Source organism: Sorghum bicolor, chromosome 5 (assembly GCF_000003195.3).
Source record: "Sorghum bicolor cultivar BTx623 chromosome 5, Sorghum_bicolor_NCBIv3, whole genome shotgun sequence".
In the NCBI taxonomy this organism is placed as follows: Eukaryota; Viridiplantae; Streptophyta; class Magnoliopsida; order Poales; family Poaceae; genus Sorghum; species Sorghum bicolor.
In genome coordinates this window covers 2,528,629-2,648,820 of record NC_012874.2, presented here as the reverse complement: position 1 = coordinate 2,648,820, position 120,192 = coordinate 2,528,629, and the positions used below count along the sequence as shown (strand labels likewise).

Sequence of the window (120,192 nt, the reverse complement as noted above, 5' to 3'; positions counted from 1 at the left end):
GATGCATTGTTGCCTTTGTGTTGTGTCGCCGGCCCATCTCTCTCTACTTTTCAGGAGATGGAACACTGTACAGTTGACACCACATGCTGCTGTAATGGGTCTGATCTGCCAAAAACTCAAATGCACCCATGCATGTTCATCAGTTAATTTTTTAAACCAACCATGTACAGCAGCAGCAAACGCTTTGGTTGGTCTAGCTTCTGTGTGCCCTTGAGCCGCGGTCAAAGCATACCGGATCCTACGCTGCAGGACGTGCATGCTCTCTGCCTGCAGTGTGTATTTATCTCTACCACTTCTTATTCAGATGGTTAAGGCCCTGTTTGGTTGTACCCGATAAAGTTTATCGTCTGTTAAATATAGATTATTTACGAAACTAAAAATATAGCTAAAGAATAATTTGTGAAACGAATCTTTGAAACCTATTAATCTATGATTAAATACTAATTATCAAATAAAATAAAAATACTACAGTACCTGCCAAACACCCCTAAAATAGAGCTGCACTAGCTAGACATTTGTCCAGCATATATACTATATATACACTATACTTTTGTGTACATAATGTACAGACGGTGGCACGGGAGTAGTGCTGGTGAACAGTAGAAGACCGTGCATTTGTTTTTACTGTGCTCGAAAAGAGTGGTAGTCTTGTCATTTTCTAAGGGCTTAAAAGGGCTTGTTTAGTTGGTGAAAAATTTTGCAAGGTACTATTATAACACTTTTATTTGTATTTGACAATTATTGTTTAATTATGGACTAACTAGACTTAAAAGATTCGTCTCGTAAATTACAAGTAAACTGTACAGTTAGTTTTTTTATCTATATATTAATGCTCCATGTGCCGCAAGATTCGATATAACGGGAAACCTTTACTATTTTGTAAAATAGTTGAGGAACTAAATATGGCCTAATATTACAGCAGGATATGGGGTGGTCGGGTGGGGAGAATAACTGTAAAATGAAATGGGTCAGAATGTACTTCCATTGCCTTTTGTTTATCAGTTCGCTACTCGAGAGGCTGGGTCGTGACTCCTGAGCCACTAGGGCAAAGACTCAATTGTATTTGTCAAAGGTTTTGCCGAGTGCCATACTTAGCAAAGACGACTCGGCAAAAAAATTATCAGCAAAGACTTTTTTGTCGAGTGCTATTTGTTAGACACTTGGCAAACAAAAAGCATTGTCATAGTGGTCTAAGTTAATTACACGAATACGGATACGTGTATCAGTATCCGAAGGATACGGATACACAGATACGGCAATTTCCTAAAAAACCCGATACGTGAATACGTTTACTATTTAAATAATAATAATTATAATAATTATAATAATAATAATAATAATAATAATAATAATAATAATAATAATAATAATAATAATAATAATAATAATAATAATAATAATAATAATAATAATAATAATAATAATACAGTTCTGAATTTAAAACTAATAACAATAAAATGTCACAATAAACTACTTAAAGTACAGGTCTAAAGTCTCATCAACTCTCAGATATAGTAGTCTCAAACTTAGAAAATAATAATAAGGCATTCAGGCTTGCGATTCATGCAGCAGCAGGTTTCTATCCCTCATTTGTTTCATTGTCATCCACAATATCAACCGGTGGCTCATCCAGACCAAAAGACACTGCTTGCAGTTCAGGTTCATCAAGGGACAGATCCTACGCTGGGACTACCACTTGCACTAGCACTGCTCATATTTGGAGATGCCTACTGCAATCAAGCAACAAGAACTCACTAATTGCACTGCAGATCTAGAATGGGGAGAGGAAGACTAGGCTACGAACTGAAGAAGAAGAGATCGAGAAGAGAACAGAGAAGAGGATGAACTCACAAGAGTTCCCTGGATCCACGTCGCAGGGGAGGAAACTTGTTGCCGGCGGCCGGCGAGGAGGGACGGAGGCTCGTCGCCGGCGAGCGGAGGCGGAGGCTCGTCGCCGGTGGCCGGCGGGCAGCGAGCAGGGGATGCGCCGTCGCCGTATGGGGATGCGGCGCGAGGCACAACATGCGGGAGTGCGGGACAGCGCGAGTTCCAAGTTAGGGCGTCGGGGACAGGCATATGTGCCATGTGTTTTTGGGCTGGGCCGTATCCACAAGGCTGATACGTATCCGCCCACGTATCAATTTTTGTAAAAATAATAAAAAAATCAGATACTTCTAGGATACGTATCCATGGCGTATCGGACACGTATCCATATCCGATACGTATCGGATACGCGATACGTGGCTTCCTGCAAGTATCCGTATAACTTAGATAGTGGTTTCACTGTTAATGTGGCTTTGCCAAGTGCCTTCCAGCAGAGCACTCGGCAAAGAATTTTTTTTTTTGAAAAATCTTTATTGTCTCTCGCAGGGCAGTCGGCAAAGAAAATAATTTTTTAAAAAAATCTTTGCCGAGTGGGCACTCGGCAAAAAACTTTTTTTTGAAAAATCTTGATCGGGTGCCTACCATAGGGGAATCGACAAAGAAAATATTTTTTTAAAAAATCTTTGTCGAGTGCTTTTCGCAGGGCACTCGGCAAAAAGAATATATTTCTTTTTTTAAAAAAAAATCTTTGCCAAGTGACTGCCACAGAACACTCGGCAAAGAATATACTTTTTTAGAAAAATCTTTGCCGAGTGCCTGCCGCAGGACACTCAGTAAATAAAATATTTTTTTATGAAAACTCTTTGTGGAGTGCCTTGGAAATCATATATTTAGCTGATCGTGTGCACGGTACATACACGTAACACGTAGTGATTTGTATAAGACCAAATCATGCCAATAATCTATTACCTTCTTTTTCGAGAAGGGGGAGGGATCGAATTCTATTAATAAGGGAGCACAATTACATCACTGTTTACATACAAGTCTCTGGATGCAAATAAATATACCTAGCAGCTAGGGTGTATCTAACAAACAATTTTCACCTAGGTCAGTCTTAGGCCAGTCTTAATGTATGTTTCATAAAAGTGTCATGCACATTAAATAGGGTGCCACATAAACAAAAATGCTGACTTGACAGGTTCATTAAATGAAGGAGTTTCATCAGATGAGAGAGGAGTTTGATCTCTATGAAACTCATGTGGCTCGGTTACTAGTTTATAGTCTTGGTAATTGTACCATGAAACTATGCATTGAGACTGTCAATGGGAGTTTTATATGAGTTTCATTTGCATTAAATAGGTTGCCACATAGGATTTTTTTATGACATGGCTGTGTATTTAAGAAGAGAGAGAAGAAATGAGTTTCATCTAGATTAAACTTTCTTGGCACGATTATCAACTCTCTATGAGTCTTGGAATTAAATGCCCATGAAACTATGAAATGAAACTCTCCATTGAGAGTGAGTGTTTCATCCAAGTTTTATTTTATTTCACATGACATGACAGTCTTGGAAACAACACCATGAAACTCTCCACTGAGACTGGCGTGGAGAGTGTCATGGCCTTGTTTCCAAGACTGCCACATCATATGAAATAAAATGAAACTTGAATGAAACACCCATTATCAATGGAGAGTTTCATTTCATAGTTTCATAAGAATTTAATTCCAAGACTCATAGAGAGTTAGTAATCGTGCCAAGAGAGTTTCATCTAGATGAAACCCATTTCTTCTCTCTTTTCTTAAATATACTGCTATGTCATCAAAACAGCCTATATGACAACCTATTTAATGCAAATAAAACTCACATAAAGCTCCCATTAAGACTGGCCTAATAAAACATGTTGACCACCCTCGAATCTCAAAAGTGAAAGCGTACGTAGCTCAGCTGGTCGAGTTTTTTTTAGTGAAATGCATGTGTCTGGTTTTTTCTAGATTCCACCTAGAATTTAATGGTGTTGCTTGGTAGTTGATGTTTCTATCGATAGCAATATCTTTATAATTATTTTTGTCAACTCGAGAGATCTATTAGCTCAGTCTTAATGTTTCTATCGATAGCAAGATATCTATAATTATTTTATCAACTCGAGAGATCTATTAGCTTAATCCTAATATCTTTCAGTGGTGCTCACACAGGGATAACAGGATAAGGGTGCATGTGTCCACCTGAGTTCATAGGAGTAAGTATACTTACATTTATGGGTGCGTGCTTTTGTGTCTGAGTATCTGTATTGTAGTTTGTTAGAAAAAGACGTTGAACTCTATCTATCTATCTATCTATCTATCTATCTATCTATCTATCTATCTATCTATCTATCTATCTATCTATCTATCTATCTATCAATATATTAACTTACACTCAAATTTTGACAAAAAAGAGTTTTAACTTTGAATAAATATATAGGAATTTGAATATGTAACCATGACCTTGAATGTGAAATGTGAAATTTGTTTTTTTTGTGGTGTGGGAATACAGGTGGAGCGACATGGCATGAGGGGCATATATTAGGAATGTTGGAGCCAGGGTGGTCTTTGTCATGGTTTTTTTTATGAAAGTTGTCATGGATTTTCAACAAATGCTTCGTGGGAGAAGAATAGAAGGGGATCGATTGGACATTTGGACGGGTAAGATAGAGACAATTATTAAGTTTTCCGTATCATAGTACGTAGAGCTCATAAATTAAAATATTTTTAAAATATGAAGTGGGCTAACAGAGGTATTTTGGTCCAAAATTATTGCTGTTACCAATATATGTAAACAGTCTTCAGTATAAATAAATATATCCCGCTCAATGGATGGCTCATATTTTTTTCAACCACTAGAAAATTTATCATCTAAATATGTTACTATAATTTTTATTTATAAATACTACATATTCCGGACAACATTCTCTTGATCAAATGCATATGGTGTGTGTATATTATGTTTCTTCCGAGTTCCAAGTAGTACATCCTTCTGATCTTCTCTTCATCTACAAAGAAGGGAAAATAATACTCTGCATATACCAAAAGGAAAAAAAAATGTTCGATTTCAGTGATGTGGCTATACCAAGTACCAAAGGCATAGGCTACCACCCATGATATTTTGGGAGGGCTTGTGGCATGAGAGAAGAGGCGCCGATGCTTCATGCGAAAGGAAGATCGAGAAAAGGACTGATTGAAATTTTTAGATACAGACAGCCGTTAGGTATTCCTATCACATTGGCGCTAGCAAAAATAAATGGTACTGTATTTTTTTTAAAAAAGGCAAATTTTGCTACAAGGCACCGGAGAAACGTGTAATTGGGGTCAGATCACATCACCAGATCGAGAATTTGCCAAAACACATCATAAATTCGTGGTTCTTTGCTCAGGCACACAACGCTGATTATTTTAAACATTTCTTAGATTTCAGGAAAGAGAAGGTAGGGAATATTTAAACTACCCTCGTCTTCAAGCTCTAGCTCCTCACTGATATTTGCCTTAACACATCGCCGCCGCAGTTTCTTCTTGGGCGAGGTCTTCAATGGCCGGTGATTTGGTTGTTTGTTTTTCCAGCCTGTCTCGCGTTTAGTAGCAGCAAAAGGGAGAGAGGGGACAGAGAGGTGGCACGCGATTGATGGCCCTGATATCAGCGGCGCTCTTCTCTGATGCAGGAGGCATAGGGAGGGGCGTGGAGCAGGGACCATATGGACCCGGTGATGCTGGAGGAGGCGGACAATGGATCCGACCGTTTGAGGATGAAGTAGAGCGAGCAGCTAGTGGTGTGGGGCCACAAGCGGGGGCAAGGAGTCACAAGTAGGCGGGTAGTGGTGTAGGGCCGCGAGCAGGGGCAAGGAGTCTCAAGTAGGTGGCTCACCGCCGGTGGTGCTCGTCGGTAGGGGACGCGGAGTAGGCGATTGTCGGCGGTGCTCGTCGGCAGGGGGCGCGTAGCAGGCCTAGCCCTGGCTCATTAGCAATGGTGGTGCAAGGGGCACGGAGGAGGCCCAGCCCTAGCTCGTCGACAACGATCAGCTCCATTCATGTCATGCTGGCCAGAGTTGAACAGAGGTTGAAGGCAAGGACAAACAAGACGTTTCTCCCACCTTGTCTCTCCTAAAATCTGAGAAATGAATAAGGTAATCGGTGTGGTGTATCTGGGTAATTAAAGAACGATGAATTTTGTGGTGTGTTTTGGTAAATTCTCAGTCTGTTGCTGCGATCTGGCCAATTACACACGTTTCTCCAGTATCCCATAGCAAAATTTGCCTAATACACCGATCGTTTGATCCAAAACTATTGCTATTATTATATACATAGTACTCCCTATGTTCCTAAATAGATAGATTTCTAGAGTTATGTTAAGCCAAACTTTTAAACTATGACAGAATTTCTAAAAAACATTAAGATTTATGCATGCATGGTATCAAATTAGTATAAAGAAAATTAGTATCATTTGATTTAGCATAGAATATATTTTAATAAAACATTCATTTTATGTTATATTGATGTTGTGTTATTCTTTTCGATAAAATTAGTCAAACTAAAAAAAAGGATTGGTATAGATTTTAAGAATTGATTTATTTACGGATAGAGGGAGTAATCTTGGACCAGTAGAAAAGTAAGGACATGTCATTATTACATTTTCCATCATTCATGAATAGCACATATGATTTACTACCCTGCATTTCTACTATAGCATCATGCATCTCTCTAATAACCCTGCATTTGACCGATCCACATGACCGCATGATCTACTAAAAACTAACCCCTAGCTCGACCAATCACAAACTCCAAACACAACACCACTTTAACCCGGCCCGAACCCGCTCACTTTTTCACCACCATCACCATAAAGAAAAAGATACTCTCTGGCGGCCCGGTACAGTAACCCGGCCAAGCTAGCTATAGGCGATGCAACGCCGGCCACAGTTGCACTCGTACACCACCACCACGCTAGCTTGTCTCATTGGCTTGCAGCTGGGTCAATGCCTAGCTAGCCCGGCCTGCCTGCCTGCCCGGCCCAGCGAGCTCGATGAGGGCATCCGTCGTCCTCGTCCATCCATCCGATCCATCGGCATTGTGCGCGCAGGGTGCCTACATCAATGCAACTGTAGACAAGGACTGTAGCGCGGCGTCGTCCCCACCCCCACCACCAAGGAAGAACCACAGCGATCCATCCATCGATCATGGACGACGGGTAGTAGTAGGGCACCACCACACCCCTTCGCTGTAGCGCAACGGGGACCGACGCGCGACGCGAGTGATAGGAGCAGCTGCAGCAGGCTAGGGGCCCCCCCCCGCGCACGCCTCTCGTCTCCGTCTCCGTCTCCGTCTCCGTCTCTTTCACCGCGCGCGCGCCTTGCCTTCACTTCACCCTAGCTAGCTACCAGAGCAAGCAGCCTGCCTGCCTTTTTCCATCGTCTTCCTCTCCCCTCCACACACACCACACAGTTGCGTCGTCCAGCGGCCGCTGTGCGTGCGTGCGTGCTGCCTTTCCTGCTTTCTTTCCACCCGGCCGCTTTCCCCCCATCTCCAAATCTCTCCAAAATCCGCGCCGCGCCGGCCCGCCGGCGGGCCGGCCTCCGGTCCCAGCAAACAAACCCAGCCAGCCGGGGGGGCTGGGCTTTACTGCTTTACACCACCGCAGCCGCCGCCGAGTCCGGCCGGCCTTGCAGGCACATGAGATCATGAGCTCGGAGGACTCGCTCAAGTCGCTGTCGCTGGACTACCTGAACCTGCTCATCAACGGGCAGGCCTTCAGCGACGTGGCCTTCAGCGTGGAAGGCCGGCTGGTGCACGCGCACCGCTGCGTGCTGGCGGCGCGCAGCCTCTTCTTCCGCAAGCTCTTCTGCGGCCTCGACCCCAACCACCAGCCTCCCCCGCCGCCGCCGGGCTCCTCCGCCGGGCGCGCGGCGCCGCCGGACCTCGTCATCCCCGTCAGCTCCATCCGCTACGAGGTGCTCGTCCTCGTGCTCCAGTTCCTCTACAGCGGCCAGGCCTCCGTCGCCGCGCCCAAGAGCGGGCCCCTCCCCGGCTGCGGCGCCAGGGGCTGCTGGCACACCCGCTGTGGCGCCGCCGTCGACCTCGCCCTTGATACCCTCGCCGCCGCTCGCTCCTTCGGCGTCGAGCAGCTCGCCCTCCTCGTCCAGGTGGGGATTAATTCCCTTCGTACTACTAACTGTCACTTCAATTCTTGGGATCTGCAACTGCAGCTGCAGGCACAGGCAGCTAGCAGCTCCTCTACACAAGCCTACTACTAACTCCTGGCTGTCGACTGAGAATACATGGGATGATTCGCCATGGATGAAGCTGAAGCTCATCGATCGATCGATAAAGCACGCATCTTTTGTGCGCCAAGCATCAATTCTTCAAGATGGGAGTCAGTCAGGGATCGATCAGGAACTCCTGGCAGGCTGAGCATCACCTGCTCTCGCCTCCAGCTCGAGCTCGACTAGATCCCTAGCTAGGCTGCTCCTTTGCTTCCGATTCATACATGGTCATGGAGGACAAACAGGCAGGCACCAGCAGCGCCAGAATCCTTGCCTTCTCTGTCTTTAATTTTTCTACCGATTTTTTTTATTGCGTGCAAGAAGGAATCTGAGAGAGAGAGGAGTGTGTACTGGCATGGCATGGCACAGGCAGGCTGCAGCAGGCAGCAGGGGACTGAGTCGTCTCTAGTCTCTCACAGTCTCCTTTGCTTTTCTGCCGCTTCGCTACTGCACCTGTCATCACTTGTCATGGATGGATCGCTTCCACCCTGCCCCGGTGCCTGTGCGGTGCCTGCTGCTGGCGCTGCCCTCTCTCTGACTCATCTTTTACTAGGAAGGGTCTTGTCACGCCCTTGTTCATGTCTCCTGTCCCTTCCTCCTTCCTTCCATCACATCCCCGGCGCACGCGCAGCATTTCATTTCAATTATTCATCTATTACTATGCATTTGTATATATATATTTCTACTAGGGTTTCTTGGAGATCGATCCAGTCCAGTCCAGGCCCTTCCAACTCCAAGTCCCAACAACGCAGCATAGATGCAGCCGTGCATCATTTCCAAAACCCCTTGCTTGCTGCTGACTGTGCACCTGCTGGGCTGCCATGCCATGCCGATCGATGCAAGTACGTGCAGTCAAGCACCATGCATGCTGCGAGCCTGCGGCGACCGGCGATGCGATGCGATCGATCTCCATGCATCCAGCCAGTGGAAGCAGATCGATCGGCCAGAGGATTTGCAGCCGCCGCTTCATTTTATGCTGCTAATCACCTGCGATTCCTGCCTGATTGTACACTAAAACATACAGAAATAATACAGTGCTTGCTAGCGCTAACCGTGGTTACTTGTCTTGTCCTGTTCCTTTTGCCCGCCTGCAGAAGCAGCTGGAGGCCATGGTGAAGGAGGCGTCGGTGGACGACGTGATGAAGGTGCTGATGGCGTCGCGCAAGTTCGAGATGCAGGAGCTCTGGGCCACCTGCTCCCACCTGGTGGCGCGCTCGGGCCTCTCCGCCGACCTCCTCGCCAAGCACCTCCCCATCGACGTGGTGGCCAAGATCGAGGAGATCCGCGCCAAGTCCCCTGCCGTCGTCTCCCCCGCCGGCTCTGGCGGCGGGCCGCGCTCGCCGTTCCTCACCCACCACTACCTCCCCATCAACGCGGCGTCGTCGGCGGCGGACCGCGACCACAGGATCCGGCGCATGCGCCGGGCCCTCGACGCCGCCGACATCGAGCTCGTCAAGCTGATGGTGATGGGCGAAGGGCTGGACCTCGACGACGCCCTGGCCGTGCACTACGCCGTCCAGCACTGTGGGCGCGACGTCGTCAAGGCGCTGCTGGAGCTCGGCGCCGCCGACGTCAACTCCCGCGCCGGCCCCGCGGGGAAGACGGCGCTGCACCTGGCGGCCGAGATGGTGTCCCCCGACATGGTCTCCGTGCTCCTGGACCACCACGCCGACCCCAACGCCCGGACGCTCGACGGCGTGACACCGCTCGACGTGCTCCGCAGCCTCACCTCCGAGTTCCTCTTCAAGGGCGCCGTCCCGGGGCTCACGCACATCGAGCCCAACAAGCTCAGGCTCTGCCTGGAGCTCGTGCAGTCCGCGGTGATGGTGGCCACGCGCGACGACGGCGCCGGTACCGGTACCGGCGGCGGCGACACCGGGGGAGGAGGAAGCGACGGCGGCGGGAGCTTCCCGAGGGGAGACGCCGCTGACGACAGCTTGGTGAGCCTCACCATGAACTCCACGCTCATGTACCAGGGCCAGGATTTGGCGGCGGCGATGGCCGGCGGCGAGGCCAGGAAAGGGAGCGGCGGCGGCGGCCGAGGAGGGAGCCCATCCAACTTGTACTTCCCCAATGGCTTCCCATAATAAGTATTTGATTTCCCCTCATCAATCAAGCAAGCAATGCCTTTCGTTTTCTTTTTATATATCCATCCAAAAGATGATCTTTCTCTACCTCTTTCAATTATTATATCTGTTGGATTGGATCTTTAATTTGCATTGTGAGGATGATGGTCGTGTAGCTAGCTACTACAGTACTATTTAACGAGCTAGGACATATGAGCCAGCAAGTAATGCAAGAATTTCATGGTATTTGATGTGTGGATTAGTTGTTCCATGAATCTTAGAAGTAATGATTGATCTATTGGCCTGGCCAGCAAAACTATTTTATTTTACTTTGTTCAAATGTGTGTGATCAATCTTGTAATGGGGCTAGCTTCTTGCTACATTGAATCCAGTCCAGAGTCCAGAGCTTGCTAGCTAGCTCCAGTAGCAGTGTACAGGATGCATGAGGATTTAGCTGCTGGTGTTTTTTACCTGTCTTTATGGAGTGCAGCTTTTAGAGACTGTAGTAGCCTTTGGACGGTAGGAAAGCGGGGTGCAACCTGATATGAGCCATTATATTGGGGAGCCAGTGAATCTAAGGTGGATTTGAATGGTACAGGAAATGCACACAAATATATATAGGAGTATTTCTCCTGTTACTACTTACTATAGATATATGTCACAAGCTTTATTTTTTTGATGATATATAATATAATTATATGAATTTACTTGAGATTAATTGTGTGCATCGTCCTAGAGGAGATGCATTCACAAATTTACCATTGCGTTCTATCTGAAGTGTTGTTTTATTTGTTCAGGCCTTTATTTATAGAAAATTATTATTTCCTCCATTATATTGCAAATTATAAGACGTTCCCTTCGTTTCAAAATAATACACATATCTCACTTCAAGGAGCTAACCAATCCCAAATTTAACTAAATTTATATCAAAGTATTACCATTTGTATCTCTAAATAGTTTTATTATAATAATATATGATTGGATTAATCTAATAATATATATTTGATATCCTAAGGCCAATCTCAATAGGGGTTTCATGAGTATTAAACATGCTGACATGACACTATATTGATGAAATGAGAGATGATGAAAGTTTTATGATAGTAGAGTTTTATAGGGATGAAACTCTTCTGAACTGTTTCCATGAGTGTGTTGGAAACTGAGTCATGAACCCTCACTAAGAGTGGCCTAAGAATTAGTAATTTAGTCAAATCTAAGATTGATTGATTTGTTGAAATGTGAGATATGCATTTATTTTGGATGAGAGTAGTAAAAAATAATATAACTAGAAAAGCCAAGCATCTTATAATTTTAAAAAGAGAGTAATTAGTGCTGCACACAAACATTAAGAGACATGAGTCCCGGGCAGGGACAACCCTGTTAGAAACATGAGCTTTCCCTATCAGCTGACTAGAAGTGAGTAAGGTAGTGCAAGAATATGGACAATGTGGTAGTCAAATACTACATGAGAATCAGTCTGCACTTTTACTGTTTCATGCTAGCTTGTCTCTTTCCTTCAGCCCACTGGTTTACCACGCTGTTGCTGCTGCTTGCCAAGACCAAAGACTCCTCGGTACTACAATATTTTTCCAGTTTTATTTATATTAAGGTTATTAGTAGATGTACTCCCTCCGTATAGAATTTAGAAGTCGTTTAGTACAACGATATAGTCTCAAAATAGACCTCTTATGTTTATAAAAATATTTAGTAAAAAATGATATATGTATATTTTTATGAAAGTATTTTTCAAGACAAATCTATTCATATAATTTTCACATTTGCAAACTCAATAATTTAAAAGTTATTGATGATTTATATTCTCAATGTTTGACCAATTAAACTTTGTCCAAAACGACTTCTAAAATCCTATATGGAGGGAGTATTAACTAATAATTCCCTAAATTACAAGGTCAATCCACAGTGCTAGTACATATATGAAACTATTTCCCCATACCTACTGAAGCTGCAATATATACTATCGCCATACCTTGTGGTTTTAGTGTTTTTGCCCTTCACTACTAGAGAGAAAAAATCATATACTTTCTCTAATTTATTTTCTGGACACATATCACATGCTTATGGAAAATTATGAAAACCTCCTTAAATTTTTATCTACCACGTGTGTTACTTAGATTTATTGCACTACCACAGACCCAAATTTTGTTGTGGCTAACAAAAACCTGTCAGCAATATAGGGAAAAATTATAGCAGCAGTAGACCTTTTATATTTAAAAGAAATTTGATATATCGTAGATTCATGCTTAAGTGCTAAAAATGGAATGATTTAATGGTGATTGTTTGATATTGTAAGTTGTGTTTCTCCTAATAAAAAATGCATGACACTACACCTTCCATTCCTAAATATTCCTTCTGTCTCTAAAAGAATAGATTTATGGGCTTATAATTTTATCCCAAAATAAATCAATTTTTAAGCCTTCACTATCCATCAAACTCATTTACTTCCTCAGAGATTCCAACTAACTGTTAGCATACCCATTTATTCCTCTAGATGTCATGCTCCAATTGTTGATGTAGTGGGCAACAACATTTAATATATAATTGAAAACACCAAAACTTACTACTCTATCTTCTTGGTAAGTGATGAGTGCAAGCTTAACAAGGGGTAATAAGGTCGTTTCTTTTGTTTGCTAATTTATCCTAAATTTGCTAGAAATCTACTATTCTTTTAGAGATAGAGGGAGTGTATGATATATGTTTAGAACCAGTGCTATCTTTAAATATGTACTTGGACCTTGAGTTTTTATTCAATATAATAATTATACAAAAGAACATATTACCCCATTCCCTTTTATGAGGCATAGTTTGGCATGACATGGTATCTCAAATTACATTTTGACTATCTATTTTTTTTATTTATTATGTTGTTCATACTTATAAACTTATGATAATTGGATAGTATATTTAATTACAAATCTAACTTTATCAAATTTGTATTATAATAATTAAAACTATTAGCCAAAATATTGGTCGAACATTTTAAAGTTTGAACCTTGATATATACATGTGTGCCTTATAAGAGATAATGGAGGGAGTATTTGTGATTTATTGATTTTTAGGATGTCAAAAAATTTATTAGTATGATGATAAATGGAGAAATATGGGATACTTTTTTAATTGTAATAATGCTTCAGCTTCATTCTTTAATTATGTACAAATTGATCTCACATGGTATTTCATCATCATTACCAAAATAGTGGAGTTATCCTAGTATTTTTTAAGTAGTAATAAAACACTATCACCAGTCATAGTACATGAAAATTCTCACTAGGAGACATTTCGTAGGGAATGTTTATACTCAAAGTTGGATGCTGAAACGACACTAGGAAAACCATACATCACTAGGAGAAAGTTGCATATTCTGGTTGTGCATCCTACTATTAGACACATGCTCAAAGAGTATAGTATATACTGGACCCAAAAATTGCATGTCATGTGTGCGCGCGCAAAGATATGCCACCCAAAATGCATGAGGTGCAAGAAGCCCCATGGTGCTTGGTTTTATCCAAAGAAATCTTTACACACCTTAGATATATACTGGAAAACCAAAATCTAGGTATATATGCTTAATGTTCATCGTGGCCGTTATATGTTTATTTATTTTATTTGCAAGTGGTATAGAAGCACATTCCTTATCTTCAATTGTGTGGTTGCAACTTGTCCATCTCATGATCTTTAGATGATATGAATGTGCCACACATAGTTCTGTAGATGACTAGTATTCTGTACAAGTACACTCATACAATTATGTCGCCACTCGGGACCTGTGTGTACACAGCCGCCCACCACACATGCACACATGAAGTGATGTTTTTACAGTATTTACACACTACGTCATTTGTCCCTTTATATATAGTTCATACGTACTGTGTCTAGCTATATATACTTATTAGTGCCTTAAGTATTTCAGCTGGCATATATATATATGCTAGCTACTGTCCTGGGCATATATATATGTGTGTACTTCGATGCATATATATATGCCGTCCCGTTCACATATTCAGATGCATGCTACTGGCCGACCACCGATCGATCGATCGAGAGCTGTGTGTATATATGTTGTAGTTGCGAGAGAAACCTGTAACAGTATATATACATATATATATATAGGTCCAACTCGAACTCCAAGCAGCAGCGCGCAGATACGATTGATCGATCGATGATGCTAGAGATATACACTGTACTATACTGTCGTCGTCAGTGTGGCCTTATTTTATCATGGGTATGTGTACACAGCACAGTGACCTCTACATTCCTATGTCAGCCCGGCCCCCTTTCCTCCATCTCTGCACAGTTTGTTACTGCAGTAGATTCCTACGCGGGATCGATCGGATCGGATGGGATCCTCCGGCCGGCCGGCCGGCCGGCAAGCATGGGCATGGCCAACACACGGCAACGTTGTGCATGCATGGCGTCCTCCTCCGTAGCCGTGTGTGACTTTCACATTGCACCGGCCGTGTCCAGCAGTCCGGCCGCCAGCTGATGAGACGATCGAGAGTACGGGCTGGCCGGAGTTGAGGTAGATTTGAGATCAACATATATTCACACTGTAGCACTTTCATTTGTATTTGACAAATATTGTCCAATCATAGATTAACTAGACTTAAAAGATTTTTTATCTCGCAAATCACATGCAAACTGTATAATTAGTTATTATTTTTATCTAGATTTAATGCTCCATGCATGCACCGCAAGATTCGATGTGACAGGAAATCTAAATTTTTTTGTAAATTTTTTTGGAAAGTAAACAAGGCCATAACCATTCACGCGTATATATGGCCGGCCAACATCACATACGAAAAAGATCTAAATCCAAAACGTAAAGGTCGTCTTATTCAAAACCTCAACTATCCCCTCTCCCACTTCACACCTCAGAATGCACTATTCTTATAGAGAGAAAGGCACTTTCCCATCTTCTTAACCCGAAATGAAATGGCTAAGGAGAAGAAGATTTCTTTTTTTTATCCCCAGGAAGAGATCCAGCGGAGATGGGGTGGGCCTGTAGCTCAGAGAATTAAAGCACGTAGCTATGAACCATGGTGTTCGGAGTTCGAATCCCTTCTCGTCCACAGCCTTCCAAAGGGGGAAGAACCTTTATATTCTCCCTAATGGTAAGAAAATCATGATCGGTCGGTCGTTGCATATATATGCTAGGGCGACTAGATAGCTAGTAGTACATACTAGTTGGTGAATTTTTTTTGATTTGGCTATTGTAGCACTTTTATTTGTATTTAATAATTATTGTCCAATTATAGACTAACTCAGCTCAAAAGATTCGTCTCGCAAACTACAAGCAAACTATACAATTAGTTATTTTTTTTATCTGTATTTAATACTTATGTGGTGCAAGATTCAATGTGACAATGACCTTGTTTAGCTCCTAATTTTTTTTGATTCAGAGTACTATAGTATTTTTGTTTTTATTTAACAATTATTATCTAATTATGGAGTAATTAGGCTCAAAAGATTCATTTCGTGATTTACGGGTGAACTATATAATTAGTGTTTGTTTTCGTCTATATTTAATGCTCTATGCATGTGCCGTAAGATTTGATGACGTGAAATTTTGAAAAGTTTGCAAAATATTTTTTGGGAACTAAACAGCCCTCGATCGATCGCTGTGCCTGTGCCCTGTGACTGTGCCTGTGTGGTGGATAGGCTGTGGCACGGCCGGCGCGGGACTGTGGCTAAAAGGCGCGTACAGTACACTGCTCCGATGATGCACAGCAGCTGAGAGAGAGCAGCACCACCGCGCCGTAACTGTACCTGAGCCCCACCCCGGCCGGCCACTGCACCGGCCGGCCCACGGTGCTACCAATAGCTGGTACTGTTGTTGCTGCCAGACTACTAGACTAGACTACTGTTGCTGCGATTGGCGGATTGGGGCCGGATTGCACTGTTCGATCGGCCACGGCCGGGCCATCCCCAGCGCTGTCGCCGGCCGGCGATCGTCCGCTAGCTTCTACGACGACCTTGAGCTGATCCGTCCGTCCGTCCGTCTCCATTATCACCGGCGGGCCGGCGGCGGCCAACGATCCAGCAGCATGCATGCATGTGTAATAATGTGCTTTATTTCTCTGCTTATTATTGCTGCATGCACGCACGGCCACGGCCGGCCGGCCTCTCTGTTCTACAACAGTTCATGTGTGTGCCTGCTATCTGGTTAGTGGTTACTACTACCCTTGCTCTCTCTTCATCATTTTATGCACAGTCGTCGTCTCTACATTGCTTCATTTGTTTCTCTTTTTTTTTTGTGAAGGGAAAGGAGACTTATATTAATTCTTCACATAGTGCATCCCCAAATTACACATAAAAAAATCTAAAATAAAATGTACATAATCTTCGATCCAGATTTTTCCATCTTCTTCTTCTTCCCTAATGACTTTCCACGAACATCGAAGCAAAAGTACAATCCTTATGCCACATACAATGACTAACATCACATTGGACATGTCGCAAGATACAACACTTTGGAACCAATCTAAAACACATCTAAATCGCTGAAAGAATATCGATATTTCTATCATCAAGTACAACATAGGTTGTAGAATCATCACCCGAAGACCTTGAATTTCTCTCCTCGACCATCGACGTTAAGATCGATGATCCGGAGTCGCTGTCCTCGTAGGAGGCTCCCAAAAGCATACCTCTCCCCTTGCAGATAAAGGCTAAACATTGGCCACCTATCGATGAAACAATCGCATCATGGCAATCGCCGAAGTCATCGCAGGAAACACGATTTTGACAAAAAAATCTGACTTTGCCAAAAAAATATTTAGACTCAAACTCCGCCCTTTTTGTCTCCGATAGAGTCGATGACAGCGGCAGTGGAGTGATGAGCCGGCGGTCCTACCCTAGGGCCTAAGGCGGCGGTGGCGTGAAAGGCTCTTGTACATTGCTTCATTTCGTTCTTTGGTTACTGTAATCCTGATTCCTGAATGTGTTTGTGCTTGTAGTACACTGCAATGCAATGCAGGCAAGCAGATCAGATTTCAGATGGACCGAGTTGATTGATCTTTTTTGTCTCTTGCATTGTGGTACCACTCTGGTGGATCCGGTAAGCACGCATGCATGCACATGCTCCACCCAAATACATTGTTTTCAGGAGCAGCGATCGACGCATGCATGCATGATGGGTCGTTTTGTGTTCAGTCAGTCAGTCAACCAGTCAGCTGCCACTACAATCCGCGTGCGTGCGTGCGCATGCATCAGTGGAGGAGTAGTAGACACAGTAGTACGTAGGCGTTGTCGTGCGTCGTCTCCGGGTCCGGGCTCAGCTCCCTCCGGCCATGCAAGCCAGTGACCCAACGTCCCATCACTTCAATTCCGGCCGGCATGTCTCAACTCACAAACAAGCAAGGGCTGTTATACAAGCAAGCAAGGGCTTTTATTTTACATTAGTTCCGAAATTTTTTTAGATTTGTATTATTTTTTATTTTATTTGATAATTAGCGTCCAATTATAAATTAATTAGGTTTAAAAGATTCGTCTCGTGATTTATAAATAAATTACGGAATTAGTTTTTGTTCTCGTCTATATTTAAAGCTGCATGCATGTGTCATAGATTTGGGACTTGTTTAGTTCACCCCTAAAAACTAAAAAATTTTCAAGATTTCCCGTCACATCGACTCTTGCGTCACATGCATAGAGCATTAAATATAGATGAAAACAAAAAATAATTGTATAGTTTACTTGTAAATCGCGAGACGAATCTTTTAAGCCTAGTTACTCCATGACTGGACAATGTTTGTCAAATAAAAACGAAAATATCACTACTACATTATTTTTAACCGAGGCGGGCAAAAAGGCTTTACTGAGGCGGTTTTTGCAACCTCCTCAGATTAAAGGTCATGGTTTGTTGCCCGCTTCAGTTAATCAAATAAAAAACAAAAAAAAAATCCATCGACAGGCTCGTGTAGCCCATCAAGGAGCTCGTCGAGCCCATCCAAACGTCGCCGCTCCACTGGCCGGATCGGCACCGCCATCCAGCAGCACAGCTGCACGAGCACACCCCATCCGGGCTTCTCGTCGGATCGAGCTTCACCTCACCGGATCCGGGCTTCTCCTTGCCGGATCGAGCTCCACCTCGCTGGATCCGACCTTCTCATCACCGAATCGGGCGGCTCCTTGCTGGATCGAGCTCCAACCCCGATGCCCCCGCCGCGCCGCATGGTCATGCACCACCGTGGACCCACACCGCCACCGGAGGGAGGAGGGAGATGCAGAGGAGAGGGAGCGGGAGGAGACCCTGCGCCGCCAACCCGCGGCCTCTTCTAGGGGCGCCATGGGGGGAGAGGGTGAGGTGGAGGAGAGGGAGAGTGGCGCCTCCAACCCACAGCCTCTTCTAGGGGCGCCATGGGGAGAGAGGGTGAGGCGAGGGAGAGAGGGAGTCGCGAGGGGTAAGGGGAGGGGGCGAGTTCGGCTGAGTGTGGCTGAGGAGGGAGTGGGATGAAACCCTGAGTGGCTAAGTTTGGTATATATATATGCTGAGCATGCTATCGGGCCAAGATGGTTAGTTTGGGCTCCAAAATGGGCCAATATTATCTGAGGCGGGCTTGTAGTATGCCCGCTCGGTTAATATATTAACCGAGGTATTTGTGTTAGAACAACTGCCTTGGTTAATCGATATTAACCATTGATACGGGCATTTTTAATTTGTCCGTCTCGGTTAATCGATTTTGCGAGGCGGTTCTCATAACCACCTTGGTTAATAGAAAATGACCACTTCGGTTAATGCCTACCATTAACCGAGGCGGTTGAAAATGCTGTCCACACAAAAGAGTTTTTGTAGTAGTGTGCTATAGTGTCAAAATCTAAAAAACTTTTTGTATCTAAAACAAGGCCTCGATGTGATAGGTGAAAAGTTTTTAGGTGGTCAACTCAACAAAGCCATAGTATTGGTATAGCCTTGTTTGGTTCCAATTTTTTTTGCAAAATAAACACTGTAGCATTTTTGTTTGTATTTGACAAATATTTGTCCAATTATGAACTAATTAGACTCAAAATAATTACCAAATACAAATGAAAATGCTATATTACCTAAAATAAAAAAGTTTCACAAACTAAATAAAAAGCCATAATCAATTCCATCCATGATCTCGCAGCCTGCAGTGCCATCTCCATGTGCATGCAGTGTGTGTCATTGTTGCCAAGCAAAGGACCCAAGGAGCTGGGGATGGTGGGCAGCCGGCAGGCAGGCAGTCAGTCAGGCAGGCACACAGGGAGTAGTGCCGTAGTACACACCACACCGCAGGACAGTACAGTGCTAGTATCCCATCACATCCCATCCCCCAACAAAACTCAACTGCTGCTGCATGCTCCCAACAACTTTGCACAAACAGGGGCGCATGGCACGGATGCCCCTTTTGTTCAAGCATGCATGCATTTTCATACAAATACAACTACTAAGGCTGTCTCCAATAGGAGACCCATTTGGAAACCTAAACCCAAAATGGGTCTCCAACACAATACCTATAGCCTCCAACAGAGTACCCAAACAGAAGACCCATTTTGGGTATCAAAAGAGACCTAACCCAAATTTGGGTATCCTCTCTCTTCGAGACCCATTTGCAGAGAGTGTTGTCTTTTAGGTCTTATTGTTGGAGAAGACTAAAAATAGGTATGGAACCTTTTACCTGTAGCGCTACCCAAAGGACAAATGGGTCTTGTATTTTGGGTGACGATTGTTGGAGATAGTCTAAACACATTACACACTTGCGTGTTCCATGGATGCCGGATCGATGAATGGCTATATATCCAGAGCTCTTTTGGCGTATATATATGCATACATACGCCTTCTTTAGATGTGAACTTTTTTTTGGATTTTGACACTATAGTAATTTTATTTTTATTTAACAAACATTATCCAATCATGAAGTAACTAGGCTTAAAACATTCGTCTCGCGATTTATAGGCAAATTGTGCAATTAGTTTATATTTTTATCTATATTTAATGCTCCATGTATGTGCCGCAAGACGAGGAATCTTAAATTTTTTTTTTGTTTTTGGGTGAACTAAACAATGCCATAAATCTAGACCTTGTTTAGTTCACTCTGAAATTTAATTTTTTTTAAGATTCCTCGTTACATCAAATCTTGTGGCATATGCATTAAGCACTAAATATAGACGAAAATAAAAACTAATTGCACAGTTTGTCTGTAATTTACGAAACGAATCTTTTGAACTTAGTTAGTCTATAGTTGGATAATAATTGTCAAATACAAACGAAATCCAAAATCTTTTCACAACTAAATAAGACCCTATTTTGAAGCCTGCCTGCCTGCCTGCCTTTTGACCTGCTGACTGCTGACTACCCATATGCATGCATGCATGGGCCATGACCAGTGGGCAGTGGCCCATGAAATGAATGAAGCTACACCCCTAACAACGGAGATAAAAGAATACCAGAACAACACTCACGCGTGTCAAGCAGATTGGAGTGTGTGTGAAATATTTCATGGGAATATATGGACTTGGGAGTGTACAGTAGCGCACCATACATCGTCAGGCTCGTCACGGATACCATGCTTCTTCTGCAGTTGGTCTGCAATCTGAAATTAATAGAGTGCTAGCTTTCGTCATGCATGCCGAGCAAAACTATCAATCGATCGAGATCCGTCGTCTCACTGCTTCAATATATGGCATGCAGCAGGCATACAGTCATGTATACAGAGACTCTCATGTATTGGGCAGCCGGCAGCGTACCCTGCTGTCATGTATACTTATCTCGTTCCATGCATATATCATATATAATACTCTTAGATTAGATACACCGTAAAATATATTTTTATAGTATACTTATTTGGTGTCGTCATAGATGTTAACATTGTTTTCTATAAAATTGGTCAAATTTAGGATTTGTTTGGACTCCATAAACCCCACCATAAAGCATCTCCCAAAAAAATCTAGACTTTCTGAAGCACCTTTTTAGGTCAACTCTACTTTTTTTCTGGAGAAGAGCTCGTTGAGTGCGCCTGTTTGGCTAAAAACCATGGACCAAAACTGAACAATATATGAAGCGGAGCAATCTCAAACGGACTCTTAAAGGAGTTTGACTTAGTACAAATTTAAAAATTGATCTATTTGGGTACAATGGAGGGAATATTCATGCATGTGGTCCTCCTCATATGGTGCACAACATATATATACTTACTATCTCAGTCTCAAAAAGATTATTTCTATTTTTTGGTCAAAGTCAAATTATCTTAAGTTTAACTAAGTTTATATAAAATATTATCAACATATATGACTCAAAAAAATATATGGAACTTGCGAAAATTCAGGTGCCTAAATTTTAGTTTTCTTCCGGACGACGATTATTGCATATACTCATATTAAAATTACTTGAATGTATTTATCTATATATTTCTCGTTAAATTTTAGTTTTTTAAAATTTAGCACTGTCTAGGACGGAGAAAGCGCAAGAGGAATCTCTTTACTGTTGCACCCCAGGCCCATCTGCTAGCTATTGTAGTCTTTTCTTGCGTACTAGCTCAGGATATTGCACGTTGGATACTGCAAACCGATTGCTTGTCCAATTAACGAAACAGATGACAACTTCAAAGAATTACTGAACCATATAAGTCGATTTAACTTTATTAGCAAGAAATAAATGCAACTGTCTCAGGAGAATTATGTGGGTGCCAGAAAAATATTTGTATATATATATATATATATATATATATATATATATATATATATATATATATATATATATATATATATATATATATACTAGTAGTAGTCTCCATATCGCACGCTCATCATCATGCGTTCAGCGTTGGTGCAGTAAAGCTGCTAAACTCTCTCATCGTCTCAGCTCTGCCCGATTAACGAACCAATAATTCGGAGCAGAGGTTGCAGCTGATCTGATGCGAGCAGGCATCCCTGCATGCATGCTGCATCAACAACCTGAGGGCTGCAGGCTGGGCAGGAGGAGAGGAGGTGTCACATCAAGACTGGCCATGACTTTTCCTTTGTAGCTCAGCTGCTCAGGTAGCTTGCTGATTGCTTTGGCGCGGCGAGAGACTTTTTCCTCCCTTTTGTGTGTCAGCAGTCGCCGCTCCGCTCTATCTGCAACTGCATGCATGCCTGCACCGCCGCTCGGCCATCTCGGCATGCAGCGTCTGCAAGATACTGTAAAGCTCCGTGCTTAGGGAAGTAGTTAGTAGTACTGGTACCTAATTGGAGAGGTAAGAATGGAAGAGAGGCCATGCTCAATTTAAGCAGGTTCGAGGGAGCTGAATCGAACCTGCAGAAACAACAGCAATATATATCGACAGGTTCACGTTCCATTTGCAAGATACTACTCCCTCCGTCGATTAGTCTCCTTCGTTTAAGCCTTCTGCACAGAGACAAGAAGCATGAATGACTCACGTTTTTTCAATAAATCATTATGGTCCAATTAATCTAATTAATGTGCATGCCTGCATGCAACCAAGGAGCAGCCAAGATGGCCCAAGTCCTGCATGGAGACGTGTGCATACATCCAAGGGGAATGGCCATAATTACAGCCGATCACCTCAAGATGATGGAGATAATTAGAAGAAAAACTTTTGCTTAAATGATTGAGATAAATAGACGGAGAGAGTACTATAAAGTTAGCAAGAATTAGGAACTCTAGACACTCCCCTGTATGTCTACTTAAGAAATTATTAGGAGAGGGTGGGGGCAGTTGACCCCTTTTACTCTCAGTGTAACTCTGCCGGTGTTGTGGCTCATGAGGTACTGCTAGTGATAATCTTATTACCCACTCCGTCCATGAAAGAAACTCTGCCGGTGTTGTGGCTCATGAGGTACTGCTAGTGATAATCTTATTACTCCCTCCATCCATGAAAGAATTCATTATTATAGTTGTCTTAATTTAAATTTTTTAAACTTTGACCAAATTTCTAGAAAACTGCTAAGATTTATGGTATCAAATTTTCATAAGATGTGTATTTTATGTCATAGATGTTGCTACTCTTTTTTATAAAGTTAGTCAAACTTAAAAAAGTTTGACTGACATCTTTCGTGGACAGAGGGGTACACATTAGTAATGTAAAGTTAAGGTTTAGAAAAAAAAATTGGTTCTTTAGTATTAAAAGATCCTCATTTTTAGAAAATGCTACCACAGAAAAGACTTAAATTACGTAAAATAACATTGAAACAATGATATGTTAACAGAAATCCCATCCACCTTCGCACACCTAAGGAAAAAACTCAAGAGCTCAGCACCACCACCACCCCTTATTCGCTTGAGCTTATCAGCCAAATCTGCCAAACATTCAGCAGTGTTTTTCTCTCGCAATAAATCAGCCAACTGTACTTTCTGCCATGGCTTATTAATGCTGACCTTGCTTTTGTGATTAATATGCGTGTTTTAGAGAAATAAATTAACTAGTGTATAGAAATGGAGAAATGGTTTTCACTGACACTACATATTTTTTCACCTGAGTTACACAAAAGTACGTAGATACGACCAAGAATGGCTAGTACAAATTCATTTCTAGCGGTGGTCTAATAACATGATAGCCGGTAGAAATAGATATTTTCACTAATGATAGCTTATATTAACTGACAGTACAAATAGCCTATTTCTAGAAGTGGTTGGCTACCGTCACTAGAAATCAATTTATAGTGATGGTTGCTTTAAACAACGGCAAGTATAAATCTGATTCAAATGACACATATAAAATTGATAACTTTTCCATATTATAAATTGGATGAAGAAAAAAATTTATATAAAAAATGTAGAGCTTGATGAGAGCTATAACTTTGTAATTACTTTTTCATTTGAAACCATTAACATTCTCAAATATTGATTTAAAGTTCTCGGATATATTATAAAACACCCACTAAAAAGACACACATATATAAAATTGATAACATTTTCATATTAAATTGGAAGAAGACAAATGTTATATCAAAATCTTATACTTCGACGAGATCTACAACTTTGTTGTTGGAAACTTATTCATTTTAAATAATTTTAGCCATCAAAATATTTGTTAACAGTTATTGAATGATTTTCAAAAGTGGTTCCTTAATAAGTTAACCGTCTCTGAAATTGATTTTTCTACTTGTGGTAGTTAAGAAAACCTCCACTACATACAAATAGCTTCCATGGATGAGTCAAAAGGTATGATTCTTCTTTTTTTCGGTATCGGTAGTGTACTGGGATGGTAAGAAAGACACGAGGGCTGAGTCCTTGGATTCAAATTCTAGAGAACACACAAATTCGGATTTATGAGGGAAAAAAATCATGTGACGTGGTTGGCGTGCAAGGCCAGCGAGTTTGAGTCTAGGTGCATTTTTTTTTGTATTTTTACATTTTTTTTAAAAAAAATATTAGGTAAAAAAACACGAAGATGTCTCAAATGTTAGTAAAAGTAGTTTTTTGTTACTAGTGTTATATTAGGTAAAAAAACACGAAGATGTCTCAAATGTTGATGAAAAGAGCTAGTCAATGACAATTTTGGATGTGTGGTTTGCAATGAAATAGGCGTGGCCTACTGCCATTACTGATGTAGCAGTGGGCCGGGCCACACTCAGACATGGTCACTGTTTTACCATGGACCAATGATCCTTGCGTTGGGTTGGGCTGCCACACCCTCCTTTCCACTTTTATGAACGCGTCCAAAAGATCATACCCTATAGAATACAAATAGGTTTGTGAGATGGACTCGACATATTTTTTTTAATCGACAAAGTTTATTGTAGGCACTTATTGACAGGAACATGACCTAGGCACCTTCGACTCCTATGCAATTAAGTTGCAGCGCTGCTAGCGCGTCCGCCAGACGGCTTAATTGAAAAGATTAAAAAATTCTACGTCAGGTGGCGCAGAGAGGTATTTATAATGATGACGTATAAAATCTAGTGGTCGTACGATTTTAAATCAATTTATTACTGTATAAAATCCTCTCCACGAGCTAGACGTTATATTTGCCAACATGTGACGTAGTTTGACACATGCTGACACTTGCATGCATTCGTGTGTCTACTCTAATATCTTTTATTATTCTTTTACGATAATTCCTCAACTAAGCATCTGTTTAAAAAACGATTTTCACTATTGAACTGCGGATATTTTTATACACGATTCAAGATCCATTTGTCGGTGTCTGGACCCGTGACCCAGGCACCAATGAGTGATTATATTTTGCGTGTGCTGGGACCCAGATGGTGATGCAGGAAGGACACAAAAAATTTATACTGGCTCGGGCTTACAATGCCCTACTTCCAGTGTGGAGGTGGCGACTCGTATTATCCTACACCCGAAGTGCTTGTAGTGGGGCTTACAAGTGAGTTGCGAGAGAGGGAGAGTGTCCTAGGTCTCGGCTCGAGAGGTGATTGAGTGCTCGTATGAGTTCTTCGGTTGCTGAACCGTGCCTCTGGACGGGGGCCCTACCTTCCCTTTTATAGTCTCAAGGGGAGGCAGGGTTTACATATGTTGATGTTTACTGTCTATTTCTAGCGTATAGAGGGGGGATGGCGTTGGGGTTGTAGCAGCAGGGCATCCCATCCTTGGAGCTGCGATCGCATCGTGGTTGTCCCTGTTGATGATGCAGGGCCATCCCTGATGTTGTGGATTTGATGTCTAACCCTGTTCTTTCCTTGTCGAGTCCTATTCAAAGGCAGGACCATCTTTTCGAGGCCTCTTCCCTTGACCCGCGTCAGGACATAGCGGTGCCTCATTATGGCGCCAGTACCTGAGATTTGACGTCTCCCATCCCCCTGACTGATTGTACGCACAGTAACAAGGGTTAGGTGCAACAAGGGAGGGAGCAGGTAGCACAATAGGCATCATCCCCTGCTGTAGTATGGGTGAAGGCATGCCCCGCGTCCCATCCGTGGTGCGGGTGTCGTGCGCAGGAAGGTGGGAAATAGGAGGTCCGAGCCGAGGCCAGGGTTTGGGCGAGGCGGAGAATTCATCCGAGGCCAGGACTCGGGTGAGTCGGAGAATTCGTCCGAGGCCAGAGCTCGGACGAGTCGGAGAATTTGCCCGAGGCCAGGGCTCAGGCGAGCCGTGAGGGAGATTCTATTTCAGTGGTCATGTTTTGGACCAAAAGGGAGTTGTCTCGGCTATCTTGGGGATGTCCCATAAGGCATTTTTGGGCCTTAGGAAGTAGCTTTTGGCTTTTTTGTTTCGCTGGTTGGGGTACCCTGGTTCATGGTACCCGACAGTAGCCCCCGAGCTTGTGGGGGAGCTGGATGCTCCTACATAGGCTCTCTGAATTTCTGTTGAGGGTATTTCTTCCGAGGTCGGTATCCCCGTTTTGGGATCTTAATCCCCTCTGGCGGGTGCGCGCGAGCGCACCCGCTAGGTGTAGCCCCCGAGGCCTTGAAGGGATGGATTATCACTTTAAGGTCTTTTGTTAATATGGCGAACAGGGGGAGTCGCAGGGGGATAAACTCATGTTCTGTACACGAGCTATGCTCAACCTCGGTGCGGGTGTAGCCCTTGAGTCCTCGCCCATGGGCAAGGATCGATCAGGGACCCCCTGGCTTTTCGTCATCCATCATTCATCTGTTCACTCGGAGGAGGGGTGGGAGACACCATGCTACCCTCGACGGGCGAGCTATGGCGCTCCCAGTGAGTTACTAGCGGGTGAGTCCAAGTGGAGGTCCGAGTCCCATTCTATAGGGGTCGGCTAGTGACCTGATAGGCACACTCCAAAGATATCCGAGGACGGTCTCGGTGGATCTTAGTACCATTCGATAGGTTCTGAGGGCTCGGTGCCTCTCTTGATGGGATTCCCCACATGGGTCTCGGACAAATGTGTCCGCCTAACTGTGATGGGCAAAATGGATGCCCGTCTCCGTAAGTTTTGGAGGGTGTCTTGTAAAATTATTTGTATATTATAGTAGTGAACATTTCTACGAGAATCTGGTTGCCAAACGCATCTACGACGCATGTGAATCGGATGCCATGGAGTTTGCATGTCCCTGACTTACGCATCACCATGCAGCACACGATCCCAGGAAGTTCCAAGCATGTCGGCCAGGTGTATGCATGGACACTTCTTCTTGGAAGCTACACACGACGCACAACGGCACAAGGACGAAATTCCATCTAGAGAGACTAGTCTTAGCTCCATAGTCCTAGGAGGATGACCACAAAGTAAATTTGTCCGTTGCTGCCAAATGGATACGAAAAACACAAGACGTACGGAATTATCCTCATCTCCAATGCCAGCAAACTTATTAGAATATCCTATATACTACGAAGCTAAGCTACTTTGCTTGTCTCCATCTACCTCTCCTCGGTTGTTCAGGCGCTTGGTTCATTACGTCCAAAAATCCCCTGTCGTCAACAACAAGAAAAAGCCCTAGTATATTTTTCTTGTTCTCGCCGGCGCCGCCTTTGCATTGTTGCATGCATGCATGCGTACAACAACACAAGCATCATCCCCATGCATGTACGTGTCACCTCACTCTGTGTGTATAAATACGGCGAGTGCATCAACCTGCACTCCCTGCTCCCACTCCAACCACTCGAACTGTAGCATATAGGTGAGCTATTTTAGCTAGCTCATACACACTGTTCACAGCGTGTCACAGTAGTGCACACACACAACGTTGCCATCGTCTTCCCGTGGCCATGCATCCGGCGATGCCAACCCAGAGCGACGACGACGACGTGTCGTCGTCAATGCACCTGGTGCAGGACCTGTGCGAGTGCGCGGGCCACGTGGAGGCGGGCGCCATCGAGCGGGCCGGCCGCTGCCTGGCGCGCGCCACCGGCGACCTCGCCGCCGCCGCGGGCGACGACGGCCCGCTGCGGCGCCTCGCCGTGCCCATGGCCGACGCCCTGGCGCGCCGCCTCGTCCGCCTCATGGTCCCGGCCGTCGCCGACGCGCTCATCGACCCCTCCGACCACCTCGACCCCCGCTGCGTCCGCGCGGCACGCCGCAGATTCTTCGAGCTCAGCCCGTTCTTCAGGGCCGCCGCCGCCGTCACCAACCGAGCCATCCTTGAGGCCATGGAGAACGAAAAGGTTCTGCCTTGGCTCGTGTACTGTGTGCTGTGCTAGTCCAACGATCGATATCGAACAAAGCTAGCTACTCCCACTGAGTTAAAGATAATTGACGGCCTAAACCCTAGCATATATAAACTGGAATTAGTCTAAAAGATGGATCAGTGGCACTATTATTTACGAAGAAATAGTGCTAAGTTACACTACTTGCTAATTAGCCTTTCGCTTTACGGTGATCAGGAACTTTGACTTAATATTCAACTTTGTTGGTTTGTCTTTTATGCGAATATTATTGGCATATGCTTATAGGAAAATAAAAAAAAAATGCAGTGACCGTTTTGGATATGAAAGTACGTAGTCACAATCTTAATAGAAATTACGGAGTGTACAATAAAAATATCACTAGTGTCGTTTTTGTTAAATATTTTTTTTAAAAAAAACAACTTCTAGTTTGAGTAGTCAGAGCCCAAGCTATTTTAAGAGGGGCGCTGGTGTCGCCAAACTAGTTCTAATTCAAAGTTGTCATTTTTAACAGAGGTTATTTTATTTATTTATATGTAACAGTAATAAACTTGTTTCATTTTCACCGTGATCAGAATGTCCACGTCATCGACTTTGCGGGGCCTACCGCACAGCCATGCCAATGGATCCAGCTCCTACGCGAATTCCACCGCCGCCCGGGAGGGCCGCCGCACCTGCGCCTCACCATCGTCCACGACGACGGGGACCTCCTTGCCAACATATCAGAGCGGCTCGCCAAGGAGAACGAGGAGCTCGACGTGCCACTCCAGGTGCACCGCGTCGTCAGCCAGATCGAGGCACTGGATCCCACCGACCTGCACGGCGTGCTCGGGCTCAAGTCCGGCGAGGCGCGCGCGGTCGTCTGCACGCTGCAGCTGCACCGCCTCCTCGCGGCCGCCGATGACCCAGCGGGCACCTTCAGCGCCGGCCACCGCTTCAACCAGACGGCAAGCGTCGCGCGGCTGCAGCAGATGGCGTCCACCTCGTGCCCGCCGAGCGTCGGCGCGTGCAGAGCCGGCGGCGGCGGCGGCGGCTACGATGACGACGACGACATCGACAGCAGCCCGGCCACGCCGATGGGCTTCGTCTCGCCGCCGTTGTCCACGCCCCAGCTCCAGATGCCGCCGGCGCTGGCGAGCTTCCTGTCCGCGGCGGGCGCGCTATCGCCCGAGGTGGTGGTGGTCACGGAGCAGGAGGCCAGCCACGGCGGCGTCTCGTTCCGGAAGCGCTTCGGCGAGGCGCTGGGGTACTACGCCGCGGTGTACGACAGCCTGGACGCTGCCGCCGAGGCGTACCGGCGGCCCGCCGCGGAGCGGGCGGAGGTGGAGCGCGCGGTGCTCGGGGAGGAGATCCGGGACGTGCTGCTGCGGGACGGCGCGCACCGGCGCGAGCGGCACGACAGGCTGCAGCGGTGGGCGGCGCGCATGGAGCTGGGCGGGTTCAGGAGCGTGCCGCTGAGCTACGCCGCGGTGAGGCAGGGGAACGACGTGCTCCACAGGTGCGGCCTGATCGGGTGCGGCGCGGCGCCGGCGAGCAGAGAGCACGGCGGCTGCCTTCTCTTGTGCTGGAGCTCGTCGCCACTCTACTCGGTCTCGGCATGGCGGCCGGACGCACGCTCAGGTGCTCCAGGGAGCTGCAGCTAGCTAAGCACTTGCCAAATGGAAATGGTGGCTCCTGCGCGACAGAGTTTTGAGGAGAGCTGAGATCGATGGCGATTCATTCGAGGGACAGTGAATTTGTAATTAAATTAATAGGTGTCACACTGACATGCATGGAGATGCATGATTGATTGGAACTGGAACAAGAATGATGTAGTGTTTGACAACGAAAAAGAAGAAATCATATTTGCTACCATCAGATCTAGGTGATCAGGCAAATCAGCCGGCTGCTTTAGCGTGAAGAAGAATGCCGTAGATAGTCACGTTAAGTTTTATACCCTCCCTAATCATAGAATCAAAAAAACTTTCTAGCTAGCTTCTGTGTATTTTCCATTCTTGCAGAGATAGTCCAGCAGCAAACCATAAGTAATAATATTTGGGGCAAGACTTCCATTGTATCAGATGTATGGATGTCTGGCATAACACCTTTATCAATCATCTAAGAAATAAAAAAAAAGAGGAAAATTTGGGTTTCATGTTCAGCCTAGTCAACTGCTTGAGCTTTGCACAGTCCACCAATGATCGTGTTGTATGTCACAAACATCTGGCTAAATCCCCCAATCCAACATTTCAAGGAACAGGTTGTAATTTCCACCTGACCCTCACCAAACAAACCGTTGATAACGGTGCTGTAGGACACCCCACATCTGGTGTGCAGCTTCCATTTCCATCATCAGCCATCATGTGCAGCGACTCATGAAGGCCTCTTCAACTATCTTCTCATCACAAAAACCCTTGAGAAGCGTGTTGCAGGAAACTATGCTCGGCATGCAGCCAAACTTAGGCATTCTTCAGAGCAGCATATCCATGGCCTCGCCCACCCTCTTGGCAATTTTTTTAGGTCAACTTTCGGGGGATCCAACGAGATCCTCACATGCGTTCCATTCCACACATACTCAGAGAGTCTCGTTAAAGTTTCATTAGAGTTTCATGGGAGTAGAAAGAGTTTAATGGAGATAAAACTCTTCTGCACTGTTTCCAAAATATAGATGCATTGAAAATTAGGTCATAAAACCCACTGAGGATACGTTATGATCATAGTTGGACATTGTTATTCAGGTTTACATGACGAACTCGTATCTAAGTTAGTTAGCCTATGTAATGGATTGGTAAGAGTGAAAGACAATTAAATAATAAACCCGCTTTCAAACTAGTGTTGCAATATTTCTTAACTTGGAATGCTTATCGAACTAATATTATTCCAATGCAAAATTGTTATCACCATTGTGTGGAATTTAGCCGTTTTGTAGAATGTAGCAGCCGGCGGTGAAGTCATCACAACCCAACTTTTTTTTCTTTTCGAGAAAACCACAGCCCAACTTATGGTAATGACACCTCCATCCAAACAGACAACCAAACTTTGCACAAGTTCTTTCAAGCAAAGCCCGGCCTGCAGCAAACTAAACAAGAAGCCAGCTCGGTCTGGCACAGATTTGGCCTAGCAAGTAGCAACCAATCATCTTGGGCTGCATCCCCGTCCACATCTGGCACCTAGGCCTTGTTTAATTCGCGAAAATTTTGGAATTAGGTGAATGTTGCATTTTTGTCTTAATTGATAATTAATATCTAATTATGAACTAATTAGATTTAAAAGATTCATCTCGTAAATTATATGTAAACTGTACAGTTAGTTATTTTTATATATATTTAACGCTTAATACATATATCCAAAGATTCGATGTGATGAGATGAAAAAAAATTAAGAACTAAATAGTTCTAGCCTGATAGTAGGTCAGGCAACCAATCAATTCTCACTGTCTGTAAGTTCCAGTCGGCACTTATCATCCTTATGTTATTCTGGAGGGCTTCAAATCTCAGTTGCCGGTTCTTTTTTATTATTATTGAAATTATTATCTTGCTTTGCTGGAGTATTTGGACAATAAGAAACAAATTTTCATCTTCCATAATTCGACGCCAACAGTTGCTTACTTCGAGGAAATTTTCAACTCTGAGTTTGCCAAGATGATCCTGCAAGCAAACAAGAATTACTCCCCTTTGATATATAATCATGGCTAATGCTTTCGTGTAGTTTTTGTTTTTGTTTTCTTTCATGTGCCATTAGTCTGCTTTTGTTACAATAACCCTTGTTTTCAATAAAAACCCATCAGTAGGGTATCCCCTCCCTGTTTGCTTCAAAAAAGAAAAAAAAATCAAACCTCAATGGTTCTATTATTGGTATATTTGGCCATCTGGCCCAAGTAATATGGGCCGGCACTAGCATGACCCTAAGAAGCACGCCCAGACACACCCCGCTCGGGCTCCCATAGTGCCTATGCCTGGCATGACCCGATGGCAGCCCGGTCCGGCTTTCAGCCTAGACACCACACGGATAATGGGTTGGCATAATGTTACTCCGATCAATTCTAACCATCAGATATTTTCAGAGGACTCTGTAGTCGTTGGATAAGAGTATATAGCACCAAACCCTAACTCTTCCCATGGATTCCTCCTAGCAGCCATCATCTCTCGGTCTCTCTCGTTTCCACGTGCAGTCGCGCTCTCATCCCTAATACTCCGACTCATCGTGTCCCAACGTCCCGCACAGCTCCTCGTCCTCCTGACTCCCCACTGTGGCTCCCCATGGTGGCTCCTCCATCATAGCTCCTAGTTCTATATGCTCGACGTGGTGACCGCAGTGCACCGGCGTGGATGACCTAGAGCGGCCTCGAGGTGTGCTCACGCAGCCAGGGGCACATCCTCGCGGTGTCAGCGCTCAGCCAAGCAAGTCGCTACAACGGCAGCACACGGCAAGGGCAAGCTCGCGTGGTGGCTACACACGTCAGGCGATGGTGGCATGTTGGCGTGGAACATCAGGCCATGCGCGGCGAGCTGGCATGGCCCCCGCGCGGGCCATCGTGCCTATCGACATAGTACGACATGACCAAGTCGTCATAGGGCCGTGTTTGGGCCAGGATGCTGGCATGATGGCACTACACGACATGACACGGGCAACGCTGCAGTGCAATGCAACCATAGACTTGCATTGCACCGGCATTGTTTGTCATGCTGCAACATACTTTTTTTCTAAAAAAATATTTTGATATTTATTTTCGATTTTTTTGTATAAAGTACAATTAATTGGTCTCCCTAAACTGTCGGCATAGTTTGATAATAATATTACCTTCCTGATGGCTTACATGATCGTGTACGGGAACGGGACATTGTAGCCTGGGCATATGTAGTTTCCATCTCCCATAAACCTCTCAACCCTCATCGAATTTGTGTGGACGCGACCATACCATACGTGCACCACCACGGCATCTATCGCCGTCGCGTTATTCGCATCTGCCGCCGGCCGGACACGGAGCACCGACCCATCGGTGGTCCGCCGGTCTACGCCAACCGATGAAGAAGACGGCCGTGCTCGCCGTGCTCGCGGCCATTGCGGCGGCGGCGCTCCTGTCCTCCTCCGACGACTCCCGGCGCGACGTCACGGTGCTGGAGATAGGCGGCAGCGACGACGGCCGCGTGGAGCTGGTCCCCGTGGACGCTGGCGCCGCTGGGCCAGAGAGCCTGGCGTTCGACGCCGCCGGCGTCGGCCCGTACGTTGGCGTGTCGGACGGACGTGTCCTCCGGTGGGTCCCCGGCGAGAGGCGGTGAGAAGAGCACTCGTCGTCTTGCGCACCGGAACTGTAGGTACCTCTGCGGCCTTTTAGGACAAACCAAAAAGTTTTCAAGATTCGCCGTCACATCGAATCTTGTAGCATATGTATGAAATATTAAATATAGACGAAAACAAAAACTAATTACACAGTTTAGCTGTAAATCACGAGACAAATCTTTGATTCTAGTTAGTCCATGATTGGATAATATTTGTCACAAACAAACGAAAGTGTTACAGTACCGAAAACTTTTCACTTTTCGGAACTAAACAAGGCCTGTTTGCTTTCACGCTGTAAACTTTGACACCTATCACATTAAATATTTAAATACACATATAAAGTATTAAATATAGACTATTTATAATATTAAAAATACAGCTAAAAAATAATTTTCAAGATAATTTCTAATTAGTTAATAGATTAGACACTAATTATTATAGTTATAAATATGTTATGATAGATACATGTTAAACTTTAAGGCTGGTTTAGTTTTCAAAAAAATTTCAAAATTTCTTATCACATTAAAACTTTGAACTCATGCATGAAACATTAATTAAATATAGATAAAAATAAAAACTAATTATATAGTGTGTAATTTACGAGACATTTTTTTTTAAAACTTAGTTAATCTATAATTATTAGATAATAAGGGTTTGTTTGGCACAACTCAACTTCACTAGTAAAGCTGTTTTTTTTAGAAAATAGCTTCATGAGTGACTTTCTAGATGAAGCTGAGCTGTTTTGGAAAAAATGTTTGGCAAAATAGCTTCACCAACTACTTCATACATAGTTGAAAGAGAGAAATGAGGGAGAAGTTGTAATAAGCTACTTTTTTCCAGCTTCATTCAACTTATGTATTTACGAGAAGAGGAGAAAAACAGCTTCACCCATAAAGCTATTTTGAAAATAAGTGTTTGGCAAAAAAAAAAAAAACAGCTCACACTATACCAAACAGGCCCTAAGTGTGAAACCAGGCCGAACTGTCCTGTCATGCAAATGGAAATCCGGTTTCTTCCTCGCGATCTGCTCTACTCTGCATCTGTACGTCCTCACGCACGCGCACACACGGCCGGCCACGGGCTCATGGTCGTCGTCGTCGTCGCATCGGCGGCAGGCACCGATCGATAATGGTACCAGTACGTACGCGCGCACAGTAGGCAGACGTTTGGAACGGCTGATGGTGGTGGTCTTGCGTCGTCGTCGTCAACATATCTAGCAGGACGTGACGGTACGGTGGTCGGCGACAGTTGGTCCGGACTGTGGACATTCATTTCAGATTCACCTACGGCCTACAGGGCTAAGGGCCTAAGGCACAGTACGGCGTAGTATGAGCGCTCGTGCAATCCATGCGCCGGCCGGCCGGCCATGGACCGCGGCTAAAACATGCATGGAGGACAGGAGCTGAGGCTGCTGGGAGACACGTACGTACGCACGGTAGGCCGTAGGCAGGGCATTCAAGTGGTGAATGGAGGGGTTAGGGGTAGGCATCCAGCAGAGGCGGCCGGCCGGGGAGACTGGCGGTTGCAACGGCAACAACAATGGACTTACCTCGATCGTTTGGCTCATAAGTCATAAATAAAAGTACTATTCGTTAATTTATAATAAGAAGAAAATATTGTTAAACGACTAACAGATTCAATAGATAAGCTTGAGCGAACGGGGTAGGGCAGCACGCAGCTACACGCGCATTTACACGCCCACCCCGCCCTGTAGTAGTGCGTGGAGGAGTGGATCCATCATAACGACACAAATCCACCACGACGCCGGTCCATGCCCACCCATGCCCATCCTCCCTCCGATCGATCCCCTGTATATATATATATATAGGCCTTGTTTACTTGCAAAATATTTTGTAAAATGTAAATAGTATCAATTTCGTTTATATTTAACAAATATTGTCCAATCATAGACTAACTAGTCTTAAAAGATTTGTATCGTCAATTCCGACCAAACTGTGTAATTAGTTTTTATTTCATCTATATTTAATACTTCATGCATACGTCTAAAGATTCGATGTGATGAAGAATCTAAAAAAAAAATTTGTAAATTTTTTTGGGAACTAAATAAGGTCATACTAAGGCCTTGTTTAGATGTGAAATTTTTTAGATTTCGCTACTATAGCACTTTTCTTTGTTTATGGTAAAGATTATCTAATCATAGAATAATTAGGGTCAAAAGATTCGTCTCGCATTTTACAGATAAACTGTGTAATTAGTTTTATTTTCGTCTATATTTAATGCTTTATGCATGTGGTATAAAATTTGATGTGACTGAGAATCTTAAATTTTTTTTTTGTTTTTTGAGGTAAACTAAACGAAGGCCTAATCCTTCCACCTGAACCGCCTTCCACTCCCAGGTCGGCAAGTTCCAGGGAGTCAGGGACTGCATGCTCCATCTGTGCTCACCCTACAAGCAAGCAAGCAAGCAACCAGTCCGGCCGGCCTGCGCCGCACACACAGTGCAAGCTTTACTCCGCTGCTAGCTCCTCATCCTCTCGCTATGATGCGCGCCCGCGGGGAGGTGGCGCTGGCCGTGCTGCTGCTGGCGGCGGCGGCGCTCATGCTGTCGTCGCTGGACTCGCGCAGCGACGTCAGGCTCCTGGAGATCGGGGACGCCGACGCCGAGCTGCTGCTCCTGCCGCTGCTGGACGGCGCCGTGGGTCCCGAGAGCCTCGTGTTCGCCGACGATGACGACGGGGACGGCGGCCCGTTCACGGGCGTGTCGGACGGCCGCGTCCTCAGGTGGGTGCCCGCCGAGCGCCGGTGGGCCGAGCACTCCTCCTCCGCCGCGCCCGAGGACCTGTAAGTTTCCAATCCTCGCCGCCGGCTCGCCGCGCCACCCCTGTCCTGTCCTGTCCTGTCCTCATGGCCGCCGTTCTTCGTTCCCTGGTTAATTCGTTGCACCATGCATGCTTGTGCTAGCTGCTGCTACCTCTCTCTCATCAGTTCAGTGACACTGGGGTACAACGTGCTACACGTCCGTGTGCGCGTGGTGCTCCTAGATCGAGCTCTTTCTGTGCTGCCGTGTGCAGTTCAGAGCTGACGGTTGCCCCCCGCCATTGTCCAAGTAATATAATTAATGGTGAAATTGATAGAAACCATGCATGCGTATAAGGATGCAGATAGTCTTCCATATGAATACCCGTGATTCTTTTTTAATTAGAACTGAATATATAATTCTTTCCTTCATTTTTTTATTTAATTCATTTAATTACACTAGAGAAGAACTGTGGATATTCGTTTGGAGCACCGTCCCTATCTTTACATGCACAGGTTTTGGGTGTAGTATTTTGAAGCTCTCGTCGTCTGGATACAGTATCTGTTTTTGGGTGTAAACGACTCGATTTGACACACCATCGTCGGATGTCTTCGTCCATCATGGTAGTGCTTGCACTCTATGCGCGCTGGCCCGTCGAATTAATTAATTTTGACGCATAATAAAAAACACTCAACTGATGATCATGCCATTTACATACCCAAAGTTATTCCACACTGAAAATGATTGTAGAGATCATGGTGTCCCGTCGTAGCTCTGTTAAAGAAAGGGCCAAAGCGTAAAATTGGCTTTTTTTTTTATGGTGCAGTTCAATTTTACTTTTCGTTCCATATCGCTCGAATTATTGTTCACAGATAACACACTTGGCTCTTGTGGTGCAATTTTGAACACACTTTGTTGTAAAAAAAAAGCCAAACTTGTGTGACCTAATCAATAATTTGAGCAAAATGCACCGCAGGTATCTATCATTCAAGTCCTTAAACTTCTAAAATAATATCTAAGAGTAACTAAACTTAGCAGACGATATCATCTAGGTTCTTAAACTTTTAAGATAATCACCATATTTCCTTGCTGCTGTAGCTGTAGTGATGTGTGCAGTTCAGAGCTGACGGTTGCCCCCCGCCATCGTCCAAGTAATGGTGATATTGATATAGGAATCAATGAGCAGGTTTTGGGTGTAAATGACGCGATTTGACACGCCATCTGTGTAGTGCCAAATCCTCTGTCCTCGCTCGTGTCTCTGTCCATCGTGGCAGCTCTCTGTTGCACTCCATGCGCTGGGCCGTCCAATTAATTAATAATTAATGGCGCATGATAAAGCACTGAACTGATGATCGTGCCATCTTCCAGTTCCCGGCTGTTTTTTTTGAAAAAAAAGTTACTTCATAAATTTGGATTTTCTTTTATGGTGAAATTAAGTTTTAATTTTCCATCGCTCCAATTATTCACAGAAAACACACTTGGCTCATGTCATATCATGTGGTGCGATTTCCTTAATTTTCTTTTGTGTTGCTTGGAATATATATACTTATGTGTCCTAATAATTCTTATTCAAAATATATGTATTTTTTTATACAAAAAAGTTTGAAAATACTACTTGCTTCATGGTGAATAAAAGTCCATGTTAGGCTTCAGGTTTAAAAGGGCATGTGAATCGGTGATATAGAAGATACTAAGAGAATAAATAAATGGTAGATATTATATTTCATACATCTAAATTTCCAAACAACAATCCCAGGCAACCAATTATATATTTTGTTAAAAACCTAAAAGGATGAAGAAACACAGTACTAAACTACTAATCCCAGGATACCTCCTCAACTAATGTATGTTTTTATTTTTAAAATTAAAAAGGAAATTGACTAGTCAATGATGTAAACAGAGAGCTTATTGATTATTGAGATGCACTAAGGCCTTGGTTAGTTTGCCAAATTGTTTGAATTTGACTACTGTAGCATTTTTTCATTTTACTTGACAATTAATGTCTAAAAGACTAATTAAATTCAAAAGATTCGTCTCACAAATTACATGTAAATTATGTAATTAGTTTTTTTAATTTATATATAATGCTTCATGCATGCGTCCAAAAATTTAATGTAATAGGATGAAAAGAATTATTTTGTTAGGCCTTGTTGAGTTCTAAATTTTTTTGGAAAATCGACACTGTAGCACTTTCGTTTGTATTTGACAAATATTGTCCAATCATGAAACTCAAAAGATTCTTCTCGTCAATTCTGACCAAACTGTGTAATTAATTTTTATTTTCGTCTATATTTAATATTCCATGCATGCGTCTAAAGATTCGATGTGACAGATAATCTGAAAATTTTTTCAAATTTTTTTGAGAACTAAACAAGGCCTTAGAACAAAAGATGGCCTAAACAGCTTGGTAGTAGTACATAATACTACTCGATTATTCCGTACAAAACACGGCAGCTGATTCATCTGACGAACAGAATAAACATGTGCAATTGTGCTTGCAGGCTGGACAGCTGCAGAGGCTCCCAGGACCCGGGCCGTGAGCACGAGTGCGGCCGCCCACTGGGCCTCAAGTTCAACCACGCCACCGGGGAGCTCTACGTGGCGGACGCCTACCACGGCCTCCGCGTCGTCTCGCCGGACGACGGCAAGGTGTCGAGGCCGGTGGCGCCGCAGTGGTGGCGGCAGGGCACCGGCCGCCCCTTCAGCTTCGCCAACGGCGTCGAGCTCGACCCGGAAACCGGCGCCGTCTACTTCACCGAGACGAGCACGAGGTTCCAGCGGAGGGAGTTCCTGAGCATCGTCATCTCCGGCGACACCACGGGGAGGCTGCTGCGGTACGACCCGAAGAGCGGGGAGGTGGAGGTGCTGGTCGACGGCCTGGCGTTCCCCAACGGCCTCGCGATGAGCAGGGACGGCACGCACCTGCTCCTCGCGGAGACCACCACGGGGAGGATCCTCCGGTACTGGCTCCGGCCGCCGGCGGCGAAGGCGGCGGGGGCGATGGAAGAGGTGGCGCGGCTGCCGTGGTTCCCGGACAACATCAGGATGAGCCCCCGGGGAGGCTTCTGGGTGGGGATCCACGCCAAGAGGGGCAAGATTGCCGAGTGGTGCATCTCCTACCCGTGGCTCCGGCGGGTCGTGCTGTCGCTGCCGCCGCGCCATGTCCAGCGCGCCTCGTGGCTGCTGAACCGGCTTGGGCGGCAGGTGATCGCGGTGAGGTTGAGTGAGGAGGACGGGAAGGTGATGGAGATGATCAGCGTTCATGGGGATCTTCAGAAGGTGTTCAGGTCGGTCAGTGAAGTGGAGGAGAGGAATGGCAGCCTCTGGATTGGCTCTGTCATGTCGCCGTTTCTTGGAGTGTACAAGTTGTAGTAGAAGCATTTACATGGTGTTGTGTTATACGCTTAAATTTGGGTTGAGTATATGTTACTAGTAGCTTATTACAGTGAAGGAAAACATAGATCATATCACATATCTCTCTCTCTATATGTGTGTGTATAGATGCTATTAAAGTGATTTTCTAGAATAAATTCTACGTAGGATGTAATTTTGTACAAGTGAATAAGGAGAAGTTAATTAATAAACCTCCTCTCGGATAGAATTTGGACAGTCGTGAAATCAAAGGTACATGGCGAAAAATGTTGTGATCAAAATTCTGAGGTATTGATTACGAACAAGGGTGATACTGTTTTACTCCCTCCTAAATGATAAGTCATTCAAAAATCTTAAAGAGTCCACCCAAATTTTATATAATAAAATAATAATATTGATGTTGCTAACTATGTATCATTAGATTCTTTATTAATTATAATTTTATATTATATCTATTTGATGTCATAAATCTTTATAATTCTTTCTATAATTTTGGTCAAATTTAATATACTTTGACTTTCTATGATTTATAGTTTGTGATGGAGGGAGCAGTTTCTTTGTTGCTGAGGTTTACGTCGTATGACCTTTTTCATTCTCCATTGCGTCAAGGATGTCTCGGTTTGATGGTGAGAAAGGCGACCTGAGCGCGGCCAGGAGATTAAAGAATTTGCAGACCGACCGCCGGTCGAAGTAGTTTACTGCTCTAGTTTCTGTGCTGTTTTTTTTAAATGATTTCCAAAGGTGGATTATTTCCAAATCACTTTTTCCTAATTAATAGTGAGATGCGCCTGAGTTCTAGATTCTCTTCAAATACGGTTTTGCGTGCATCTAAATATCTGCTTGTTACCCGTCTTATAAAAATGTTTTTAATTAAGTAGTTGTGACATATTGAGAGTGTGAATGATGAAAGGTGATGTTTGGCTTTGGCATCTTGTGGTAAAGCCTTGGAAGGGGCTCGGGCACTAAGTATACTAGTATAGTGCCCGTGCTAACGCTACGGTATCATTTTAGGATGCGCATAAAAACAACAAAACAGTGATATAACAATAACACGGTTTTATATCTGATCTCACAAGAAGCCATCGGCTATAGTGGAGGGATCAAGAGAACAAACTCAGAGATGCTTCACTTTAGAAGAGGCTATCGATACAATTCTCTTCTGCAGTTCCATTGCCCTTGACTTGCTTCTACTCTTTGCCCAACAGTTAGTATGGTAGGACAATCCATTCCAAGACATAGGAAACAGTAACGGAAACAGTTAATATGGAAGTGGTCGCTAAAGATTATGCACTTGCGCGGCTAGTTCCTGAATTTGACATGAGGCAGCATGAAGCCTCCAAAGGTTGAATCAAGTCATCTAGTTATACCTTGTGCCAAGTGTGCAATGTCAGGTCCTCGCAGAGGGAGCTGCAAATTAACATAGTTCAGAACCGTATAAGAAGTTGCCTAACTTATTTGCAATGCTACCTCATGCAAAAATGAGTAATATAGCCACTACATAGTATATAAGTTAACAGCAGATATCAGTGCACGTGCTAAAGCTACGGGTCATATTATGTCCAAAGTTAATTCTCGAACAATATTTGGTCTCGCGTGGTGCTAACGCTAATAGTGTGCCCTTTTTATGGACTACAATATTGGCCTACTTGTGCCTCATTTTGACACAAGGCAATCATTTTTCCTTGAGCCATCTTCATCTATTTTTTTGGTGCAAACACAGGTTGTCCCTTCCCCTGAAATGTCATGCAATAAACAAACATTCCAATAAACCCAAAGTTCAGAAACACACATGCTTGAATAAGCATGTATGTCATCAGAAAGTAAAGGATCTAATCTTTTGAAAAAAAAAATAAAGGATCTGACATCTTTTAGTTCTGTCAAGCAACCAAATGACTATTAATTGTCATGATACAGTGGAAAGATAATTTCACCTTGCAGTTTATTCAAGTCATGCAAAAACCTGCTTTTCCATCTCTTTGGTGGCAGGCAGACAAAGAATCTATCTGCATCTGCACCAATCTGGTCATGTCTCCTTTTCCATTGTGAGCTCTCTGTCATTTTTTCATTTAGCTAAATAAACTGACAGTCTATTTCATAGTGACATTTATAAACATAGCATTCAGAAATAGATTTTGGTACTATTGAATTTTATATAAGGATTCAAGTACCAAACTATTTCATAAATGTATTTCTTTTAACAACCCGGAAGAAAGCTGCCTAAGCATTAAAATACTGCAAAGTGAGTGTTCATTTCTCAGAGATATTCTGAATTTCATGTACTTGTACATTAAACTGGTACAACAGGTGTTATCATCACAAGTTGATCTCTTGTATATCAATAACTATAATTTTGTCGTTATCTTTAAATTTATATTTATCCTGTTTTCTTCAGATACGTGGCTATCTCTGATCAAGATTCTAACAATATTTTGACCTATTAATCAAGATATCTTCAAAAATTCTTTCTATGATAATCTCTACAACCTCATATTCTTTCTACAAATCATTAGAATTCTAATTCAATACGGCCTGAAGTAGACTTAGGAACAGTAGGATAGTTTTCTTCCATTTGATATATGATTTCCGATGGTGTCCACAATTTAGTAATTTTTCCTTTTACATATTGTGCTCAGAACACATTGTTGAATCTGGAATAGCAGTACAGAGATTTAGAGCATAGATGGGGGAACACATAGTTGCATCTAGAATAATCCACACAAACGAAACCAAAGACAGATTCTGGAGACTAAAGAAAAACCAGAAGTACTTAGTCATAGAGCAATCAGAATCACATGCAGGTAAAATGTATACATTTGACTATATGGAAATTGGATTTGATTCTTTAATCCTAATAATGATAGGAAAAATTGAAGCAAGAGCACGTAGCAGAGCATCTAGAGAAACCCTGAAATGAGAGGACAGCTGAAATAAACCATAACTTTAATTTTTAAGTTCAAATGGGAGCAAAATCACAGAAATTCATCGCGGGCAACCTACAGTTACACAAGCATAAGGAACTAAGCAAAAGGTTTGGCTCTGTTCCTACTACAGATGTTACCCCTTGTATGTAAGAAAATTACACTGAATTATTTGTGATCACCACAGGAGTGGTGCTCTTCTCAAGCTCATGTTGGCCTCCAGAAAAAATGAGAATGGTATGAATTTACACTGAATTATTTGTGAATTTGACCATCTCACAGACCGCCTCAGAGCTCCTCAGGACCTCACTACACCAATCCATACAAGGCCGTATGAATTTTCCCCAAAATATTCATTCAACATCATCAAGAGAGTACATCATGTCCAAAGCATTTGTAATGAGTTAATTAAAGTCAGAAAAATAAAAAGTTATTGCCCAAGCACAGGAAAAAAAAACCTAGGTTAATACAGTGAATTCATCTATCGCACATCTCGTTACTCACACACAAGTCCTAGGCCTCATCTGTATATACGATCTGGGCATTGTTAAATGAAAATCTGTTATATGCCTTCCCATGGCTATTTCAGAGGATAAGCAGCAAGAATAATAGGAAGTAATCAATCTCACAAAATAGGAACAACTGAATTGACAACGATTGTTAGAAAGTAGAAACATAAACCGAGCCAAGAGCACGGAGGGAAAATAAGACTACGTACTTGGCCATGAAGTTGCAGTAGTTGTGGCAGATCGGATGCAGTGCCATAGATAGGTCTGCTACTCTGCTCCTCCTGCGGCCTTTCACACATGCAGGTCCGTCGACGGCAGGCCTGCTCCTCCTGCTGCCTTCTCCTTGCCGCGAGAACTAGAAGCCCCTTCTTGGCGCAGCTTCCATGGAAGCCGCTGACACTCCTGGACCTTGAAGGGGCAGGAACGGGTCTGGCTGTTGTGACTCGTCAGGTGGGGCGCCGCTTGGATCGAAAGCAAAGGAGCGCAAGAGCGGCTTGTTGAGGAAGGGCGGCGACACAAATTTTACCTTGTTCTATGTTTCACCCTCACCCTCACCTGCACGGCTGCACTCTGTCTGTGATGCCTCCAAGGCACCGCGCGAATCCTCCAGCGCTGGGTTAGGCGCTACTCCTGTGCCACCGTATTTGCCTCCGTCGCCGCCGTGGAGTCCACGCAGTCGGGTGAACGAAGTCGGTGTCTCTGTCTCTGACCGGTGTGAGGACGAGACCGCGGGTGCCCTTCCCGTCGTTCCCTCTCGGTCCCCAAGATCCGGCAGGAGGCACGGCAGGAGGTGGGTCGAAGCATTGGCGAAGTCGACCCTCGGAGCTCAGATGGCGGTTTCTTTGTTTTCCTTTTTCCCAGTGATCGATCGGTGATCGACCGTAGGCGAGGAGCGTTGAAGCCTCGGGTTGAAGCCTGCGATCGATAGTGGCCACAGGATTGGGTTAAAGGCTAGGAGGGATATTTTATAGCCTTTGATTTTAATGAAGACAATTTATTGGGTGCATTTTTCTGGGTACATAGAGGTCGGAGACTCTCACTGGGGATGTTTTACTAGGTAGATCTAGTATAATTTGAAGTGTTCCATTATAGTAGAGATCTGTTTGGGAAACTTTGGATGTTCTCTTTGGACTTTGGTACATTCGGATAAACTTAGGTTTTGTTTAGTTCGCGAAAAGAAAAGTTTTTGAGGACACAACAATGGACAAAGTGTCTTTAGATGAGTCTCCATAGTCTATGGACGACTGCACTGCTTGGAGCTTTTGCAGCTTTCTTGTAAACTTCGGCAAAGAAAGTGCCCATACTTATGGCCGAATATGCATGATATATACTTAGATGTTGACATATAAGTGAATTATGAGCCATTTTCCTGTGACAGTTAGTTTAACGTTTTGGGTTTAATTTGTTGGTGCATACAACTCAATATAGTGTCAAATTAAAAACAGAGGTATACCCAAGTTTGAATCCTTGCAAAATAACTGCAGCTGACTCTTATTTTTCCACACATCTAAGACATTTTTTTTTCGAAAATACGATAAAAGTTTTGGCACAATTTTTATTAAAAGGAGAAAATAAAACAAGTGATGGTCCAGGTTTTTGAGCGGGAACCGGCCCAAAAAACACACAAAATTTTCATACAGCCCAACACAAAGACCAACCGAAACCTTCCACATCTGAGACTCGATGGAGCCCATATGTAGATGTGGGGGAGCATTGACGTAACTAGCAGCAAGTGAGGAAGAGTGTTGACATGTACAAGTGAATTTCTACAAGCTTTTTTGGTTCATTGGTTAAATGCATATAGCTTAATATTAGAGACACGGGCTAGCTTGTTGGACCTTCTCAATCATCATCATATAGGGCATCGAGAAATATGCCTAGGCCACGCAAAGATCTCAGGTGTCCAATTTTGGGGGCCTGAGGCCAAAATTGCTTGTCTGGCTCTGGCCCAAGATAAGGCCTCGTTTAGTTTCTAAAAAAGTTGCTAAAATTTTTCAAGATTTGTCGTCATATCAAATCTTACGGCATATACATATAGCATTAAATATAAATGAAAATAAAAACTAACTGCACAGTTTATCTAAAAATCACGAGATGAATCTGAGCCTAGTTAGTCCATAATTGGACAATAATTACCAAATAAAAATAAAAGTGCTACAGTATTCCAAACAAAAAAAAATTGGGAACTAAACAAGGCCTAACTGATGGTGAGAACTGAAAAACGAGCAGGTTCAGCTACTCCTTGCATTGTCGTCCCTGGCCTCTCGCTCTGCTTATGTGGCCCCTGACTGTCACTGAAAAGTGAGCACGAATGACCCTTTGCTTTTGACCTGTGTGCTACTGTAATGTTCAGGTCCTTTGAGGATAGTCAACAAGCGACGACTCGAGTGGCTTCGAGGCCTCTGATCTCTCGCTTGCACGTGGCCGAGGACCTTATATTACACTTTCACGCGAAGTTGCTACTGTAATTGCGAGTGTGGACACATGGAATGGAATAATTCAGGCTCATCAGAGGGAATTTCGCTGCATTGCATTGCATTGCACACGGTACTAGCTGCATTCAGATTTGCTATACATCTACCCAAATTTTGGGTTTGAGAAAATAGTGCCACGTATTCTGGGTACTCGAAATTTCAGGTTTGATCAGTATTCCTGAACTACCCGAAATCAGAACAACCATAAAAAAAATTCAGAAGAAAGAGAACTATAGTTACAAATTTAAGCAATATTATAAGTAACAACTTTTATTAGCATTTGGGGACAAAAATGCAAGCATCACATCATCATTCAGTACGCCAGCCCCAGCTGAATCACAATTAACATTGGACAACAGTACAACAAATCAACCACGTACAAATATTATATAGCCAGTCTTAAATACAATTTTTGGATACATTTATATTTTATAACGTACAGATTGGCACAAGACATAAAAAGTATTATATTGATAGTGACAGCATGCCCTTAATTGCCCACTATCGTACGTGCAACAAAAGATGGAGTAGTGATGAATCAAAACCATCATAGTACAAATAAAGACACCCAAAATTAAAAAAATTCTAGTCCATGTTTTAAATAATACTAAAATATATCCTTTTTCTCAAACATAGTTCAAGCATACTATTATTCGAAAGGCAAAAATGAAGCTCAATGAAAACATGGACATTTATAAATGATAGCACAATATATTGTTTGTTTATATTAATGTACGCGTAAACTGGTATTGGGCCCTTTGGACCTAGCTCAAGGGTGTAACTGGAGACGACAACAGAGCCTGAGGTGCTACAAAAACAAAAGAATAAATCTTAAGAATTTTCAGAAAAATCATAAGCATTCAACCATCAATTAGTAAACACTAATCATCTTTGGCAACAAGTTATTGTATCTAATTTTTTTCTTTTAGAAAAAAAAACTCAATATGCCATTCTAAAAATAAACTAAATATCCCCTCAAATTTGCTTCTAAACTAAAGGAATCTAGTATTATAAACAAAATAGCCATAAAATATGGTTATATATAGGGGATTTTTGGGACTGTTCTACAAACTCTGCTCCACAAAATCCATCATGGAGCAGCTCTACAAAAAAACTGGAGTTTGTGGAGTAGCTCTTTAGGTACTCTCACAACTCCACCTTTTTTCCTCGAACTGAGTGCGTGGAGCTGAAATCGTTTGGCTAAAAAACATGGAGCGGAGCTGAAAAACGTAGAGCAAAGTAGTTCCAAACACCCCCATTAGTGTTACTACATGGTATTCTAAATTAATATCCACTTCTATTTTACCCCTATTTATCCATGCGTTCCTAGACGACGGGGTATCTTTTGATAGAGTAAATTCAACATCTAGAGCAATGAAACGACTGTTTATGGTAACATAATAAAACCCATTTTTAATAATATATAAAAAATGGTTTTGAATAAAAGGTGTTTATATTAATATAAAAGATGGATAGAAATTAAAGAGTTCTAGCTTAAAATTAAAGATGGATAAAAACTCAATGACTAATAAGCTCAAAATTTGAAAGCTAAAATCTAGATTCATGGTATCACTGACACATTGACATGTTTGGCACCAGAGAACCAACACACATAGCTGGTTAGATATACAACAGGAATATAGATGAATCCACACGTCAACTCTAACATTTTTTTCATTATACTCTCTTCGTTCCAAATTATAAGTCGCTTTGACTTTTTTGGTATATCTATTTTGTTATATATCTAAATAAATAACACGTCTAGATACATAGCAAAATAAATAGATCAAAAAAGTTAAAACGACTTATAATATGGAATGGATGGAGTATTAATAGTAGGCAACATGTCTATCAACAACAAGATATGCATCACACTAACATTTATTTCATTGGCAGATAATATGTATCTATCAATAGTGAGACATTTGTAGTTAATTCATTACTTTTAAGAAGGATAGTGTGTATATATATGTTCATGTTTATATGAGTGTGTACGTGTGTTTGTACGTATGCGAGCGTTTTACATACGTTTTGTGGAAAAACAAATTTATTAACTGCTCAACCAATCTCTGAATTTGAAAAGAAGAACAAAATCTCTGATTGGAAAAAGAAGAAAATATATAGAGTTAGGCACTCTTGTTGGATTCATTCTCACACAACGGAGAGGACACGATATTGACATGGATCGATGACACCAAAAAACAGCTGCACGTAGCTAGGTACAGAGATTGGCAACACGAAAGAAGAAACAGGAGCACATATATGATATATCACGCACGCCAACACCGACAACAAACTAGCAGCAGCAGCTAAGAACTCGTCGTGCATCACCGACAACGACGACGACGACGACAGAGAGCATCACGCTGCCGCCCCCTGCGGCATCATCATGCGGGAGAACTCGTCGAAGCAGACGAACCCATCGCCGTCGGCGTCGACGCCGCCGATCATGCGCCGGCAATCCTCGACGGAGCAGGCCTCGTCGCCGAGCGAGGCGAGCACGGCGCGGAGCTCCTCGGCCGAGATCCTGCCGTCGCCGTCCGCGTCGAACACCGCGAACGTTTCGCGGAGCTCGGCCTCGTCCTCGGCCTCGGCCGCCGCGGCCTCCTCGGGCGCCAGCCCGGCCGCCTCCGCCTCCGCCAGCACCGCCGCCAGCTCCGCCTCGCTCCGCACCACCCGTCGCAGCGCCACCTCCAGGTCCTCCCTCGTCACGGTAGCGGCTAATAATACCGCCGGCGCCGGCGCCGGCTTTGGGTTTGGCTTGACAGCAGGGAGCACGGTGCGCGGCGTCGTGACGGCGGACGGCGACGCGCAGTCGGAGGACGAGGAGGTGGAGCCGAAGGAGCCGCTCTTTGTTGATCCCTTCGTCCTCTTCTTGCTGATGATCGTCGTCGTCTCCTGCTGCTTCTTGCCGGAGGAGGAGGACGAGCTGAAGAAAGGCATGCTCAGCTTCATGGCGGGCGATCGGTGTTGCTACGTACCTTGCAGGGATTCGATCGAGGATCGATGGATTGTACGAGGCAGGGAGGGGATCAGGGGAGGGGAGGAAGGAGGCAGGAAGATGAGGTTGGAGAAGACGATGAGTTATAGAGCGCGCGAGGGACAGGGGAAGTGAGCTTCCACGAAGCTTCATTCGCGCCCGACCGGCCCGGCCGGCGCGGGAAACTAACGGCCGGTTTCTGTTTTCTCCAAAAAGCTATGGCTGGGAATTGAGTTTGGTGATTTATTGCGAGAGAAAAACACTATTTAATGTCTGACAGATTCGACGAGTAAGACCTTGTTTAGTTCATCCTGAAAAACAAAAAGTTTTCAAGATTCTCCGTTACATCGAATCTTTAAGCACATGCATGAAGCATTAAATATAGACTAAAATAAAAAACTAATTGTACAGTTTACCTGTAAATCGCGAGACGAATCTTTTGATCCTAGTTAGTCCATAGTTGGACAATATTTGGCACAAACAAATGAAAGTGCTACCGTAGCGAAATCTAAAATCTTTTCGCATCTAAACAAAGCCTAAGTTCAAACGAATAGAGATGGATGGGGCCTAGCTGAACCTGACTGACCTCATCGAAAACTCTCGTCACCCCCGACACGCGATGCGATTCTCTCGCTCGATCGTCTCCGCTTTGAAGGCTTCTTCCTCCTCTCTAAATCTCCTTCGTCGTCGTCGTCGTCGTCTAGAGCTATAGGTGTGCGTACACGTACGGCGGACGTGATGGCTGCGTCGTCGTCGTCGTCGTCGTCGTCTGCATGGGACCGACGACGGCGATCCTTTACATACTACTACATGCACCGCCACACCTAACGCTAGCTCTAGCATCAAGAGGTCATGTAGTGAGCGTGGACATTTGCTTGGCAATACGGTTTGTCTAACCTATTTAACTCTGGAAACATAATTTTACAGGTTATATGTCTGTAGTTTTCAAAGTTTGATTAAATCTTGGCCAAGTTTTTATATAACCAAGGGAGAGAGATATGCTAGCTCATGCATTGATGACGGTGACATGCATCGACCATGGGTGGTGGATTGATATTGATCCAAGCTAGCTAGCAACGGCGGTCAATTGGCGGCTGATATGAAAACTGAATTTAGTCGACCACTATGGAACCCAGCACGTAGTACGGGTATAGAGACACGTACGTGTGCAGCTTTTTTTAAAACTACTATCAGTTCAGAGAAAGGGACACCAAGTCGGCATCGCAATATAATCTCGGTCTACTTTTCACAAAAAATGATACTTTCACGAGTACTCAAGCAAGCAAACAAACAAACGTCATTATCATCACTGCACCAGCAACAGACACACACGACATATGTTTGCATTTTTTTTACCGGTGCCATTTTCGAACTGTAGTATTTTCGTTTTTATTTGACAAACATTATACGATTATGGAGTAACTAGGTTTAAAAGATTCATCTCGTGTTTTACAGGTAAACTGTGTAATTAGTTTTTATTTTCGTCTATATTTAATACTCCATGCATGTGCCACAAGATTCGATATGACGCGGAATCTTAAAAAGATTTTGGTTTTTGGTGAACTAAACAAGGCCTGGGTATACGTTTTGGTGTCGTATGTATTCCCTCTGTCATAATTTACAAGTTATTCCAAGAATTTTAGAGAGTCAAAATATCTCAAGTTTGACCAATATTATAGAAAAAAAATAGAAAGAATTATGACATCAAATAGATATTAATATGAAAATATAACTAATCAAAAACCTAATGATACTTAGTTTGTATCATAAATGTTATTACGTTATCATGTAAATTTAGTCAAACTTGAGATGTCTTGACTCTTCAAGATTTTTAAAATGACTTATAATTATAATTTGGAACAGAGAGAGTAGTAAACACAGCACGTCCAACACCGATTGAGTTGAACGAAGGTGCGAGGAAACTTCCTGTGACGTTCCGTAAAGTGTCGGGAAACTAAACCTGACGACATGAAAGGGTACAGATAGCGTACGAGATCGACGACCCCCGCAGCAGTGATGAGTAGTTGGATGGGGAAACTCATCAGGAATTTCGGCTGCGTTACGGCTGCACTTGCCTCTTTGTCCTCTCCCTCCTTCCATTCTTTGTTGGGTGATATGATGATGAAAAACAGCAAAAGGACAAAGCCAGCACTCCGTTTTTGCTGCAGTTGCATGCATTTCCATGCGGCGCCGTGCTAGCTACCCTTTTTCTTGGCAATTGTTGAGCTATGAAAAGGACCGGTGTTTGGCTTGAGGAGGGACAGAGATGATCCATCCCAAAATGCTCCAGATTCTTATTTCCTTTAATCTATCATGTGTACATCCTACCAGAATTTATAGAATGACCTTGTGACAAACCCAGTCTAGGTGATGGGATTCTGACAGACCATTACATTCTAGATACAAGTTTACATACAATGACCTTGAGTTATGACAGACCATTTTGATGATGGATTATGATAGACCAATCCATTCTCTCGGGGGAAAAAAAAGAGTACAGAAGCAGCCAGACAGCACCGAGCTGCATGACAGTTGCATACGGGAATACGGTTTCTCATGCTCCAGAAAAATGCATCGTACTGGAAAGGACATATAGCACTTACACAAACAGGCTATAATACACTGAACATCACTAGAAAAGACGCAGACTAAATATTGATCAAATCAAACATCGTATGATCTACATGAGCATCGTGTTCCATGTGAAGTATTTATCGATACAGCGCGCGTTTCACAAATTAGCCACAGGGCGTGAGCTTCTTGTTGCCTGCGCCACGGGGGTTGTCATCCTTCCAGTCGTCCCACGCTCTTGCTTTCGCCTCCTCGGCGTCCTCGTCCTCTTGGGCCGAGCTGGTGCCATCCTTGTGCCACGCGGAGTTTGCTTCTTTCATTATCTCGGCGGTCCTTTCCTGCCATTTCTCCATTATTTTCATCTCGCGCAAACCAGCTTCTTCTATGCTCATTGTTGGCATCCTGTGATTCAAGTGAAAACGAACAGGCAGAAGAAAATGAATCAGATGGCACTCTCGTAAGCTCAGACAATGCTACATGACCCTCAGAAGCATTAAGAATCCAGGGGTAGGACAAGGATTATCAGTAGTAATATCAATTGGTCGCTACCAGCAAATCTAAGCATTTTACATCTGACATGAAACTTGTCATATCTTATGGCGCTATGCCAATAAGGAAAAAAGTTCAGCGTGTGTTTCATTAGGAATTGTGATAACTAGTGCTTATTCCACATGCAGCAAGAACATCATGATTAGCAGAAATGCATTACATAAAAAATGGTAAGCATTGAGGTGTTCTGGGGTATAACACTTAATTCAAAGCATGAGGCAGGGGTATAACACTTAATTCAAGGCATGAGGCATACCTGTAACTAGGCTGAAAAACTTGTGCTGCCATTCTTTCCCTTTCACTGGTTAGACCACCACCAACAAGACTTGCAGGTCCAAATATCAGGGGCTGGTGTTTGTGCTCGTGAGCTTGTGAAACGCTTGCTCTACCTTCAATGACATCTTGAGCAAATGTTGCGCAAGTGATTGGATCAGCTGGTTTGGAATATACCACACGGTTGGCAGCATTGTGGTGCCATGCTTCAGCCTTCTTTGTTCGTTCATCGAGCATTTCACGAGCAAATGCATTCCCGTCCTGAAGAAACAGAAACATTACAGCAGACCATTTTTCTGATTAACAAAAGAAGTCTTCGTATACATGCAATCTACTTGAAACAGCCATGCAGATATAGGAAGCCAGAGCACTGTGTCCGTGAGTGAAAGTGGCTGCTTATTGGTAGAAAATCCACTGGATTCTATGAAGTGTCGCTTTTATTTTTTATAAACATTTCAGTATCCATGTTTTTTTCATAAATATGCACAAACTATTCAACAACCAGATTCATCTAATGAAATATTTTTTTTATATAATTCCTCAAAAAAGACGGGTGAAATACTTCCAGTAGTGTTCTGTATCAGTTGCCAATCATAAGAAACAAATCTTAAGATATAAGATATGTCAATGACAAGACAGCATATCTTCAGACAACATTAACAAACCCTGTGTAGAGTTTTGAGAAACACAGCTACTCTTAACACCTTTGCGGGTTGATCTACATGAAAGCTACCTAATCCTTTCAACAATATTTTTCTCATGTTTGGTTCCAAGTTGAAACTTTGTCACTATATTATATAGCTAACAATACATCTGATCCAAATTGCACAAAGCAGACATTATATGCATTTATCATATTTTCGAGACATGATAGCCTGAGATCCCAAATTTTCTTTAGAAAAAAATAGTTTACTGAAATAATTAACCTAAGATGCTACTGACAAGAAATTGCCAAATCACTATCATTAGCATTACCTTTGCCTTCCTTTCCTTTACAGCTAGAAGCATTTCTTCTTCCTTCTTTAGCATGTCGAGAAGATCAAACGCCTGTATATGGAAATAAAAAGAATAATATAATAGTAAATCAAATGTTACTATGAATGCAAGTACTACAATTCTTTAAACAGAAAAAAGAACTCAACAATAAGTGTTATGGAAAGCGAACTAACCTTGCAGAGAGCCAATGAGATGGTAGCTAACCAAGCCTGCAGCATACAAAGAGGAATTCAGAACCAGAGCATATGTTCTCATTGATATAGAAGCAAATGCAAGGTAAGAAAAGTTGGAAGCAAACATTGACACGATATGAAAAGGCACTAACAACAAGATTCCAAAATAATTATTCAGTCATGAGAAATAAAATAGCATAGAAAGAATACTGTGGGCTAAAAAATTGAAGACCTTGCAGTGAGGATTTTACTGCTATGGGATAAATTTGATGGTAACACTGTTTCTGTGTCACTGACTGACTGAAGAGAACAAAACATCCTCATGGGCTTGGTATGCACAGAGCATTACAGGGAATGTGTTTGACAGACTGCAGGTATCTAAGAACCTAGCTACATGCAGCAAATTATAAAGCTCCCTACAACCATTAGACTAAATAAATTAAAATGCCACCATCAAATGGAAAAGCTTTATCTTTTAGAATATCACAAGCTTATTTTAATTTGAAAAATAAATAAAATCTCTCCTTTCAAGAAAAGCAAGACCATACTTATGACATACACATGCCACAGATCATTCTGATTTGAAATATGTAAAAACCTAAAACATATCATGAAAACAGCTTCCAGATGTGGGATGCTGACCTCTCTTTCTTCCTCTCCATCATCCTCCAGGTCATCTTCCTCTCCAGCTTCAATTGGGGCAGATAAAGCAGCTGCTCTCAATGAGCGTCCACGCCTTTCTTTTCTCTCTCTGATCTCTTGGAGCTTCGTTTCTGCAGCCTTTTGACGTTTGAACCGGGCAACCTAGGAAAGAAACAATAAACATAAATAGTGAATTATAGGAAACTGACCCACTTTAGACATCTTATGAATAAAATCAGCCTGTGCATAATAAATTCAGCACAAGAGAACCATGTCCCATATTACTCTCCTCCAATTACAGAGTAGAAACTGCTGGCTGATGCCTTAAGAATTTATATAGAGAAAGTAATTCGGTCTCACCTTCTGTGCTCTCCTGTTTGCCATAGTATCAGGCTGCTTCTGCCTAGACAATTCTAGCTCATCCTCTGGAATAAGCTCTAGTACTTCACATAGAGCAATGAATTCCTGTGGAGTGCAAAAGGAGGACACGTGATGACAGAGTACCATGCTAGAGAGTAGAGACCCCTCGTTATAAACAAATTAAAAAGCTGCACCTAGTGAAACAATGTGACAGGGCAAATTGATAACCTTCAAGTGGTCCTGTGACGCCTTAAGAACCGGGATCCGATCCTCTTGTGCTATCTTCTCAGTCATTTCCGCAAGGTAATATGGAACCTATGAGTGCAAACAAAGATCAGAGCTATACAGAAGAAAAGAACAATTCTTAAGTTTTCTAGGATTGTTGTGATTAGCAATTGTGCTGGCAACTGAATAAAACTGACCAGGCGTGGATTGCAATTGTACTGACAACTGAATAAAACTGGCCAGGCGTGATTTGCAATTGTACTGACCATAGTTTTTAAGGCGTCGCCTAGGCGACAAGGGCGTTTTTTGAACCATGGCGTCAGGCTCGCCATGACATGCTCGCGTATGGCGTCGCCTTGCACTCCAAGTCGTCGCCATGGCGTCGACTTGCTCTAGGCGGACGCCGCACGCACACGAGCGAAGGAGGAAAACCGCGCGCGGGGGAGGGAAAATCGCGCGCGTAGGGCGGGAAGCCAGGGATTGCGCACAGGAAAGGCAGAGATTGCGCGCGTTGGAGAGGGGAAATCCCGCCTGCGTGGGAAAGGCAGGATTTGCGCACGCTGGAGAGGGGAAATCGCGCCCGCGCCTACATATTTGTCACGCGCCTGGAAGTCGCACGCCTGGAAGTCGTGGGAAATTGCGCTCGCTCGCTGGAGAGGGAAGAGAGGAGAGAGGGGAAGAGAAGAGGGCGACAGGAGCGAGCACCTGGGAGCCGCCGGCACCATCTGCCCAGCTTCATCCGTCGCCTCCCCAGTCCCCACCGGATCCGCCCGCCAGCAGCTCTGTCACAGATTCAGTACGTGCTTTCCCCTCTCGTCCTCCCATTGTTTGCTCTTCCTCCCTCCCTCTGTTCTGCCTCTCCTTCCTCTGCTCTGATGTATGGGTAGTTGCCTCTGTTATGCACTCTACTCTTTCTTTCCTTTGCTCCTTCTACTCTGATCTGCTGGTTACTTGCTACTCTGCCTCTCCTTACTCTGCTCTGATGATGTTGAGTTGTTGATTAGAGATTTCAAGATCAGCACTTATGCTACTTATATTTATTTTGCACTAGCAGTACTAGAAATTAAGTTATGTTATGTCAATAGAGTCTAATTTGCTCCAATTGAGAGATGGGAGATTTCAGATTTGCTATTTTGCTACTTTATATTGTGCCCTGTTACTCTAGAAACACTATTTATTATGGTATTATATGGCTGATTTCTAGTGGTATTATTATATATTAAGATGGTTGTATGGCGTCGCCTTGCCTTGCGCCTTAAACGCCTAGGCGTCTGGAAGGGGGTCGGGCGCCGCACCTCGCCTTACCGCCTTAAAAACTATGGTACTGACAACTGAATAAAACTGACCAGGCATCTAGTACCATCACAACCTGTTTCATGGACTTGTGCAGGGAGCATAGAGAGGGGGAGGGGAACGGACATACGAGTAGGTACTTGAGGTTTGCGGTGGAGACGTCTTCCTTGGTCTCGTTGGGGGAGAAAAGGCCGAGCTTGCTGACCATCTCGTCGCAGCGCCGCAGCAGATCAACCCCCGTGCGGATCCCATCCTGCGCGGCAGAAAAAACAAGCGCGTAAGCACCGCTCGCCCGATTTCCATCTCTTGGTAAGCGGGAGAAGGGGCGGGGCGATCCCAGTTCTCAGAAGAGGGGGGGGGGGGGGGGGGGGGCAGGGAAGCACCTGGTCGAGGGCGGAGCTGGAGGCGAGGGCGTGGATCCGCGACGCCCTGTCGAAGAGGGCCGGCAGGGGGAGGTCGGCGGCGGCGTCGTCCTCCGGCTCGGCGTGCAGGCGCATCTGCGATTGCATCTTGTTCCCGACCTCCTCCACATCCACCATTTCGACCGGCCGGACGGTTGCCTCGCGGAGCCGGGAGCGAGCGAGCGAGAGGTCGGCGGCAAAACCCTAGCGGAGAGCGGCAGAGGAGAATCGCGGGGATGAGAGGGAACAGAGGAGAGAGCTCGGGAAGCGTCGTCGCGGGGAGGACGCTGGACGCAGAGCTGGAAAGATCTATTTTATTTTAATATAAAAAATCATACAAATGAAATACAATGAAAGCTTGTTTACACTTTACACTCAGGATACTGTTTCTTTTTTAAAAAAAATTTGAAAACACTCTGGGTGCTATACTAGATGGCCACAACATGATCACGGGAGGTACCAAAATGTGGTTCATTGAATTCCTCGTGCTTTGCTAAGCGAATCATAAAAATTTGACTTCCGCTAATACTTGTGATGTAATTTTATTTGAGAAAAACAATGTGCGTTCGCTGAAAGGTACACCTGAAATAGCCCATGTTTTTCTCTAGCCTTAGAGAACCACCGCAAATTAGCCCTCGCTAGATCCGACTACCACGGCGAGTTTGCGGCTGGTGCTCTCAAGACTCTGCCCCTTGTCCGTGCCTAGCTGTTGAAGCCAGGGAAGTCGCGAAGTGAACTTGAAGCTCGATGAAGCTAACTTCAACGAGCTTGATCACGACAGCCAGCGACAGAAGGGAGTGCCCTTTTGCCATGTTGCTTTGATCCGAATCCAAAGCAAGCAGCCGATGACAAAGGGAGTGATTCGTCAAATGCCTGTACAACATAAAGGTTAGAATTCTTGACATTGTCGACCTCACTGTGTCTTGATGATACTCTGATTAACACACTCTGTTTTGAATGCAGGGTGATCCTACTACTTGTGGCTTCATCCGCTACGAGTTGTAGAATGAGGCCTTGGAAGCACAGGAATGTCGGTTGCAGACCGGGAAGGATGTAGTGGGTGACGGTTATGCCAAATTGAAGGAAGAATTGTAGGAGGTCAAGCAAATACTAGATACTTTTGTAGCTAAGCTTTGGAAACCGAAGGTGCAACCTGCTGAGCCAACTGAAGTCGACACAAGGAAGTTGTAGATTGTGCTCGATTCTTTAGTTGTAGTGTCTATGTTTGTAGTCTTTGTAGGTGTTGTGATTGTTGTCGTTGTTGCTGGTAGGTGGAAGTGAACAACTAATGTGTGTGTTGGATAGCTAATGTGTGTGGGGGTTAGCTAAGCCTGGACTGAATCATGAACTAGACATGAGGAAGTTGCAGATTGTGCTCGATTCTTTAGTTGTAGCACCTATGTAGGCTTTCTGGGTGTATGTTACCATAAAATTGAAGCAAAATGAATATGTGTTCTGATGGTATCACGCTGAAATGTTATTGCTTGTTCTAACAGATACATATGTCATATAGGCACAAACTTAGACCATATCTGCCATTATTGATATAACGGAGCAACAACATATCAATGCAGACGTTCTTAAATTAACATCCTAAGTTCACAACCAATAGGCTCCAACATACCAACTACAAGGTTCCAACATTCCAAATACTAGGTTCCAAAGCCACATCTCACAAAAGCAGTTTATTACAAAAGCAGATCCTAAGCTGTGCACATGCTTTAGTCTTCATAGACCAGCCTCCTGATGCTACTAACAACTGTAGTAGGTGTAGGTGGGTAAGCCTTCTTCAGCTTCTTCTTGATGGGTGTGTCTTCTTCTTTGGGGTGTTCTTCTTTTTCTGAACTTTCCTTTTCTTGTTGGGAGGGACTGTTGGAGCTTCTTTCCAACACTGAGAAGGTAACATTAGATATATATTGTGAAGTGAAAAACAGGTGATGTAATTTAGTGGATAGAAGGGTACCTTTTGTTAGCCTTGTTCCTAGGTGGAGCTCTCTGCCAAAATTTCCACATCCTTGCCAATTTGTGCGGGAAGGGAAAAAGAGAGAGATGAGCGAGAGGAAGAAGATAGTGTAAGCTAGAACCACCGGCGCAGGCCCTTTTCATAGTTGGACAGGGCAAAAACATTCATACGGAAAGACATACAGTACGCATACGCCTGGCAGTGGACCCAAGCAGCTAGAAGACGCAAAAAACAGCATTGGTAAGGAAAACAGAGAATTCTAATGGTACATTTCGTAATATGCAAATTGTATTGGCAGATCTCTATACTTTGAGAATTGTTGTGGTACCAATCCAAATAACCCATTGTGTTAATGGAGAGGTACAACTAGGTGGAGAACATTTCTTAGGACTGAAATGGTAACAAGCAAGCCATGCTCCCGTAATAATAACAAAAGAAAAACAACACATTAGAGCATCTCCAACGGCTTACCATCTGGCTTTCCCACCCATATTTTTTTGGCAAAATAAGAAAAAACTTTCTCTTTAATAGTTTAGCATCTTTTCTCCCCATCTTTCACAACCTTGCAAAAATTTATCCCGAACGCGCATATATGCACGCGGCCTATGAGCGTGCATCCGGAGTTTCCCGACCTGTCTAGTAAGCAAGAAGAAAAAGGGGTTCCAAGTGAGAAAAACATAAAAGAGAAAGGTCTAATGGAAGGGCTTAAACGTGTACAGAAACAAATTTAGGGTTCTTGATACAAAACATAAGACCGGATCGTAGGAAAAAGTACCAAGAAAAAACTTTTAGGATAGAAATATAGGAAACTCTTGAAGATGACTTCTTTTTTCCTCCTCATACTAATTTAGGAGGTGACAAACACCATGTTTTGCGGAACAAAATATGAAGATCTCTTGAAGATGCTCTTACAGGCACCACTTTGCCAGCAGCCCAGCAACTGTCAAAACAAAAGCTACAACCTAGTGGTCTTTCACCAAAATTTCTTCAGGCTTTTTGAGTTACTCAGCAATCCAAGCAAATTGGAGGGGATCAAAGGGGGTTGAGGGGGATTTTGACTTGTAGATGATAAAATCCCCCTCAAGGCCTCAATCCCATCCAGTCCCCACCGAACTGAACAAGGCCTTCACGACTTTGTCACAAAATCAAGAGCCACTTTTTCCCTAATAACCATTTTTGCAAGTCATCTAGTGCCATGGACGCCATTCATCATTTCTTCCCCTGTGATCCTGCCAACTGCTTCTTTGGTAACGCTCATCCTGTCTTGTATGCTTGTTGTTCCTTTGCTGGAAGTACTCTCCGCTGTTCCGTTTCCTTCCAGATGTGTGACTTGGATCCTCCTGCTGGTATCTATTGTTGGATCCACCATAAAAGTCGTTATTTCTATTGCTTGATGAGTAATGGTTGTTGCTCGAGCCACGCCAATTGGGTTTCTCCAGAGCATCACCCCAACCTGAGCTGCCATTACCCCATATACTGGAAGATTCATTCTTCACTCCCCAACTCAAGTCGGGTTTTGAATTAGCCTCCCAGTCCCACCTACTGACTTCAGATGGTTTTTCTACATAGATATCCCAGTTTCCGCACTGGTTCTTATCTGCCCTGGCATTGGTGGATCCAGTAGCCAGGCCAGAATTATTATCCATTTCAAATGGTACCCGTACCTTATCCAGGTCAGCTACCAATTCAGGGTCAACTTTGCAGCGATGGTTGACCTTATCAATGTACATATCAGGGTCCGGCAAAGAAATATCAGAAGGTTGGCCATGATAGTGAGCCCAGAATCTTGCCTTTGAATTCTGAAAATTCTCAAAGGCTCCTGAATCATCCCAGTGCTCAAGGATATTACATACTGAAATATATCGCTTGTTTTCACAGAACCTTTGCCAAGAAATGTTGCCAACGTAACTGCAGAATTCCCTTTCCCATAATGGGACTGAGCAGTGCCCCTGTCCTGTGTATATGAAACTGATATTAGAATTCAAATAAAGAAGTTTGCTTGGCAACTGCAAAAATAGCTCACTGGTGATGGCTAGAGTACTCCCCAGAATTTTTCTTTTTATATACTTTCACCTTTTCTTTTTTTGATTTGTACCTTAGGAATATATCACCAGTAATGAGAATGATAAGAAAAACACTAACTCTATTACAAAAACCATATCCCTAAAGGTCTAAAGGCTAAATATAACTCTAGATACTGTTTCATCTTGTCTACATAACCCAACTTTCTAGGATTACAAGCTAATGGACCTCAAGCTGTTTGTTTTTTTTTTTTTTGAGAGAGAGAGATTGACCTCAAGCTGTAACGTGGTTCTTTCATAACTCATAAGCCAAGCTCATAATGCCATGCCAGTGTATGGCATTCGAGCTGGGATAAAGAAACTTTTACATACAGAATTTTGGATGAAGATTATGAAAAAATGGCAGCATTCTCTCTAAAGGTAAGCAGCTACATCACCAAAACGAACCGGTCAATATTTGAAGTACTAAGTATCTTCATTAGAAATACTAATTTGTTAAATTCCTCTCATTACTAATCGAATCCCTGTTCTTGTAGGAACTGATGATACTCTACAGACAGTTGCTGGAAAAATCATCTGCAATTACTGAAACTTGCACACTTGCAACTGCAGTACCCTCCCTACTCCCATTCCCCCAAATATGCAAATTGGAATGGTTATCTCCAACAAGCAACAGGTGCACAAAGCTAATAGCATTTTCTCTTCTGAAATTTCAGTAAAACATTTCGCAAAGTGGGAACAATGTACACACACGAGAAATCTTCAGACAACAGGTCATTTGCATTAATAACTCTGACTCTAAGCTCGAATCAATGACGGAGTCACTAAATCTCTGTTCAAATAGAATTACCAAGAACCTAACGAGACGAAACAAATTCGAATCCAATCCTACCCAAAGAGATTACGGGCTAGCACCATCCAAATCGAGGAGCGAGGGAGATGTACCGTCCGTACCGTAATCAGGCGGAGGGAGCGGCGGGCGTCGCGGGCGGTCGCGTTGCCACCTCACATGCCGCGACCGGTTCCAGCCCCCCATCGGGAGGGGGGCGAGGAGGAGGAGGAGGACCCAGTCCCCAACCCAGACGATTCGCCGGAGCTCCCAAACAGGCACAAGAACCAAGCCAGGCCAATGGCAGGCAATCGGGGAATCTGGCCCCAAAGAACTAGCTCGTGATGCGAGGCTGCGAATCCAGCGCACCGCGAGGTCGTGGGGGTGTACCGCCGCCTGTGCCGCCAACTGTTCGAGCGCACGAGGAAGAAGAAGAGACGGGAATGGCAATACAGGACTATAGAGTACTAGACATTACTAGTCCTCTGTCTCGGTCATTTGAAGCGTTTTCGACTCTATGGGGACATGTTTGATACGTGATCGACATGAAAACGGTATAGATATTTTTTAATCAAATCTATTTATATATATATATTTATAAAAGTATTTTTTAAAATAAAATTTTTATATTTGCAAACTTAATAACTTAAAATTTTTGATGATTTTTATATTCCTAATACTAGGTGAATTTCCCGCGCGTTGCTGTGGGATTTTTTTTAAAATAAATTATTATATACATAGCATTACTATATGATATTTAGTCTATTATGTATGTACACATATGAATTTGACTTGCATGTATTTATTGTATTAGATCTAGTAAAAAATTGCTAAGCTAATAAAATAAAAACTAATATTTGGTTACATTATAGAGGAATTAATGGTGATGAAACAAACAGTGTATGTACATGACTTGTATATAAATATATTAAAGATTTAAAGTATTTCACATGATATAGATGACATGGTTATTTTTTTATAATTAATATGGAATGTCATGGATTTAGTGGGGAATGATGTGGACACCTTGAATGAAGAGATAGAACATTTAGTAGGTTACTTAGTGGAGAATAATGTGGACACCTTGCATGAAGAGAGAATTCATCTAGTGGAGTTTAGCTTTATAAGAGTTATAGATTTAACATAAACTTTGTCCAAAACAACATCTACTATACGGAGGAAGTAATAAATCTCGGTCATTATTGTGCTTTGAAGTATTTTGATTCTAGAGGTACTGATGTTTAAGGACATACTCTGTATTCCCTCCGTCTCAAATTATAAGTCATTCTAAAAATCTTGGAGAGTCAAAGTTTTTCAAGTTTGATCAAATTTATATAGCAAAATAATAACATTTTTGGTACCAACCAAGTATCATTAGATTCTTTGTTAGATATATTTTTATAGTGTATCTATTTTATGACATAATTTTTTATATTTCTCTCTATATTTTTTGTCAAATTTAAAAATGCTTTGACTCTCCAAGATTCTTAGAATAACTTATAATTTGGAACGGAGGGAGTATTTAATACACATGACTAATTACTAAATGGACTAAAAATCTGTTTAGATTATTTTTTGATTAACAAGCTAGTTAGCTAACAACTATCTAAAGACTTGTCTAAAAACATTAGTTCACCCGATAATCCTTCCGTTTGGATACACGAAAACTAATTTAGTTAATTTTTAGCCGAGGACCGAGCGTAGCTCGGTTGGCTTGCTCGCCAGGTGTGCCAGCGACCAGGCATGATTTCGATTCCCTGAATCGACACTCGTGTGCCTCACTTTGGGGTTTTCCCCATTTCATCTGCAGCCTCTCTCGCGTGAAGCTACAATAGGATTGCGACATGCCCGTCGTCTACGGAACCTGTTGGTCCCGACGATTTCAAGAAGGACACGATCTTGTGTAGTTGTAGGTCTAGTCCTGCACGCGTAGTGTGAGTGTGGTGTGTGTGGATAGTGTAGGTGTGTATTCGTGCATGTACAAGATATTATCGTTGTACCCAAATGAGAAGCTTCAAAAAAATTTATTTTTAGCTGGCTAGCAATTAGTCTTTGGTCCAACGTTGTCCTACGCGGGCCAAGAACAACTCCAGTGATTCTTTGTGGGTATGTTTAGTTTGAGGAATAAGATGATCCATCATCTATTTATTTCTTACTTTTTTTGTTTGGCTCGTGGATGGAATAGGTAGCTAATAATTAGTATGAGTACGAGGAATGGAGTCATTCCAACAAATTTAAGAAATAAACTTATGATGCGTCATCTTATCAAGGATTAGATGACTCCTCAAACTAAATACCCTATATATTACTTCTAGTCAATAGGAATAGATATTTTCAACGCCTTCTTCAATTATATCTTCAAATATTGCTATGTTCTAGTTTGGGTTTCTTGTTAGTTAAAAATAAAGAGCAGAGTTAGCACTCTAGAATATGCATAGATAATAATAAAGTGGTTGAAGGATCAGAAGATAGAGAGAATATTTTTATTTTAATGATTTTATAAATAATGATTTAAAAAGTGAGTTTAAAAAAGATGCTTGGAGATACTCTAATACATCTGAACATTCTTCAAAAGCTACAACGACATATAGCAAAAGCTATTTTATTTAGTGATTTTATAAGAAAACATAATTGCTTTAAATTAATTATACAAACACATTTACATGTACGAGCTCTAGATTATTGTGTCTTTGTATCCATATTCATTACTGCAATCAATATCTATATTGATTTAACCAAACAATTATCTAATAATTTATTATATTATTTATTACTTCCTCCGTTTCTGAAAGCTTCAAGTCCTAGAATCAATGCCAGTCAAATTTTTTAAAGTTTAACCAAATCTATAAAAAAGAGCATCAATATCTATGACATAAAATAAGTATCTCTATGATGAATCTAATAATACTAATTTGATACTATAAATTTTAATATTCTTTTCTAAAAATTGGATCAAAGTTTAAAATTTAGACTTAACAACTCTAAAAATTAAAGCTTGCAGAATAAGTTATGAACCTGACAAATATACCTGGGCATGCAGCCCGAGCCCGTGAGCACGGCCCGAAGCCCGTCATTTTAGCCCGGCCCTAGCCCGGCCCGGCCCGAAGGTCATTGGGCCCGGGCTGGCACGGCACGGGGCTGCAGGCCGTGCTTGGGCTGCACTTCAGGCCCGCGGGCCGGCCCGGCCCGGCCCGCCAAATAACAACATTGTATAAAATAACTCATTTTGATATCTAAATCTATTCTCTACATTTGTCATATGTATTTGAATGTGTTCTTTATACTGATGAAGTGATGAATTGATGAATGTGTTTGAAACATGCTTTTAAATCTGTGTTTATTGATATGTTATTGTTCAACGGGCTATGGGCCGGCCCGGCCTGACGGGCCCGCCCGGTAGGCAAAAAGGCCCACGGGCCCGTGCCTGGGCCGGAGGTCAGGCCCACAGGCCGGTAATGCACGGCCCGCAGGGCACGACGGGCCCCCTCGGCCCGTTAGACAACGTGTCGGGCCGGCCCGGTGTCATGCCGGGCCGGCCCGTTGCCCAGGTATACTGACAAATAGTCTAACTCAACGCTGAAGCATGCGCTGTGCTATCGGGAAAAAAAAATACGAGTTCTTGTGCAGTAGACATAGGCACATGCCATGAATTGATGACATCTGTTCATGCACGATCATCAAATATCTGAAAGAGTTGTGATCCTCTTAAGGGGCCGTTCGGTTTCTAAGATTGCACAAGGAACAATTTCAGCTCCTCAAAATTAGTATAAAATTATTAAATCATTCTCACTAGAAATTATTCCAGGGTTCTATTCCGAATCATCGAACGTGTCCCGAATTTATATAAATATTTTCAACTACTTCTGTGAATTGGATGTTTATGCATGAATCCATGTCATAAATTCATGTAGGTTATTGTCAAAAAAAGATTCATGTAAGGCCTTGTTTAGATCCAAAATTTTTTAGATCTTGACACTGTAGCACTTTCGTTTTTACTTAACAAACATTGTCCAATCATGAAGTAACTAGGCTTAAAAGTTTCGTCTTGCGTTTTACAGGCAAACTGTACAATTAGTTTTTGTTTCCATCTATATTTAATGATTCATACATATACCGCAAGATTCGATGTGACGGAAAATCTTAATTTTTTTTTTAGTTTTTAAGGTGAACTAAACAAGTCCTAAACTCCTAAGTGTATGCGAAATCCTTGCTGATTATTTTTCGGCGCCGTCTGGGCTTCGGACGCATTTGGGCCGCCGTCCACACCCATGGTCCAAAATGCTTTGTCCGGATCCAATCCAGGCCCATCATCACTGGGCCCAGGAATATCTTCGCGTTCGTGTCAGTGTCACCACCACCACTTCGAGTCTTCGAACGACTCCACACTCTCGTCGTCGTCGTTGGCCATCGCTCGGCCGCTCCACCATGCTGTCCATCGCCATGGCCGCGCGCCCCGTCGCCGTGAGCCGCTCGCGCCGCCCGCGTCTGCCGACCCAGGCAGCGTCTGCTGCTGCTGCTGATTCGGATCCCTCTTCCTCCCCCGGTACGCGCGCGTCTGTCCCCGTGCTCGCCCGCCCGCCCGCCTCGCAGAGTCGCAGGTTTAACTGATTCTGCCTGTCCCTGAGTTCTTATGTTTCTGATTTTTCCCATGTAGCGGTAGCGGTTCGTGGAGTCAACAAACAGGAGGCAACGGCGAGGCGCTCGTGCTCGCGCCCCATGGTTCTGGCTTCCGTGGCGGGTAGCTCCGAGCTGCTTCTTCTCTGTTCCTGAAATGTTTGTTTGCGTGTGCGGTCTGTTCGATGAAATGCATGTGAGCTGTGACTGACATGAGTGCGCTGTGTGGTGGATTGCAGTGGGGAGTCTGGTCGCCGCTGGCGCCGCAAATGCCACCGAGCTATGGGATCCCTTGGCTTTGGTGAGGAAAATATCATGTGCTTTCCTCGCGGAAAAAAAAACAAAAAGAAAAACATGTGCTTAGGTGCTTTCAAAGTTAGTCCCTTTTTCACTTTGCAGCGCACCTTATGGAACGTTGTCACCCATGTCTAGTTGATGTGTCAGGTTGAGCATGGGTAATTCTGCTAATTAAAATTATTTATTCTGTCAACTGTAGCATGTATCTATCAATTATAGTAATGACCAAACATGTACTCATGGGAGTAATTCAGCCAACTCATACTTCTTGTTTCTTTCTTTCTTCTTGCTTCTCTTTGCAGAATATGAATAAGATAAGAATATCTTAGACTGTCAATACAATTGTTAGTTCATATCTCATTAATTCCTGCAAACGGCCTGTTTCTCATCAGCACGGATCGTCAGGACTCATCTTGGCTGACCTTGGCATTGGAGATTGGTTTGGGGGTTTGCTGTTTTCAGCTGGGCAGCAGGCTAATGAGGCTGTCCAAGATCAGTTGTCTGCTCTTAGTTTCTCTAGGTCTGTTTTCTTTTTGACTTCTTGTACACAGTCCTGTCACCTAAGTTTTATTTTTCTATGTAACTGCCCATATCTCTTTATGTCTTATTACTAACCTTTACCTTTGGTTCTTCAGCTTGGCAGTTATTTTTGGTGCTGGACTTGTAACTAGTTTGTCTCCTTGTACACTCAGTGTTCTACCATTAACTCTAGGATATATAGGTAAGTATATTGCTTTATTTGAGATGATTATTGGAATCCCAGAATTGATCATCATTGATTACTCTGATTCAGTGCTGTCTTCATAAACATGTAGGTGCATTTGGCTCAGGGAAAGGCCGATCTGAGGTAATCTAAGATGAGTGGAAAATTGTACTTCTTTGCCATTGAAAAACTTGAAGATATTGTTATTTATCTGTTAGGATATGTGTTACCACAAAGTTATCTTCACTGAAGGACTTACTTGACTAATTAAGGCTATTAATAATGTTGAAAAAATAGTTGTAGCTGGGGCGTTCCCTTGATACATGCATTGACTTGGCTTTTCTGTCTATTAGGTTGTTGGGAATTCAATTGCATTTTCACTAGGACTAGCAACAACCTTAGCTATTCTTGGTGTTGCTGCTTCTTTTGCTGGAAAGGCTTATGGTCAGGTAGGTCAAGGGCTCCCGGTGGCTGCTTCTGGTTTGGCCATCATCATGGGATTGAACCTTCTGGAGGTAAATCACTTGAAACGAAAGTTACATATAAGACTGGAACATGCCAAACAAAATTTCCTCCTGCCTTATTTCCTTAAGTTACAATCTGATTTAATCCTTGTATTTCTCAATCTTCCTTCTAACAATAAATACTCCTGTAGAAGTACAAACCATTTTGTTTGTGATAGTTCGTTCTTATGAAAATAATATTCCTGCTTGCTCCTGTAAAGGTACATGTACCTACATTATCACATGTTCTGCCCTAAGCTGTTTATTTTCTGTCCTTAACAGGTACTTGAGTTGCAACTTCCCTCATTTTTCAGTGATTTTGACCCTCGAGCTGCTGCAGCTAACCTCCCTTCAGGTGATACCTCCTCACATCATATTTATTTTCCTTATTAAAATACTAATCTCTATATCACTATGTTTCTCTTTGTCCATGAACATTTTTTAACTTATGTTGCATTATTGTCAGGTGTACAAGCATACCTTGCTGGTCTTACATTTGCATTGGCAGCATCACCTTGCAGCACACCTGTTCTTGCTACCCTTCTGGGATATGTTGCCACTTCAAGAGTATGACAAATGCCTCAGTAGTGAATAGTTTATTACAATCGTTTAAACTCCAACACATTGAGAACACTTTATTAGAGTTTTATCATGAGATTTAGATTAACCAGGAATTAATAATTATATTCTATCCTGCAGTACTTTATTTTAGATGATATGCTCTCGTAGATTTTTTTTTCTAAGATGGCGATGATGTCCTGTCACCACAACTTCAAGCTTCTTGTTTCAGGACCCAATTATTGGAGGAAGCTTATTGTTGACATACACAACGGGCTATGTTGCGCCTCTTCTTGTTGCAGCTTCTTTTGCTGGAGCATTGCAGGTAAGAACATTGTCTTTTATGTAATTTATTTATTTACTTTCTTGAGAACTTCATGGTGTGTGTTCAAACTGAGTTGAAATTTATTGAACAAGATCAACATTTTGAATTGCTGAGAAAAGAATATAGTAACAGCGAAAGATCAATTGATCAAATTAGTTTATTCTACTTTTGGCCCACTAATTATTAAGTTTGTCTTCTGTAGAGTTTGTTGTCATTCAGAAGATATTCGGCATGGATAAACCCAATCAGGTATCTACTTGTTCTTGAAATCGAGTGTTTTCTGCAAATTAACTGGTTAGATCTTGTTCCAATTATCCTTTTGTATTTTGTGGTTACAGTCAAGGTTTTAAAAATGAAGACATATGTCAAAGCTTTCATTTAACTTTCTGAGTATACACTCCCATGAACATGAACATCAAATTGTTTAGCTTAGAAAGATTTTTAGCTCTTGGAATTTAGGTGCATAGATTGGCTGCCAAAAGGAAAAAAAAACATCAAATGGCACATATGTTACTATTGTAGTTTTTTTTTTACAACATTCAACATATGTCAATGTCTTTGCAAACTAATGACTTCACCTATTCGTCAAAAATATGTTGTCTGAAGTTAAGATCATTATCAAATATCAATTGATCCTTAAAATATTGTATTTCCTTCTATAGAGATTTGTCTTGATCTAACTTGGTAACATTTTCCTGTCAGTGGCGCATTTCTACTTGGTGGAGGTGTTTATACCCTGCTGGACAGAGTGTTTCCAGCAACATCAATGGCAATGTAGACCATTGTTGGACAAGAATTGTTACTTGTTAGGCAACAGTCTGTTTGGTGTGTGATAAAATTCGGATGTGAAGTAGTGAAATGATGCTAACAAAGTTTAGTCGGTTCTCTTTGCGCTGTATAGGCATGCAGAGCATCTCGGGACAAGCAAAACATCTTGACCTCAGTACTGTAGTCTGCATCACCCTGTATGGGCCTTGATAATTGGGGCTGGAGGTCTACCCTACTTAAATGTATTTCTTGGTAGATTGAAAGAGTATGAAATCCATATAAATACCAGAACAGGAAAATATGAGTATATGACTATGCAAGTAGTCATAGGGATGCTTATGATTCCAACCACCACATAACCTGTGGTATGCTCTCTGTTCACACTTCAGTCTTCAGCATGTTTTCTGTAGGGTATTACTAGTACCTAATAGTTTTGTTAGCTAAACAATTTCAAATGATAGGGTAATCAAATAAATGGTTTTGGGACAGCAAAAAGAGCAGATGTTTTACAGAATCAGTTTGATAGTTGCTCACTGTCAACTTGGTTCCTATTGTAATCTTTTGTGCACAAACATTCCCGTAGCAAAACAGCGCAGGTGATCATACAAACCAAGAAACCATGGGGCTTTTGAACCTGCTGTTTGCTGTCACATTCATCTTTTTTTTCTTGACAAACAGGCACGTGTGCCTATTGTCGCTTTTAACTTCTTGCAAACTGTAAATTCACCAATATTCTTGAAAAAAAAAGACATTAAATTGACCGATGTCAGGTATCCATGGACTGTCAATTCAAGTGGCAGAACAGGTTAACTCAGAAACGCAACATACTAATATATCGTTCTGCATCATGATTCTTGATGTTTGAAGAACGAAAAGTTACTCGTTCATCACAAAGCTGGTGAAAATTCCTGTTAACTCTGCACTTTTTCCTGTCTTGTGCAAAATGCACCACTCAGGCAGACCTGTCTGCGTGTTTCCTCAATAATCGGTTAAGCAAAAGCAGTAGTTGCATAGCCGACCGATCAGAAAATGTCACTGACGTGCTTAGATGCTATGCAACGCAGATGGCATCTGACATCTGAGGAGTACAGTTGAGATTCAAATGAGTTGTATACATAAAAATCATATTAATTATATGAGATTCAGTTTGTGTTTGTCTACTTTTCTTGTTAATTAGATCTCGTGACATTCAGTTCTATAACAATGTGAAGCTTCCTATTGGTAAATGATCTCGTGATTAAATAGTACTAGACCTAGATATAAATTACTCCCTTCAGCCTTTAATAATAAACAAGTGACAGTTTAGTGTTGTCTTAAGTCAACCATCTTAAAACTTTGGATGTGTATTACCTATTAAGCATGGAGTCTGAATACATTTAAAAAAGTTACAAGCTTTGTGTGATGAACAAATTTGTGCTATTGACCTGTATTCTTTTTCTTCATAACCTCCATGGTTCATATATAACCCTTTCAAAAATAAAATAGCCCAACCAATCATACAGAACATCACGATCAATCTGGGGATTGGAGGCTTCAACACGCCGATGGCTGTCGCATTCAACTTCTCTCAGTCGGAAAAATTACTCCCCAAGCTTTAGTTGCCTTTGTCAAGCACCCAAGAATTTGAGTAATTCAACCTTCTCAAACATAAATTCCTAGACCGACTTCCTTTGGGTCAGTTTCTACCATCCAGGAAGGCCTGTTAATGCAAGTGGATGAGCATGTTTAGCTGAAACATAACATGAATTGGGAAACATATACTGTCTTTTAGGCTGGGGAAAGAGAAATCACTTGTTCATCACGAAGGTACTTGTTCCTTGAGATGCACGCTCAAGAAGCAGCTTCCTTGCTTCCATCGGTATTCCCTCTGGCTGCATATGGGAAATGAAGTATTTTGTTAACTTCTTTTCCATTTGTTTATTCTAAGGAAGTTTGGTTTTTCATTACTCACCTCTTCTGGAAACCAAACTCCTGGTTGTGTGTTGCCCTCAAGAACGGCTAAAGCAAATGCAGCTGTTGCATAGCCCACCGACCTGTTAATTTTGATGTAGCATATGCTTAGATGCAGTCCAGAGAGTATTTCTAGTAATTCTGGTCATCCAGTAAGAAAACTTAAGTGCACACCATAAGTTCTCAAATGAACCATACGGTAACTACTTCGCCAATTTTTACTCTGAATTCCTGGCGATGTCTGGCTAGAAACTTAAACCTAACAATATATTATAATTTATAATGGAATACAAATAAAAGAAAACTCTGAAGCAGTACATATGCTCCCAGTTTTATAGAAACAAATGTTTTTCATAGGAGAATTTTTTAAAGGAAAGGAAACAATCAATATAAAATATGTTGTGGTTTGTAAAGTTAATGTAAAGCTTCATATTTTTAAATAATCAGAGAGTTTAAAAAGTTAAGAATTGGAAATATTAGACATCAATTAGATATTGCTTGAGGATATTTCAATTTACTTATGCTCCGTACTTACACAGATAGCTTTTTATGAGTAAATAATCCAATAGTATTCCGGCCATTTGAACAGTCCAAGTCTACCTACAGAAACGAAATCATTTTGATTAGGCAATGGCCAATTGTAGTGCAGCACTACTCTTCACACAGGTAAAGAACTTACTCTCATAGAGACACGCTCTCCTGCAATACCATCAACGGCTCGAACCAAAGGATCAACAGACTGAACCAACTTCTGAACCTTATTTCTATCCCTCAAAAACTCCTGAAGAGGACCAAGATTCAGGTCAGATTAATGCAAACTGAAAACTGAATAGTATCATATATTCATGTATATGTTCTGGATTCCAGCCCACAGCAAACCATTTGGTTTAATTGTAGTACAGGAACTACCGATTAAATACTATAATTGCAGAATGAAAATTGGTAATGCCTGTTTGCAACTATAAATTTAATCACTACAGTATTAATAATCACAACTATAACTAAGCGGGCTGAAATGAATAACTTTGTATAAGCATAAACCAAGGAAAAATACATACAACAGGTAAAAAGTTTGCGAAAGCCTGCATTCCCCAATTCCAGAAGAAAGGAGCAGTACCAAATCGAGCACTAACAGTTGGCACACCTAATATCTTAAAAGCACTCTTCACTTCAGGCAAATTCCTGGAGTAGGTAACACAATGTGAAATTTATTAGCTTCCTTCTTGGCTATATTATATTTCAGTTTTGTAACTTTGTCAATTATAAGATATGGAAAGGTAAACATTGGCCCAAGTACTTACAATAAGTAGACATTTTTCTTTCTGACCCCCTTTCCGAAATCAATGTTCAGAGCTCCACTATAGGGCTTCAATTTGATTTCTTCTCCTGAATGAGTAATAAAAATAAGAATGACGTATAATTTTCCCTTACAGTGTGGAACTCCATAGGTGCAATAGCACTAGTGCATAAGCTGGAAGTACCCTTGTTATATGCAATTACATCCTCCCCAAGAAGCAGAAAACTTGTTGCCAATATTGTTGGACCAGCACCACCAGTACCTGCAGTATAGTAGAAGAATCTAAAAGAGGGGTTTAGCAACGTATGGAATATGTATGGATGTTCAAAAACACTAATTACTAGCTTCATAGATCAAGTAAACATTGATGAAACAGTTTGACGCGACAGCTATTATGCAGGTGCTTTTAAACTAACAGGAACACTCTCAGCCTAGCTAGGAGAGAAAACACATCATATGGAATAACAATTTAACTGCTACATGCCAACAGAAAACCAAATACAGCCCTTACTGTACACTGAATGAATATTTTGGCATTTCCTGTTCTAGACAACAAAGAACTCTAACCTTAGTCTTTCAGGTTCGCCATTTTCACTTCTGGCAGCATGCACAAGCTCAGCAGCCATCACTGTCACCAGAGAAGAATACAATATACTAATAAGCACTCAAAGATCAAGATATTCATCTCTTCTAGATAGCCCCATCTATTATACTTAACTAAAACACCACCATCTATGCAGAAATATCACTAATAAATCAATTGTGCACCAAATGTTGTGGTTCAGTTTGATTTGCATCAGATTCTGTCCTGGAAAAGAAGGCCTATGCAATTAAGTTCCTTCTACAGTTTGACAAGGATAGAACTATTTAAAGTTAAGGCAATTAAACAATACTCCAATCCTCTGCATAAATGTGAGCCTTTTTGAAAATGTGTAGTCAAATGTTCTTAACTTGACCACTAATATGAGCAAATGTATTTTGCTCGACAGAGTGAAAGTCATACTAATATTATACTTCCTGTAGATTTTACTAACATAATGTGATAGAAACAGCAGTACACGATGTTTCTTCAAGACTCTGCTATTTCATTGTTATGTACTCAAGTACAGACGGAGTATTTTGTTTGTCAATAGAAGTTCTTTTTTTTGTAGATTATATTTCTTTTATGTGTTTTAGCTTTGGGCATACTATACATGGCATTGACGTATTTGGTCATCACACAAATTTCCTTGTTTCAACTCTTGATGCTAGCTTACCTTCGCATCTTGTGCATCCATTTGAAAACTATTGTGGAGTATCATATGATTTATCAAGATTATTGTGTGAGAAAAGATGTGATTGCAGAATTCATCAAAAGAACAAGAAAACTCAAGGGAAATTGAGTTCTAAAGTCTAATAGAAAGCAAATACACTAATTACCATTGCTAACTCCTGGATATATGCCAGCAGTAGTAATAGCTGGAACACCAGCAGCTTTTGCTTGCTCATGGAAGCCTTTTGCTCTCCAAGAATAGTCCGTGTCATCGCAGACATCAATATATGGTGTCTGTTCAGGATAAAGTTTCAAATGTGCCAACAGCATTTTCAGTTAAGCAGCTCACCACCCAAAAAAAAATGCAATCGAGACTGAAGCATGGCGCGCTTCTGTTCTACCTTAGTAGATATCGCCGCCTGCAACACGGTGCACTCCTCCGCCCTCTGGAAAGGGCCAGCAGTATGGACAACCAAATCCACACCTGTCGCAAGAGAAAATTGCCAGGTACTTATGTTAAGCTTCTCCTGGAGCAAAAGTAAAAAACATCTGTTTTCACTGCTTATTAGGGGGCTCAAACATCAGGAGTTAGCTAGCAATTTGGGCTTTGGAGTCTTGCGAGAGCCTTTGCTGCTAATGTGAAGCTGTACCACCAATTAACATGCTCTAGCTTGCTCTAGGCAGTAGTCACGGCATAATAAGCAGGATAGATATTCATGGTTGCACTGCATTACTGAATACTGATACTGACCCTGCAGCGCTTCCTCCAGCATGCCTGCGTCGCGGGTGTCGACCTGGACGAACTCAGACTGGCTCCCAAGCTTAGCTGCAACGGACTCGCCTTTCTCCCTGGCAAATCAAACCAAATCAAACCAAGCACCACCTGTAAGTTGCATAGATTCATCCTGAACAGAAAAGGTCACCGACGAGGATGCCGAGGTCCTACCGGTTCCTGCCTCCGACGAGGATGCCGAGGTCGGGGCGGAGCTTGGATATCGCGGTGGCCGTGGATCCCCCGACGCGTCCGGTGCCGCCTAGCACGAGCACGCGGGCGGTCCTCGACTGCCTGCTCCTCCGCTGGGCTTGGGCAGCCTCCCTGGAGCCGGAGGGAGCCGCCGCTGCGGGAGCTGGAGGCGCGCACGCTCTCACGACGATGCCCATCCCGGTACGGCCGGTGCCGCGTCGTGCGCGCGGGCGGTGTGCGGGGCTTATCGCCTAGGCCGCGCCCTGACCGCAGAACGAGTGCCGCGCCGCCGCCGTGAGGAACTGAGGACGTGTCCGACGTGTGGCCGTTGGCCAGCCGGGGACTGGGAGGACGGCGCGGCGCGCGCTATCCCCGGACTTTGGTGGGCTGAGTTGGGCTGAGTTGGGCCGTGACTGCACATGTGATGGGCCTCTTTAAGTTGGAGTTGGGTGGTACGCACGCTCCGGAGCCTGCCAAACCAATTATTTATCATTCCTTTTCACACTTTATTTATGCAACTATGCTAGGCATTTTTTTTACTAACAGCATTACACTTTGTTAGTATTGTTTCACTATATTGAATTCTAACTTTAATTGAGCTTGGAAATCAAATATTTATCATTCTTTTTCACACTTTATTTATGCAACTATGCAAGCATGAGTAGGATTTTTTTTCCACTGGCCTTTCTTATACTAAACATGTCCCTCAATGTATTTCTAGATGCTGTTTCACAATATCAATGCTCGGTTTAGTTAAGTTTAGAAATCAAATATTTACCATCTTTTTTATATACTTTGTTCATGCAACTATGCAAGTCAGAGAGAAAAACCGTACTTTGTGAATGGTTACGGGGTAAAAAGGACTTTTCGTGGATTGAAGTCATCTATTATTTCTTATTTCTCACCTTTTTGTTTGGTTTATAAAATGGAATAAGCTTATCTTTCACCATATCATTTCTTACTGTTTGATGAGATTTTGTACAATATTTTTTTTATATACACACGTCATTTATATATGCTGTTAAGAAACAAGAAGAATGGAAGCAGTAGATGCTCCTCCTGTATTCTCATGCATTACGTATGTACGTATATGTGCATACATGCTAGATGAAGAAGGTAGCAGTTTAGCTTGTCAGCTAATCTGCACTTTCACATACACGGCCATGCATGCGTCAATTGGTTGATTTCGGATGAGACTCACCTGATGGCCTGATGCCTTGACCTCATGCATACTCTGAGAAGAGGAAAACATGCAAGAAGCTAGCAAGTATATGTTCCATGCATGCACGTGAACGTGCTCGTGACGTACTACCAATAAAAGAAGCAAACAAGATTGTACACAAGTTGAGTCTGCGAGGCACCGGCGCAACGAGTCTAAAATCTTCTAGAACCTTGGTTAGATGCACGTACAACACGACGCGATTTGCCGGGTAATCTAGAACATTCTAGAAGGCTACCTTGCCTTTGGTGTATAATACGGCGGGCAGATGTGTATGTTGATCATTGCGCAGCGTACGTCTATTGGCCGCAAGCCGTTGAGCCAATAAGTGCACGTACGATTGTTCACATTAGACAATGAAAACCCCTATAGCAAGGTCCACATGTCATGGATTGCAGGGAGAAGTACCAGATTCAATTTTAGATGGAGCAACCGTATACGCGGCCGGAAATATCTCATCTACTAATCAGCACAGAGCCTTCTAGAATCGTGATCTGGAGAGATAATCGACGCACCGAGGATAAGGGCTGTTTGGTACAGCTGAGCTGTTTTTTTTGCCAAACACTTATTTTTCCTTCTCTCACAAAAACATAAGTTGGATGAAGCTGAAAAAAAGTAGCTTATTGTAGCTTCTCCCTCATTTCTCTCTCTCAACTATGCATGAAGTAGTTGGTAAATTTTTTCCAAAACAGCTTAGCTTCATCTAGAAAGTCACTCATGGAGCTATTTTCTAAAAAAAACAGCTTTATTAGTGAAGTTGAGCTATGCCAAACATACGTGTCTTTCCTTCCGTGTGAAGAAAGGAGCCGGCGGCGGCGCCGGGTATCTCGGCCACGCTAACAACATCCTGGCGGCGCGCATGCAACCACGACGGCTCCGTTGTTACCCTAGCTGTTGCTTATATAAAGGACATCCACGACTCCACAGGAAGGCTAACGACATCGGCAGAAGGCAGGCCGCATGGAGGGAGCGCAGCTATGCTCGCACCTTGGTTACACCAAAGCTACCATATATGCCGCCGCTGCCGGGTGCCGGGGACGTGAAGTTTGGAGGCAAGGCAGTCAGGTGCACGTCGGCGCGCGCCCGTATGATCACGCTTGGCCGATGAGAGCGCCATCCATCTTCAACACTTTTGGCTGATTGGAGAAGAGAAGGTAGCTGCCACTACGGCGCCAAGATCGATAATGACGCCGCCGGTCTCATCGTATCATGGAGAAAAGGTAGCCGGGGGCGCCATCGATCCGATCGAGGGTACGGAGCGAATCGACGGGAGGACCGTACCGGCCGCTAGCTATTGCTGCACACCCGTTGTCGCGCCGAGGAGGCCGGATGAGTAGCACGGAGATGGGCCGGAGGCGTGCTTATATATATATCGCAGGCGCGGCTACGACGCCCACAACTATATCATTCCTGCTTCTGCCATCAAGGCAGGTGCGGTCATCCATGCCGAAGGAATCGGCACGGCACATGATCACACGGATCAGGCACCTCAGGCGCTGGCTGGCTGCTTGGTGCACTTGACTAAATAGAGGACGACGCGAGATCATATCCGTACGTGGAGGCACAACGTGCTCTAGTCCATAGCAGTCTTTGTTGACGTCAAAACTCATCTACACGCCAGCAACAATATATAATGCATGCATGCAGGTGCATGTGTGCTTGCACGTGCGTGAACACACTACTACTGAGTTCATCGAGTGAGCACCATCGAGCAGCGCTCTGTTACTGATGAATAACGCATCGAGTGGGCAAGCCCGGACGCCGATTGGCCACAGCTCCTTCGTCTACACCGACAACGACGTGCTGCCGAGAAGGCGAGTCCACGCATGTCGTCGACCATGGGCTGCTACGTGCTTGAAGTAGAGATAGCTGCCTGGAGGTGGGTCGGCAATGGCACATGTCAGGCTGCACGTGTACATGTATATATATGTATATGGTGCGCTCGAATTACTGCTAATAAAGAGACGTGTACTAACTGTATCCATATAAGGAGCTAGCTCGGCAGCCGTTCGAGCCCTAAATCAAATTTATATAATTTTATGTTATGTGTTTATCAGGGGGAAGCCACCGGAACACTCTCAGAACTAAGTCAATGACTCGACACCGGCAATGCGGCCATCTGCTACCACTACTACGCGCGATGGAGGCCTTCTTCAATAACTACAACTTCAACACCCTCGTCAATCAAGTGCCACGACATACCACGATGCTGCTGCTAAGGAAGTCCGAAGCGATCTAAACTACACCAACCATGCAAGTGAGATTACGATGATACTACGCGCCGTTCGACACCGACGAGGCGAACGACGCAGGCGGGCATGGCTGATATTCCAGTCATGTTGTACCGGCTCATGGACCGACGAGGCCATCACGCCAACGCCACCTACATCTACACCAACACCACGCATGGAGAAGTAAAGCGAAGATCGACGACGACGACCAACGCAGCTTAATCGGAGGTACTCTGTGAGCTTGACTCGTAGGGGTAATTAACTGGGAGCTTTCCGAGGCCCCAGGAACCATGAAGACCACGATCGTCTAAGCTAGATCGCTGCCATCAGGCTATGGAGCGCACATTTGTACCGGGGAACATGTATTTGTATTTTTCCTTAAATATGAATAAAGATTGTGTTCCCCTCATTTATTTATTTTTGTGTACTTTAGTACACTGGCACGCCCGCGCATTTATTTTCTTTGTGGCACAGAAAAATATTTTTATTTTTCTATCCAAACACTTACAAGTTGATAATTAGTACAAATATGCGGAATGAAGTTATTCTATTAAATTTGAATGCCGACCTAAGATGTATCGCCTCATCTAAAATAGGATGATTCCTTAAACTAAACACCTCGGAATTTTTTTGTCCCACGCTACTATGATATAAAAGCATATTAGTGATTCTTCAATATGCGTTAAGTTTAAAGATCAAATATTACCATTTTTAATACTTGGTTCATATGCACTTCTATGATGCTATTTGACAATATGATTTCTCGCTTTAGTTAAGTTTGGAAATCAAATATTTACCTTTTTTTATACTTCACTGATGAAAGTATGAAATCACAAGTAGGATTTTCTTTTCTAGCCCTTCTTACTGTCTCTCAAATTATTTCTAGGATTGGATGTGAAAACTCGGAAAAGCAATTTATTAAAGCGTGTTCCATTGCCTTTGTGCTCACCGCCCCCTTCCACCTTTCCGATCCAACACTTTGGTTCATCTCGTTCCTTCCACCACGTACACTCTTCTTTTTGGAAAACAACTAATGTCATCTCACAATATGAGTTCTCACTTTAATTAAGTTTGCAAGTATGAGTCCTCCAATGAGTTGGCATATATTTTTTTCAAAAATGGCCATTGCCCTTGGGCACTCGGGTTACACAGGGTTGACCTCTAGTATGTTAACATGGTCTATAGTGGAAGTTTTTTTATCTAAGAGTTTGTAGAGTCCAAAATTTTCATTTTAAGTGCTTAGATTTTGAAATTGAATGTTCTAGATTTTCAACGGACTCAAAATGTTCACATAGTATATAGCAAAGTTGTATTTATTTCACACAATATACAACATTGTAGACTTGTATTTCACATTGTTTTATTTGAGACATTTTAGGAACCTAAATATGTCTTGATTAATTATATTTGAAAAAAAAATTCATTGTTTTTTCATTTTCTATAGGTGGGCCTAGTCACATCAAAGCTATAAAAGGGAATGTTCTCATGCTTCAGTTTTGCTTTGTTATCTTGAGATTATTAGGCGAATCTGCCAGCCATTCAGTAATATTTTTCTTTCACAACAAATCAGCTAACGGTACTTTCTGTCATGGCTTATCAGTCAAACGCGTATATATAGGTCATGGTTTTGAATCGTAGAAATGCAGCTCCTCGACGGTTGCCTCTCCATTTAGCTACTGTTGATTTTCCCAAAACATGAAATACTCTCGTCTCTATGTACGAATGTTTTACGTGTACGTACGTACGTACGTACGTCGTTTTACCTTTGTTTTTTTCTTGTTTGAGAGAAACGTCATTTTTACCTTTGTGTTTCTGTATCACACACGCGGGACGGGAGACTCAAATGGGGCGTGGCCGTCACGCGTACGTGCACGGAAAGGAGGAGGGGCCAGCGCGCGAGCACGACCGGAGTTTCACGCGCGCTGGGCACAGAGTCACGGGGGCGTTGGGCCGCTCAGTCGCCAAGTTGGGCCGGCCCATCTTCAAGCAAGATTGGGCTGGGAGACCATGGCCTGACCTTGGCCCACCTAAGCATCGTTGCGTTGCGCCGCATGAAGACACGCTTGACGCTCCTCCTTGGCTACGAAGGAAGCTATCGCAGCACTGGCGCACGCGGCACGTGCATCGTCCTAGCTCGTCGTCCATCGCGATCGACGCGTCTCGGGGCCCGCCGGAGACGGAGACGGAGACGGAAGCGCCCACCGCCCAGTTTGACAGGAGCCGCTCAACCCAACTACCCAAAAGGAAAGCTACCCCGCGACCCTTGCATTTAAATCCCATCGCATTCCATTCCGACCACAACCTCCCGCGCCGCGCCACCCACCAGTCCACCATCACCGCGCGCGATCTCGCTCGCCGTCTCCCTCCCTCCTCCACGCCCCGAGCCGAGCCCCCCAAGCTCCCCAGGCCATGGCCGGCTACCCGCCGCCACCTCCCGGCTCCGGCTACCCCCACCACGGTCCGCCTCCGCCTCCCGGCTACCGCGCCCCGCCGCCGCCGCCGTACGGCTCCCCGCCACCGCCGCCAGCCCCCTCCGCCCCGCCCCCGCCCCCGCCCTACGGCGGCCCGCAGCCGCCGCCGCCACCACCACCAGGGCACGGCGGCAACCCGTTCGCGTCGCTGGTGCCCTCGGGGTTCCCGCCTGGGACCGACCCCAACGTGGTGGCGTGCTTCATGGCCGCCGACCGCGACGGCAGCGGCGTGATCGACGACAAGGAGCTGCAGTCCGCGCTGTCCGGGTACAACCAGAGCTTCAGCCTCCGCACCGTCCACCTCCTCATGTACATCTTCACCAACACCAACGTCCGCAAGATCGGTGAGTCAGTCATCACTCTCGCTCATCAGTCATCACGACCTCTCCGGCTCTCCCTGATCCCTCTCTCTAGCTCAGCCTAGCTCTCTTCTAGCTTCAGCACTGCCTCCATGCCTCCGTTCTTCCGGTGCGCGGCATGGGTCGATCGCGAGGTAGTGCGTTGGCTTGTTGGGTTGTGGCGGATGCCCTGCTCGTCGTGCTCGTCAGCGGTGACCAGTGAGGGTTTTGCGTCGTCGTGCACGCAGCTCGGCACATGAAAAGCCTCCGGCCGGGTTTGCCATGCACTCTGACTAGGGCACCTGCACCTGCGCAAGATGTTTTGATCGACTTTGGGAAATGAGAGAAGGGTACGCTCCTATTAGCCACTTTAGTTTAGGCCACCCAAAAACCCCAAAACTTGCATGGAACTTGCATGGAACATTAAATATAAATAAAAAAGATAACTAATTGCACAGTTTACCTGTAAATCACGATACCGATCTTTTAAGCCTAGTTACTCCATGATTGGACAATGTTTGTCAAATAAAAACGAAAGTGCTACAGTGTCAAAATCCAAAAAAATTTTGGATCTAAACAAGGCCTTACTGTGATGTGGTTGCCCGAAGTTGGCAAAACCAAATTAGGGTTTTAGCAATTTAGAGGTTGTTTGGATGAGAGTCTTGGCTCTTGGGGTAGGCAACTCAGGGCCTATAAAATTAGGGTGAACGAGATAACCCTTTGGGGCTCTCGGTTGCATGTTAATATATGCAGAGAATAGCCCTCTGCGTGGCTTACAACACAAGAAGATGAATTACAACAAACTCTCAAAGATCTATCATCTAGATAACCACCTAGCTAGATACATGCGTCATAACTTCTAGTACAAGTAGTTACAAGTCATCATATCTCAACAACTAATTCTAATACTCCCCCTCAATCTTAGCCACTTACAAGGTTAAGATTGTTTCTAAATTTCCGTAATTGTGCAGCTGAGATTGCTTTGGTGAAACCGTCTGCAACTTGATCACCAGAATTAATGAATCGAATATCCAGTAACTTATGTGCCACTCTTTCTCTCACAAAATGAAAATCAATCTCAATGTGTTTTGTTCTCGCATGAAAAACTGGGTTTGCTGATAAATATTTGGCACCTAAGTTGTCGTACCATAACCTCGCAGCTGATGGATGTGATATTCCCAACTCACTTAACAGCTTTTGCACCCACATGAGTTCTGCAGTGGCGTTGGCTAACGCTTTGTACTCGGCTTCAGTCGATGACCTTGAGACGGTAGCCTGTTTCCTTGCCATCCAGGACACAAGATTTGTGCCAAGAAATACTGCGAAGCCTCCTGTCGACCGTCGGTCATCCACATCGCCGGCCCAGTCCGCATCCGAGAACGCACTTACTAGCATGGGGACTGGAATGGGCTTATAACACGCCAACACTCGTTAACCTCCCGCCAAACAAAGAGCACGGTGGTGCCCTAAGGTTGTCAATTGTCAATGGTGGCTCAAGCCTGTTCACCTCACATCTAGCCCCAGGGGTCCCAGATCCAACGTATGGGAGTGTTGCCTATGCATGCTAGCTAGGTTAGCTCTTTTCAGATCTGAATCAAACAAGTTCTAATCATCTTGTCATGTAAAAACAAATTGACAGGAGTAGTAAGATGTGATATCGTCCTAACTAGTGCCTAGTGCACACAGCCCGTCCCGTTCACGATGGTGGAGTTGGTGTCGTATATACTCCTTCCATCTCTTTATATTTATCATCGGAGAACTAACTCAGTAACCAATATGAACGATAAAAGACCCTAACACTCGTAGATATATAGCAGTTGTTTTTTTTATATCTACATTGGAATGAATATTTCATTATTAATGCTATGTTTGTGGCGTGAAGAAGCATGCGTGCCGAACACAACATGCAACCTATTCACTTAGTTATCTGTTAAATTTGTCAACCATTCAGCAGTATTTTTTCTCACAATAAATCAGCGAATAGTACTTTCAACCATGACTTTTCACCCAAATGAATAAATTGAAGACTTTTCTTTACAATCAAACAAATGATTATGTGGTATGTGAGGCCACGATCAAGAGGTGAACGGATAAGGTTTGCCTGCTTGATGGTGCGGTACAACTACGGGTGAGGCCCACCCTTAACGACAAAATATTTAGAGACGGATGAAGTATACGTGTGCCTCTAGAAATAGGATGAATATCAACATCCAACGGTTCACGTCTACTTTGAGGTGGACTGTAACCGACCATAACAAAAGTAATTTGCATGTCTATGTATAACCGTTCCATTGTCCTCTGTATTACTGTTCATCTCCTTAGTAACTTATGTGTATAGGACAAAACTTATTTGAAAAGTGTCTATAAACATTTTTCACTATAATTTGTATTTTTGAATTGTTTTTTCTATCAAAAATGATTTGTCCAGTTGTTATGAAAGTTAAAATTAAATTCCACCAGAATCCAATTCAATACATATAGATTGAGGTGAATATATCTAAATAATAAGTGAATTCTTTTGAGAACTTATTTTTTTCATGTGGATGTTGAACAACGAGAAACTTATATATTTATGTATACAAGCTGTTTATAAGAGCTTCTAAAAGTAGAAAAAAATCTCGAGCAAGTTGAAAAATGAAAAAATTATATGTACTTGTCTATAATAGTTTCTTTGGAAATAGAAGTTTATTATCGAAAGATATAAATAGAAAAAAGTTCATATATGCCTATACAAAAAACAAGTAGCCAACAAAATAGTGACACGTTCCAATCCTTAAACGTACATTGTACTAGTCTCGAGAGATCGCAGCAAAGTCTCTTTTTACTATCCTATACAATACACCTAGGCTTTGTTTACTTCCACCCAAAATCCAAAAACTTTTTAAGATTCCCCGTTATATCGAATCTTTAGACATATACATAGAGTATTAATATAAACGAAAATAAAAACTAATTATAAAGTTTGGTCGAAATTTATGAGACAAATCTTTTGAGTCTAGTTAGTCCATAATTGAATAACAATTACCACAAACAAACGAAAATACTACAGTGTCCTGAAAATATTTCGGGAAAGAACTAAACAAGGCCCTACTTTAACGGTTGTGCGTGTACGGAGTTTGGCAACCGTCCCCTCAAACAAAAAAGTTTTGAAACCGTTGGCCGGGGCAGGTGGTCTGCTCGAGCATCGAGCTAGTTTTTTTTCGAAAGCCGGCAAAACTTTTGCCGGATTTTTATTAGACGAATAAAAAAAACAAAACAAAAAGAATATAAAAATTAGATACAAACAGTCTATAGACTCCACTCCACGAACTCCACCAAAAAAACTACCAACCCACTGCCACAGGCCGAGGAACAGGAAAAAAACAGAACAGAAAACAGCATCGAGCTAGTTGGGCTGTGACTCCCTGTGATGGCCTGATGGGCCTTTTAACTTGGGAGGAGTTTCTTTCACACGCAATGCACGGGCCGGAGCCTCGCACAGACAGTTTCGGCCGAGTTTCGCAACGTCAAAAATGGGCAAATAAATGTCCCGTATGGGATAGCTGAAGGAACATGGGTCAGTTCAAAAACTATCCAAGCATCTTGGTGGACGTCCGGTGATCGAGTGCGGTAAGCACTCTTTGCAACATTAAACCAAATGATGATTAAACGGTTGTCACTGTACCTTGCCCTAGAAAGTCAAATTACAAACTCGACAATATCCTAGGGCAAGCTCTCACATATGCCATATATATGTGCTAGGCAAATCAATTTTTGGATGCCGTTTCAAAATATGATTTTTTTACTACTGCAAAACAATTTTAATGTTTTTTTTACCATTTTTGTTTGTTTGTTTCACTTCAGTTAAGTTTGGAAATCAAAATTTACCATGGGTGTCGTCGTTTCACAATATGATTTTTTTCCTATTGCACATTTTTGGATGCCTTTCAAAATATGATTGTTTTTGCCTACTACAAAACAATTTAATGTTGTTTACATTTTTTTTTGTCTGTTTCACTTTAATTAAGTTTGGAAATCAAAATTTACCATGGATGTCATTTCACAATATGAATTTGTTTCCCTACTGCAAAAGAATCTGTTTACCATTCCCTTTTGTTTGTTTCACTTTAATTAAGTTTGGAAATCAAAACTTACCATTTCTTTAAATTTCATTTATGCAACTATGAGAAAATTGAATTTTTCCCATTTTATGATTTTCTATGGTTTATTATAATTTTTCAATGATTCAGCCAAATAATTAAAAAAGACAAAACCACTGTCAGTATAGCAAAACCACCTTCGAAACCGTTTTAGAGAGATAAAATGTACGGTTGAAAAGTTGAGAAAGATGGTTTGCTCGGTTTTGAAGTTGAAAGAGAAAAAAAAACAAACTTTTGTGAAAGTTAGACCTTGTTTACTTTCGCCCCAAAACCTAAAATTTTTCAAGATTTCCCGTCACATCAAATCTTTAGATGCATGCATAAAGTATTAAATATAGACGAAAATAAAAACTAATTGCACAGTTTGGTCCAAATTTACGAGACGAATCTTTTGAGCCTAAGTTAGTCCATAGGTGGACAATAATTAACACAAACAAACGAAAAGTGCTACAGTGTCACAAAATTTTTCTCTTCGAAAACTAAACACGGCCCTAGACGAGAAAAAGTAGGCTTTTTTGCTTTTCTTGTTGGGAGGGCAGGCCACGGCTGCACGGCCTGACCTTGTCCAACCTGAGGCCTTGATCGGCAAGCATGCAGTTTCTCTCTCTTTTCTCTCTTTGTGTGTGCGCGCGAGCAATGTAGAGAGCACGCACAAAACGATCAAAACGCGTGAAGCGATCGCCCCCGCCCACGCCGCGCCGAAGACACGCTCCTTGCCCACGAAGCACTCTACCGGCGCGTCCTCGCAATCGCAACGCGTCTTGTCTTCTCGAGCCAGAACCCAGAAGAAGCGCGACCCAGTTTTTTTCTTTTTTTCCTTTTGACACGCTCCTCCCCAAACCGTTTTGGTTCGCCACGTCATAAAACGCAGCCAGCCTCCAACTCCAACTCCAACTCCAACCCCGAATCCATTCCATTCCATTTTCCATTCCCAACACAACCTCCCCCACCCGAGTTCCCCACCACCTCCCCCCGGCGATCTCTCCTGACCTGACCATGGCCGGCTACCCGCCTCCCGGCTCCGGCTACCCCTACGGCCCGGGCGGCGGGGGTGGGGGCTACGGCGCCCCGCCTCCCTACGGCTCGTCGCCCGCGCCCTCGGCCCCGCCCTACGGCGAGACGAAGCCGCCCAAGGAAGGCAAGACCTCCTCCTCCTCCTCCTCCGGCGGCTCCGCGCCCCCCTACTACGGCGGCGCGCCACCCCCTTCCCATCCCTCCTACGGCGGCGGGGGCGGCTACGGCGCGCCACCCCCGCAGTACGGCGCGCCACCGCCCCAGCAGTACGGGGCGCCGCCGCCCCAGTCCTACGGGGGCGGCCCGCCTGCGCCGTACGGGGGCGGAGGGTACGGAGGCAGCCCGTTCGCGTCGCTGGTGCCCTCGGCGTTCCCGCCGGGGACCGACCCCAACGTGGTCGCCTGCTTCCAGGCCGCCGACCGCGACGGCAGCGGCATGATCGATGACAAGGAGCTGCAGTCTGCGCTGTCCGGGTATAACCAGAGCTTCAGCCTCCGCACTGTTCATCTACTCATGTACCTCTTCACCAACACCAACGTCCGCAAGATCGGTGAGTCAATCGGACGACCGGCCTCTGCCTCTCCCACCGTCGTCGTCCCCCTCGCCCTCTCTTTTCTCAGCCTCTTCTTCATACCTAAGCCCCCCTCTGCTCCTGACGTTGTTCTTGTTCGTTCTGCCGCGCGGCGACAAGGATCGATTCGAGGTAGTGCGTTGATTAGCTTGTGGGTGCGGGCCGGTGCCCTGCTCGTCGTCCTCATCGGCGGTGGTCAGCGCTCAGCGGTGCGGGTATGCGTCGTGCACGCACCTCTGCTCGGCACGTGTAATCCTCCGGGTTTGCCAAACACTCTGACTAAGTGCCTGCACCTGCACGAGATGTTTTGACTTTGGGGATTGAGAGAAGGGTACGCGTACCGAGGCCTCATTGACATTACCAGTGCAGCTCCTACGTGGGTTTTAACAATACTACTATTACCACGCTGTGACAGGCACACGGATTTGTCTGCTATGTGGTCCGCAGCCCCAGTTTGATCCTTTCTTTAACAAGTCCAGAGCTTACTTTCTTTAGCAAGTACTGTAGATAGAGTTGGACTTGGATCTCGTGGCAAATATTGATTTGATCAAGTAGACCCATTTCTTTATGTGCTAATCCAAGATGATTATGTAGAGGAGTAGAATGTAGACAACTATGGTTATAAGATTATACTGTAAGTTCCAGTACTGACCATGTGCTGTCGATACTGCAAGGAACATGAAGTCCTGTTGGCAGTCTTTTGGAACATGGAAAACGATTGAGTACTGCTAGTAGGCCATGTTGCTCTATAGCCATTTGCTGCAACGTGGCAACCTGGCACATAGTTCGGCAGTCAGGAAATGGAAGAGGCCTGATGGATTGTAACCAGTCAGCTCTAGTTGCATTTATTTGAAATTACTTACCAGTTACCAGCTGTCTCAGGCACGCCGAGTGGTCTGTTCTTTGGTCTGTAGTGGCAAACTAGCAATTTGATCTTTCCTTAAAGAAGCAGATAGTTTACTTGCGTTTTAGACTCTGATTGAGTGGCCAATAGTGAATCGGTCAAGTAGATCCATTTGTTTATGTGCAAAATCCAAGATGATCTTGCAGAGGACTAGACTGATGACTTGGTCGTTGTAAGGTTATTTTTCCAGTACTGATCACGTGCTCAATATACTGCAAGTAACATGAAGTTTGTGTATGGAACTAGTGTTTAAACAATGAAGTGTTGCTAGTAGGTTATGTCACTCTCCAGCCTTCTGATGTAACACTGGAACATAGTTTGGTAATGTGCAATCCAGTTTGCTTGAATTTGGTTCCAGTTTGGTACATGTTCTGTATAACTTGAAAGCCCTAACTTGATCTTTGATCTTCATAGTCAAAACAATTTTATGCAAGATTTTCATATACCATTTTATTCGAGCCATGAGATGTGTGTTTCATTCGTCTGAACTTAAAAGATCAGTGCTAACTTGTGTTTTTTTCCTCTCACTATTCCCGACTAGTATGAAGTACACCTATATCACATTCAGCTTTTCCCTTCTATCTCCTGTACAGTCTAGTTTTCTTAACAAAGTATGTTAATGTTTGTTTCTGCCCTTTCAGGACCCAAGGAATTCACTTCTGTGTTTTACAGTCTTCAGAACTGGAGAGTAAGATGACCTACAACTTAATGTTCCCTTTTCACTTTACTTATATGTTAGCAAAGAGTTATTGTGTGAAGTGATGTTTTGCTGTATTTTTTAGGCAATATTTGAGAGGTTTGATCGTGATCGAAGTGGCAGGATTGACACATCAGAACTGCGTGATGCTCTTCTCAGTCTGGGATATTCTGTCTCTCCAACCGTCCTAGATCTGCTTGTGTCTAAATTTGACAAGACTGGGGGCAAGAGCAAAGCAATTGAATATGATAACTTCATCGAGTAAGGACCTTCCTTCAATCTAACTGGTTATCAGTAAGGAAATTATTGTAGTTTCACATGGTGTTGTCATGGATGTTCATAACTGGTTGATATCAGCCTATGAGTAATAAACTTGTTTTATAACTAGTTAAAGATTTACCTAGACTGATTTGTTAATGATCTGTCCTGCTAAGCTCAGCTATGTTTTCTGATGCAAGACTATTGCGATGTCTAGAGCTGTTTTTTTAATGTCCTACCTGCATTCAGTTTGTCCTGTACCTCAAATACTAACTGTGTTTTCTTTTTCTTTCTTTATCTTTGCAGATGCTGCCTCACTGTTAAGGTAACTAATGCCTGCACTGTAGTGTGCAAACCCAAGCATTTCAAACTTCTCTTTGCATCTGATCTTGAAAATACAGTTATGATCTTACCTGTGGTCATTTATTTGGATTACTTTGCAGGGACTGACTGAGAAGTTCAAGGAGAAGGACACTGCATACTCTGGGTCAGCGACTTTTACCTACGAGGCCTTCATGCTGACCGTGCTCCCTTTCCTCATCGCGTAGTGGCAGTTTACTCCACAGCTCAAAACAAGCTTTATAAGCCTTTTTAAGTACTATATGTAATACTATGCCTGCTGTACAAAGATGGTTATGTTCGCAGAGTTGTTTTTCGATGAGTTTCAGTTCTGGATTTAACTTCTGTTGCGAGTCATAAAGTTACTCTGAAATGGAGAAGGTACTTGTTGGTTGAACAGATGCCTTATGGTTGTGGCCTGAGGGTGGGTCAGAAATTGCTGCATTGTGGGCTATCAGTTTGTTCAATAAGAACTACTCCCTCTATTTCAAATTACAAGATGTTATTTTTTTAGGCACATTATTTCCACTATATATATATCTAGATGACGACTACTACTATATATCTAGACATAATATTTTAGTGCATAGCAAAAGCTATTGTGTCTAAAAAAAGCAAAAACGTTGTGGGGTTTATGGCCATTCGCCACGTACTCATTTCATGGCAACTTGCTTTAACCTCAAAATTCCTCATCAAGCATTGCTATGTTACAGTAGCTAGGGCGCTGCAAACCTCTAAGTTGGAAGCTACCACAAATATTGTACCCAATTTTCTATGCTCAATCTACTTGATTCCTATAAGGTAAATACAGGTCTCGTCCTGTCCCGAGACAGCCAAAACGTATGAGCCTAGTGAGAAAAGGCCCGAGCCTTTGTAAAAGCTGAACACTGCGTACACACGCCATTTACATGAAGGATAGAACGGTGGTGCCAACAAACAGGCATTTGTCTAGAGCTAGAACTAGAACGGGGTCTGGCAGAGCGGGCAAGTCGATTTGTTGGACGTCGAGAACCACTTGTAGAGGCAGGCGCCGTGGAACTTGTGTTTGCACGTCTTGCACGCCAGCCGCGGGAGGCTGTGGTTGCTGGTGTGGAGAATGCTGTAACAGATTGGGCACTCCTCCACGCCCTCAAACTCCTTGTCGAAATTGCTCTTCCACGTGCGGATCGCCTCAGCTATCGCGCCGTTCTGCAGAGAGAAATAATTAGCTTAGTTAGAGCTACATTCTTAACGTCACAAAGCCATCAGTAGTTGTCCTCTTTTTTGTGTTCTGAGTAGTTACCTGGTTGCGGACGAATGATGTGAGGGAAAGCAACCATTTTCTGCACTTGACTTCACTGATGCCCAAACTTCTTGTGCATTCAACATCGACGTGGCGCAGGGGGTAACAATTCGGGAGGCGTATGACAAGATCAATTCCTGTCTCCTCCTTTTTGTATGTTGCGACAATTTCGAAAGCTGTCCTGTTGACGCTAACTGAGAAATTCTCATCGCCATACACAGAGTCCTTAACCTGCAACAGGGTAAAATTAGTGCAACGGTCAATATAAAGCTCCTGAGGATGACATGGACTGATGGACCTATGTGATTTCAGGAGACGTACAAAATGAAGCCACTCGGACACTGCCACATGAGGCCAACAAAATATAGAAAAATATAAAACTAAAAACAAAAGAAATACTTGTGCACAATTGGTTATTTGTTTAACAGATTTTAAGGGTCAAATAATAAACCTTAGAAAGATCAGAGCTGTGCAACAAATTTGAACATGCAGAGCCAATATCTTGCCAAAAGAATTATCATCTTACCTGAGAAAATTCGTCTAGCAGAAGAGGAGGGCTGCACCATTGTTTGGTGAAGGACTCGATAGAGTATGACAATGAACGGTCTCTCAAGGTAGTAAACCATGTGCGCACAAAAGAAGGCAGCAGCCTAATCATCATCCCGTACAATGAGCCCGCAAGTGAGGCCATTTGCAAAGTCCCAATGGGCCAAAGAGATTCCAAGTACGGAAGCAAAGAACAAGTAGCTATGGCATTCTTCGAAGCTTTGGCAGCAGCTTCTGCTTCAGGCGCTAGCTCAGTATCCTTTTTCTTCCCACTCGGTGCAGCAGCCTTTACTGGGATATGCTGGAAAATGCAATCCAATATGCACGGACTGACCTTTTCTTGTATATATTGAAGCACATCTCCCCTGATACTGGAAGATGCGGGTAGTATCTGCAGGTGGGACAGCAACAATGCCCAGGCAATGAATACATCAACCTAGTGAAAGAAACCACCAACAGACCATTAGCACACAAGCTAAGAAAAAATGCTTTTGAATTTAGAATCACTAAATAAAGAAAATACAGTATACCCTATCTCGAGCTGTCAGATCAGTTTTGAGAAGTTCATATGTCGGGAACTCAATTAAGTCTGAAAGTTCATCTCTTAGATGCACTGTCTTCTCTGAATCTGGCATCAACTCAGCACTTTGGCTTATGCCAGATTGCTGAACAGATGAGCAATTTTCTCCCATTGAACAATTTTTAACCAGTGAAAGTTGACAGAAGGGCTCAGACAGAAGTAGAGAGAAAGCTGCAAGCTGTAAGTGAAATATTGGTTGTGAGGAGAAAAGAATCGAATATAATCCACTGACGGAACCCTTGGTCAGTCCCCAGAGTTCCATGGACTCCAGTGCAGACTTTCTAATTTGCAGTGGAGCATTTTTTATGAATGATGCCACAAGTTCCCAAAAGTGCAAATAAGCATGCCGACTAGAACCTATGACAGATGAAGCCTCTTCACTGCAAGATTTCGCAATTGCCTCTGAAACACCAGAGGCCAAGAACAAACGGAGGATACTCTCTAGCATCTTGTCACTACTCTCAGCATAGTCCCCTGATCTAATAAGCTGTACACTCTGGGAATTTTCTGCTTCTTGGATATTACAAAGATGGTTGAGGTGACACATTGTAACCAAAGCAGATTCTGCAAGGCTTAATGTTAACTTATCTGTAGTGCCAACCACTAACTCAAGCTTCTCCAAGGCATCTTTACTTGATACCTGGTTTATTGTGGCATCATTTATGCCATCAGTCATTTCTTCCACAAGCAAAACAGATGATTCAATACACTTGAATACCATGCGGAACACAAAATGCCAATCATTCTCCTGAAGGTTTCTCCAGCAATACCCAACCACAACAGCTGTCAGTTTCACTCCCAGTAATTCAACTGTCGTTGATACTGTAGTTTCAGTAGTGAACAATGATGAAGCTGTACTACCATAGAAAATTTGGTATTTCTGAAACAGAGTCAGCATTAGTGACCTTTCTGTATCACTGATCTCTCGCTCAACCACAACTACCAATTTCTGGGCTCCTCCAGTTATCCTCAATGGAAAGCAAGACAACACCACTTGCATCCAGTCCTCAATATCTGACAAAGTAAGAGACCGTATTACATGATTGTAAAGGCAATATTGCACCTGCATTATCAAATATAAGAATTCTAATGCAACCTACCTTGTACAGGTATCTCCCTTGGGCTGGATGACAGACAAGAGATGGCTGCATCAAGCCAACTCTGTATACTTTTCCCCACCAAATCAGCATACGAAGAACCTCTGTTCAAGGCTGAGAACTGTTTTATGATGGAGGTCATAACATAGGGTAGTATCTTCAGGCATTTTCTATTAACTGATGAGCCAATGAAAAGATTGCTCAATAGTTGCTCAAAAAATACAAGTGCCTCAGATTCTCTCCAGAGACGATCATTTGTATTAATAGTAAATAACAAAGACACAAGAGCACGGAGAAAACGATCTTGAATTTTATCAATTTCGTTGTCAGAAAGATGCCAAGCATTAAACAGTACCCATGGACCACTCTCATGCATAAGGGCTCCACCTAACAGTGTATCAAGCAACAAGGGCACAATGCTGATCTCAGGATATGATTCGTCTTTCATGTACTGAACCAGCGAAGGTAAGAATGTTTTTAGTGCACAGCCGCCTTTCCATGTCCAAGTGCAAAGGACCTCACCAGCCACCCATGCTCTGGACAAGGAAGAGACGGGTGAAGTGATATCAATTGATTGTGATGTGGCAGACTGCATATTTCCTGGAATACCTAAAACCACTTCACTAAAGCCAAGTTTGAGAATAAGCCTATCAACAAAGGCAACAAATCGTTCGTGTTTCAGTTCCTGCAACAAAGGAATTATTCATTTAGTTCACCAGATCTACTATAGTGACTAACAACTCTTGCAAATGAAGTGTAATTTCACAACTCCCAAACACAAAATTCAGATAGTTGACGGAACAGCACAAATCAAGTATTTTTTAGGGTAAATACTATTTATGACAGATAAGCAACATCTTTAGCTAAGAACTACATAGAAATGTCATAAGATAAGACCAGTGTCTCCATAAAAAGGTTTAACTAAATATTTGTTGTGCTAAGTTGAAGCATGAACTTATGGGGGAGGGCTGGCAGAGAAAAGATCTCTTACAATTTCATCTGTAATATCTGGATCCAGCTGGACCTTCACAGATGCATGCCCATTTTGTAAAGATGGCATCAGCCAGAGCGGCCAATATTCTCCCTCAGATAATAAAAGATCAAAAAAACTTTGCAAGTTTCTGTGATCAAGACATATGAGCTTCAACATGTCCACCACCCACTCGGAACATAAGATTGCTGTCCTTTCCGCATGCAAGTCTCTAGTCTGAAATACAGCATACCTGACACACTGAGCTAGAATATTTGCCAATCTATTCGATGTGCATGAGTGAAGATTATTCCAAAAGGATGGACTTAAGCTTTGGCGAAAAGCATGTATGCTTTCTGCAAGGTTAGCCTTCAAATGCATTTTCTCATCCAAATAACTTTTTGAACTGCTGGACATAGAAACACCAACTTCCGTATCTTCTACATGACCTTCCAAATAATTTTCTTCAACAAGAGCTAAAGACATGCTACATTCCCATTCAATGACAAAGAGAGCTGCCAGAATAGAAGGAAATACAGAATTTTCCTCAAGTCTCCGAAGTGAAAACAAGCTACCCTGAAGAACTTTAAAGGCAGATCGAGCCATCTCAAAGTTAATTATTGAGGAATTTTCTTCTAGAACCTTCAAGTGCTCAGGTTCAGCAGGCAACAAAGAATGTGCTAACCTTGCCCACTCAAAAGTTGATGCCATGAGTACCAGTGCCAAATTCTTTAAAATGGATCCGAGAATTTTACAAACAGTCTCAGGAGAAAGAAAGCAGATTTGATCCTCTTGATCTGAGCCACCAAGTGCAGCACTGAAATTTAACACATACAAGTTCAAACATGCATTCATGAAATGTTAAATGACAATCACCACTACAGTAGCACCTTATTAAGGCCCTGATAAATGAGAATGAGATTACGAGAACCAAACTTTTGGATTCTAGAATGAGATTCTACAATCCAACTATCTACCCAAACCCAACTGTGGAGATTCTCACTATGCAAAGACAACAATCCATGATCCAAACACCCCTCATTTTTTCTTATCTCGAATCCAAATTCTACATCACTATCGAGAATCACTATGAGAATGGGATCCAAATAGGGCCTAAGATGAATGACTAAAATTTTAATATTACAAGTGTGGACTAGCCCTCATAAATCAGTGGTTAAGGGGACAGGTATAACAGGTCCCCACATCCACCAGCAACTGAAAGAGAAGCAAACCAATGCGCTGGTGCCTGGAAACAAAACATTTAGAAAGGAAATACAAGGGGTTGAAGCACATACCATATAAAACTAACATGACAATCTGAAGCAGGCAAATCACAGAAGACAGAAGCTGCAGTAGAATCTAATATATCATGACGCCAATGTTCCGGAAGATAACCATTTTCCTGTAAGTTTCTTAGCTTTCCCCCAGCAATTCTTTCCCTGATTTTCTGAAGTAACAGCGTAAGCAATTCAAATTGTCCCATAATGTTTGAGGTCTTATCATCAACGGAATGCGTTTGTTCAGCTGTGGTACATTTGACGATGGAACACCATTGGTCAAAGAAGGATTCATCTTGAAATAAGGAAAGCAACAAATCGATCTTTGAATTACAGGTGCTATATTTTCCATCCAAACACCAAGGGAGCAATTCATAATTGAAAAACTCCAGATAAGACTTGATATCCAACTCTTCATCATTTGACTTATGATTCTTCAAAAATAAGGGGGTGGGCCCAAATATTTCAACCAAAATTGAAAGAAGCTTAACAAGGCATGGAGTGTCCTGCACCAATAGCACAATGTTTTACAGAATCAATTTCAACTGATAAGTAAGTTGCATGTCTACATCTTGCAGCATGAATTCAAAACCAAGATAGCTTTGTCTCAATATCCACACCGTCTGTGTTGTTGAATGATACAGATTGAAGGAAAGTGGGCTAAACTTGGTGCTAAAAAAATCTCTAAGCAAATGCTTGCTCTACCAGCATATAAGAAGAATGGGTCTTATCCCAATGGATTTCTAATTCAACAAGATTTATATAATTCACAAGTTGGTGGTCCAAAGGAGGCACTGATGTTTTGGGTTTATTACAACAACAGAATATATTTAGTCCCAAGCAAGTTGTAGGCTAAAATTTCTGGCTTTAGGTGGCACTCGTGTTTCTGGATGTATTAGGTAACAAAAATCATTTACATATCACTGATACCATTTGTAAAAGAGAATGTAACACTTGCTGAACACCTGACTCCTCTATCCATTCTACATGCTCATGATATTTATCAGTGTGAAACTTTTAGAGCCTATTTGGATAAGGGGAAATGGGATCTCAATCGTTGTCTATTCAGTACAAATTTAAACTATATCATATAAATCACTGGATCAATCTTAGTATTTTATATTTGTAGTGGAGTGTAGCCATGAATTTCATGTTTAAGTCCCATGACAACATATAACTACACTATTACGTCTGATTAAAAAAAAGGTCATTTATGAAAATACACTATACAAATAAGAGGCCAAGCGGGAACATATTATGAATGCAAGTTTCATGATGAATCTAGTTACATGAATCTTGCGTTTATGATAATCTGCTGTTCAAAGGAGTGTTTATATTATGAAAGTATTTTTTATGATGAACTCTAGTTGCACTACTCTTGCACTGTCGATATATGTAATTTATTTGTTGATGGTCTAAGTTAATAAATTTTTACTAACAATAATCCTAAAACAACTTCCATTCTCTTATTGGAGAGAATATACAAGTAGAATTAAGATTACGTAATATTCATCCTAAAATTGAGTGTCTGATCTTACCATGAACTTGATAGCTGGCAAAGATTGCTCAACCAGTGGTTTTGCTAATCTTTCCAGTGGCCATATTTCACCTTTGCATACAACAATTTGATCCAAAGATAGAAAGAACGACACAAGTTGTTCTGCGTGATTCTGAAACTTGGAAAGCTTCTCCCCTTGTTGAATTATGTCCAAACAGTCCCTTAAAAGCGACTGACAAGAAATATTAAGTAAATGATTTTCTGTATCTGCAATCACATCTAGTATTTCAATGATGCATTTCTTCAAATCCTGAAGATAGTATGTTGGGTAGTGCATGTTCGCAGCTAACCCTGAAGTTTTATGAGATAACAGAACACCGCCACTAGTTGTGTCTCCAGACAATAAAAGGTAGTCACGCCAAACTATTTTAGCAAGTACATCAGTTATAAGCTTGATAGGCATATCATCTGAAGAATCTCCAGTATATCTGTAAAAAGAAAATCAGGTAATGACACAGAAACTCGAGAGCTTGAAAGATAATTGCAATTCAAACTAATTCATAAAGGATACCTTGATGCATTCTTTAGAAGATACAAAAAACTCTGTTTAAAGGCACCACAGAAAGCCAAACTATCAGCAGCTGATAACTGCCTCTGGTTCCTTCCAGCCCAAAGATTATGCAAAAAATCAAAAACAAATTGTTGTCCCATGACTGCTTTAGGTGGCACAGAGTCCAAAAACTGAACTAGAAGAGGATATGAAACTTGTTTGGAACCATAACATCCGTTTTGTAGGAAATGCCAAAACCGACTGAGGACAACTTTGTGAATATTGCAATATGACCAAGCCTCTGGAAACTTTCTAGAGAAAACAAGAATTGTATCCCACATAGAAGAGTGACATGATGCATCCTTCTCATGGAATGCACCAAGTAGAGTTGGAGAAAGTTTCTTCATGGTTTCTTCATCAAAAACATGAGGAACATGTTTGATATAACTTGTAAGCAGTGAGTATGTAGCTGACCGTATAACAGAACTTTTTGACTTGAGGACGTCAAGAAAACATTTATGCATACAAAATGCAGCTTCAGCAGAAGAAAGTATAGTTAACCTAACTTTTGACAGATTCTTGTTTTCAGTATTGGTACTGTCACCATCACAATTTTGCAATTTCACTCCTAGTAAAATTTCTATAAGAGTTGCCATAGCTAACAGTGATGATGACATTACCTGCAGAGAAGAGGAAAATGGGCAGGAAGTATTAGAAACATGGTATGAACTTGCAAACAGGAAGTGTGGGATGCAAGGAATCAATGACCACGTCTACAACCCCTAGAGCAACGAAATAACATGAACAATCCTCAGAAAATAGAACAAGTATTTGAAGATACAGACTTCCACCCTTCTTTCTAAAGGGACAATGGGGGCACTGAGGCAGTGATTATTATTGCTGAAATATAGCATCAGTTGAGTAATCACTAAGAAAAGAAAGGGTATAAATCAATCGCACTTTTTACAAGATTGTTAAATCCTTTTGTATTAGCTGAAAATATCTTGAAACAGATTGCACATGGAAAGAGAACATTTTGCAAAGGGAAGCCGGCTGATCATTACACCACATTTAGTACAATGGAAGACCAGAAAGCATACCCTCTGATGCATATCTTCCAGTTCATCCATTGGTGTAGCCTTGTCAGACAAAGCTTGTGGCGTTAGCTTCAAGTTCTCATTTAGGTAAAGAAATGTTTCCTTCACACATAACATTAATGCATCCAGTCTTCTCTCTGACTGTGGGAATGCTGCCTACAAAAATGAGTGAAATGTGTAAACAAACCAATATATAACAAAGAATGGAGGAAGACTCTGGTTAGAAATATTCCTTTTCAACAATTTCAAACAAGAAAAAAGAACTACAAAGAATCACAGCCAGTTTGGACAAGGTTCAATGGAACAAATGTAAGCTAGCCGATGAGGATAAACCCATGAGCCCTGTTCTTATATAATTGAGATGAGATACAACCTGACCCTTCAAAATGAATGAGTTTACAGAAACATCTATTAGGACTTTCTTTTTAAGTGAACTCATTACTTTTTTTTTTCTTTTTTGATGAAGGTTGGTTATGTTCATTTGCATAAGCTAGGGCGACGTGTAGCTCAGTTCTGTGCAATACTGTTCCACCAATTCTGTTTGGCAGAGTGCAGTGAGGTTCACGATAAGAGAGTTTTAGACAGGTAAACATCAATCCATCATTCTTGCTTAATAACTGAATACAATGACCTGACCTTTGGAATGCAGGATTTTTTTTCCCCATTTCCTGCATTTTTCCTGTGAGAATGAACTGATTCCTGTGAAATTCCTATACAACTGCGTTCCAAAAGGGCCCTAAATGCAAAGATATTTACCTCAAAAACATGTGATGTATCTGAACATTTAATGCTTCTATATCAATGGTCCATTCATTGCAGTTAATTGTCTAGTTTTTTGTTTTGATTTTTTTTTTTATTTTGAGAACCCCTTTCCAAAACAAGAGCTTACTTGGATGGAGATGGATTCTCCCTATATATCCAAACAAGCCCTCAGTGAGTTTAGTACTTTTAATCTAGTATTCCAGGTAAGAGTGGCTGCAGCAAATCTAGATAGATGTCCAGCTTAAGTGACTTGCACCTATTAACATTAATCAGAGAAGGAATATTAATAGAACTCACCTCGAATGAACGTCGAGCAGCCTGAGCAACCTCAGGAGCAGGATCAAACTGAGAAAACCACCAAGGACCCATCAAGGACTTCAGATGTGGTGCTATACCTTTCCTGAAACAATGGATTTAGAGGCATCCATTTAAAGGTTGCCAAAAAATACAATAAATGGAAATCTACTGAGTCTTGTTGGGGTCTTAGATCTTTTCTAACTGGACCAAAACCAACAAGGAACCAGAAATAAACAGCATAGACCAGTTGGACCTCAGTTTAATGGAAAGAGATGGGCATACTTGATTGCTGTGATGAGGCTAGACATGGCCTCATGAGTAGCACGGCGAACTTCTCTGTTATAGTCAAGTAGCAGCCTCTTATACTCAAATGCCTAAACAGAAAGAAGATAATATAGCATCAAACCATGTTATCCTTTCCCTTTCTTCACATTAACAAGTATTCAACCTTACTAGGAACATAAGCAAATATAGAACTAACATGAGATACACCAGAAAGTCTAAACGCTAGTCTTGCAATGATAGGATCTCATTTAACAAGTCAGCGACAAACTTAAGGCATTAATCGATTACAAGGAAACAATATACTCACACCAACAAAGAGACTACAAGTCCTTATGCCATTTGATTGTAGGAAAGTAGAGCTCCACATGAGTATTAGGTTATGATACAAAACCTTCCATATATACCATATAAATGTGTATGCCAGAATATTTACTTTGATACTAGACATATTCTCATATAGACATGAAAATTGTACAAAGTATGGCATAAGAAAGTTGCCAGTTTTACTCTGATAAGGGCCATGACAATATAAGATCAGGATGAAAATGCAACAGAGGAATCGAGAAAAGAAATACCCATTGTGGAACAATCTGCACAACTTCCTCACCAGGTTTTTGTCCAAAGAGTGTAGAGAGAGCAGATAAGGCCTTGAGCTGCATTGAAGAATAGAAAAGAGAGAGGTAATGCATAGTAGAGCGGATTCTTTAATAAAAACACATAGTACAGTACAGCAGCAACGTTATAGATGCTTTTTCATTACATATTCCCTTTTTCTAAAAAAAAAAGAAAGGGTGTAACATTCTAGGAAGAAAATGGTAGGAGAAAACAGAAGTTTTTTGGAAATTGTAGCATCTCCTCTGAAAGATAATGATGGAACCTCAGATTTAACAGCACAGCTACTCTCTTTTATTGCATGAATTTGTGTAAGAAGGGCTAAATTCTTGTTATATAAAAACTGAGCAATTGACAGAAAACAATGGTATGGTGAAAGGATCTTAACTAAACATTCTCAGCACAAGAGCACAAGTGGTACTATACAATATATTGAGGGGGGGAAAGGCATATGAAAGGAATGTGACATACAATACTCTTTTTTTCCTTTTTTTTTTTTTTTTTGCGAATGACATACAATATATTGAGGGGAAAAAATAAAGGCCTGCGGAAGGAATATGACTAGCAATCTGACCTTTGTTGTTGGATCTTTCCTTCCTAACCTCTTTAGGTTCTGAAGCACTTCACCATCCACATCCTTCATATAATCATATAGAAATAAGGTATGAGAATGTCAATAAGCCTGAAGCCACAACTGAGGCAAACTAAAACCAGAGCTAGTGAACACAAAGGCTGTTAGTGGTGCCATGTGAAGCTAGATGCTGCTGGACTCAAACGGATAGGTATAGCGTGTGCATGTTGTTTATGGTACCAAATAGAATGAAAGATACTGTTATTACACCTACAGATTTAGGTCCAACTCCCTACCGATGCTAAAACTGAAAGATAATTCGTCTAACTGCTATCACAGAGGACAAATAAACACTAGATGCTGGCTGCGCAGATAGGAAGCACCGAATTTGGGGCCCAAGTATCCCTCCCACAAAGCTAATATGACAAACTATTCCACTAGTAGTGACTCACTAAGGAGAGAGACAGAGAGACAGAGAGAGAGGGGCCTTACTGGGGTAAGGCGAATCGGGGCGTCTGGGTCGGAGGGCGCAGCGGGCTCAACACGGACGGCGCCATGGTAGCCGCCGAAACCGACGGTGGGGACGGCGCCCTGGGCGTGCGGCACCAGCGACGCCGCCATGCCGCTGCTGGACGCGCGCCCCTTCTGCTTCCCCATCGCGGCTGATCCCTCGTCTCGCCCGCTTCCCTCACCGCCGCCGCCCCCGCCGCCGCACGAATCGCAGACGCCGACGGAAGCAAAAACCCGAGCTGACAACAGATACACGAACAGGGTGAAGAATTTGGTTTGCTTCCGGTTTATTATTTCTTTTTGCTTCGGCTGTACTAATTCTGCCCTGTAGCCGGCCCATGATGACGATTCCGCAAAAGGAGACACAAATGGGCCTCGGCCCATGATGACCCGGCCTTTTTTTCCTTTTTCCTGATTCGGATTCGGATTCGGATTCGGATTCAGAGCTTCTCCCGCGCGCGCGCGGCCGTGCCTTTTTTGCAACCGAGTCGATCTCTACTTGGAGCACGGTTTCGAATCGGACTAGTACGGGGAAAACACTATATCTCTACCAGGCAGATCAGCACGGCAGCACCCACGCGGCCAAGCCCACGCGCACGCTGAGTCCAAGAACAACGACGACGACGATGGCCGGCGAAGGAATGGTGGAGCACGCGCCGCCGCGGTGGCCGAACGTGAACGTGCCACCGGGGTACCGCTTCAAGCCGACGCCGCGGGAGCTGATCCAGTGCTACCTCGAGCCCTGGGTGGCGACGGAGCCGGGGCACCAGTCGCCCGGCGAGTTCTACGGCATCATGGCGGCGGCGGACGTGTACGGCGAGGACCCCCGCACGCTGGCGTCGCGGTTCCAGCACATCGCCCACGACGACGGCAACTGGTACTTCCTCTCCGTCGCCCGCTGGAAGGACGGCAACGCCAGCAGCAAGCGGATGAACCGCGCCGTCGGGGCACTCGGCACGTGGCATGGGTCCGGCAAGCGGATCCCCGTCCGCGGCGTCGGGTATCGCCAGTCCTTCGAGTTCCGGCCCGCCGGCGGCGGCAAGGCCACGTGGCTCATGGAGGAGTTCGGCACCGTCTGGAACGACGCCACCGCTGAGGACGGCATCAGGGTGCTCTGCAGGCTGCACCTCAGACCCAAGGCGACGGTGGCGGTGGCGGCGGCGGCGGCGGACGGCGACGAGCTCCAGCAGCAGCTCGAGGCCAACGACGTGCCGGCCCCGTGCAACAAGAGGCAGCGGGAGCGCGTGCCGCCGCGCCAGCAGGAGGAACACCACTTCGACGCGGATTACTGGACGGCGGCGCCCGACGTCCGCGGGTTCTCCTCCTCCTATGCCACCACCACCGCTGCTCCGGCGCCGGCGCCTCCGGACGTCGGGTGCTCCTATGCCACCACGTCGTCCCAGACTGCTGCGGCTGTGCCGGTGACCGAGCTGACAGCGGAAGCGTTGGCCGCCGCTTGGCAACACCAACCCATGATGGAACAACAGGCAGGCGACGGGGGTTACCAATACCAATGCGCCGGCGGCGTCCATGGCGGCGTATACATCAGGGCCGACGACGACGAGCCACAGCCATTGGAGGTGGTTGTAGAAGACGTGGAGTTTACCGCGCAAGAATTGAAGCTGGAAGACTCTGACTATGTGTTCACCGCGGAGCATTTGCTGCAGCTGGACGTGGACGATGGATGGATCATGGATGGTAATAGCAACGCCTTCTCGTTTCTACAGACCATGTGTGATGGTGTGCAGGAGAACAGCGATCCGAAACCAGAGCCCAGCGACGGTGTGCAAGAGAACAACAACGACGATGATCCGAAAGGCGACACTGACGCAAGCTGATAAATTGTAGCTTGTAGGGGATTTGGTATTCAGTGGTTTAGGGTGTTGTAGAAATCGGCGACTAGCAGCTTAGTATCACTTCGATCATGATCCTACTGATGATGCAATGTTTCTGTTTTTTCATTAGACAACGTTGCAATGTTCCTGTTACTATGTACTTCCACTTTAAAGTATAATATAAAGAGGCATTCAGCTCTGTAAATTCGAATTTTGCTAGTCATGTTAGTGTGCTTTTTCTTCCTATACAAAATAAATGTGCTTGGATCAGTCAAGAAAACTTCGTTTCCATGAGGGCCATGACCCATGAAAATATTGCTCTGCATTGTGCTCATCACCATCTTTTTTACATAGCAGCAACAGCAAACAGGGGGGAAAAACGTGTAATTGCGGGACAAGGGTTTCTTGCTACCAAATGCAATTCCTTTTCCATCACTCTTCTTCAGCTATATGTCATCAGGACCGCTGGGAAGCGGCGCATAGCCATTTGGACTTGCAGGAACTTCATTTGATTTGGTAACTGGTATGCACTTCAAGATGGCACCGATAATCAAGCTGACCGATCCAAGGCCAATGCTTAGCAGCCAATGCTGCCAGTTAAGTGGAACAGTACTTGCAAAAGTGCCGAGGAATTCTATGATCACCACTTGAAATACGACTGTCACAGCTATGATTGCAATAAAGATCCAGTTGGTGACCATACCACGAAAAACATTAATCTTCTCCATTTCCCTGCTGTTTATTTCGTTGAACACCTGAGACAACATAAGTTCAGGCTCATCAGATCATATGTTATCACTGATCAGAGATTACCATTCAAATGTAGACATCTTTTCCCAACCCGAGACTGCATATAACACTATTATTTGTTTATGATGCAGACAAACAGGTTATCAATGTAAGCTAGGGTAAAAAAAAAACATGTCTGAAGTGGACGTAGGCACTACTGCGCTAGGAATGAAAGTGTATTGATAACAGTTATAATGCGCTCACCTGGCAGAACACAAAGGAGTTGAATATGAGTGTATTGATAACAGATTTGGAATCTGCACCCTTGATACTCAGAAACTGTTCCCCTGCAAACATGAGAACTCCAAGTACAACCAACTGATATAAACTTTGCCCAATGATATTTCTCCACATGACTTTGGTAATGAAACTTTCCCCTCGCCCAACAGGCGGCCTCTTCATCATGTCATCATTTGGAGGCTCTGTTGCTAGAGCTAAAGCTCCCAATGTATCCATAATCATATTGACCCACAACAGTTGCACCGCTGTGAGAGGAGCACTCCCTGTGATACGAGAGTCAAAATATTATCATTTCGATAGGGGATATCAAGGAATTCACTAATTGAATGATCGTGGCATACTGGCATTGGAGAAAGAATACTATAGATGATGCCCACACCTGTAATACATGCTGAAACAAAGTTGATGACCAAAGCAACAATATTGACAGTCAACTGAAACTGCACAAACTTTTGGATGTTTATGTAAACCGCACGACCCCACCTTGCAACATTTATTATAGTTGTAAAATTGTCATCAAGAACTATCACATCTGCACTCTCCTTGGCAACCTGAAAACATGTAAGTTTATACCATTATCTTTCAAGGGACATGGTGAATTGCTGAAGGAGAAGCCCTTGAGATTTTAACAGTAAGAGTAGCAGAGATGAGTATTTTTTATATTATTTTTTTGTGAGACCGTGAAGGCAAACTATTTGAATCATGGAACCTAAGATTAAGATATAAAGATAACTAGATAGGTTATTTTGACCAAATTCCCAATCTAGAATCATAATCTATGTATTATTGTCATCCATGAATCAATGCAATATAACCAGTACCTCTGTTCCTGCTATGCCCATAGCAAGGCCAATATCTGCTTCATGTAATGCTGGAGCATCATTTGTGCCGTCACCTGTCACAGCAACCACCTCACGAAACATACCTCGCAAGTTTGTCACAAGGGTATGCTTGTCCAATGGTAAAGAACGAGCCATGACCTGCCAATGTTGAAAGACAATTAGAATTGAGAAAAATGAAATCTTAATGGATATTAGAGTAATTGTAGGTTGAGGGAAGTGAAATGAACCCGAATCTTAGGTATTATGTCCCTCATCTCTTCTGGGCTCTTGCTGCGGAATTCTGGTCCTTCTATTGCTACGTCACCATCAGTTAGTATTCCACACTCTTTGGCTATAGCTTTAGCTGTATTGATATTATCACCAGTCACCATTCTCACAATGATGCCAGCAGACATACAGGCCTTCACAGCATCCTTGACTCCTGGGCGCAAAGGATCCTTGATGCCAAAAATGGATACTAGAGTAAAACCACTTGTTGGGCTATCTGCATCATCTTCGAAATCATCCACTTCCTTATACGCCAAGCACAGTGTCCTTAAAGCATCCGAAGCAAAGGAGTTGATTGTATCCAAGATGTTCTTTCTCTGAGCTTCTGATAAGGGAACACTGTTTCCATCGCCATCTATCATCATGTCACACATCTGCACAATAATCTCTGATGCACCCTTGGTGAACCAACGGTACATGCCATTCTGTAATGAGACCAACACTGCCATCTTCTTCTTAACCGAATTGAAAGGCTCAACCTTAACCTTGGTACAGGTCCTATCCTCAGCATCAAGACCTTCCAATTTCAAGCCAAATTCAAATATTGCCCTTTCTGTTGGAGTTCCTAAAACAGTTTGCTTACCATCCTTCTCAGTGACTAACTCTGCACTGGTGTTCTCAAAAATGCCCTGCAAAAGTAGGCTCAATGTAGCTGGAGAAATGGCAGAGGTCAGATCTTCCAAACTATTGTTACTGGTAACCGACTTTGAGACCTCAGATATCCATATCTTCTCAACCACCATATGGTTTGTAGTCAGAGTACCCGTTTTATCTGTGCAGATGGTACCAGCAGATCCCATTGTTTCGCATGCTGAAAGATGCCTTACAAGTGCTTTATCATTCATTAGCTGTTTCATTGCAAATGCAAGACTCAAAGTAACAGCTAGAGGCAGCCCTTCAGGAACAGCAACGACAATAATAGTGACTGCCGTTGCAAAGTAGTTTACTATAGTCAGTGCATCGGTAGAATACCATTTGGACAAACCAACTGTTAAACCTTTTTCAATAAGGAATCTAACCATCAGGACCACAAATGTTAATGTGGCAAACATCAGGCCAATCTTGCCAATGATGGTTGCAACTCCGTTTAGCTTAACCTGCAGTGGCGTCTCGTCCTCTCCTCCTTCACTCAATGTGCTCATCAACCTTCCCCATTCCGTGCGCATACCAACAGCGGTTACCATCATCTTAGCTGATCCATCCTGAACCTTAGTTCCTGCCAAGATGAACGGCTTATCTTGAGAAATATAAACTGGATCGCTCTCACCTGACAAGCTGGACTCATCAATCAAAAGGGAGTATCCATGAATGTACAGTCCATCGGCAGGTACTTGGTCTCCAATTGATAGATGCACGATATCACCAACTGCCAAGTCATATATAGAGATCTTCTGCCGAGAGCCATCTCTGGTCACATGGATAAATATCTTCTTCTTCTCATTATCTAGCTCCTTGAACTGAAGCGACTGCCTGTAGTCACTGATAGCAGTAACCATCACAACCAGCAAAATGCTGAGTATTATTCCCAAACCATCATACATACCCTTGGGCCAACCTTCAGACGCCAGACCGACAACAGCAGATACCAAAGCACAAACCATAAGAATGATAAGAGTCATGTCCTGCAACGCATCCCAGACAAACATCCAGAAACTTCTTGAAGGCTTCTCCGCATAGCGATTGACGCCGTAGATGTTTTGCCTTGTGTCTAGGTCATTAGCAGATATGCCATGGTCGAATGACGATCGGATTTTTTTGGATATACCGTCTGCCCCACCGTGCATCTTCAAAGCTTTCACGTCATGTTTGCTTGTGATCGATGCCAGTTCGTCTGGATTAATGGAAAATCCAGCTTTTATGATATCCTCTGTTATCCGATATTCTTTATGCTTGGCACCTTAAACACCGCCAGATGGTTGACAAGTTAGATGGGAGTTAGTAAAGCAGCAAAATAACCTGTAAGACAAGCAGTTATGTAATACCATCAATGAAGGTGATGGCAGCCTTCTGCACAACCAGGGCAAGCCGAATTTTTTCCTGCGAAAACAAAGAATGAAAAGCTGTAACTACATGGATATAACATATTATTTCTTTCCTTACTTGTAATATGAGATACAATACTACAAGGTACTGCATGAATATGAGATGCTTAGTAGTTTATTAGTAACAGTGTATAGCATTCCCTTTTCCCCCTTGATGGAAATGGACGTGCACCCACTGGGGATGCGCTAAAACTAGAGCACATAGAACAATCCTAGTCCACTGATTAAATAAGACAAAACGTTGGATTCTCCGAGTCAGACAAACAGGAAAGGTCAAACTATGCACCTCTGGATAAGTCATCAAACTATGACATCTGTTATAGATATTCACAAAGACAAGAGCACAAGGCTATGAGTGATGGAGAGGGCCCCAACGACGGGACCAATCCGGCTGCATTTGGGCCCCAAGATGATGCCTGTTCACTTGCCCTGCTTTGACGCCCCCTGCCGTTGAAAAGAGGATGCTTCCTGGAAGCTTCCTCCATGGAGGGTCGCCGTCATACTCGGTCTTGGGCAGATAATTGGACTAATGGACCGTGAAATGAAACAGCAGCATAAAAGCTGTGGCTTTTATACTTTTCCTTGGCTGGCAACTTGCATGTAGATCAGCTAGATGAATACTACGTACGAATATTCATTCCCGCGCAGACATTTCAATGAGAGGAGTTATCAATTTCCTCTCGTCTCACGAATTCCGATGGCATGACAGAGACCAGCTTGGTAATCAATCATTCGACTTTACTGCTTAACTCTACAGTCTACATGCCGTAATAGTGCACTTGTTTTTTTTTAGCACGAGAGATTGAGATGAATCAGATGCGGTTAGGCATACGCATACAGATTACAGAATGGGTTAGGTGGTCAGATTGACTCGGAAAAGGTGGTAAAAAAACTACAAGTTGGTTGCTCTAGCAGTAGAAGAAGAAAAAAATACTGCATATGGAGAAAGCGTCACGTGCCGGTGCCGGGTGAGGGATCAGAGATTCAGAGGTGCGAGATGGGACAGAGCACGGTCATGGCGACGGAAGGGGAAGCTAGCAAGCAGAGCCAGAGCAGAGCGGAGCAGAGTGATGAAGGCTGGTTGACTAGTGGCTGCTGTGGGGAGGGGAGGGTAGTAGGAGAGTACCTGGACGGATTGTCGCTGGGCCTCGTCCTGGCTGCGGCGGTCGAGGTCGGGCACCATGCGGAAGCGGCGGCGGCGGTTCTTGACGAGGCCCACGGCGGAGCGCCATCGCCGCTGCGCCTCTTCGGAGGGGTTCTTCGCCGGCACTTCGAAGTGCTCCTTCAGGTAGCTCTCCAGCCTCTCCATCCCTCACACCCACCTCCTCCTGGACCGGGAGACGAGGAGCGAGCTCGCCGAGACGGCGAGAGCGGAGGGAATGGGGGGTTTTCAGCGCTGACGGGAGAGAAGCCTGTACGGAGGCCAATGTGTATTTATATACTCCCTCGTCAGTCTAAAAAATAATTGTGTGAGAAGAAGTCGCAAAGTTAACTAAGGCTGGTTTAGTTTCAAAATTTTTTTGCAAAATCGACACCGTAGCACTTTCGTTTGTATTTGACAAAAAATTATCCAATCATGGACTAACTAGTCTTAAAAGATTCGTCTCGTCAATTTCGACCAAACTGTGCAATTAGTTTTTATTTTCATCTATATTTAACACTCCATGCATGCGTCTAAAGATTCGATGTGACGGAGAATCTGAAAATTTTTGCAAATTTTTTTAGGAACTAAACAAGGCCGTGTTTAGTTCATTAAAAAAATTCATGACACTGTAGCAATTTCGTTTCTTTGTGATAATTATTGTCTAACCATAGACTAAGTATGCTCAAAAGATTCGTTTCGTCAATTTCGACCAAAATGTGTAATTAGTCTTTATTTTCGTCTATATTTAATACTCTATACATATGTCTAAAGGTTCGATGTGACGGGAAATTTTGAAAATTTTTGGGTTTTTGGGTAGAAGTAAACGTAGTTCCCATCAAAATTCAAATTTTTTTCAAAATTCCATGAATCTTACGGCATATGTATGGAGCACTAAATATAGATTAAAAAATAATTAATTATACAGTTTATCTGTAAATTACGAGACAAATCTTTTGAGCCTAGTTTGTACATAATTGAACAATATTTGCCAAATACAAACGAAAGTGCTACAATAGTGGAATCCAAAAAGTTTTCGCAACTAAATAAGGCCTTAGGCCTTAAGTTCTCCAAAAAAATTAGATTCTCTGTCACATCGAATCTTACTGCACATGCATAGAGTATTAGACGAAAACAACAACTAATTACATAGTTTACCTGTAATTTGTAAGACGGATCTTTTAAGTCTAGTTAGTTCATAATTAAATAATATTTGTTAAATAAAAACAAAAGTGTTATAGTACCCCAAATACTAAAATTTTGCGAACTGAACAAGGCCTAATTCGGTAATGTGTGTCTATAAATTTTATAGGATCAAATCTGTGAGCCACTAGTTACAAATCCGTTAAAACGACAGTTGCAGCACAGATCCTAAAACACAATTAAACATAGAAATTTGACCAATTTAGTATCAAAAATCTATCAACGGACAAATAGCTAAAGTTATAATTATATCTATATATATAAGTAGTGATAGTATTTATAATTAATGTAAATATAGTCTAAGTAATTATGAAATATAATTTCACAGTAAATTTTTATTTACATATACACACGTTGACACTATCTTTTTATAAATCCAAAAGTCTAAGATTAACGATTTTTTCAAATACACAAAAGGTTTGTGTATTGTTGTATTAAAGAGAAAAGTTTAAACAAATATACAAGACGTTCCTAAGTCCTAGCAAGCATCAGAGGAGGTCGACCTATAACATAACTAAAGCTATATCATCGTAACAAAAGACATCATGTTTTGATAACATATCAATATCGACATAGCTTAGGGATGTAGGAGATGGCCTTTCTGTCCTTGCATCTTCGTGGCTATATCTTTTTCAGTGGTCGGGAAGAGCTCGTCCAGCGCTTTGGTTTTGGACGTAGTGATATTACCGTCGAAGAGTCTATTAAAGGTTTTCAACTTCGAAGCGATTGAATAATGAATTTATTGAGAAGTGATATATATATATATATATATTGTAAACTCATCTCTTGTGCAAACTCTAATCTGGACCATAGTATATTGATCCAAGAGACCAAGAGGCACTCTCAATGCAGAAAATCATTATGGATTCTATAGACATTAATTGCAGTGTCATCTAAGCATTTTTTTTGTGGCAAGATAGTTATTGAAAATAAAGAGCAAAAATCATAGAAATCGGATCTAAGTTAGAAATCATGTCTACACGACATCCAAGACATGAAGTGATATAATTGTTTGAGGATAGAGAGAGAATGAATATAATTAGATAAAAAATATTATATATAAATTATTCATTGGGACCATAATTTTTATATATAATATCTATAAAAATTAATAAGTATAAAAAATACATATAGTTTTTATATAGCATTAAAAAGTACCCTAAAGAAATTGGGTCGCGACATGGCCCTGTTTTTCCTCCTTAATCTGATGGCGATATTGTTGGTGGCCGTTGCCCGTTGGGTCTGGGAACCGCGATTTTGGCGTCGTCGAGGAGGCGAATCCGCGTGCGCTCCGTGTGCGTATCAGCGTATGACGCCAGCAAATGGCCCGGCCTGCGGCGGCCGCTTTCGTTGCGTTGTCCGCGCGCCGGGCTCCTTCGTTGGATTGGGTCTTGGATGGTCTCGCGAGGTGAAGAGTTGCATTGGGCCGTCCGCCCTGCTGAGCTGCCGTACGGCTCTGGGCTGCGGAACAACGAAACGATCGGTCGCTTTTGGCTGCTGATTTTTGGCACCTGAGATGGTGACACCATCGTTCTTCATTAACGGTTGTCCACTATGGCACAAGGGATACCATAGTCCATAGTTATTAGCTTATGTACTCCCTCTGTCTCTGAAAACTGTAATTTCTAGAGTTATGATAAGTTAAACTTTTAAAACTTTAACTAAATTTATAAAAAAAAACGCTAAAATTTATAGTATTAAATTAATATCATTAGATTTATCATAAAATATATTTTCATAAGATACTTATTTTATGCCATAGATATTGATGCTCTTTTCTATAAAATTGGTCAGAATTAAAAAAGTTTGACTGACATGGATTCTAGGAGTTGGAGCTTTCAGAGACGAAGAGAGTAATATATATTTGGTCGTTACTTATAGGTCTGAAACCCTGTGCATTGTTACTAATAAATAAAAATAAAGACGTCAATAATTAGGCATCCGATTTTATGAATTCACGCGATTGGTCTTGTACATCCATTAGCCATCCTACATTATATTACAAGTCCTTTTTTGCCCGGCATGCAATTTCAAAATGGCAAATGAAATATTATCCTTTTTGAGGCACATGGTTAGGTAGGCACACACAATTAACTAATGGTTGGCGAGAGAGTTTATATATGCAAGAAAAATATTTCGAGGATACAGCGCGCACTGAAATGTACTTGATGATATTAAGCCTTGTTTGGATATCCCTCTCGGGTTATATAATCAAATATTGATCCAAAGGATTGATTATATGGTGAATAATCAACATAATCCCATAAGCTAAATGAAATCAGGTTGTAGGGAGATTATATGGATGCTGAAAGTCCAAATTACCCCTAAGTGATTCTCCAACTTGGCAAACTATAAAGGATAAAATAGAAATTCTTCACTTTAACCAACCATAACCAATCACCATAATTTATTGAGCCAAACATTCTGATGATCGAGCTACGATCCAAACATGCTCTTATAACATTGGAAGAAACTTATTTTGAGATTACAAAGGCACCGAAATATACTTGATAGCATTAGAACATTTGCGATGGTCACTAGCGTGGACTTCTTTATGGGTCACAAGTATAGGCTCGGGAAGGAGAGGGCACGAGGCCACGGGCGTCCCCAAGTTAGGATTTTTTTTTGGGAATAACTAAAATAAATTTAACTTATTTTTATATTTGCGGAAGGGCCTAACCTATAAAGATCAGTAGTTTGTATTAGAGGTTTTATCAAAAGAAGAACTCTCCTAAAGTGGGACAATAATATGTATTATTATGGGGTCGTCAAAAGAAGAACTTGTGTGTGGGTCTCTTTAGTCAAGCAGTCCTCTACCATACACCGTGGAGAACGAGTGCCTCTTTGGTCACTATCCCCTTCGCTTCAACCCTAATTCTTGTGTCTCTTCTACTCAGTGGCTGGGCAGTAGCCCCTTTGATCTGAATTTTTGTTAATACCAAGTTCACTAGCCACTAGTTTGTCCATTTGTAGGCTTACAGTAAAATACTATTTGCCAAGTTAAAAACACCACAAGCTAAACGCCCTATGATTAAAACGCCCAAGCTAATTGCCCAATTCAAAAGGCACAAGCAAGAGACTCACCCTGCTATGCCGCTGCTTCTACTTCTCCCTTGTGCACTTCTCATCAACAAGGGCATATCAGTCTGGTATGAGATACCACAACCGGGGAATTGATAGCCATGAACAACCCTAGTAATGATTCCGATACCATGTCTAGGGTGGATCTCATGCTAGCACAACTAACTGCGTTGAACAACCACCTCGATAGTCATCATTCGAGGATCGCATGCACTGTGAAGTTCTAGATATTGCAACGGTAGAGAGACGGACGAAGATGTGGTGGTGCCGATAAGACTCCACTAGATTCCCCACGACATCACCCTCATGGTGGAGGTGGCAACCACGGTTCCTACCACGACAACTACGATGATGGCTATGCCCGTCATTCTTGCCATCCGAGGCTCGGTTTTCCTTACTGCAATGGCGAGTCAGATCCCTTGCCTTGGCTCAACAAGTGCGATAAATTCTTTTAGGGTACATACACCGGAGAAGGAGAATATGTGGATGACCTTTCTTTACCTACGCAATGGGGAAGTAGTACTATTATATTTGGTCTGTTCTGAGATCACGAAAAGGTCAGATCACTACTATATCAAGTAGATATGCAATCATTTTCGTGCCCTGTGACTTACTACTACACTAATATGATGAAGTTTGTTTATGCTGAGGAAGTGAGAATGGTTTAGATTAGATACTATTTCTTTGCATTCTGGTGCCAAAGAACCTGCTGAAATCAAGGGATTCCCAAGAGAAGTGCATTCTTTCAGCGATTCAGGTTCTATCAGCACATTTTACCCAGTGGAACTCCATGTTTCTTTCCCAGAAGTAGCCACCATTACTCTTTTCCTCTTGAAAAGACTACATGAGCAGACAACAATTGAATCATTTCACCGTCCTATCGAGCGATTGATAGACCAGGTGAACGCACAATCTAAAATTCCTTGTGTCTGTCAGCATCCTTGCAGGATCTGTCATGTTGTTACTCTGCAAAGACCTCTACACTGAGGAGTTCACCCTAAAAACCAAAAAGTTTTCAAGATTTTCCGTCACATCGAATGTTGTAGCACATGCATGAAACATTAAATATAGACGAAAACAAAATCTAATTACACAGTTTAGCTGTAAATTACGAGACGAATCTTTTGATCCTAGTTAATCCATAATTGGATAATATTTATCACAAACAAACGAAAGTAATACAGTACCGAAAACTTTTCACTTTTCGGAACTAAACAAGGCCTGAATGTGAATATATGCAACATTTATGCTTTGTCTTGCTATTTTCATGACTTGGTGGAAGAATAGTATACCCTTCTATTCGAGTGAATTGCACATCTGCTTCATCTGCTGTACTTCTGATGGCTGCTTCAACTGCTGAAATCACAGGTGACTGAGGACAAGGATTTTATAGAAAGGAAAAGAGAGGTGGCATCCTTTTCACCACATGACAAGGCATCAGTTGGTAGCTTCCTTGGCAGGATTTGCCCAGTCGATGCAATGTTCCTCCCTTGTAGTCAAAATTGCTTCACATCCGCTATTTGATGTTTCGAACAGCTGAGTTTGCTGAAAACAGATGAAAACTGTCAACCAAAAGGTAGTATTGTAAAATCCATACAGTACTGAATAAACAGCATCAATGCACTTAAGTTACCAAGCCATTGTCTCTGTTGCTCGATTGCAGGGAGAAAAACACTATGCCAAGGGAATTTCTGAGAGCCATCTGGAATCAATTGTCTTCCAAGTGAGGGCCACGAAGAATCACTTTAATCTAATGTAGACCATGAGATTAATTACCGTGGCATTTTAGTGCAGATATACGCTGAGGCGGCTAATGTGTAACCTCTGCTGATGCTGCTACCCAGTGAGACAGTGATTCCTATGAGGCCTCGAGTGCTCAGCAATTTTTGTGCGCCACCGCATTGTACTTTAATTCTGAAGTGAGTTGTCAAGTGACGAGTGAAATTTGCTATTGCTTGAATCTGTTGTCATTGTGTGCCCGTACTATGGACTGTTGCCATTTCCCACTACGGTCTTTTTTTTTTCAAACGTGTCATACATAAATTACCCTGGTTTACTGGCAAGATTCAGAGAGGCCAGACATTTCTCGTGTTTTATTAACCAATGTTGATTGGTTTGAGGGCACATTCCTTTACCTTTTGCTATTTTTTATCCTAAACTTCCTCTCGGTGTTACTGGAATCTCAGACCATAATAACTCATTGCACGTTTTTTTTTACTCTAAATTTATCTTATATGAGTTTTCGGCACCATATCACAAATTTCATGACCTTTACGGAAAATAAATCAAATAAAAAAAAATCTCCGACAGCTAAACATAAAATACCTCATGAAAAGCAGAGGAAGCTAAAAATAAAATACCTCACAAAAATAATTTTTGACAACTCACTCTGGGCATAAAAACCGAGAACCGAACCGAAAATACCGAGAACCAAACTGAAAGTACTGAAACCGAATTTTTTAGTACCTCGTTTGGTTCCTAATTTTTAGGTATACTTCGGGAACCGAATTTACTGAAATGTGCTGAGTTTAATTGTAGTTATATTGTTAATAGCACTATTTTAGTCTATTATATTTTGTATATGTGGTAGTGGTACTCTACTCATATAGTCTTGTTAATTTGTATATGTATGTATTTGGCACAATTATTCTCTATGAAATTATTTCTAAATTATGTCAAAATTAGCTTTTGAACATGCTATTACATGTTCATGCAATCAATTCAGTATTTTTCGGTAAATCGAAAGTACCGAAACTGAATTTCCTCGGTATCGATTTTTGGAAGGAACCGATCGATATCTATTTTTCGAGGAACCGAATTTTTATGAGAACCAAGGCACCGAACCGAACCAAAGTACCGAATATCCAAAATAACTGACAACTATAAAAATAAAAGAACAATACCTCACAAAAAAAATCTCTGATGACCACATCTATCTTGAGATGAGAGCTGAGGAATTTTAGGAGAACTAGTCTATGATCAGCTTCCTAGTAGCAGCAAGCGCGGCTGTTTTCCAGTGCGCGGGAGCTGTGTGTGTGCAAGTCTTGTTCCTCTCGTCAGACACCACCCAGCTTGACAGGAAGCGGAGACAGGAAAGGGGTCTGGCGGCTGGCGCCCTGCACCCAGCAAACACGCCGCCCCACCCACCACTCCCTCCGCCTCCACGGCGCGGCACGGGCTGCTCCACCTCCACCCACCCATCGCACTCCATCTGCTCTGCTCCACCGACCCGGAGGCTGGCGCGGCGTTCGTCCGTGCCAGTAGTGCTAGCGCCGCACGCGAGCGCCGCGGCGCCCCGTCGGCATGTCGCGCTCGCGCCGCGTGACCGCCGCCGCCGACCGGTGCTTGGAGCTGGAGCGCGTCATCGCCGACCGTGCACACTCGGGAAGCCTCGGCCTCAACGATGCACTGAAGCTGTTCGATGAAATGCTTACCCACGCCAGGCCTGCCTCGGTTCGTGCTTTCAACCAGCTGCTTACTGCTGTTTCGCGCGCCCGATGCTCCTCAGCCTCCGAGCTCGTCGTCTCCCTATTCAACCGGATGATCCGTGAATGCTCCATCAAGGTGGCTCCCAGCAGTTTCACGTACACCATCCTCATCGGCTGCTTCTGCCGCATGGGCCGCTTGAAGCATGGCTTCGCCGCCTTTGGCCTCATCCTTAAGACGGGCTGGAGGGTGAATGACACAGTCATCTTCAGTCAACTACTCAAGGGCCTCTGTGACGCAAAGAGGGTGGATGAGGCCACAGACATATTGCTTCGACGAATGCCCGAGTTTGGCTGCACACCTGATGTTTTTTCATACAGCATACTTCTCAAAGGTTTCTGCAATGAAAAGAGAGCTGAGGAGGCACTTGAGCTTCTGTCCATGATGGCTGATGATGGAGATGGAAGCCATACACCAAATGTTGTGACATACACCACAGTAATTGATGGCCTGTGCAAAGCTCAAATGGTTGACAGAGCCAAGGGTGTCTTTCAGCACATGATTGATAAAGGTGTTAGGCCAAACAATCACACATATACTTGTCTGATCCATGGATACCTTTCTATTGGAAAGTGGAAAGAGGTGGTTCAAATGCTTCAAGAAATGTCCACACATGGTCTTCAACCAGATTGTTATATTTATGCTGTGCTGCTGGACTACCTATGCAAGAATGGAAGATGCACAGAAGCCAGGAATATTTTTGATTCTGTGATTAGGAAGGGCATAAAACCCAATGTAACTATCTATGGAATTTTGCTTCATGGATATGCTACAGAAGGTTCTCTTTCTGAAATGCATAGTTTCCTAGATTTAATGGTAGGAAATGGTGTTTCACCTGATCATCACATCTTCAACATAATGTTCTGTGCATATGCTAAGAAGGCAATGATAGATGAGGCAATGCATATATTTGACAAAATGAGACAGCAAAGGTTGAGTCCTAACATAGTCACCTATGGAGCACTAATAGATGCACTATGCAAGTTAGGCAGGGTGGACGATGCTGTCCTTAAATTCAATCAGATGATCGATGAAGGCATGACTCCTGACATCTTTGTTTTTTCCTCCCTAGTTTATGGACTCTGCACCGTTGACAAGTGGGAGAAGGCTGAGGAACTATTTTTTGAAGTGTTGGATCAAGGAATCCGTCTTGACACGGTGTTCTTCAACACATTAATGTGTAACTTATGCAGAGAAGGGCGGGTCATGGAAGCCCAAAGGCTGATTGACTTGATGTTACGTGTGGGTGTGAGGCCTGATGTTATCTCATATAATACATTAGTTGATGGCCACTGCTTAACTGGTAGAATTGATGAAGCGGCGAAGCTACTTGATGTTATAGTCTCAATTGGCTTGAAACCTGATAAAGTTACTTATAATACTTTGCTTCATGGCTACTGCAAAGCTCGAAGGATAGATGATGCTTATAGCCTTTTCCGAGAAATGTTAATGAAGGGACTTACACCTGATGTTGTGACTTATAATACTATATTGCATGGATTGTTTCAGACCGGGAGATTTTCTGAAGCAAAGGAACTCTATCTCAGTATGATCAATAGCAGAACACAGATGAACATCTACACATACAACATTATTATAAATGGTCTTTGCAAAAATAATTTTGTTGATGAAGCATTCAAAATGTTTCATAGCCTGTGTTCTAAGGATCTTCAACTTGACATTTTTACTGCCAACATCATGATTGGTGCTTTGCTCAAAGGTGGCAGAAAGGAAGATGCCATGGATTTGTTTGCTACTATCTCTGCTTATGGTTTGGTTCCGGATGTTGAGACCTACTGCTTAATAGCAGAAAATCTAATAAAAGAAGGGTCACTTGAGGAGCTCGATGAGCTGTTTTCAGCAATGGAAGAGAATGGTACTGCTCCAAACTCACGTATGTTAAATGCTCTAGTTAGGTGGTTGTTGCATAGAGGTGACATAAACAGGGCTGGGGCTTACCTCTCCAAACTTGATGAGAAGAATTTCTCACTTGAGGCTTCCACTACTTCCATGCTTATATCAATTTACTCGAGGGGTGAATATCAACAACTTGCAAAGTCTCTGCCTGAAAAGTATCATTTTCCTCAATGAAGCCTGCGGTTGAGTGTTGACAAAAAAAGAAGAATTCAGATTCAACTGTGCTTATCGTGTCCATGTGAAATGTCAATTTGTTGGACTGACCACTCTGCCCTGTGCTCTAATATTTTTGCTATGCTGTGTGGTATGCTTTGAATGATGAAATTCCCTAGAGAAATGTCTTGAGCGTCAAGTTTTTCAACAGGTAAAATAACCTTGTGTGCTGTTCTTGTTTTTGCATAATAATGAGTAACATTGAAGTCTTTGCATTTTATTTTATATAATTTGTGAAGAAACTCTGCACTCCCAGTGATAATCTATCATGTGTACCTCTTTATCAGTGCGGTGATTCCTATAATTTAAGCTTGTGTATCTCTCCCACAGTTAGCAGTGTAAGAGTTTTGCTATGTTTTTTACCTTACACAAACTATGTTAACAACTACTGTACTATATATTTCTACAATGCACTGCCTGATTAGTCTTCTCTCATTGTATCCGCCTTTCGTATGTTGTGTTGATAACAAGTGAAACTTTGCATATGGTGTATGTCTGGTGTTTCTTTGGGAAAATGTGATTAGAAGTTTCCTCCTTCCCTCTGCAGTCAACTCTGTAATTGTTTTTGCTTTATTTGTGTTGTAACATTTTAATTCTTCCATTAGATTTAAATGCATTAAAAGAGCTAGTTGGGGGAGATGTCTCTGTACTATTAAATGTTCACTGCAAAAGGAATGCGTAATTAGCAATAGAATTCCATACATGATGATCAAGCCTAGGCACTTTAATTTTAGAGTCTGGGCATAACAAACAAGCAATAGATGAAATGCTCTTTGAATATAGTTGCCCTTTATGTCTTGAGCATGATTATCACTCCAAATTGAATGAGTGTTTCGCCATTTACTGTACCCGCAAAGATGATCACTTCAGCAAAATCTTTTTGTCGTGGTCGTGCCTTGGCATGTTTTTACCCCTTTCCAGATAGCATACGGCACTTAAGGCTTCTTCCCCTTTCTACTTTTAAGAAAGACCTGCTTGACTATGACTGTTTTGAAGTTTTTTGACTTGCTTTGTAAGATTTCCCATTATCAGTGTCTAATTTAAGGATTCAATTTCACTCTCGATGCAAGCAGGACAGGCGTGGGACAGAGATATCGATGTTGAAAAGAGAACAACAAAAGCTGGTGGAGCAATATTCAGATTTCTCTTTTCTTCTTGATTCTCAGGTTGGTTTTGTATCTACTGTAAATATGGTTGGATAGATGATGCACCTGTCATTTTTCTGAGAAATGTTGAGCACTAGAGCTAACAGTTAAGCCTAGAGTTATTACTTGTGATTTCATATGTTACTTCAGACAGGGGAGAACTGAAGTGCCACTGCAAGAGAAACTGTATTTCAAGATGACCAAATGTGCACTTGGGAATTAGTATATACTGTCATAGTTCTATCTAGTCTAATTGTGTTGATGAAGGGTGTTATGACAAAGTGATTAGCAGCAGCTAATCTTGTTGATGAGGAGTGTTGCTGCAGTAGTCTGAATGATCCTTCTTTTTCCCCCCTATGGAGAAGAATGGTCCCATTGCCAACTCCATCCACATTATGTCGTAAACGCAGTTGATAGTAATGGTTGATCCGTAGAGCAATTTGCAAGTTCTTATTATCATGTTTGGATTGTGCAGTTGTGAATTACTGATTTGTCATGGCTGAGAAAAGCTCTACACTGTGAAGAATGTCCAACAGCTATATATTATCCTATCTTGACTACATTCAGTTCAAGATGATAAATGGTGCTACAGTAATTTGACATCTTTGTCCACAGGATACAAAAGTGCCAAGCATAAAAGCTACACTACTTTCCTGCAAACTATTATCCTAGTATTAACCAGATAGCGAACCAAGGACAAGAAACAACTAAGGCCTTATTTAGATACACCCAAAACTTTACAAGATTCCCCATCACATCGAATCTTGCGGCACATGCATAGAACATTAAATGTAGATAAAAAAGATAACTAATTGCACAGTTTACTTGTAAATCACGTGACGAATCTTTTAAGCCTAGTTGCTCCATGATTGGATAATGTTTGTCAAATAAAAACAAAAGTGCTACAGTGTCAAAATCCAAAAAAAAATTGGATCTAAACAAGGCCTAACTAGTTTGCCTTGTATGGTTTTGTTTGGCTTCTTTATTTTCAGAAATGAAACAATATTTGTCTTTGTGAATAAACTTACAACTTCTGTCAGCATTTTTAGGATGAAGTGAGTAGTCAGTGATTGCTAAACAGAGATTGACTATGTCTACCAATTTTAGGTAAACAATATCTGCTAACACATAGACGATGGTGCAGCTGTTTAGCAATAACTAAGTAGTAGCGTTTTGTAAACCATTACTGCCGCACTAACAATTCATTTGTAATATATCTCTGTTTAATAGAGATAAACTTTTGTTAATACCGCGCACTTTTGTTAATACCACGGTGCAGTCTGCAGGATAGCTTGATCTGAATTTTGATCAGCCAAGCAGCCTCGCTGAGATGAGAATGAGATGGCAGGGCTTTTTGGTGTAAGCCTTTTTGGGCCTGGGCTTCATCCCTGGGTCATCAGTTAACTTGGACCCAGCCCAAATATTTTAACAGTTACGGTCCATTGCCGCAAAAAAAAAAAAAAACAGAAAAGGTCTATGGCGAATCAAAAAAGCATACACACCGGCACCAAGTTCCTCTGGCCGGGTTTCAAAAAAAAAAAAAAGTTCCTCTGGCCTGTTCGTTGTCTTCCCCGTCCATGAGGATCAGAGAAACGTACCCTTTAGGAACCTTCCCAGTGTCACCACCAGTGGCACAGGCCGGCGTGCCACGTGGCAGTGGTAACGGTCTTTGGCGCCCAAAACTTAGGTCACATGCATTACAGTGATGACCAAAGGGGATTACATGCTTAACAGAACAGGTACCAAACTATAACCCCCCCCCCCCCCCCCCCCCCCACCCCACAAATATCTTTAGATTGCTTCCAGAAGGTCTCCAACCAGCTTTTCACCACATGGAAGTCTTGTTTTCCAAGAAGCTTCAATGGAATCTACAAAAATGTGATATACCGTTTAGCCATGATGCA

General features: G+C 42.8%; 13 protein-coding genes and 1 pseudogene across 17 annotated transcripts; 8 read left to right on the top strand and 6 right to left on the bottom strand.

Annotated features, from left to right (window-relative positions):
• LOC8085633 (BTB/POZ domain and ankyrin repeat-containing protein NH5.2) lies at positions 7,226-10,423 on the top strand. Its single transcript, XM_002450201.2, has 2 exons — positions 7,226-7,991; positions 9,206-10,423. Exons 1-2 carry the CDS (start codon positions 7,530-7,532, stop codon positions 10,196-10,198), a joined length of 1,455 nt encoding a protein of 484 aa, XP_002450246.1. The 5' UTR covers positions 7,226-7,529; the 3' UTR covers positions 10,199-10,423.
• On the top strand, positions 27,792-29,818 carry LOC8085632 (scarecrow-like protein 3). Its single transcript, XM_002450200.2, has 2 exons — positions 27,792-28,175; positions 28,751-29,818. The coding sequence occupies exons 1-2, from the start codon at positions 27,792-27,794 to the stop codon at positions 29,816-29,818; spliced, it is 1,452 nt and encodes a 483-aa protein (XP_002450245.2).
• On the top strand, positions 33,111-33,525 carry LOC8085631 (annotated as a pseudogene).
• LOC8069288 (protein STRICTOSIDINE SYNTHASE-LIKE 10) lies at positions 35,794-39,776 on the top strand. The gene is made up of 2 exons (XM_002450198.2): positions 35,794-36,236; positions 38,694-39,776. The coding sequence occupies exons 1-2, from the start codon at positions 35,935-35,937 to the stop codon at positions 39,562-39,564; spliced, it is 1,173 nt and encodes a 390-aa protein (XP_002450243.2). The 5' UTR covers positions 35,794-35,934; the 3' UTR covers positions 39,565-39,776.
• LOC8069287 (probable calcium-binding protein CML36) lies at positions 47,563-49,107 on the bottom strand. Its single transcript, XM_021461559.1, has 2 exons — positions 49,032-49,107; positions 47,563-48,756 (listed from the first exon to the last, which is right to left on the bottom strand). Exon 2 carries the CDS (start codon positions 48,418-48,420, stop codon positions 47,827-47,829), a length of 594 nt encoding a protein of 197 aa, XP_021317234.1. The 5' UTR covers positions 48,421-48,756; positions 49,032-49,107; the 3' UTR covers positions 47,563-47,826.
• Positions 50,835-56,204, bottom strand: LOC8069286 (PP2A regulatory subunit TAP46). Its single transcript, XM_002448914.2, has 9 exons — positions 55,911-56,204; positions 55,658-55,780; positions 54,238-54,324; positions 54,010-54,114; positions 53,650-53,811; positions 53,008-53,043; positions 52,814-52,885; positions 51,822-52,099; positions 50,835-51,418 (listed from the first exon to the last, which is right to left on the bottom strand). The coding sequence occupies exons 1-9, from the start codon at positions 56,064-56,066 to the stop codon at positions 51,184-51,186; spliced, it is 1,254 nt and encodes a 417-aa protein (XP_002448959.1). The 5' UTR covers positions 56,067-56,204; the 3' UTR covers positions 50,835-51,183.
• LOC8085630 lies at positions 57,494-61,216 on the bottom strand. 3 transcript variants are annotated; one of them, XM_021460895.1, is made up of 4 exons: positions 60,867-61,216; positions 58,363-59,845; positions 57,892-58,106; positions 57,494-57,819 (listed from the first exon to the last, which is right to left on the bottom strand). In XM_021460895.1, exons 1-2 carry the CDS (start codon positions 60,946-60,948, stop codon positions 59,079-59,081), a joined length of 849 nt encoding a protein of 282 aa, XP_021316570.1. In that variant the 5' UTR covers positions 60,949-61,216; the 3' UTR covers positions 57,494-57,819; positions 57,892-58,106; positions 58,363-59,078. The 3 variants fall into 3 exon arrangements, with proteins under 3 accessions (XP_021316570.1, XP_021316571.1, XP_002448958.1); XM_021460896.1 differs by having other exon boundaries at positions 57,892-57,942; XM_002448913.2 differs by having other exon boundaries at positions 57,892-59,845.
• Positions 65,099-68,890, top strand: LOC8069285 (cytochrome c-type biogenesis ccda-like chloroplastic protein 1). Its single transcript, XM_002450197.2, has 12 exons — positions 65,099-65,284; positions 65,396-65,479; positions 65,595-65,656; positions 66,045-66,172; positions 66,288-66,373; positions 66,468-66,499; positions 66,709-66,870; positions 67,141-67,213; positions 67,325-67,425; positions 67,649-67,741; positions 67,944-67,990; positions 68,444-68,890. Exons 1-12 carry the CDS (start codon positions 65,167-65,169, stop codon positions 68,517-68,519), a joined length of 1,062 nt encoding a protein of 353 aa, XP_002450242.1. The 5' UTR covers positions 65,099-65,166; the 3' UTR covers positions 68,520-68,890.
• Positions 69,818-74,305, bottom strand: LOC8085629. Its single transcript, XM_021461431.1, has 13 exons — positions 73,955-74,305; positions 73,760-73,857; positions 73,410-73,492; positions 73,176-73,302; positions 72,324-72,384; positions 71,941-72,038; positions 71,761-71,845; positions 71,518-71,641; positions 71,139-71,240; positions 70,995-71,059; positions 70,461-70,542; positions 70,301-70,380; positions 69,818-70,208 (listed from the first exon to the last, which is right to left on the bottom strand). Exons 1-13 carry the CDS (start codon positions 74,167-74,169, stop codon positions 70,151-70,153), a joined length of 1,278 nt encoding a protein of 425 aa, XP_021317106.1. The 5' UTR covers positions 74,170-74,305; the 3' UTR covers positions 69,818-70,150.
• LOC8069284 (probable calcium-binding protein CML49) lies at positions 79,817-88,638 on the top strand. 2 transcript variants are annotated; one of them, XM_021461429.1, is made up of 5 exons: positions 79,817-80,237; positions 87,501-87,547; positions 87,642-87,817; positions 88,121-88,139; positions 88,258-88,638. In XM_021461429.1, exons 1-5 carry the CDS (start codon positions 79,832-79,834, stop codon positions 88,360-88,362), a joined length of 753 nt encoding a protein of 250 aa, XP_021317104.1. In that variant the 5' UTR covers positions 79,817-79,831; the 3' UTR covers positions 88,363-88,638. The 2 variants fall into 2 exon arrangements, with proteins under 2 accessions (XP_021317104.1, XP_002450240.1); XM_002450195.2 differs by lacking the exon at positions 79,817-80,237 and adding an exon at positions 85,185-85,934.
• On the bottom strand, positions 88,777-100,486 carry LOC8085627 (E3 ubiquitin-protein ligase listerin). The gene is made up of 15 exons (XM_021461428.1): positions 100,070-100,486; positions 99,581-99,643; positions 98,970-99,047; positions 98,392-98,483; positions 98,110-98,212; positions 97,054-97,206; positions 95,975-96,633; positions 95,444-95,891; positions 93,924-94,411; positions 92,650-93,445; positions 91,662-92,343; positions 90,512-91,575; positions 89,962-90,417; positions 89,436-89,666; positions 88,777-89,341 (listed from the first exon to the last, which is right to left on the bottom strand). Exons 1-15 carry the CDS (start codon positions 100,469-100,471, stop codon positions 89,114-89,116), a joined length of 5,943 nt encoding a protein of 1,980 aa, XP_021317103.1. The 5' UTR covers positions 100,472-100,486; the 3' UTR covers positions 88,777-89,113.
• Positions 100,714-101,925, top strand: LOC8069283 (NAC domain-containing protein 2). Its single transcript, XM_002450194.1, has one exon. It carries the CDS (start codon positions 100,714-100,716, stop codon positions 101,923-101,925), a length of 1,212 nt encoding a protein of 403 aa, XP_002450239.1.
• On the bottom strand, positions 102,185-107,525 carry LOC8085626 (probable calcium-transporting ATPase 9, plasma membrane-type). The gene is made up of 7 exons (XM_002448910.2): positions 107,229-107,525; positions 106,043-106,097; positions 104,021-105,957; positions 103,773-103,931; positions 103,331-103,502; positions 102,916-103,214; positions 102,185-102,677 (listed from the first exon to the last, which is right to left on the bottom strand). Exons 1-7 carry the CDS (start codon positions 107,409-107,411, stop codon positions 102,369-102,371), a joined length of 3,114 nt encoding a protein of 1,037 aa, XP_002448955.1. The 5' UTR covers positions 107,412-107,525; the 3' UTR covers positions 102,185-102,368.
• Positions 114,535-118,802, top strand: LOC8085624 (protein Rf1, mitochondrial). Of its 2 annotated transcripts, XM_021460907.1 has the most exons (3): positions 114,535-117,294; positions 118,217-118,309; positions 118,439-118,802. In XM_021460907.1, exon 1 carries the CDS (start codon positions 114,831-114,833, stop codon positions 117,102-117,104), a length of 2,274 nt encoding a protein of 757 aa, XP_021316582.1. In that variant the 5' UTR covers positions 114,535-114,830; the 3' UTR covers positions 117,105-117,294; positions 118,217-118,309; positions 118,439-118,802. The 2 variants fall into 2 exon arrangements, with proteins under 2 accessions (XP_021316582.1, XP_002450237.1); XM_002450192.2 differs by having other exon boundaries at positions 118,217-118,802.

Excerpts from the sequence above, each read along its gene's own strand:
- LOC8069286 (XM_002448914.2), bottom strand. The coding sequence starts at position 56,066 with ATGGTGGATGTGGAGGAGGTCGGGAACAAGATGCAATCGCAGATGCGC. Across the intron at positions 54,115-54,237 it reads CGTCACAGGACCACTTGAAG|GAATTCATTGCTCTATGTGA; the intron begins GTTATCAATTTG and ends TGCACTCCACAG. Across the intron at positions 53,812-54,009 it reads CAAACAGGAGAGCACAGAAG|GTTGCCCGGTTCAAACGTCA; the intron begins GTGAGACCGAAT and ends TTTCTTTCCTAG.
- LOC8085630 (XM_002448913.2), bottom strand. The coding sequence starts at position 60,948 with ATGGGGGGCTGGAACCGGTCGCGGCATGTGAGGTGGCAACGCGACCGC. Across the intron at positions 59,846-60,866 it reads GCTCCCTCCGCCTGATTACG|GACAGGGGCACTGCTCAGTC; the intron begins GTACGGACGGTA and ends TCATATACACAG.
- LOC8069283 (XM_002450194.1), top strand. The coding sequence starts at position 100,714 with ATGGCCGGCGAAGGAATGGTGGAGCACGCGCCGCCGCGGTGGCCGAAC.
- LOC8069287 (XM_021461559.1), bottom strand. The coding sequence starts at position 48,420 with ATGAAGCTGAGCATGCCTTTCTTCAGCTCGTCCTCCTCCTCCGGCAAG.
- LOC8085627 (XM_021461428.1), bottom strand. The coding sequence starts at position 100,471 with ATGGGCCGAGGCCCATTTGTGTCTCCTTTTGCGGAATCGTCATCATGG. Across the intron at positions 96,634-97,053 it reads TGGAAGATATGCATCAGAGG|GTAATGTCATCATCACTGTT; the intron begins GTATGCTTTCTG and ends TCTTCTCTGCAG. Across the intron at positions 90,418-90,511 it reads ATCTGACAGCTCGAGATAGG|GTTGATGTATTCATTGCCTG; the intron begins GTATACTGTATT and ends TTCTTTCACTAG.
- LOC8085624 (XM_021460907.1), top strand. The coding sequence starts at position 114,831 with ATGTCGCGCTCGCGCCGCGTGACCGCCGCCGCCGACCGGTGCTTGGAG.
- LOC8085632 (XM_002450200.2), top strand. The coding sequence starts at position 27,792 with ATGCCAACCCAGAGCGACGACGACGACGTGTCGTCGTCAATGCACCTG. Across the intron at positions 28,176-28,750 it reads AGGCCATGGAGAACGAAAAG|AATGTCCACGTCATCGACTT; the intron begins GTTCTGCCTTGG and ends CACCGTGATCAG.
- LOC8069284 (XM_002450195.2), top strand. The coding sequence starts at position 85,367 with ATGGCCGGCTACCCGCCTCCCGGCTCCGGCTACCCCTACGGCCCGGGC. Across the intron at positions 85,935-87,500 it reads CACCAACGTCCGCAAGATCG|GACCCAAGGAATTCACTTCT; the intron begins GTGAGTCAATCG and ends CTGCCCTTTCAG. Across the intron at positions 87,548-87,641 it reads ACAGTCTTCAGAACTGGAGA|GCAATATTTGAGAGGTTTGA; the intron begins GTAAGATGACCT and ends TGTATTTTTTAG.
- LOC8069288 (XM_002450198.2), top strand. The coding sequence starts at position 35,935 with ATGATGCGCGCCCGCGGGGAGGTGGCGCTGGCCGTGCTGCTGCTGGCG. Across the intron at positions 36,237-38,693 it reads TCCGCCGCGCCCGAGGACCT|GCTGGACAGCTGCAGAGGCT; the intron begins GTAAGTTTCCAA and ends TTGTGCTTGCAG.
- LOC8085629 (XM_021461431.1), bottom strand. The coding sequence starts at position 74,169 with ATGGGCATCGTCGTGAGAGCGTGCGCGCCTCCAGCTCCCGCAGCGGCG. Across the intron at positions 73,303-73,409 it reads AGGCGGCGATATCTACTAAG|ACACCATATATTGATGTCTG; the intron begins GTAGAACAGAAG and ends TATCCTGAACAG. Across the intron at positions 71,241-71,517 it reads TCGCAAACTTTTTACCTGTT|GAGTTTTTGAGGGATAGAAA; the intron begins GTATGTATTTTT and ends GGTCCTCTTCAG.
- LOC8069285 (XM_002450197.2), top strand. The coding sequence starts at position 65,167 with ATGCTGTCCATCGCCATGGCCGCGCGCCCCGTCGCCGTGAGCCGCTCG. Across the intron at positions 65,285-65,395 it reads GGATCCCTCTTCCTCCCCCG|CGGTAGCGGTTCGTGGAGTC; the intron begins GTACGCGCGCGT and ends TTTCCCATGTAG. Across the intron at positions 67,214-67,324 it reads TGCAGCTAACCTCCCTTCAG|GTGTACAAGCATACCTTGCT; the intron begins GTGATACCTCCT and ends CATTATTGTCAG.
- LOC8085633 (XM_002450201.2), top strand. The coding sequence starts at position 7,530 with ATGAGCTCGGAGGACTCGCTCAAGTCGCTGTCGCTGGACTACCTGAAC. Across the intron at positions 7,992-9,205 it reads AGCTCGCCCTCCTCGTCCAG|AAGCAGCTGGAGGCCATGGT; the intron begins GTGGGGATTAAT and ends GCCCGCCTGCAG.
- LOC8085626 (XM_002448910.2), bottom strand. The coding sequence starts at position 107,411 with ATGGAGAGGCTGGAGAGCTACCTGAAGGAGCACTTCGAAGTGCCGGCG. Across the intron at positions 105,958-106,042 it reads TGCCATCACCTTCATTGATG|GTGCCAAGCATAAAGAATAT; the intron begins GTATTACATAAC and ends GCGGTGTTTAAG. Across the intron at positions 103,932-104,020 it reads ACATAATACCTAAGATTCGG|GTCATGGCTCGTTCTTTACC; the intron begins GTTCATTTCACT and ends CAACATTGGCAG.